Source organism: Mercenaria mercenaria, chromosome 18 (assembly GCF_021730395.1).
Source record: "Mercenaria mercenaria strain notata chromosome 18, MADL_Memer_1, whole genome shotgun sequence".
NCBI lineage: Eukaryota > Metazoa > Mollusca > Bivalvia > Venerida > Veneridae > Mercenaria > Mercenaria mercenaria.
In genome coordinates, this window is record NC_069378.1 from 14617187 (window position 1) to 14722697 (window position 105511).

At 34.9% G+C, this 105511-nt stretch overlaps 3 protein-coding genes across 5 annotated transcripts; 2 read left to right on the forward strand and 1 right to left on the reverse strand.

Moving 5' to 3' along the window:
• The first annotated feature begins 368 nt into the window (after positions 1-368).
• LOC123538494 (chitin synthase chs-2-like) lies at positions 369-51054 on the forward strand. Of its 3 annotated transcripts, none has more exons than XM_045322647.2 (29): positions 369-459; positions 15393-15427; positions 17981-18249; positions 18459-18634; positions 19519-19687; positions 21549-21650; positions 21815-22008; positions 22348-22787; positions 23094-23202; positions 28912-29084; positions 31494-31569; positions 32162-32361; positions 33156-33229; positions 34187-34280; positions 34863-35016; positions 35719-35929; positions 36431-36631; positions 37231-37323; positions 37750-38054; positions 39875-40039; positions 40535-40664; positions 41028-41085; positions 41437-41606; positions 43964-44198; positions 44768-44951; positions 46400-46525; positions 46794-46894; positions 47557-47763; positions 49103-51054. In XM_045322647.2, exons 1-29 carry the CDS (start codon positions 457-459, stop codon positions 49347-49349), a joined length of 4701 nt encoding a protein of 1566 aa, XP_045178582.2. In that variant the 5' UTR covers positions 369-456; the 3' UTR covers positions 49350-51054. The 3 variants fall into 3 exon arrangements, with proteins under 3 accessions (XP_045178582.2, XP_045178581.2, XP_045178584.2); XM_045322646.2 differs by lacking the exon at positions 369-459 and adding an exon at positions 9550-9659; XM_045322649.2 differs by lacking the exon at positions 369-459 and adding an exon at positions 9550-9659 and having other exon boundaries at positions 18468-18634.
• Positions 51055-63966: 12912 nt separating this feature from the next.
• LOC123539027 (agrin-like) lies at positions 63967-71953 on the reverse strand. Its single transcript, XM_045323491.2, has 5 exons — positions 71835-71953; positions 70773-70911; positions 69422-69552; positions 66663-66801; positions 63967-64151 (listed from the first exon to the last, which is right to left on the reverse strand). The coding sequence occupies exons 1-5, from the start codon at positions 71860-71862 to the stop codon at positions 64061-64063; spliced, it is 528 nt and encodes a 175-aa protein (XP_045179426.2). The 5' UTR covers positions 71863-71953; the 3' UTR covers positions 63967-64060.
• Positions 71954-74175: 2222 nt separating this feature from the next.
• LOC123538332 (uncharacterized) lies at positions 74176-89222 on the forward strand. The gene is made up of 3 exons (XM_045322352.2): positions 74176-74620; positions 81811-82011; positions 84601-89222. The coding sequence occupies exons 1-3, from the start codon at positions 74206-74208 to the stop codon at positions 85215-85217; spliced, it is 1233 nt and encodes a 410-aa protein (XP_045178287.2). The 5' UTR covers positions 74176-74205; the 3' UTR covers positions 85218-89222.
• The last annotated feature ends 16289 nt before the right edge of the window (positions 89223-105511 follow it).

A 105511-nucleotide genomic window follows, 5' to 3' on the forward strand; every position in this document is an offset into this window, starting at 1 on the left:
CTATGTGCCATCTCTTCACTCTAACAATAATTTATAAAAACTTTGTTAGTTTCAATTTTTTATCAAGACCAGTTCGTCCTGGTTTATTATTAGATCAACGCATTTGCTGAGGTATGTCCGTTCACGTTGATTTACTACTTTAGGAACATAGTCTACAATCTACGAACCCCTTGAAAACTGTGTCAAACATATATATTGAATAGTACTTGATTTATCACTATCATGCTCTGTTCTTTCAGTTTACATTGATCATCGGTCATTATGTCAATACTCTGGTTGATACTCAAGATTACTACATGCGTTTTATCTTATATTTGGTGCATTTTTTTCATGTACTTATGCAGATAGCTTGTAATGATTTTATTTGCACATTTTGTCACATAAAACCCCCCACACGCTTTTATTGAAACATGTTATCATTTTGAAACAGTTTGGAATGGATCCGGACAGTACGAAATGGTAAGAAGGATTTTTAAATTTGTTAGTCAAATGTAGTTGTGTCTATTTTCGGTTAAAGGCAATGTCTGCAGAAAAAGAAAACTTAATGCAAGAAAGAGTGAATTTCATATATTTAATTAAATCAATTACATTAAAACGTTTTGTGTAATTTCCACGTACAACATAACTGCAGTAAACACAGAATGGTTTAATTGTCTTAAATTGGTTTTGTGTGTGAATGGATTATCAACATAATAACAATAATATGTGAGTTAAAAAGCAAAATTTAGATTTATGAATTTCTACACCAATCGCGCGCCCGTCGTCAGAAAATGGTGCTATTTAGGTTATTTTAGTTTAGGTAAGACCGTCGCCTAGATATTGCATCGAACTTTTCCATACAATAATCATTCGGAATACAAACCTTCAAAAAAATACGAATGGAGCTACAAAGTATCAAGTAACTGGAGCAATTTGATTTTTTTCGTGACTTGGATCAGCCGTTTTACTGTTTTAATATACGAGTTGTTAGCTAACATATAGAAGAGACTTTTTAAGAAACGGTAGATCAAAAAAACAAATTTTTGATTAGGCCACACGTCACTTTCCACCTATTAGATTTTATCATAGGTTTTTGCGATCTGTCAAACTCATTATCTTTTATCTGTCCTTTCTTCAAAAGCACAGTTTTTTTGTAAGTATCTTGGTACGATATTGTTGTGAATAACATTACAATAAATATCATATTTAGCGCTAATAGTTACCAAAATCGACCGCGCTCACGTGTAGGCAGTTACGCTATATGAAAGATACGTCAAATTGTAGCAAAGTTCAATTCATCTGTGGACAAATATGATATAAAACAAAAGATAAACGGAAAAAAACGTGGAACAATACATATAAAAGCCGGAGACCAGTATCCGAAAGTCATCCAGCAACGCAAAAGAGCCCTGATACCAGAACTTGACAAGGCAAAAGAAGCAAATAAACACACTTTGTTAAGCTATAATAAAGCTGTTCATAGACGGCAAGCACTTTATCCCTGATGCAAGTTCTCAATAGGATGTTGTTGAGAAGCAGTTAAATTTCTGCTATGGAACATACAAGGGTTAAGCAGTAAACTAGATGACACAATAAGTACGATATCTTAGTAATCACAGAAGCCTGGAACTCTAAACTTACAAATATACATATTGAAGGACATTGCTCATTTTCTTGTCCAAGACATAAAACGAACCGAAAGGTTAAGCGATTTCGCGGTGGTGTTATAATATACAGTAACTATAAAAAGGAGTATTTCAATAAAATAGAGCTAGTTAGTTTAAATCAAAATGTCATCGTTTGGTTTAGATTATTGAATTATTTTTGTACATGTTATATTCAACCAGAAGACTCTTCTGTATATAAGAATACATCTTCTTCGTTATATGAATATGACTTTTTTGAACAATCAAACAGGGATATCATAAAATATAGCTAGTATAGTGATATATATTTGACAGGTGACATGAATTCAAGGACAGCCGAGCGGTCGGATTACATTGAAAATATAAATCTCGACCGCTATGTTGATCTACCCATTGATGATGAATATATGCTTGATCTCCCACCACGTGTATCAAATGATAAAATTGTGATTTTTTATTGAAATAGGCTATTGTCACTTTGCAAAGAAAATAATATTCTTATTACAAATGGCCACTTAGAAAACGGTAAATACACCTAGAAATAGACATGCTGCTAGCGTAGTGGATTATCTGAACACAAGTTACTGGAATTTCCCGTGCATTTCGAACATAACGGACTTTTCAGATCATTGTCCTATTGAATTTTCTTTAAATTGTGAAAGCATGATATTTAACGAAACAGATATATTAACATATGACAAGATTATATGGAATTGTATTAACCAAGATTACCTTGATAATATTCTGTATGAAAATAGACAGGTTTTGACAGTTTATCTCAGGGGTTGGGAAACAATATTATTGATATAGATACGTATGTAAATTCTTTTTCAAGGACTGTCTATGATATCTCATTTAGAGTAAATGGTAAATGTATAAAAAAAAGGCTCAAGAATATCTAAAGTAAAAGAAGTCTCTTTGGTTTGATGAAAAATATAAAAGTGCCAAATCAGATAAACGAATCTTCCATTCTTACCCTAAGGACGAAAATCGAGCACAATCATTGACAAGTAGAAGTATCTACGCTTCTGTTAAAAGTGCGACGCAAATTCAATTTTAAAGAAAAGTTAAAGCTAAATGATTTAAGTAAGATGAACCCTAAACAATTCTGGAAATATATAAATAAGTTCAGTAATAATGGCCGCTTTGGTACGCTTATTATATAAGCTTACATGATTCCGCGGAGAATGTTAAAAAAAAATTCAAATTCGTCCCAGTGTGAGTTTACAATTGATGATGACACATTTCGCAACGGACCAATAGTTATAGATGAGTTACAGTTTACAGTTGAAGAAATCACCAACACAATAGGTTTCATCAAAAGAAGCAAGAGTAGTGATTTTTGTAATAATGTGACTGATTTTTTCATAGACACAAATCAGTTTATCTTACCATATCTTGTTATTGTTTTTAATAAAATAATTGATACAGGCATTTATCCCAAATAATGGTGCGAAGAAGTAATTGTTTTAATACACAAGAAGTGGAATTTTGAAAATCCGTCTAATTATCGTGGAATAACACTTGTAAATGTAATGGGTAAAATATTTTCACTTGCCCTTAGAAATAGATTGAATAAGTGGTGTGAATCAAAACATATTTTTAATGATTTACTGTGTGGTTTAAGGGACAATCATAGTACAGAAGATTGCATATTTTTGAATGTGGCATGAGCTGTAAACTGATTAATATGCTTTATAAGTTTATTTATGCAAATGTAAAATTGTGTGTTAAGTTATCTACAAATATAAATATGTCAGATTTTTTTGACGTTACACTCGGTTTAAAACCACTAGGGAAACCACTCTCCCCTTTGCTCTTTGTTCTGTTTGCAAATGACATAAATAAAAATATTCACTTAAACAATTTATGTGAGTTCGATCTTGATCAGCTTTCTATGTATCCGTTGCTGTTTGCTGAAGATGTAGTGTTGTTTACGACCAGTCCAGAAAGCTTACAAGCACAACTTGATAATACATATATATATATGACAGAGCCAAAATTTACAATATTCCCATTTTATAAAATGAAAACTAACAGTTTATCAGCTAGATTAACAAAAGAAAAATACTTTATTGACTGTTTTAAACCGAAATTAAACATGCGGAACATTTCACATGATACGGATTGATAAATAACATTATAACGTCATTAACTCCCCTGTTTGACGTCGAAATTACGTCCCTTGTTTCCTTGACGTCAACGTCATTTCTATTGAATTAATTCCCTTTCTCTTATTGTTATATATTTAGACACACTGATGAGCCATTCACGGCGAAACTAGTTTGTGACTTTTATATTAAAATTTAAGAAAAACTAAGCGAGCGTGTAAAGTCATTTTATAATTTTACGATATATATATATATATATATATATATATATATATATATATATATATATATGTATATATATATATATATCGTTGCGCTTGCCCTCAAATAAATGACTGGTGTCGCTGGCAAGGCTACTCGCAGTCCAAGCTTAAGTCTGGATTTAGAGTCGCAACATGAAAAAACTAAGATGGGCACATGGGTTCGAATAGGACACCTTTAAGATTTCTAAATGTATAAGCTGACAAATTCAACCAGTTCCTATATTAATTATCTTTTGTATGGTTATATTTCAATGATACAATTATGCATGGATCTTAAAGAAAAATAAGTTTTGACCGGATTCGGTCAAGCACCAGACTGGGTTACTCTGACCAGATTGGGTAAAAATCACTATCTTCTATAAATTGAAGTAAAATAAATGTCAGGATATGCAAAAACCGAACTCCCGTAAGTAATAAGAATACCTAAAGAAAAATTTGAGTTCGTTTTACAACCATACAAGAACTTGCCAAAATTAGGGTCAAGTCTAGCCTACTGCACCGGGTCTATAGGGTCTCTATAAAATACTGTTTAATAAACATTAAATCTGGGTTAGTGACCAGAACAAATACACTAAATAGGTAGAATAATCAAAAATGGGTAAGCACCTCCAAGTGGGAGTTCATTTTCAGAGGCAACTGCCCGGTACAGTGACAGGAACACGACTGACAACTAGCTGTCAAAAAAATGTAAACAATGATCCGCGGTATAGCGTTTGCCGCACGTGAATGCCAATATGACGTCACTTCCGGATAAACAAATGAGCTGAGGAATCGCGCGTATATCTGGGAGCTTGATTTCTACGATAAATATGCTAAGTGGAATGGTAACATTGATTGAAATGAATAAAGTACAATCCATACTTACTAACAAAACCAACAACAGGTTGACAGCGAGAAATAAGCGAAACAATAGCGATATAACTGGAGTCAATCTGGGTCGCCAGACGCACATAGAAAGTATAGTAAGAAAGCGTCTCAAAACTGTCAGTTAAATGTCAAGCTCGGTAGGCTGTTCATAGCAATATGTACTCGATAAAATGGGACTTAAAGGTAAATGTTATTATAAACAGACTAAAATTTGAGAAAAGGCTTTGAAAGGTACATTAATGGAGAAAAACTAGATCTTGTAGACCAATTTTGCTATTTAGGTGTTAATTTCACATACACAGATAATATGGTAATATAAAAAATACCGCAAGAACATTATCTGACCAAGCACTAAAAGCTTATAATTGTCTGATTTCAATATTTAGTCGGGTAAGCTTAGATGCATGCTACTATCCAGACCATGCCTAAGCTAGAATATTTAGAAAATTTAAATCGACTTTCTGCTAGGAAAATTATCTAGATATAGTATCTAATAATGCATTAAGAAAACAGCTAGAAATAAAATTTGGTAGATTTTCTGGAACTATAAGAGGAGCACGTATTTGTAAAGTTTGTACATGTAATACTATTGAATCTGAATACCATTTTCTTTTGTGCTGTCCATTATACTTGTCGGAAAGACTCAAGTATTTAAGAAATACTGCATGGCCGAATATTCATATGTTTATTTCTTTTATGTCATCTAGGAAAAAGAAAAACATATTAAATGTAGCGAAAGATGTAAACGAAGCTTTCAAACTGCGAAAGGAAACACTTGCCGGGTTAACTGCTTCTTAGTTAAGAAAATATCTATTTTAAATTAAGTTGCTCAAGGTGCTAGATCTACAAGTATGTATCTGTTGAAATTTCTTGTATTATGCTATGTCTTTGCACTATTTGTCTTGTTTATGTTAATGGCCAAAGGCAAATAACTTGCCGATTTGCTTAATAAAAAAACTAAACTAAAAAATGAAACAACTAGCGACCACATTAATGTAGTCCCGACAGGTAAAATATTTAACAAAAGTATCTACAATGTATTAAGCAACTGGGTTCCCAATTCCCGCCGGGCAATTCTTCACCTGTGTAATTGGCGAGTACGTTTTGCACCTGACTGAATGCATAATGGTGATGATACATATTGATATATATATACATATATGTATGCTCATAACAAATACAGTTATATTGACAGTTAAAATAACTTTTCTCTTCACCTGACTGAAATTCAGTAAGTCAAAGAACATTCCATTAACCTTAAGCCTGCTAGCGGCAAGTGATTCTGCCTTTGCGACCAGTGCAGACCAAGATCAGCTTGCAAGTCCGTGCAGGCTGACCATGGTCTTCACCGTCCGCTATTCAGTCATTAAATTTTACGTAAACACTCCTTCCAATAATAAATGGTATTGCCCAAACTAAATGATAGAACAGGCCATTTTAGAAATTTAGCAGATAAGAGTTGATAGACCACTTTCAAGCTGCACCTTGAGCGGTCTCTTAATACAATGTCGACTGTACAAAAATCGATCTTAAGGCGTTTGCTGATGGGTAAAGAAAAACTTAGGTCGAAATAACTCTATAACGTTATTCCTTTTTTGAAACAGCTGAAGATTTGTTTTATTTCTCATCAGAAATTTAAATTTTGGCACCAGTTTAACGACTCCTCGACTTGTATGAGTTGTTCTGTCTGCGGTGTGCCGACAACGAGCGTTCTATTTAGTTTCATACTGTTGACTTCTGCATTTGTCATGATGTCCAATATCTAGTTCAAACCATTATTAACTCTTAATTTGACAGAGTAGCACAGAACGGCAAGAATGGCCTTTTCGAAAGTCGTGATTCATCCGGCTTCAACGTACACGTATATGACTAATTATGGCATTTAATTATATTTTAGCCCAATATTTAGTGTCCATACACAGAATTTGAACTCGAGCCGATTCTAGGCACGTAAAGTTGTTGTTTGAACCTGGATGGGACAGCCTTAGTGATTCGTTGAGCCGACTGGTATAGTTGCATTTCAATGGCTAAAACTTTACAGCAGTTAAAACTTAAGTATTTTACTACGATGGCTGCTGTACACTGTTCAAAGAAAATAAGATGAATAAGTATTTCACAACAAATTTACAGCGAATTGATATTAAGCAGGAGCCAATATTTGAACCTGCATGAACCAAACTGGAGCCAATATTCGAACCTGCATGGACCAAACAGGAGCCAATGTTCGAACCTGCATGGACCAAGCAGAAGCCAATATTCGAACCTGAATGGACCAAACAGGAGCCAATATTCGAACCTGCATGAACCAAGCAGAAGCCAATATTCGAATTTACATCTACATACATTTGCCTGTTTCTTTTCTTATTTAAAAAGCAATATATGTCCCAAGGAGTTTGCTGTGATAGCTCTCTTCCGCCATACAAGCTTCATATAAATACCGTTACTTTTTTTTCAAAACGCATCGCAGTGTCATTTTGTGGTGCAAAACTTTAAGCATTTTTGTTTCTCACTGCAATCAGAGTCATGGTATTATTTTCAAACACATCAGTGTGTTCAAACACTAAAATGACTACTTGGTCATGCTGTCACTGTTTCCAGATTTTGCGGACAGACGGACGCGTACGGGTATACGGACGAGAGCTAGCGTTTAGTCTCGAAGATTTAAATGAATCAGTTAGGCTAAGTCTTCGCTTGCTATCCTTTTTAAATCGCCAAAGACTATATCATGATTTAGTACGCTGAAAAAAAAAAATGCCGTTTTATTTCTGAAAAGTATTGTGTTTAGGCACAGTTATTCTAGCGCCAATATAATAGGCAATAATAAGGTACGCAAGACACAGCCTTGAAAACTTGAATCAAATTTATTATCAAAGCTCAGAAAACTATCAACATTATAAATAATCGAGGGAGATTAGATAAAGAGAAGCAGCCTGTAAGTTGGCTGATTCCTGTCATTTCGTTCGGGCGTGTTGGTGCTCATTAATCGCGCCAGAACGAAGGGCGCCAACAGGCCATAACGACAAATAAGCGAGTCGGTACCCCAAATGCCGTTCGCTGTGTTTATTCTTTATGAATGCTTGAGTCTGTTTGTTACTTCTATGTTATAACTATCTTTGCAATCGTTTATGTTTACATGTACTCAGCCGCTAAACACGTGTGCATTTACAAGACTCATATAAATGGAAAAATGTCGTGACAAAAAGTGATCTGTTCAGTTTTATATTTTTTACATATTCATTCATATTATATGATATCTGGTTCAAATATTGATATCAAGCAAGGTAATTATAAGGATCTTACATGCCTACTTTTGTAAGACATTTCTTTTCAAACTATTCGGGCAGCATTAAATTAGACACCGAACAATCGTGAGTAGTATTTATTTGCGTTGGCGACAGGGTTTACTTGGTAAACACGTTTTATAACGGGGGCCATGTTTGATCATTTTTTCGTGCATATCTTCAACATCTACAAAGTTAAAATATGTTAAGTTATACATCACGCATAACCTTTATGTGAAATACGCAAAGAAAATACGTCACAATGGGTACGTATAGCTAAGTTAATAAATTGATCTACTACCGGGATTTTTTGTCTTGCCGCGCTAGGTAGACAATGTTGTTTGATTTTTCTTTGTTTCCTGCAAGACCATGAATCCAAGACTAGTTCTAAGCACGCCAGGTTATCATAGGAACCTGACCGCATGAAATGGTGACACAATACGGAATTATTTGTACGGAAATGAATCTGTCCTACATTGTTTACATCTTTTCCCAACAAATATATAAGCATTAGGAAAGTAAGTTCAGATTACTTTTACATGTTTGATTCTTTCAAAACTTTGCACGAAATTTGGCATACATTGAGGGAATTCTACAGAACTGGAAACTAGGCAAAATAGAATAGAGATTCAACAATAGAATATTTTGTTTACAAACCAATTAAAAAAGATAAGACCTATATTGTATTGATAACAGAAGAGACCTAGGTTTTTGAAGACATGTACATAGTACATTATTACATAATAATCAATTTATTATTACACAGATTGGGGTCAGTTTGCGTGTCTGTGGTGAACTTATAAAACTACTAAAGTTGCTTGATATATGTTTGCCACCGCTGGACGTGCTGTTTATTTGCGCTTTACCTTTTATTGTGGTAAACTTTATGCATTCGTCTGTTTGAAGAACTCATAAAGCATTTAAAGTATTTGTTTTGTGTTATTTGTAGACATTTATGTTTTAAAGAAATTGAAATATTGCTATTTATGAGTCGATTTAAGTGCAGTCAAGTAAAGATATATACAACAATCCCACATCGGGTCTTTAAAGAATTATTATGATTTTTTTTTCGGAAAACTTGTAGCTGACTTAATCATGACAAGATAGTCTGTGCACGTGAAACATGTGAACCTTTTTAATCTATTTTATGTCGCAAACTTCCATGTATAAAACAGTAAATATATTGAACATGTTTGTAAATTTGATATAAATTTCATTTGACAGTTGAAAAAATAAACAATTGACGAGCTTTATCCTTCTTCTACAGTAGAAATATTGCATTGTTTGACATATAAGTGTTCAATAAGCAACATTTAAACGCCAGAATCGATTGCAATGTTGAGATAAAGGCTCTTATCTTTGTTGATAATAATCTTTTTATTTGTTCTTCCGTGTAAGGTATTAGTAATGATCAAACGTAATGTCACATCAACGCAAAATGTCTCACGCGGACTGACGTTTCTATAAGAAAAAAAGGGATTTTATCTGAGGACGACTTTAAAGATAAAAATGGTAAGATTAAAACACAAATCATCTTTCTTAATAAATCTTTGAAAGTAGAAATTACCGTTATGTTATAGTTTATTTACAATTATAATGTGCAGCTACCATGCATGTACAGTTTCTGTATATATAACTACAATATAAGGGTATCGTCTGTTAAAAACTACAATTTAATGGTTATTTACGTCTTTTACTAAAATATGGGTATTTTCCTTCTAAAGCTACATTCTAGCATAAAACTGCTGTTCTTGTCACTTTTCGGGGGTGTTTTAACAGGAGAGAAAACGTGTGCTAACAGAGAGATTCTCGCGCTTACGTGCTGTTATAACACTTTTTTATATATGCGAGTTCCGTGCCAAAGCGTAAACGTAATACTGCCCCAAAACGGATAATTCAAATGGAAATGACGTCAACGTGAATAAAAAACAAGTTAGATATTCCCGCGCACTTAAGGATGTACGAGCGTTTTTTTTCAGGATATCCGCCATTTTGAAAAATGATTCTCCGAATAGTGCTTTCTAACAAAAGTTTTGCCAAAAATTAATGATAGATAATTAAAATATGGCTAATAATGTACCATTTAAGCAAATAGATTCTACATTTTTCGAAAAAAAGAAATTCACCCTTATTTTGGCTGAAATTTGCCTAAAATTGACGTAAGATTTACAATGGGGTAGGATTAGGTAATGTCAAATATCTATCAAAGTAGATTAGGTTTGGTTTTGAAATTTTCCTGACTGATACATATAATGATGAGCTATAATTGAAATAAAAGTTTACAAGATAGCACATTATATTATCTAGAAAAAATATATTAAAACAGAAAGAACAAAAAATATCAAAATTCACCAATTTTTAACAGTTTTTTCTTAATAAATCTCTTAGATGCACGGTGACCCCAACTTTTTTTATTTCCATTTTGAAGCATTTTTGTGGGTCATTAAAGCTGCAAAATATTTTGAAAATCTTAACGTCAGAATTTTTTTTGTAGATCTAAATACGTTTTTTCCATTGACAATAAAGTGGGTGGGGTAATTATGTCAATATGTGAAAATGAAAGAGAATTGTTGGTGATATTTATGCTTATATAATACTGGCATCACCTTGTATTCATATTAACCTGTAACACCCGAAATCCCTATAACATTAAGTGAGATATTATATGTTTTATAAAATACCACCATTTTTCTAATTTTACAAAATTTCAGAAATGCTTAAGCAGTGGGTGAAGAAAATGCCCTATAAAATTAAAACGAGTTCGATGACCTATGTTTTTTCTTCTCTTGTTTGTCTTGGAAACAAATGTTCTTCAAGCTCACAGAGTATGAAAAAAAATTTACGTTAGAAAAAATTCGCTCCTACATCCTTAATGGAAATATAATGACGTTGAGGAAGAATGTATTCATTTATTTGTTGTTGTTTTTTTTTCCGCGTTTTATGCTAGAATAGCGTTAGCGCATGTTCATTTCGTGTTATAACATCTTCAGAATCCCTCGGGATACGTTGCGACGAAACACATGACAATGAAACGGCTCATAAAACGTGGCCAGTAAATGCGGAGCCGTAAGAGTATATATTCCTTCAAAATTCGCCATCATAAAAGAACCATTGTTTTTAATTACGTAGAAAGAAACATAAAAAAACGAAAGAAAGAAGAACAGCAACAAAAAAGTAACAGTTAAACTACTACTAGGCGTAATTGGACCATTTGATTTTCTTTTCTCTTTTCATCTCACACCAAGAAAAGAGCAATCTTGCATCCACTATTATTGTGCGCCCCTTTGTTGCAAAATAACTATTTTATTATGGTGTTAATGTGTCTATGTGCTTCTTGGCAAGACTTTGTTTAACTTTTCGTAGCTTTATATTTCTTAATTGAAATGATAAGTTGCGGGAATAACCGCTTCCTAGATGACGAATCATAAACGTGCCCTTGACGATATGTTAGATCCTTTTCTGCATATTACGACATTATACTTTGTCTGAATTATTCTGTGGACTTTGCGTTCGATTTACTATTTTAACTTTAATTGAAATGTTATTTTTATTTGGACACCGCGAAGTTTAAATTAGGTATGGCGATAACAAGGTTTGATAAGGTACGTTTCAATGAAACAGATTGCAAACAAACCTCGTACTCAAACTTATAATATAGACTTTGACAAAAATACAAAAAAAAATCAGATATTAATATTTTTTTTTTAAATCTTATTGACTACATTACTTGAATAAACGGTTAGGACAACACGATAGTTTTTCAATAATCTGAATATTTGAAAGACAATAACATCTATTAGAAGATTCTTTTGAAGTTAAGGATGCAACCAAACAAAATAAGACTCGGTTTGACTGAGTCTGTTAATGTTTGTTTGTTTGTTTGTTTTGGGTTTAACGCCGTTTTTCAACAGTATTTCAGTCATGTAACGGCGGGCAGTTAACCTAACCAGTGTTCATGGATTCTGTACGAGTACAAACCTGTTCTCCGCAAGTACATGCCAACTTCCCCACATGAACCAAAGGCGGAGGACTAATGATATCAGACACAATGTCGTTTATCAAATAGTCCCGGTGAACATACGCCCCGCCCGAGGATCGAACTCGCGACCCCGAGATCCGTAGACCAACGCTCTTACCTATTGAGCTAAGCGGGCGGGCTTGTCTGTTAATGAGAGGTAGTGGAAAGTAAAACACCCTAACGCCCCTAGCATCAGCTTAAGCGGAATTCAGCATTGAATCAAAATTCCAATCTTATATTCATATGTCAAATTTCAATAACTTGTTATTCAAAACTTCAAAACGCTTGACATTTTTGTGCAAACGTCTTTTGATAACATACTGTAGAAGCATACATTTACGCATTCTACATTAGACAATTCACCCTAGTTTATAAACGCTATATGGTTCACTGTGGTGATATATGACGGAATTTGTCAAGGGTTAATTACGGAATCCTGTCGGGGCCATTTATAATGTCGCCGTCGCGTTTGCGGGGTCGGCACACGACAACGCGAAGTGACATAGCGACATTACGAAGTGACACCCGACAATCGCAAACGACGGCGACAATCCCAAACGACAATGTCGCGGTATCCACTTTGAAATGTCGCCTTTCAAAAGCACGATATATCGCGATGTCACTTCGCGTTGTCGAGCGTCGTTTCGCATTGTCGCTATGTCACTTCGTATTGTCGCGATGTCACTTCGCGTTGTCGTGTGTCGACCCTGCAAACGCGACGGCGACATTTTCAAACGACATGCGATAATCACAAACGACGCTCGACAACGCGAAGTGACATTTTCCAGATGTCGTATCGTATGTCGCGTGTCGCGGGTTTGGGTGAGGGTCGACGCGCGACAATTCCAAACGATACACGACACGCGAAGTGACACTCGACAATACGAAGCGACATTTTCATAATGTCGTATCGCATGTCGCCCGTCTACCGGTGAAAGGGTAAGATAAAAAGCTGTATTTCCTTACTTTTCCGTACGGAAAATGTCCGTGTTTTTCATTAACTTCAAAAAATTGTAGAATGTTCCAAACACAAGATAATAACTTTTATAAATTAAATTCAAACATTATCTAAACGGATATGTAACTTGTATAAATTTACCGCCGACGGTTTCGTCGGAGGACCGTCTCAAAATGTATCAGTTTCGTGAAAATATGCATACTTCTTCATATATTAAATAGAGGGGTGGTCCTTGTCTGAGGAGACATATCTTCATAATCTGATATCCGATTTTAATAAATGGTACTTTGTTGCAAAGGGCAAGCCAGTACCAAAAGAAAAGAGGCCACGTCAGGTTCGAACCCGGTCGGCTAGGGGTCAAGGCCATAGGTCAAATTCCGGTAATATTCTCAAAATATGAACTTGTCAGAGCAGTCAAGACGGTCCTGAAAATCCAAGCACTACCTTCACTGAGTCCAATGACACCATTGGAACAATTCTCACGGCTCCCCGGGTCGGGTCAGCTTAGTCTTGGCCAGCACCTTACCGTATATAACAAGTTTAATCATTTTCTGATACCTGTCCAGAGCTCTGATGGCCTCATATGGACTTGTAAGCAGCTTAAATGTAAAGCCAAGTCATCTACGAACATATTCATATATATATGGTATAGGTAGGTACCTGGGATGCAGAGACTCGAACAAGGGTCAAAATCTAACATAGTGTCATTATCAACTGAAATTCAGTATAAATTACAATAATAATAATTAATTAAAAGTAGGACAGGTATCAGACAATGATCAAACTTTTGTTATATGTGGTAGGGTGCTGGCCAAGACTAAGCTGACTCGACCCGGGGAGCCATGAAAATTGCTCCAATGGTGTCATTGGACTCAGTGGAGGTAGTGCTTGGGTTTTCAGGACCGTCTTGACTGCTCTGACAAGTTCATATTTTGAGAATATTACCGGATTTTGACCATGACCCCTAGCCGACCGGGTTCGAACCTGACGTGGCCTCTTTTCTCTAGGTACTTGCTTGCCCTTTGCAACAAGGTATCATTTATTAAAATCGGACATCAGGTTATGAAGATATGGCTCCTCAGACAAGGACCACCTCTCTTTTTAATATATGAAGAAGTATGCATATTTTCACGAAAAATGATACATTTTGAGACGGTCCTCCGACGAAACCGTCGGGGTAAAATTATACAAGTTATATATCCGTTTAGACAATGTTTGAATTTAATTTATAAAAGTTATTTCATTAAAATATCTTGTGTTTGGAACATTCTACAATTATTTGAAGTTAATGAAAACATGGACATTTTACGTACGGAATAGTACGGAAATACAGCTTTTTATTTTACCCTTTCACCGGTAGACGGGCGACATGCGATACGACATTATGAAAATATCGCTTCGTATTGTCGAGTGTCACTTCGCGTGTCGTGTATCCTTTGGAACTGTCGCGCGTCGACCCTCACCCAAACCCGCGACACGCGACATACGATACGACATTTGGAAAATGTCACTTCGCGTTGTCGAGCGTCGTTTGTGATTATCGCATGTCGTTTGAAAATGTCGCCGTCGCGTTTGCAGGGTCGACACACGACAACGCGAAGTGACATCGCGACAATACGAAGTGACATAGCGACAATGCGATACGACGCTCGACAACGCGAAGTGACATCGCGATATATCGTGCTTTTGAAAGGCGACATTTCAAAGTGGATACCGCGACATTGTCGTTTGGGATTGTCGCCGTCGTTTGCGATTGTCGGGTGTCACTTCGTAATGTCGCTATGTCACTTCGCGTTGTCGTGTGTCGACCCCGCAAACGCGACGGCGACATTATAAATGGCCCCAACAGGATTCCGTAGTTAATCGTGTTTTTCTTTTTTTTTTTTGTACCACATATCTTTTATCCGTCTTTATATTTAAGAAATAATAGGTTCCCAAACGTGGTTTATTGTGGAATAGCCCGTGTTTTGAGTTCTTATGTGTAAGAATATATCAGAAAGGCTCCTTCAGTATATTTTTTTCTTCGCAATAAAATACTAAATTATAAATGACAAATACATGCGAAAACTTGATATCTAAAAGAAAAGACTGACTAATCATACTAGATCAGATATGGATGACTGACTGAATGCCTTGTAAGAGTGTCATGCAAACAAAACGGCTGTTATTAAAAGTATAAGCTTTTTTTCAAAATTAATGATAGTCTCTTTATTAGGTGTGATATAGTTGACACTATGAAAGCTCTAAGTGTTACGTTGTTTATTTACAGACAGAAGCAAAGCGGAATGAAGAATCCGAAGAATGGTAAATGTATATTTTTGTAGATATATTTTCCAGTATAATGTGTGGCTAAGATAACGTTACATTGTAAAAAAAATAGTGTGTAGTTCGTTTTTATTTTCGTTTTTTTTTTTTACTTTTATAATTAAACAATTTCAGATTATTCCATTATTTTTATTTGATTGTTCTGTTTTCTTCCAGTTAATGTTATATATCTCCCATCTTTCTCTTTATTACCAGTTTGCCTATGCATGTAGTCTTACACGATTGATGCTAAAACATTTATATTGTTCACCATTTGTGAAAACAGACTCCGCAAGAAATCACCAGGGTCGACAAAATGACCTTATGCATACCTTTGGTCATAAGTAAAAGTGCATTATATCTAAAGTTGTGGCAAGTGTTCTTCCGTTTACAGTATGATAGATTTATATTGTTCACCATTTGTGAAAACAGACTCCGCAAGAAATCACCAGGGTCGACAAAATGACCTTATGCATACCTTTGGTCATAAGTAGTTGTGCATTATATCTAAAGTTGTGGCAAGTGTTCTTCCGTTTACAGTATGATAGATTTATATTGTTCACTGTTTGTGAAAACAGACTCCGCAAGAAATCACCAGGGTTGACAAAGTGACCTTATGCATACATTTGGTCATAACTAGTTGTGCATTGTATCTAAAATTGGGGCAAGTGTTCTTCATTTACAGTATGATAAATACGTGTCGCCATTGACTATTGATAATCTCAATGTATTAAGTCAAAATGACTTACTTTGTAAAACATTTATTTTATGCGCTAACTGATGAAATACTGTGTTTTATCAGCGAGATATAATCTATATTACTCACTACATACCACTCACTGTGAATGCCGATCTACTTGTACATTGTGTATAAATTTAAAATTATTTGCTTAAAACAGAAAGAAAATTGCAGTCGCACTTTGTTCTTTATAGTATATTTCTTGATTTATTATTTTTCTGTTTCAAATTTATTCATAAAACAGCATAGTTATTAACAAAGTCAAGAATATAACATCAAATGATGTTTACAATATAACATACAATGTGTACGATTAGTAATATAGAGGACGGTTATATGCTTCAAACAAAATGGTAAACATTACATATTACATTACATGTTTCTTTGGCAATAGTATTCTAATGCATTCAGAAATTTATTAAGAAATAGCAATTTATAAGTTTTATTTCTTGACAAATATTTAAACACAGTTCATATATCAGTGTGTAATAGTTCGATCATAGACTGTGTAAAATATTAATATCCTGTTATTCTTTAAAACCAATTTTGTAACCAATTACTATGTTTTTCAAATTCAAGTTATTTTACTTAATGAGAATTTCATAACGCTATGCAGCAAAAATTAAAATAAAATGGAACTTTATGTCGTCTTTCTAACGTAACAACACGTCTGACGTCATGTCCGTTTACTGTTTCCCGCGCTGAGTTTAAAAGTTATTGCATAATGCATATTTCAACGTAATTAAGCATATATATATATATGTTTGTTTATCGTGAATACGCGCTCATGAAAATATTTAAAGTTTTTTTCACTTTTCAGTAAGATATATTCCATATTCACTCAAAACAAACAAATATCCTCTATGTCATGCATTCTCGCTATACCACTAATAATTATGTCACTAGATATATACTTGTTACGTTGCTCTTCTTATGAGGTATACAAAAATTGTTCCCAAAATCTGTACTTGTAGATACAATTTATATTGACTAAAGAGCAAAAGCACAGTCGCGTTTTGAAAGCTAACAGTTACTTAGTATGTGTCTAGAATATTTCCAAAACCACTTTTTCTATTTCATTACGTGCAACAGGTGGTGAGACATGGCCACTTAATATTCTAGGTGTCCTGTTTTTGTTTGTGGGTATTTTTGTCTTTTTTTTTTTTTTTTTGCTTTTTTTTTCACAAACAAATGCGTTGCTTTCCAAATTTCAATTCCAAAGGGTATATCAGTAGCTAAAAAGTTCTTTTGACATGTTGTCTTTAAAGAAAAAAAGAAAAGAAAAAGAAAAACATTGGTTTTCTTTTATAAAAAAAGACCGTCGGCCTTCAAGTGGAATTATATACAACCGATTTTAACGTGTTAATAAGTCTTCACATAAGAAAGATATTGTCATTTATCAATTTCGAGACAAAAAAAGGTTACTATGCTTGCACATTCAGCCTATTCATCAAATCTAGCCTTGTGTCACATTTTTATCATTTCACACACTGATATACATCTAGGAAAGCCCAGGGTTTAGTTTTTTCACTGCCTTTATGGTGAACGTCTAAAAGAATTATCGAACGTGTTTAAAATCATAGATATAGCTTCTATAGTTGTGTATACTATATAAAGGAGAATACTTTGAAGTCAGGATGAAAGTTGTTGTAAACAGTTCCTTCGATGGAAAGTTGTAACGGGAGATATATTAGTTTTTGAACATCCTCGTATAACTCAAATTCATATCACTGAAAAGCTGTAAAAATATCAATGTCATTTCACGTTAACGTCAGCTAAAAGGTTATAACACTATCTGTCATCTCTTCATTTAGGCCGGCAGCATTTTCTGCAAGATGGGACAGATTTGAGGAAGTGTCCGAAGAGAGAATATTGTCCGAAGACCATGTATTCTGGGATAAAGCTTACTGGGTGACCAAAGTCATTTTTTCTGGACTGCTCTTCGTGCTTGTACTTTGCTCAGCTGTAGTTTCCAAAGGCGTTTTACTTGTACTGACATGGAACATATTTACGCCTGCTGAAGTTAACGCAACGCGATCTGGACTAAAGACGCTAGATGGCCATTTTCACTACAACATTACGGGTAATTTATTACTATTAATAAGAAACCTCATTTGAAAGAATTCACTTGATTTTTAACCAAAAAGTCACCGATAAATTAAATCATCTTTTTAAAACAAACTGACGGAGGACTGAAATTACATACATGTTATACCATTCTGTTCTCAAATCATACATATTCTAAGTAAATTGTACACTGTGTGCGGTATAAACACTCTTTGGTTATTAAAGTTTCAACAGGAAACCGTAACATTACGCTTGATGACGGAGATACAGTAACAGATATCAATTTCATTTGGGCTTTATTTCTGATGGTTGTTGCACCGAATATCTTCACAATTATTTTCTACACCTGGAGGTTAATATTCAGGAAAACAGGAAAACTAAAATGGTTTCCACTCTCAGTGGTGAGTATAAATCAGTTTGAAAACGTGATTTAAGAATAAAAATTTCAACCCATTATTTACTGTGTGCTGGCAAAATTATTCGTCTTTGCTAAGACTCTTTCAGACATAACATTCAATAATCTTAAATTCTTTCATTGAAACCAACAATTAATATTAATATATTGAAAAGTTCAAGTTGTTCGGGATTAATATCCTACTCGAACTGCATTAATCGAAAATTGTACTTCACAGTTACAACTATTAAATTTTAAACTGATATTGGGACTAAGCAATTATATGATTGTTGACGGAGCTAGAGCCACTGTTATTTAAGCTAATCGTAAAATTTGTTTAATTTGTTTATTCTTACGGGTTTACGCCATTTCAAATTGTTATTAATTTATATAGTGGGTTTTGGGGAGCTGTGTTTAGACTATACCCTAGAACTGATTTGTTTTCACTTATTTCACATGAGTTACAGACGAAAATTTTTCGAAAGGAGTGGCAGTTTATTTTGTTACTTTATTTTTTTATTTTTTTTTTTAGTGGGGGGGGGGGGGGGGGGGGGGGGGGGGGGGGGGGGAGAGAGAGGGCTTCATGTGGCACCGGCACAATAATTACAGGTCATATGAGAACTTTCCAGTTTTGATGGTTGAGGAAGACCCCAGGTGCCCGTCCGTGCATTATTTCATCACGGGGGCACCTGGGTAGAAGCACCGACTTTCCGTAAGACGTCATGATGCATTCCTCACAATGATGAATTCAACGTCCCACATCGATGTGCGGAAAGTGATTTGAAGTCAGCGACCTGAAACACTCGGCCACGGAGGACCCCTCTACTTTATACGTCAGTACAATAAAACAATGGAAACTCAGTTTGCTTCAGTATGTTTCTATAATTGTAGGCTCTGATATCTGCAACGCTTCACTCGATTGGGCTCAGTTTCTTTGCATTTTACCTACTTCCATCGATGGATCCCATATCTGGTCTTTGGTACTCTTCTAGTATAACATTAGTTCCTTCAGTCGTACAACTTGCTTTCACAGGAAAGGCAATAGCTCTAAGACACAATGGTAAGTTTAAAGTTCACTTGAACCTAGATGCACATACAATCATATTGTAAACTTGTATGTTCATTGATTAGATGCATTATTTTAGTGTCGTCAAGATAAACCATATGGATATACGTTAGTACCCAATGAGTTTGCCAACTATTTCTATATTGAATCGAATCTATCATTAATTGTCCTTAAATTTGTCACTGTAAATTTACCAAAGAAACATGTTAAAAATAGATAATACAACAAAACGAACAATGGGTATCGATTTATAATATGTCTTTTTGTCTGCACAACAAAGACTTTTCGTTAATCCTATCACGTCATATCGACTATAGATTACGTGGTTGGTATTTACATATGGCTTATCTAGTGTTCACTTAGATATTACATTACAATGACAATTGTACCCATTGTTTTGAAAGCTGCGTAAGGAAAGTATAGGACATATACAACCAAATTAAAAACTTATATGGTGATTGATTAAATGCGTTGCTATACTGTCGCCAAGATAAACCATGTGCTTATTCGTTTGTACCCATGGAGCTTGTTAACTATTTCTATTTTGCATCGAATCTGTTATTAATTTTGTTTTATTTGTCACCATTGAAACATGTTAACAAAATCAATAATTAAAAAAAAGTAAATAAAACATAAAAAACAAAAAAAAAAAAAAAAAAAAAAAAATAATAATGAAACACACACACACAAATTATTCTAGGCCAGCCATATATTTTTGAACTATGAGCATCACAAACAAAAAATCCACTATTTTGGCTATTTCAAGGGCCATAACTCTGTAATAAGCGCAAAGGTTCTCAACAAGAATGCCAAGTGTGAAAGGTCACATCATGATAAAGCCTCAAGCAAGGTTTCTTGAATTTAAATTAAATACTTTTTGAGCTAAGCACATAATTAGGTGAAAATGTGCATTTTTTACTATTTCAGGGGCCATAACTTTCAAAATAGGGGTGGAGCCGGCCCAAAAATAAGAGGTGTGCAAGTTTATATCATGATAAAGATTTATGCAAGTTTTCAACCGTTTATATTCAATACCTTTTGAGCTAGGTACATCAAAAGGTGAAAATGTGCATTTTTGACTATTTTAGGGCCCATAACTCTGAAAATAGGGGGCGAGCCAGACAAAAAAAAAAAAAAAAAAAAATAGGAGGTGCACAAGTTTATATCATGATAAAGACTCATACAAGTTTCCATGAATCTATATCAAACACAAGGTAAAAATGTGCATTTTTGGCTATTGCAGGGGCCATAACTCTAAAACTAGGGGGTATAGCCAGACGAAATATAGGAGGTGCGCAAGTTCATATCATGATAAAGACTCATGCAAGGTTTCATCAATTTATATCAAATATTTTTTTAGCTAGGTGCGTCACAAACTTCGGACGGACGGACGGCCAAGACCAAAGCTATATGCCCCCACCACTCATGTGGGGGAGGGGGGGGGGGGGGGCACATAAAAAAAACGAAACACGAGTATCGATTTATAATATGTCATTTGTCTGCATAACAAAGAGTGCTATTTTATTCCTATCAAATTATCTCGACAATGGATTACGTTGTTGTTAGTTGAAAGTTCTCTTAGGTTGGATAGTGATATTGTATGCTCCTGATTTGATATAGTTATATGAACTGGAACTCCTCACTTGCCTTCATAGATTAACAAATACATAGATATTTGACGAGTGAGTTGTCTACTGATAAGTTTACATTTGTATAGCTGCTAAACTGCTGTAACAACGTTTAGCCCTGTTTGTGTGTAATGCGATATGTATTCATAGTTAACAGGTTACGTGCTGTTTTTTATTTGGAAGCGTTAGGCCCTAGACGACTTTGTTCTTTCATTGATCTGTTTCAGACACCAATAAAATTGAAGATAGTTATGAGGATATTAGCAGTGAAACTCAAGTTTTACCCGAAAACGACAATTCCAACGGCACAGCCACACCCAGAAGGACGGGTGAGTTATTAGTACAATGGTAGTAACACGTACTGGATACTTAATAGTATAAATGTGGCTAATACTAACCCCTTTCTCTATGATCGTACATGTAATTACCAAAATATTATTTACTATGTTGTGTTGAATATCTGTTAACATTTCAAAATGCAAGTTGGTTTTAGGTATTTCATTCAAGACAGCATGGCCTTTGCTAGCAAGCATTCTGGCTTGTGTGTTCAGTGCAACTTCACTGTGTTTATGGGGCGTGTATGTAGCATCTGCGTCACAACCGGCGGTATCAGCGGGGCGAGCAATGTTGTTCATATTGTCACCAATACTTGTGTCTTTTGGTTGGTGGGAAATCTTTGTACCTAGTGTAAGTATTAATAACTGTTTAATTTGTTTCATTGTCTACTTCTATTTATAAATGTCCTGCTAATGTTTTGATTGATTGTGTCAGTGGTACCAAGTAAGTAAACATTGTACCTGATATAAAAGCGTTATTTGATCCTCTGTCTCCTTATTTTTATCATTAACTTCACAAAACTGCACAGATTTTCAGTATTGTTCTCGCTGTCAAAACATCTTAAAATTATAAGCATACGCTTATTTCATGTAAAATTAAAGTCAAATCACATCTCATTATTAAGGCAAAATGGCGGACAAATGAAACACTGAAAAATGTTGATGCATTTTTCATTATATATATAAACAGCAGAAGACGTTAGTTGTCGATAAGGACGGGATCAAAGTGAAAAATGAATCTTCAGAGAATGGAGAAAACGAAAACAACAATACACCGAAAGAAAGTGAGGGCAATCTTAAATCGAATGACCAAAAGAAGTATGGCAATACGTTTTGGAGCCGCATATATGATTTGAAATATCAAACATATAAAGGAAGATTCAAAATTTATACAATTGTTAACGTATGGAAAGTAATTTTAACTTTCGTTTTGGTGATAGTAATATATAGTTTGTCATGCAATGACTCTTCAAACTGTATTGACGCACTATTTGGAAAACGTCAGCAACCCGCGAAGCAAGGCTCTGATTTCTTTGGTAGCACATTTCTGCTAAATGGGGGTATGTGTCAATTTGCGACGCCATTTATCGTTGCCGTTATTGGTATTTCGACAAGTTTCTTTTGTCATAGGTATGTATTATAAGTTTGTACAAAACTGTTTCATTGAAAACCGATTGAACTATACATTTGATATAGATTAATTTGAAATATTCAAAGAATTTAATACTGATATTTTTATTTATCATTTACGTTCACGAACTAATTACATTAACTTTTGTCAATCTGCGCATGTGACTAACCTTGGGATATATTCCATCCCATCACTTAACTTTGCATTAAGAGCATACTGGAGAAACCTGGCTTAAATTATATATACTTCCGTGTTTTTTACTTGTATTAAAATGTAGGACCTTATAAAGACTTTCATTTTCACAGGTTAAGCGTGGCTGCTATAAAGATTGTTGCTCAAATTCAAGGCTTTTCTTTCCCGGTATGTTTGGCAACACCAGTAACATTTGGAGTGGTTGTGATCCTATCAACACAGGTACGACATGCATGTAACATTGTGCAGTATATACCGAGATAAGGCACACTAGTCTTACTTTTTCTACAAAAACGAAAAGAAAACGGAAAGTATTAAATAAATGAATTGACAACTAAGCTTTAAATACAATTTATTGTAGTTCATGTAAATTTACTTTAAAAAGAACAAAATGATTATTAAAGAAAGCTGACATTTTATACGTTACAATCTGCACACACAGATTTTGATATCAGAGAATGATAATTAAATATTGAATAAAAATCTAGATCTAATATCCCCCCAAACCCGGTAAACAACTCCCAGTTAAATCTGCTTATCAGTGATTATTTAAGGCCTACGTTATTTCGAAATTATGAATTAGGTGGGTGGGGTACATGATATTATTTCTGAGGAATTTCGATGTTATTGTAAAACAAATGTTATTCCAATGTGACAATACATTAAAACCATGCAGTGCTGAACTCTTACTTTAATTAAAAGACTAAAGTGGGAAAAGTTATCAGTATGTTCGGGTCACAATTTTCGGGGTAAGTATTTAAGGTCATCAAGCATAATTGCGAAAAAGTATAACGTACATAGTAAAGTGAACTATCCGTGTATAGGAGAGATCGTGTTTGTATACAAATTCTATTTTTAGAACTGATAAGACAGTGATCGGGTGGGCAGAAGCCGACCGTCCATGTTTTTTGTAAACAGTGATGTTTTTCTAACGGTCTAAACTTTCTTAAAACACAAATTACATAAATAATTTTTTGATCAATGGAAAGGTTATAAAACAAGCAGTTTATTGATTACTTTTAATTGTTATTTCGAAATAAAATGGATTAATTATGAACGCTTAACTTACACTGTTTTTCTAAAAGTTGTGAAAATCACTACGCCGCTTTTAAAATAATATGTCATTTAAAACGGTTATTCATTGAAAAAAGATATTTGGATACAAAAATATGAAGATTGTTAGTATTTCAAATCTTTTTGAATTTTGAAAATCCATAAATGAGCAAAAAAGTTATTAAAAATTAAAAATTCTGATTCAATACGCAAACGGTGTTAAAATCATTTGTTTTGCCAACCACCAGATAAACAGATGTTAACGCGTGACGTCACGGCGATCTCTCCTATATGAGCTGAAAGCTATTTTTCTATTTTCATTTATTACTTTCCTAAAAAACACATTACAATTAACCAGGTGTCGGTAAACGTTGTCATTTTTGTGCACATGCCTTTACACATTAAAGAAGTCCGAACTATGGGTATGGTGTGTGAGAAGGGCCTGAGCGCTTACGTAGTGCGTATTTACAGGGAGTGTACTGCTCAGATTAATATATATATATGACTTTATCGTAAGTACAAAAAGTGCACCAAAAATAGAAGTATTAATTTTGTAATAATATTATTTATTTACAAGCGTAGCCTCTGACAATGGACCTCCATGGCCGAGTGGTTAAGGTCGCTAACTTCAAATCACTTGCCCCTCATCAATATGGGTTCGAGTCTCACTCGGGGCGTTGAATTCTTCATGTGAGGAAGCCATCTAGCTGGCTTACGGAAGGTTGGTGGTTCTACCCAGGTGCCTGCTCGTGATGAAATGATACACGGAGGGGCACATGGGGTCTTCCTCCACCATCAAAGCTGGAAAGTCGCCATATGACCTATAATTGTGTCGGTTAGACATTAAACCCAACAAATATATATATATATATATATATATATATATATATATATATATATATATAATATTTATTTATGTTCTAGTAACCTTTGACACTGATTTCAAGGACAAGCCGGATTTGTGGCACATACATGTCTGTTGTTGGAGTGGAAAAAGATCCAAATTTTAAACTAAAAGTATATTGCATAACTTCTTCTTTATTTCTGTGCATACAGTTCGGTTGCTTAAACTTTAGAATATCAGAAAATTACTGGAAATAAAACATATCTTTGAAAAAGTCCCGATCTTTCATCATTTGTTTGGTTGGCGTATGTTTACAAATTTAATGTTAGTAGGCCGTCATGTCCCAACAAGCTGTGTAAAGTGATAATTTTGATGACACATTGGTTTTATTTTGTAATTGTGAGTGATCGTTACGTGATCAGAAAAAACGGACAGTGGGATGTTATAAAAACGTGATGCTTTATTTAGATTAGAAAGTGAATCGCACTATTCAATAATTCTAATAATTCTAAGTTAAAATACTCCTTTTACTTCGTTCACTGAAGAAAACATGGCGGACATTTTTTGTAAAAAGTCGGTACACATGTGATTTGTGTAACGCTTAGCTCATTTACACTGACATATCCTTGATCGATGAATATATATATTGTATAGATATAAGAAACTTACGGTACCAAATACTTACCTCGAAGATTCCTATGCATTTTCCTCTAGTGCACTGTTGGGACATTCTTTTGAGTGTCATTGATACTTTATAATTTACTCGGAGATACATTTTTTTTTATTATTATTAGTTTCTCTTTGACCCCCGTGCATTTCTCACGTTGTTATGACAATCTCAGTCTTGCATAGGAATTTTACATTGTCAAAATAGCATAGGCCTTATCAGTAGCAAGCCCCACGTGGTTCTGGGACAATCTGTGTATGAAAAGAATTGGAACCACTGCCTATCTCTTGCATGATCGTAAGAGGCGACTAATAGGGTCTTAACACTTGGTTTTGCAGTAACTCTGTGATTCCAGCAGGTATGCAAATTTTGATTCCATACCTCATGTTTTACTTCGATGTAAATGAGATGTGGAACCAAAATTTGTAGTCCTGTTTGGCGCCATATAACCTATACTGTGTTGTTGCGCCGTAAACCCCAAATAAACAAATAAACAATTAACAGTAGCAAATTGGAGGACATTTAGCACAACAGGGAAATCCTGAAGATGTGAGCAGGGGAGTTGAAAGTAATTTACTGTACCTGAGCCGTACAATAAAGTAGTAATCTGTATCAATCCGTAGCAATCTTTATGGCTCAGGTACGGAGCGATACGGATTACTACGTTTCTATCCGTAGCTAGACGTAGCTATCCGCGCCGTATGTGTGACTGGGGTATAAGAGAATGTTAAATATTAATAATAGTAATAATGATAATAATAATAATAATAATTATCATAATTATCATTATTATTATTAGATGATAATAATAAAAATGATAGTTTTAATAATAAAAATAATAATAATGATAAATCGAAGGTATAGTAAAGTCTGAAAAATTTCTTTGTACTGACAAACAATATCTGGTAATATGATAATAATAAAACACGTCGTACGTGAGAAAGTGAGCCTACCATTATATACAATACAAAACGAATGAGAAAATGATTAGATTTTATAAGTGCAATCACCATTTTAATAGATAACGTTGACAGGTTAAAATCAAATTATTATATTTCGTCTTCAAGGAGGAAAACTCTATGTTTCTATCTTATCTATAGCTAATAAAATAAACACTTAGATGTGTCAATGTTACATTTTCAGATAGAACATGAAAAATGAACTTCTTATTTGTCTAGAAACATGATGATATTTGTATTATATTCCTAAAGAAATTTTCTATTGAATAACGAATATTATTCCTTTAATAAAGAAGTGCAAAATAGATATAGTTTTAAAGCTATCACATATTTATTAAACACGTTTGATAATGAAATACAATGTTTCCTCTTCTAGTATATTGATACAGTTATAAGGTAAACTGACTTTCCAGTGAACAGTAACCCTTGTTTATTGTAATCATACTGTGAAAGTCATTAGCCTCCAACTGTGCTAATGAAGACAGAAATCCCTTGGCCAACCCCTTAAGAAATGTTAGATAGGATGAAGTTTTAGAAATCTTCAAAAATTGTATTACATTCATTTGATTGTAGAATTTATATATATACATCTGGTAAAAAGTTAAGCACCCCTAAATTTGTTACAGTGGTTTCAGTGTCAAATTTTCTCATGAAAACTTTGATACTAAAATCACTGCAAAAATGGTAAACTATGCAACATCAACACTGTGGCTAACTTCAAAAGGCAATAACTGACCAAAACTACAGTCTTTAATACCAAAAATTTTAAGTATTCAAGACGTATCGTTTCCTCCTAAAACAGACGTCGATTTAAGTATGGAGCTGCAAATGACATTAGTCCATTGTTTGTTACAGTTTCTTGGTAAAAATGTCAAATGAGGTGTCTATATCAAGTTTGTACCTTACTTGTTCAAAACCGGGTGAACCCGCCACGTGCACGGATGACTGCATCGACCCTACGTCTCATCCCTCAGGTCTGATGCGGAATTTGATGAATGGCCAGCTGTCGCCACTTGCGATGCAAAGCTGCTTCCAGTTCGTCAATATTCTGTGCAGGAGGGTCAATTTTCTGTATCCTACGCCCAAGAATATCCCAGATATGCTCCAGCGGATTCAAATCCGGGCTCCTAGCTGGCCAAGGCAAAGTCTCAATTGCATTAAGTTCGAGATAGGCCGTCACTGCCCTTGAACGGTGGGGTCTAGCGTTGTCATCCATGTACACAGGCCTAGTGGCAAGTGGATGGTTCTCAAAACTACCGGCTCAATGCCGTCTTCAATGTAACGTTCACCTGTCAATCTGTCCTGTATGGTCACCAAGTCCATCTTGTCATCATGCGATACGCATCCCCAAATCATTACAGAACCTATGCTGTAAGGAACCGTTGGCTTGATGTTTCCTGGTATGTAAGCCGTGTTTTCGTGCTACCAGACTCTCATTCGGCCATCTGTAACATGCAGCAAATACCTCCTTTCATCCGACCAGTGTATTCCCCGTCAGGTCCTCAAATTCCAGCTTCGTCTCGCCAAACACCATCGCAAACGCGTTCTTTGATGCTCATCTGTTAGCAGCGGACGCTTTATCACTCTTTGGGAGGTTAGTCCCGCCGCCCTTAGGCGAATGCAAAGCGTTTTTAAAGACAGGCGTCGATAAGGTAGCCATTGAGGCTTAAGACGTGTACTCGTAGAAAAGGTTTGTCATCTCACTAGCTCGATCCTCTCGTTACGACGTTACACGAGGTCTCCCTGACCTTAGCAGATCCTTGACATCATTCGTCTGACGATACTTCCTTATCAACCTGCTGACTACAGTGTAGCCTCGTTGACGCCCTAATGCTTTGAAAGACATTCCCGTCGAATGCATCCCGACAATTTGCCATATTTCCGCTTCCGATAGTCGTCTTCTGGCCATATTTACGTTACTATGTCTGAACTATGCGAAATAGCAAGGAAATATGCATTTCATATACGCGAATATGTTGCATAAGAATACTGCTTTTTGCGAAAAGCACGGGGTGCAGGATATTATCGCCTATATCTACGTGTACAATTATTGCCACTGTGTGTCAAAGCTTTTGTTCTATTTACGAAATATTATACGTGCCAACTAAAAAAATAAAATTTCAGACGCGTTGGTTTCTAGTGTACAATGGACCAAAATATTAGGGGGTGCTTAACTTTTTTCCAGGTGTATATATAAAAAATTCTCGCATATTAGAAACGTTTTATCATAAAGACGTATGCGGAAAATAAAGCCTGAAGAACTAGTAAATTATTTTTACGTTACCTGATTTAGAATTTCTATCGTACTTTTTTATTTTGTGGAAATATAAATGTCAGATACTTATATATATAAAAGTGATATCCAGTATACACACTCATAGAATGTTTAACCAAGTATGTTTTTCTAGTTACACAATGCGGACCACATATGCAAGATTCCATTTCCGTGGTTGAAAGATGGAGATACATTTTCAAACATTACATATATGATACTGGCTTCAGTAACAGGATACCTGTCTCTTCTGTTTCTAACAGCTCATATATGGACAAACAGGACAGAAAGGATGAGCAAAGAAAACATGTATGTACTGCTGGAATTATTTGTTGATAGCTTATTGATACGTAGTCTTAATTAGTTTTAATATATATAGCAATACAAACAAAGGTTAATGCAAAGTTTTGTAAATTAAAGGGAATTCCTACAGACTTTTATGCGCAGCCGACACTATCTATGGAAATTGATTAAAGTGACGTCAACATTTGTTAAAACATGTTGCAGACAATCTTGAAAATGAGGAATATTTAATAAAATAGCATTTTTCAACAAGTTTTGTCAGTAATCAAATGTTGTTACTGGTTTATGTTGTATTGACATGTATCATGTAGGTGTAGGTGGGCCGGTGGTCTAGTGGTAACACGTTTGACTGTCAATCCAGAGGTCCGGGTTTCAAATCCCGGTCCAGGCACTGAAAATTTCTGAGATGCTCTTGAGTTTCTCCAACCTAACTTAGAGGTCTGTACTGGTTCTTCCCAGGAAAGACGGCTTCGCGTGTATCTGTGCTATACACCGAGCACGTTACAGAATCAGACTGTCTATTCGCAAAGAGCTAGGCTAAGTTAGCTTTATCTCACTCTGTCCCTCAGGTCAGATCGCTCTGTGTTGGTACTAGTAGAATATGAATTTCGCGCCCTGGTTGGCTGCGTTTGCTATATTTTAAGCGCCTTTGAACGTGTTTATCATGAAAAGGGCGCTATAAAAAGCTGGTATAATAATAATAATAATAATAATAATAATCATGCCTGCCATATATCGTGCAATTTGCCATTTGTGCCTGTGTTTTGACAGTGCATTTTAGTACAAAGACAGTATTGTTCATATAATGTTAGACAATTAATTTGTATTGATAAGACGATATCTCCTTTCAAATCAATTAGTATTCAATTATAGAAAGGATTAAGAATTTTTTAAATATATTTTAAATATTTTTTAACTGGTAGCAGATATAATCAATTTGGGCAGGTTCGCGCCATTTTTCGTTCGAACAGGTGTTGTATTCATGCGGTCTAAACATACAATTTAGTCAATGACCCATTCATTTTTTGCCATTTTTATGTTCACAATACAATTATCTATACACAAGGGAAACAAGAAAAAAATCTATGAAACATTTTTTTTTTCAAAAATGAGAAAAATAGTCCTTACTATGAGTAATTTTCATAGAAAAAAAGTTAAAAAAGTGAATATGAAAAAAAGATTATCAAACGAGTATATTATAATAAAATCTGTAAAAAGAATAAACCTTATTGTGCTGTCTTGATGCATATTTTGTTGGTATTTATAAAAAAAAGCAGAAAATTATGAAAATGTTGAAAAATCGCTAGCAGTTTCAGCAACAGTGGGTGTATTTAAAACAATTTTTCACAAAAACAAGCCTGGTGACCCATTGTTTTTATTTATTCACTGTTTCAAGGACAAATTTTCCTATCATATATGTGAATATGAATAAAAAAATCTATGAAAGGAAAAAAACTGTAGGAATTCTCTTTAAATTAAACGCTTATCGAATTTTGATTACAAGAAAGATTAAACATTTGAAAGCATTGTAATTTTTCTAAAAACGTACACGTAATGCACATATTTTAAGATTTAAAGAGACAAGTTGTCACATTTATATCCCTAGATCAGTACCTGATTTTTTGCAATTTATGTGTTAAAGCTCATTCAGTAGAGTGATATACGATTTATGTTTTATATTATCCATGCAGATGAATTAATAAACTGGTATTTGACGTGCAGAAAAAATATATCGCTTGTGTTTACATAACACATCACACTTTCATTACGCAAGCATAATAAATATATTAAAGTAACTGTTGTGATAAAAATATATTATGATCAGCTTATTTACGAGCACTTCAAATTCACCCACGTATTTTGTATCGACAGATTTATATTCTTTCAAATACGTTGTTTAATGTTACAGTGTAACTTAAACTAATACGCCCGACTCTTGTGAAAGAACCTTCTCCGATTGCTCACCTTAAATCTTACCGCCCCCCCCCCCCCCCCCCCCCCAATTAGTATCTATTTTTGCTCATATATACAATGTACATTTACCATTACTGCATGATGACAGCTCATTTTTTTTTTGTACACAGTTGGCGGCAGTGTTTGTAAATAAAGATTAGTATCTAATTTACTAAAATATCACAATGTTCAAGCTTCGCAGGCTTATGCCAGATGTAAAGTGTAAGGTAGCTTTATTTCATGATAAACTTATCCTCGGTTGTTACCTGGTTTAGGCGTTTTGCTGACAGCAGGTCGTAATATTATTATTAGGGAAAGTCGCATCGTCGCTGGAAATCGTGATCATTTCCAGTAAATTTAACACTAATTCACATCAGTGATCACAGAGGTCTGAATGCACACTTCACGCATGCTCACGTTTTTGTTCGTTCATACTGTTTAAGCTTATAGAATTATTTTCAGGATGTTTTACAAGCCTTTATACTGTGGAACATTCTTTGACCATTCATTAATTCTGAACAGATGCAAGGATGGCATTGTAAGTGAAATATTTTACCGTTAATAACGTGTATATAGTAAAACGGTAAAAAATGCACTATTCTTAAATTTAATACTGAGCCGCACCATGAGAAAACTAACATAGTGCATTTGCGACCAGCATGGATCCAGAACAGCCTGCGCATCCGCGCAGTCTGGTCAGGATCAATGCTGTTAGCTAACAGTTTCTCTAATTGCAATAGGCTTTTAAAGCGAACAGCATGGATCCTGACCAGACTGCGCGGATGCGCAGGCTGGTCTGGATCCATGCTGGTCGCAAATGCACTATGTTTGTTTTCCCATGGCGCGGCTCAATTTATCTTTTCTCCATCTTATATCTGACGTTACATTTAATTCAAGTAGGAAGTGATTTATACTGGACATATCGAAAACACATTCTTTGTCATTAAAACGAATTTATTTATAAAATCTGTAGAAATATATTCTGAAAGCATAGATTGCAACCAAACGAAATAACAGCACACTCAATTTGATCCATGTTGTTCATGAGAGGTAATGAAGTTAGCAACTACCCTCACGCTTCCTAGCGGGGGTTGAGCATAACCTACATATCAAATACTTTTATACCAAAGAAAACAGGGTGGCCAGTGACTACATCAAAACAGACAGCAGGGGATCTTACAGAACGGAGTGCAGATACGAATTCACCAATGGGTCCAGAAGCCAAAGGAACGGATAAAAGTAGTGATACCATTCCACTCTTATACTTGTGTGCTACTATGTGGCATGAAACTGAAACTGAGATGACACAGTTGTTAAAGTCTCTGTTCAGGTCAGATATATTTTCATTTAAATATATACTTATTTCATGCTGTAAACTTATACATTGGCTATTTTTGAGTATGTCGTGTCATTACTATTAATTAGGTATATCATGCTGTAAGCTTATACACGGGCTATCTTGAGTATGTCGTGTTAGGTTTGCCGTACTGTAAAATCTATACACGGGCTGTTTTGAGTATGTCGTGTCACTAGCATGAATTAGGTATAGGCTCTTATATCGCTATGTCAATATACCGATATTGGGGTAATGCTCTGTTGAATATCCGTGTGCTGAGCGAGGTAACAGTCCAAAAAAAAAAACATAAATGTATTCATAACAGTAACGTTTTTGTTTTCAAAAGCGCTTTTCCCCTTCGCATACTTATATCAGATTTACTTTCATAATTGAACGAGTATTCCAAAGTACTTCATAACCACCGGTTAATCGATTTAGATATTCGATATTCCGTTCCGAAGAATTTAAATATATCAGAATAAAACCTGTTCGGATATGAATTTCGTGAGTAGTAGTCACGTTTCCGTGTTGGATGAATTATAATTACTTTAATATCTTTATTATTGTGAATATTGTATAAATAGGTACATTAAGAACTTCGTTTTCGTACAATTTTATCAATGTTTAAAAGCAGAGTTCTTAAAGTCCTTGGGTATACGTGGATATAAAGTCTATATACCAGAGGACATTAATGAAATACAAGTAGCATGTTTTCCTGTATAGAGATGTGTCAACTAATTGCTAACTACAGATATTAAATTCATATTGTTTATTTTTTTTTGGCACAGAATGGACATTGATCAATGTGCACGAAGTATTTATGCGGAAGGGATTCATCACCGTGACTACTACAATTTTGAAAGTTTGTATTTTATCCAAACATCTTTCTGTGTTAATATTATATATTTTTATCTGGCTAGGATGAAATATATCTATTTTTTTTTGTAACGTGAAATAAGATTTAAAAATTCGATCGTGATATGAGACTTAATTGCTTCTGGATACTTTACTGGATAATATACCACGATCACTATTGAAAAAATCCAGCAGTCTTATTGATATGTCTACGCAGTTTTGCAAATGTCATTAAAAGCAATAAATGCACACTGCAACCTGCAGACCTGAGTGTTCGCAAACAAAACTGTTTAGGTAGCCTCGTAGAGTCAGTTATATCACAACTGGGGTCTATCATATGACAGTGTCTAGAGCAAAAACTTACCTTAATTTATAGATCTGTTTAGTAGTCTATGGGTATATCTGTAAACTCCACCTTTTGACATTCTGTTGCTAGGCTTTTCATAAACTCCAAAATCACGGACAATATACAACTTGTTTAACTAAAGGCTAATTTGCCATTGTTATCTATGCAATAGATCAAGCAGTGGAAATTTTGTTTATTTTTAACTTTTACCGTAAGAGATATTTTTCTCCGAATTTTAAGCACTGCGTTAACGCACCGCTCGAAAAGTGCATCTAGGCATTTTAGGTTATGTTTAGTTAAAATGATTTTGAATTTTAAAAAGGAGATCAATATAAAGGTTCTATATTCAAATTTATTTCTCGTATTCTCTGTCACAACAGTAAACTATAAAGCACAAGTCGAAGTTCATCTGCTTGTCATGTGAATTTTCCTAAAATCGAGTTCACCGACAATACACACCTTGAGTAGTGTGACGAGTTTAACTACACGTTGTGAGTTAATGTCATTTTCCACTGCAGATTGCAAGATTGCTATGCCCAGTGCTTCAAGGAAGCCTACTCTTACCTGTTAGTTTAATTTATCTGAAAACCTGATGTATTTTATTATTTCATTTTACAGCTCACATTTTCTTTGATGACGCATTCGAGGAAGGGAGTAATATTGCTAATCAATATGTGGAAACGTTTATAAGAGTAATGGCCCAAACTGCAAGGTAAATTTATATGCACTTGAATGTTTGTCTTTATATCTAGCCAGTTCTAGATTATTTTTTATACAGTTATTGACTTATGTTGAGGTCAGTATGTGTTTTTACGGACCTGAACAAATGAAATTGACCGAGGACGCAGTAATTATTATATCTCTAATGCCTTCACCTGACTGGCCCATATTTCATACATATAAGAAAAAGTGACATCACAGGAGTCATTATCACTTTCGCGGGTCAATATCGCTTTTTGCGGACCTGCGCCTGCACACCTTCCGACCAATCAAATGAGCGCATTTGAGAAGGGAATATAATATTGCCAAATATTGATAAAGTTTTACTTTAGCTGTAAATACGTGCCTTGCTTACTCCTTTAAAAATTGTAGTTTATATTATACCTTGTAACTGTACAACAATATTTTCAAAACGCAGTTACTATCTAATTTTACGTTATTCGTATTATATCATTTATCGAGAAACTATTAACAAAAGATATAGATTGACCTCGGTGAACACAGGCCTAGCCTATCACAATAACTTATTTCTCATATTTGGAAATAGTCTATACTTCATTACATCATGATTTAGTTCTACGTATCCGAAGCATATTCCCCTGCGATCCCCTCGAAGGAGAATAACACCTTACGGAGGGCGGCTTACATGGTTCTTGCCTGGAGGAAATAAACTTGTAGCTCATTTGAAAGATAAATTCAAAATAAGAAGAAAGAAACGATGGAGCCAGGTATGTATCGTACATTTATATTGTCTGGGTATATTTTTCAGTTTTACGCTATACGTTGTGAATTAACTCTGTTTTACACTCTAATGATTACTTGTCAGCACAGCATTCAAACTGAGTCTGCTATGTTTTTTCTTTGTTACGTCTTATGCTTCCGTAGAATTTTAACAGGGTTCAGGTTAAGGCTGATGATCATTCTGCCACTCTGTTCCTTTATTTGTTTGCTTTGTCCTGGTGTACTTGTCTTATGTTGTATATTTGCGCATACAGTCAAACCTGTGTTAAAGAATAACTCTGAACAAAGACCACATTGTTCCAAAGATCACATGTTTCTTGTTTTCCAGTTTAACATTTAGAGTGTATTTTATTCTGTGAATAAAGACCACCTCCAAATAAAGACCACATTTTGGTTCTTCCAAGGATTGTCTTTATAGACAAGTTTGACTTGACTGTATTTTAAAAAGTCAGTCACCGAAGTTTTTGTTTAAAATGTCTGCATACTTGGAACGTGGGCTTTCCTATTTCGTTTTTTTTTTGTTTCTGTTCATAAAGGGTTATAAAATGTACAACACCCTCTTACTCATTTTAAGATCGGTTTTAGTGGAATTAAGTCATACAGTCACATCAGATAGACACAATGATCCAAACGCAATTCTTACTTTCGTTACAAATTCAATTTCCATACATTTTATAATTTTATTTTAGGTGATGTACATGTACTACTTTTTATCACACAAGCTTGACGTAGAAGAGACAGATTTTGACAAACAGAAGGAGAGAGCTAAGAACATTTTTATTCTAGCTTTAGATGGTGATGTAGACTTTAGGCCATCAGCCGTGAAGCTGCTTGTTGATAAGATGAAGCGAAATGATCAGATCGGAGCTGCTTGTGGTAGAATACATCCTATAGGAGATGGTACAATCTTACTTTAGATATTTCTAAATGACGTGCATAAAACCAATTTTCCATCATGGTTTACACCATACATCTGTTGTTGACAAGGCGCTTACGGTTACACATGTACATTTTATAACTGAATATCCATATTGTTAGTGAAATATTAGATATTTTTCCAAGTGAGTTTATTCAAAACTGATAAATCGAAGAGTATAAAGCAGTTTAATGATACCTACTTAACGTTCCTTTCGAATGAGAAGTCCATTATGTGTATTTGCCATTGTAGATTTTGTGTAAATCATTATAATGCTACTTTCATACTGAGTAATGTTTTGATATGTTACTTCCTAATACTAACACTGCCACAAATGTCTTTGACGTATTAGTCTTGTTGAATAGACTGTATGTTTGGGTCAAAGTAACTGTTGTGAAATGATAAAAAGCTGATGATATATATGGCTGATTAACAATATAGTAAGCATCAGTGTTCTAATAAGGTTATGCGTTATAACAATACAGGTCCAATGGTTTGGTACCAGAAGTTTGAGTACGCTGTTAGTCACTGGCTGGTGAAGGCAACAGAACACATTACTGGTTGCGTGCTGTGCAGTCCAGGCTGCTTCAGTCTGTTTCGAGGTTCAGCTCTAATGGACTGTAATGTTATGAGACGGTACACTACTCTACCTACACAAGCACGGCATCATATACAGTATGATCAAGGTACTAGTAACCTCGACTTCGCTATTTTGTTTAAGGATTCAACCTTGTAGGCATTCAATAAATTGGTCAGAGTTACAAGTAATTTTGAATACACTGAATTTGAAAAACTTTACCAAATGACCAGTGAAAGCATTTTAGTAAAACCATTGTACCGCAAAATGATGTTCTCTCTAGCTTGATTGGAGTCTGATTATAAATGATCATAAAAGTTACTTATACAATAACGTGGCAATTGAATAATTGATTAAAATGACAGGGAACAAGCAAATTAATCTGTTGTTATATGAAGGCTAAACTGATGACTTATCTTGTCTATTTTTTCCTTGAGATTTAAACATCATGCAGATCTTTTATAGAATTATTGAAATGCCTAAGTGGCAAAAAACCTTAAGTTCCTGTGTTTTAAATATCAGCATCTTTCGAAATTATATCAAGACTCCTAACATATGTAATCAAGTGTTTGGGTTACCGCTGGCGTTTTATAGTATGTTTCTGAAAATACATTACATTTTCAATTAATTCGTTCATGTCTATTTTGACTTGATGAAACAAGGATAAATTATTTGATGGCCTTTCTTCTTGTCTTTCATGCCGTTTAGGTGAAGATAGATGGTTGTGTACATTGTTACTGAAACAAGGCTATAAAGTTGATTACTGTGCCGCGTCCGATGCTTACACATTTGCACCAGAAGGTAGACAACTTTAAATTGCTGTGATTTTGAAATACATTGTTTTTGAAAAGAAAACATTTTTGCCGCTGTGGTTCGGGTTCGATTCCCGACGTGGTCATCTTTTTGTCTTGATTTGGCATTTTTAAACTCATATTCTGATGTTTATAATACGACCAAACTCGAATTTGAAAGAAAGATCATTTTTAGCCAAATCTGGAGGCCAGTGTCTTTAAGAACCGCTTAAAGCAGTGTGTTACCAAATTTCAAATTAATTGCATTGTGTTAATTTCTTAGATTGATTAGCAGGTTTTTATTTATAACAATTTATCGAAGAAATATACAAACGATATATTTCAGTTACAAAAACATAAATGGAAACGTCATTTATTTTTAGTTGCATAATGTTATTCTATTCTCAGTTTATATTTTGTATCATTACTGCTTTAGGTTTCAAAGAATTTTACAATCAGAGACGCCGCTGGACACCATCGACCATGGCAAATATTTTGGATCTCCTATCTGACTGGAAAGTGATAACAGACCGCAACGATAACGTGTCCATGCCATACATTGCTCTGCAGATGTCCTGGTTTATTTCGTCTGTTATAACACCCGGTGTCTTACTGTTGATGATTGTCGGGGCCACAAACCTTGCCTACCCAGAACTGTCTCTTCATGCAGCATTGTTGATTAACCTAGCACCGGTTGTTCTGTTTGTGATTATTTGCTTCTGTGCAAAGACAGAATATCAGGTAAATTTTGACAAGTACTGAGCTCTCTAACAAATATAATTATAATAATAATTTTCTCATGACATGCTTTGCAGTAAAACATTTATGCGTACAGCAAACGTTCAGTTAAAAAAGTCAAGCTGCTACATGCTTTGTTATTCATTTCAAGAAACAATACTAACTGTTAGTGACCCACTGGGTCAAGCTTATGCTTAATTTTTAGATTTACATTTATTCTCCGTGAAAACGAAACACTGCGGCTACAAACTTCGTTACTGCAAGTTTGATTGACATTCAAGTAGCTGTTACAAAAACGTTTGGTGTAACACCTAACAAAACAACAAACTTTGTTTTCGTTTTATTTGAATACACTACAGGTAATGTTTATGTTGGATGTCTGTCCTTGTTTTTCGTTGCATCCGTCATATTATTCTTTTCATTTATCATACATTCCTTGTACCGGTATTACACACATAAAGAGGAATGACATGTTTACCGTTTTGTAACTTTTAAAATACGTTATTGGTCTAATGCAATGAACGTTTGATTCACTTGATTATTCGTTTGCCTAAGTTTATAATGCGTATAATTATAAAGGAGGAGACATACTTGAATTCAAGACAGGTTTTAAAATCTCTAATGTTTGTCATTTCTTCATACATTTTTAATGCTCAAGCTACGGAATTTGTCATCCAATTGACAATATATCAATATACGCGGGCTGTTTAAAATTAACGTAGACTTTGTCTATAGCTTTTATACTTTAAAGCAAAACAGGAAACACGCCATCATGATTCGAAGTCTTTCTACTAAATCCATTACAAATATGATGTTATTATGATCGTATAGTCGGGAGTTACGCCTCCTCGAAAACTGTTACTTAAACGAACCGGCGTACATTGATGATATTTCAACGACGTTAATGACATTAAGTTTGCATTAATATATACATTTGTGGATTTCTTATATTACTTTTGATAAACAATACCCAAGTCATAATAAGACGTTTGGTTTACTGAAAACAGCATGAACAACAATACCAGGCATCTCAGACAGGGTGTGCAACATGAGTAGTTGAACTTTACCTAAGGCGTCTTAGATTGACGTGAATGTCGAAACACGGATTTTCCCCTCCACCTTCGGTGTCTTTAAGTTATTCTTGACCATTTATGAATCGTTTGTACCACTTGAAGATCACGGCACAGATGACCGAACATTTCTGCAATGTCTGCTTCATTATTCTATCAATTTCGGTTGGTGTTTGTCGACATTTCAACATAATTTAACAAACCTCGGCGTAAATGTGCGAGTCGGTGACGACGTTATATGCGTTATAAACACAGCTAAAATGTTACAAAAATGTATGACCAAGTTACACAATAATTGCGAATTGCAGTCATATACTTCAGATTGCACTCCTCACAATTGGCGGCTTTTGACAGAAAAAGGGTACGTTATTTTTGAACAGCCCTCGTACAACGTAGTATCTAAACATGAAAACAGTGTGTGATATGCTGAAATAATTATTTATAGAACAACAGAAGTTGTTTGTTATTCAAATTGTCAGTGCTACATTATAATTTACATGCAACCATGTTCCTATTTCCATTTCGATTTTCGTAGGCGACCTCGTGACCGAGTGGTTAAGGTATCACCTGGGGACTTCCTACTCCTTCAAAACTAGAAAGTCGCCGTATGATCTATAACTGTGATATTAACCCCAACAAAAACAAAACAAAAAGGTTTTCGGAAGATCTTTGCTCTGTTTGCTACTCTATGATAATTATTTAACAATATCTATGACATATACTATATATCAACAAAGCTTATTTCCATTTCAGCTAAATCTAGCGGCTGCCCTTTCCATAGTGTACTCACTTGTGATGATGATAGTCCTCGTTGGTTTAATACGAGAGTCTGTTGAAGATGGCTTTTGTTCAGTTATTACACTGTTCCTATTGTTTGTGTCTGGTGTATTTGTGACTGCTGGATTGACACACCCAAAGGTTTGACATTTTTCATCAGGTGCTTTTGTTTTTCTTTGTACATTTCTATCACATGGATTGACAATAAAGTTCTTACAACTTCAGTTTACTATTCTGCATAATAGAGCAATAAAAAGATCGTGACAACTCCCATCGGGATTAGAACCTGCACCCTCTCGTGAAGTCGACTGGCACTCTATTTCTACACATTTGTATCTCTACTGATAAGCAACGTTAATGATTAAAAAAAAGACTGACTCTAATAAAAAAAAAAAACTACCACATTATCAGTCAACCATTATTTTCAGCCTAGAATGAAAGGAAGTGTTTTTGCTTCCTATTCACGACAAAAAGAACAAATACTGGTTGTTTATAATCAAATGTTTTGGAGAAAAACACTTCACTTTTTTCCAAATTTGCCCTGTTTAAAACATACTGAGCAAAAATAAACTTAGATAAATTTTGCAATATTGCAAAATTACAAAATTGTAAATTGAACGTTAAACAAATTTTCAGGAGATCGGTTGTCTAATTCATGGATTCTTGTTCTTTATCGCAATACCTTCCATGTCGATGCTTCTGATGATTTATTCTATTACCAACCTAAACAATGTCTCCTGGGGAACGAGGGAAGCCCCAAAACCAGGTATGAAAAATAGCATGAACATTCATTTAAGATTATATAACAGTATGATGAATGTTATGCATTTACAAATGTATTATTATTAAATATGTAGTTCAAAGTTCGACTTACACTTATTTGGAACATAATCAGAAGAGGTTCTTGTTGATCTGCTAAGTCAGCTATTAAAATTGTTTTACTTTAAATTTTGATCGAATGTCTCGTTTAAGAAGAAAGTCTCTCAGATCATGTATTAAACAATGTTAAAGACAAATAGAAATAAATAAACTTAACATTGTGGACTTGTTTTATGCTAAGTACCACATAAAGTAAGTCATAAATGTTCAATTCAATAAACGATGAATTGTAAACTTTCTCTTCATCTAGGAACCAGCAATGCAAAAAACAGTAACAAGAATGTTGTACAGAGTTTCTTGGATAAATTGTAAATATAGAATATTTATGCAAATTCCAAAATCTATACATGTATTCACATAATTGCATATTCATATCAAACTGTATCCGTATGAAATCATGCAAGTAAACCTTGGTACATGTTCTACTTCTATTTTTTGAAGACATTTATTTTCACACTAGAATATTTAATATGAACTAATTGCTCGAGGAAACACACATAATCTATGATGAGGTTATGAATTAGGTTGATGTTGAAACTTCCGCAAAATTTCCTGTTCCGTTTTTGTTAAAAATTTTCATCATATCCTGGCTTGATTAAACATCAACGCTAATTCTGCTGTAAATTGTATTTCATAATAATCAATTTATACAAATTAAGCTGCGGTTGTTGCCAAGCTACTTCGGCTTACAGACAGGACGAAGTCAATAATAAATTGGAAGAGGTCATGTCCAAATTTAATGAAATGGAATCTGGTCGGCAGCAGACAGATGGCACTCAGCCAGCACAAAGCAAGGAAGAAAAGGAAGAAAGTTCTGATCGGGATGCAGGTTTGTAAACAGTAATTATAGTAGAATCTCTGGAAGTAAATACTAACAGGGTCACACTACACAATGCAGACACCTAAGTTAAACTATAAAACAGATTGAATGCATTAATCACTCATCAACGAGATGCATTTTATTTATACGTAGACGATACAAAATTAAGAAAGTATTCGATTAAAATGCAGAGTTGGTAAGTGAGTAACATGACTAAAAACAAGACAACATATATAACATATAAAACAGCAAGTTATCTTTGTGTAATTAAACGCAGTTGGGATATGACAGCTCAAACTAGTTTGATGAGACAGCGTTCAAATTTGATAAAGTGATTCCTTGGTAAGGTCAGCTCAAATATAAATATTGAAATGTCCGAATGTGTAAATAAATAGCATCGTACTAAAGTACCACTATCCCAAAATACTCAATAACTTGTCAGAATCGAAGTCAGGGCGCTAAGATAATAACTTTTTTCGCAGTGAGATTAGGCAAGTATGTTGCAAGACAAATGTCCACTTCCTCCGTCCTTTATGTGTAGGGTTTAGTTGAAAATTTCATTGCACCATCAAACAGAAAAACGTATTTGATAATATGTAGTGTAGCCAGTCAAACATGTCCTGTCCTTACGGTTTTTAGCTCACCTGAGCCAAAGGCTCATGGTGAGCTTTTGTGACCGCTCAATGTCCGTCGTCAGTCGTGCGTCCGCCAACAATTTCTAAAAAAAAAACTTTTAGAATGATCCTTGGGTGGCCCCCTTTCAAAATTGTTCAAGGAGTTAAATTCCATGCAGAACACTGGTTGCCATAGCAACCGAAACGAAAAACTTTACAAATCTTTTTGTCCAAAACTGCAAGGCGTAGAGCCTTGATATTTGGCATGTAATATCATCTAATGGTTCTCTATGAAGATTGTTGAAATTGCTCCCAGGGGGTTACAAGTTTTACATAGACTTATATAGGAAACAACTTTAAAAATCTTATTGTCTAAAACCACAAGACCTAGGCCTTTGGTATTTGGTATGTAGCATTGCCTTGTGGTCCTCTATCAAAATTATTCAAATTAGTACGCTGGTGTGAAAAGAGGCCCAGCCCCCGGGTGTCTCAAGGTTTACATAGACATATAGGAAAAACACATTTAAAAGTTTTCTTGCCTTAAACTGTAAGGCATAGGCTTTTGATATTTGGTGTGTTGCATTGCCTTGTGGTCCTCTACCAAAATTGTTCAAATTATGCTCCCTGGAGTGAAAAGAGGCCCTGCCCTGTGTGTCCCAAATTTAACATAGACTTCTATAGGGAGAAAAAAATCTGCTTGTCTGACAGTTCAAGGCCGAGGCCTTTGATATTTGATATATAGCAATGCCTAGTGGATTTCTAATAAGATTGTTCAAATTATGCCTTGGGGGTCACTTGTTATATGAGTTATATAGGAATAAATACTTCAAAAATCATCAGATCATATTTCCTAGACTGTTTTATTATAATTACCTGACTTCCACAAGCGTTTAGGGGTCACTTGACCTACTGACCTACTTTCTTGTTTTTTAAGATACAGCTTGAAATTTGGATGACATGTATAGTTTCAGTGACCATGAATGTGACCCACTGACCTACTTTCTAATATTTCAGCATCAGTGTGCCATTTTAAACGTTAAATATACTACTCAGGTGAGCGATTCAGGATCACCATGACCCTCTTGTCTATAATATCCACCTTTTAATTTTGAAGAGTGTTACAAATTGTTGATTAAAATGAACGTTTACATTGTTTACATAAACACATCTCCAAAGTGTTCTGGCTGTACAATACCAAGTCAAAGAAAGTTTTAAGGTGTGAACTATATTTCTTTTATCATACGACGACGTACGGTAAATTGTAGCAAAAACCTTCCACAGTTTAAGAAAGCGGAAACTTTGGTAACTACTTTTTGTATTATATAGCTTTCAATTATTAAATTAATCTAATTTCCTTTATGCTCCTGTAAAAAGAACACATTGTCGTATATAATTTCCATATTATGTTGCTCTCGGGACATCTCCGTCTAGGAAGGTGTAGTTGACAATGCCAAAGGTGAAATGGGCTCGTATCATATAAATTTAGTTTCTGAATTGCTATTTATCTGACTATTCATTTCTTTAAATGGATGATAGTATTTCACTATTTTCAAATATTCAGGTAATCCACTTTAAAATTAATTTGCAATGAAGGAAAGACATAAAGCCGTTAATACATTGATTAGCTCTGCAAAACATGTTCAATGCATATCTGTTCATACAGTCCTCCAAACTGTGATTCCGTTTGTCAATGGTTGTTATTAAAATACAGATGAAAAGAAACGAATGGAATTTTTTAAAACATTTTTCCAGAACCGACCCCTCTTCCAAAGAAAGACAAGTATTCAAAATTCTTAAATTTCAACTACGAAACGTCAACGAAGCTAAAATATCTGAGAATAGAGGAAGAGCTATTTTGGAAATGGTTGATAAAGACTTATCTCTCTCCTGGTGGAAAGTCAGGTGACGGCCGCCAAACCGAAGAAGAGAAAATGAAAGAGAAACTGAAAGAAGAAAATATGATTAAGCAGGAACTGAAAGAATTAAGGTAAATTATATGAAATCTTTAACTGAGATTGATTTTGACGTTATTTTCTATTCTTTATAAGGGACTTGGTTGATTTAATACATATATCATAAAACGTCGAGAAAGTATTTTTCAACTAGGCATTTAGAAGAATTAGTGTTAATAGTTCTCAAAATTCTGAATAAAAGAATCGAGAAAAACGAAATGAGAAGCAATTCGTCCTGCAGTTCTAGCGCTTAAACATAATGTATTAATAACTTCAATATAAACGCTATAATTATATGTGCTGATATTAAATTAATGGAAAATCAAGCTACTCATAACTGTTTAAATAAAATATTCTATATAATATTCTATATAAAGCAGAAAGTAGAATTAAATATGTTTTTTGCTATGAAAATATTCGCTGTTTAATTCCCAGAATAAACACATTGAATTTGTAATTACAACATCATCAGTATAGTCTTTCCTAAAAACAAGAATATTTGTATGTTTTTTAATTATCTAATATGAACACAGTTTAATGATAGATTATTATATCTGAGAGGCCAAAACATTAAGTGCATTTACATCAGTGATTTATTTTTCAGAAACAAAGCGAGTGTGGCTTATCTGCTGATAAACGCACTTTTTATCACAATAATATTTTTTCTTCAACAATCAAATTTGGATACAAATGGGGATTTGTCAGTGAAAATTGAATGTGGCGGTGGAGATTTTCTTGAAGTAGAGCCAATAAGCATGGCATTTACCGTTGTATTTGGACTCCTGCTGGTAAAATGTTTTAAACTATATCATACAATACACATGTATATAAAAACGATATAATTATCATCCGCATTTAAGGATACGATAAATGCATTTAAGGTAGTTCTGCACGTTTGGATTGAAATATTTTTTACAATTTGATTAAACTCTGATTTTTCAAAACTTCAGAATATACCTAGAAAATTCAGCAAATAAAAAGATAGGGACGTATGTTTGATTTTTTTGCTAGACTGATTTGAAAAATTTGGCCCTCATGCAATATTTTATAATGGGAGTCTACGGGAAAATCATAACTTTCATAACATTTTCGCGAATAGAATTTTTTCTACAATGTAGATTTTGATTAAACTTCTCACAGTTGTAAATAAACACATCACCTATAATTTGATGAAATAAAATGTATTGGTCCGTGTGCTTATGTTTTTAGATATTTGACCATGTTTAAAGTAAACCGGATATTTCACACTAATTTTAAGACATTATTTTGTATTGTTTAACGTGTCACATGTTTTAATATCATATTTTGACTTTAGAAATATAGCAACAGTGCCATTGTAATAAATTTACTCACAGGTTTCTATTTATTCATAAAATGTTTTTCATTTCCGTACGCCGAATCCAGGCTTTATTCTACGTTTACCGGATAAATGACGTTACGCCATCACTTCCGGTTTATCAAACGTGCAGAACTACCAAATTACATTCAGTTCAATTAGCTTTCGTAGTCATGTCATTTTTTGACTTAATAATCAGGATACATCAAAATACGTTTGAAAGTGTATGTTCTTCAATTGTAGGTTATGGCTATTCAATGATATTTTCGAATTACAGGTGAATTGTTAACAAGTTATCTTAACTATATACCATTTAACTAAGAAGTGCTCAGGCCCCAATTTCACGAAAAAAGTTATTATTGTCTAATGTTGACTTTTTTTCTAAAACAATGTATTTATAGCTAAATTGTATATGGTTAGTATTATTTGTCTACAGTACTTATTTCAGTATATTTTTTCTATTTAAGTACGATATAACGAATTTAAGTATTTGCTTAAGTATATTTCTTATTTCTGTACTTCGTTTCCTGTAAAATTCAGAATTGTTGTGTTTTGGTCTATGAAATAGTCATATACAGTTCTGATATAGATGAAAAAGTCAACATTGAAGACGCATAACAAGCTATGATATAACATACTTAGCTAAGCAATTACTCAAGTTTTTTCGTGAAATTGGGGCCAGACTTTTATTTTAATTACTTACGGAAATAGGAAAGTAAAAAGTGCTTTAAATTTACATTTTGTGTATTGAATGTGTAGAGATATTTCGTCAAAATCGATTTTGATCATTGTTTTAAAATTCTTGCGTGGCATTGTAATGGTGACACGGCTATGTTGTTTCCACCCGGATCAGTAAATTGTAATATATATGATTGAATACTTTCGTTTTTATATATTCAGGTGATTCAGTTTCTGTGCATGATTGTCCATAGACTTAAAACGTTTTTGCAAATCAATTCAATTACCCGGATCAAACAAGACTTTGACGTCGACCAACTTTTCATGGATGTGGTCAATGAAATACTTGTAAGTTAAAGACTGAAAAAATATGGTACACATTATTTAGAGATGTGAGGTTTTAAAGTGAATCTCATATATATGTTTTTGCAGATAACTTGTGTTTATTGGCATAATAATGATGTTTTGTAGAACACTGAAGTAAAAATTCTAATTTCAAATATTTGTCTAAGGGCACATATTACGTTCTTTCGATTTTTCTCTTCATTTATTGTTATTTATTTAAACATTTAGTAACCTAACCTTTAGGATGGTTTCTCGATGTTTTATTCCATAGGAAAAGAAGCGTGAAGAAGCAGCGAAAGAACCAGAAACACTAAAAGAACCGGAAGCAAAGGGAAAACAAAGACTTAAACAATTTATTAGAAATAATGTTATGTAAGAATATTGTCTTGCTTAATTTTCTTGCTTAACGTCAGAAAGCGCCTAGAAATGCTACAGTATGTACAGGGTTGTATTATGGTTTTCTTAAAAGATTCCTGTCCTTATCAAGGTGTTCTTGTAAAATGTTTGTTTGTTTTGGGTTTAACGCATTTTTTCAACAGTATTTTAGTCATGTATTGGCGGGCAGTTAACCTAACCAGTGTTCCTGGATTTTCGACAAGTGCAAACCTGTTCTCCGCAAGTAACTGTCAACTTCCCCACATGAATTATCAGAGGTGGTGGACGAATGAAAAATGTGAAATATTTTCATGTTGTCATGTCCAACATGTTTTCTATGATATGTATTTATAAGTAAAATCAGTAACTTATTTAGTATCATCGCTCTTCCAACTTAAAATAACTGGCAATAATTATTGTCAAAAGAACTTGAAGATTAAGACCTCTGGGTTTCAAGGCATAAAATATATATTATACATTATTGATATCAGTCAGGCCCGATTTGTTTAAATGTAACATCTTTAACACTACTATTCTTAATCATTTGATTATAAATCAACCATAAATTTCTTTGATTATTTTGCAAATTGCATATAAGCTGCGTAAACGCATCGGAATGGCCATATTTCACACATTGTGTTTCCTTCACTCAATTACAGAAAGCAACTCCATGTTATAGATGAAGTGCTGCTTGACAAAAATAAAGAAGTTGATAAGGATGACATAGGTTCTTCTTCAGATGTAAAAACGTCACGTAGGTCACTTAACAAAGAAGAGAGAAAACCAACGGGAAGGTTTAAGACAGTGGCAGCAGCACTCGGCCGCATGAGTAGCTATAAGAAGCTGAAACTACACGATAATAATAGGTATTGTTGTAAGTAGTTAAGAAACAATGACAAATACCACAGAATGGTAACAAACGGCACAATATGTAAACAACGAAAATGGACATGTAAATGTATATTAAGAGCAAACCTAACAATCTATAATTATTCGCCTTTACTCAACGGTGATGTAGAAGGTAGAGCAGAGCAACACGGGAAAACAAGTTAAGGAACTCACAACAGAATAGAAGACGAATATCAAATCATTTCCGTTCAATCTGCTTTTTGAATAACATTAGAGGAAAGCGTAGCTTCCCAATGCTAATACAGTACACACCAAACATGCAATATGTCTCAAAATAGTCTGGTGTAGAATTATGTAAAATAGTTACTTTGGGTGTAGAATAATTTATATGAAGAAGTGATCTAGCTGGCTTACGGTGGTTCTAGAAAGATGCCCGCCCATGCCTGTGATTATGCCAAAAAAAAACAAAGAAAAATATCAAACAGGGAATGCCACGCACCAAAAACGTAGCCTCCTCAAAACGAAACCCCCAGCACGCAGACGCGTGCACCACACACACATACACACACACACACACCCAAAGCCAACACATAAGGACAAAACGAACAACACACACGCACACAAAGCCAACACATAAGACGAAACGAACAAACAAAGGAACACAGTGGGGCACCGCCTTGGAACGGTCAGTGGCAAAAACACCACTGGGGAGCTTAAACCGGTTTATGGTGCACCTAACCTCACTCTTACCCCCACCATGTTCCAAAGACATGGGACAGTGTAAATAAAAGTAATCCCCTCCAGGTGAATCTCTTACACACGTAATGGAAACAAAAAGGCATGGCATGTAAAACACAAAAATGCTCGTGTATAAATATATAAAAAACAAACCTTAAGAACCAAAAACGTATGTACTCAATGCCTTTTCAGAAGACAGAGCAACAAGAGAAACACCCTTAAGGGCCCGACGAAACAGGCCAGAAGACAAATATCAAAACAGTTCAGTCCTGGTAGGATTTAAAAACTGCTTATCATAGAGTCCTCCCCCTCTTCCGTCAGACGCAATCAAAGAGGGAAGCGTAGTGTCCAAATGTAAACGGGTTGAACACTAAACATGCGGTATGTCTCAAAACAGTTGGGTCGTAACCTCAGACAGGCACTTTGGGTCCACCACCAACGGTGAAAATTCGCCATATGATTTAAAATGTGCCCGTGTGCCTCAAAACCAAACAGAATCATTAGTAATAGAATAAGTTGAAGATAAAACTTACTCTTTTTGTACACAATTAATAAAGTGCTAGAAGTATGCATAAATATAATAATTTATGCGTAAATATCAATTACCCCTTACTTTAGTTTCAGGCAAATGTTCCAGACCCTTACACCATCAGCCCAAAACAGTGTTGTTGAGACTAGAGTAGAATCAATCAGACATAACGGCACACCTAATCTGAATGAGACAAATGACGATTTAGATACAGGTGAAGCAGCAACCAATCAGGATGACAAACCAGAACTGAGCGAAACACAAGACGACAAGAAAACTGACAGTACGTCTACAGTTTCAGAAGAGAAAAGGAAAGCACCGATAGATGCTTGGTAGGTGGTGAAAGACACCGGGTGTTCGAATGACACACATATACCGGAAGTGAATACATAAAACTGTTATCAATAATTCTTTTCGATAAAAGGTTTACCAGAGAATTATTTTGACTAAGCTAAAAATATTATTTCATACATAATGTAGATATGTTATGTTCTGCAAGTGAATCTAGCAACTCGAAAAATAATTTACTGACATCCAACATGAATTTTGGTAATTGATATTTACATTGACCTGGAATTGCCAATACGCGTGTCAACTGTTTCAGATTTGACCAAAGAAATAGTAATTAATAAGAAATGGAATCAGTAAGTGACATCTGATACAAATTACTCCTGATACGAAGTAACGCGGCGCATTTTAAATTAAACAGAAGATCGGCAAATAATAGAGGCCGGGTACAAATTTTAAACTAGCTATGATATACATAAGTATAGTGTTTCAATTGTCTAGTCGAACAATTTAAAGCTTAATGTACGCTGAAAATGATGCATAGTAAAACAAAAGACTTAAAGCAGGCCCTTAATGTTTCTAAAGAGTGGAAAGAAAATACCTAAAACATTGTTATTCTGTAAAACATAACAGATGCTGACTGCGTACGAAAGCTATTACATGTAAAAGTTAAAAATTGTCATACAATAAAGTCATTCTTAACTAAGGTCTAGTAACAAATTTGATTAGAGGCAAACTAGTTGTATTACGTATGCTTTGAAATAAAGAACACTTTTAAGTAACACATGTTTTTCTTTCTCACGAGATGACGGACAGTTGAAACAGGTTCTAATTTCTATATTTAAATTCTCACAGCCCCACAAAGATTATAGAATGGCAAATTACTAAATTAAATAATCAAATATTTTTCAGCAATAAGGTCAGTCTTAAAAATTCTATATGCTCGCCCTGACTCCTAGCCGCAGATTCTCTTTGTTTCAGTACTTTCCTTTCGATTTCTTTCTCAAACAGAATCAACCGCCTTTACAAAAGGTCACGTATTTACATGTTTTAACTTAATGACATGTTGTAGCTTTATACTTGAAAGCATATTCTGGTTCTACATCTTATTGAGGAAGACACTTTAGCCCTGTCAAAACTTTTCTGTTTATCCTACTACAAATACATTATGACAAAAACAAAAAGAACTTCTTTATTCTGTCATATCTTGGGAATTAAATTACATTATGCGAATTATTTGACCATATATCATGATATATCAATGAAAAGTCAGTATGTAACATATGATATATGTATCCTTTAAATGATAGATGCTCGTTTAATAAAATACTTATTTTATCTGATTATTTGTGACTTGTTAAAAATGAGTAGAGGTGGTACATGTAAAATGAATGTAATGATGCCTTTGTACAATCTGACTTTGTTGTTATAATATTATATGATAATTAGTAATAACATGTTTGTCTAAGTGTAAAAGAAATTTGACAGATGAAATTGTACAAAGATTCGCCTGTACAAGTTAGGGGCGTTACACTTTATTGAAACATGCAGTTAAAAGTGGATGTTTTCATTCCAAAACCTCAGCATAATGGTTATCTTTCTAATTAATCTATTCAAATATATCAAACATTATAAACTTTTATATATTATGTATATGATATGATGTCTTATATTTAAATTAATTGTTTTATTGTTAATAGCACTACTATTTCTACAGCAATGAACGAAACATAATAAACTTTTTTTTTGTGTTTTGCGTGGTTGTCTTTTCTTTGCTATATATCCTAGTATATATAACAATAATCGATAGAAACTTCATCCTTCGAAAAAGGAACCAAATCGTCTTAAGTTATATTTATACTTATTTCAAATATAAACTCTTTAAGTTGACTGATTAAATAATTTCCCTACCAAATTGGGGGTTACTTTACGGTACCCTCAGGGCTGAATTTTTTCTTCGAACAGTTTTACCACTGTTTGATTAACTACTCCATTTGGAGCTGGAACACAGTATTTGCAAAGCCAATCATTAACCCAACATTTCAAGCAACAGGACCGGTTTATGCTAATTGTACCACATTGTTTAAAAAATGTAGCTTCTCCTACAAATATCATAAATAGATTCAAATACGCATAAATGAAAGCGTACGAGAAAATGAACATGTGTGATGTTTGCTCAAAATAACATTCAAAGGGAAGGTAATACGCTGATATATTCTAAGCAAGCTTACTTGATTAAAGCACTTCTACATGCGCTCGTTTTATTTGTTTAGCAATCTAATATCATTAAGTTTTTGTTCTGTAAACAACGTATTCAGTCCTTGGGATAGATATGGAATATTACTGTGAAATCATTAATATTCGTGGGGGACTAATTTTCGTGGATTTCGTGGTTGAGTCAATCCACGAAATTTAATCCCAACGAACAAGTGAAAATCCCTTTCATTTTATGTTCAGAAGTAGAAATCCACGAATTCATGTCCCCACGAAATTGCCGTTTTGACCAAAACCACGAAAATTTATGCCCACGAAATTAAATGATTTTACAGTATACGAGTATTTCATTTTTCGATTGGTTCGTGAATGCCTACCGATAATTCGGGGTATAATATTAAATATATTTGAATCGATCTGACACGACCCGTTTTCAAACTAAGGTTTTAATAAACATTTGGAACTCAACAGTAACGACCCGTTTGCAAACTAAGGTTTTAATAAACATTTGGAACTCAACAGTAAGTCAGTAATGAAATTTCTGAAAGACGTAATGTTTACTGTATTTGATGCATTTATTAACACGTAGAATTTGAATTTTCCTAGGCATATATTATATTTACAAAATGAATTTCGAATAATGGGTCTGATTTTATAGATTCAAGGACATTCTTGATATCATTTAATATATGTTCGTCTCCCTAAACTACTCCCTAATCCTCTTACCTAAATACTTTAAACTGGCTCAAATGCGGAACTTTGTATCTACTTAATACGAATTTTTATATCTGCTAAACGCGTAACTTTATATCTATTGAAACAGAACTTTGTATCTGTTCAACGCGAAACTTTGTATCTCAACATGCTCAACACGAAACTTTGTATCTGAATGCAAAACTTTATATTTGCTCAACGCGACACATTGTATCTGCTCAACGTGAAACTTTCCATCTGCTTAAAGCGAAACTTTATGTCTGCTCAACGCGACACATTGTATCTGCTTAACGCGAAACTTTGAATCTGCTTAAAATGAAACTTTGTGTCTGCTTAACGCGAAACTGTGCATTTGCTGAATATACATATGAATAATCAAACCAAGACGTGCTGTCTGTTGCTTTTTTAGGCAATTTTTTCAACCATTTTACAAGGCTGTGTGTATAAAGTCTTACCTTTAGTTTTTACAAATGAAGCTTTATTTCCATACCGTTTTGTCAAGCAGTATCCTACCAAAGAGTCAAGAGGGGGTACCTCTAACAGTTTTTCAGATTCACTGTCAATAGGAAAAAGGTTTACATTTTCCTCTGAGAAAGCAGATAGAAAGTTTGGCTCTTTATGACTGAAACTATTCTGCAACACTTCAATCTGGGAACTGTCTAAAACAAGGCCGTCCTTTTTAATATCCTTTTTTTTTACAAGGGCATCGTCACCAAACATGTCCACAAGACATTTCTTTTGAGCTTCAGGTAAATTACTTTCCCTTTGTGAGAGAGTGTCAATTTCATTTTCTATGTCAGACATATTTTCCGTGTCTTTTGGTGAAATTGTCCACATGCAAAAAAATGAGACACGATCCTCACTTTCACCGTCCCATATTACTGGATTCGTGCGTCTTTGTGACAACCCAGTCCTTGAAACACCCGACTTGTTTGTCAAATCTTCTGAGACATTCTCTCGAGTTTGTTCCCGATAAGAATTTTGTTCTAACATTTTTTGCATCATTTCTTCTAGAGTTGAAAAGCTTTGTTCAATTCGGAGTACCTAGAATGTTTCTTTTCCTTTTTCTTCTTTTTAAGAGTCGAAGTCGGTACTTTTTTACCATTTTCTGCACTTTCACAATATGGCGACCGCGGGGACGCGTTTGTCACATCCGAAGTCATGGAAGTATCGGATAAAATTTCTCCATCTTCCGTCGATTTGTTCGACGCCATAACTAAAAATCAAAGCACTGAGAGTACTGATGGGTCGGGGCAATTCAGCTGTATTTATAACATAGCAGAATAATCTCCAGGGTTCATACAGAAATTTGTGAACTGAATTCAAGGACTTTCCAAAGACAAATTGGCATTTTCAAGGACCTGTACCACGCTCTAATTTTTTAGACTGTTACAGGTTTTCTTTGATGTTGTTACTTTGACACACTTTATACATATTTAAACCATCTCAGTTTGAAACGGCACTTGCCATTTAGAAATTAATTGTCAATAAATCACAACAGGAATCAGTAAATTTACTTTTCTACCATTCGATCGACATTTCAATTTATTTTCAAGATACACCTCGTTTTCAAGCACTTTCCAAGGCCTGTGCGAACCCTAAGATTTACGCCAGAAATCGGTTTATGTCTGGTATTTCCAAGATTCATGCACGCACTGTAGAAAAATTAAACCAGTTTATAAATAGATTACACACAAACGAACACAAATTCAACATTATTGTATGAATCCTGTTACAAATAATGACTTTAACATATCTGTCTTTAGTAAATAGTATCAGTTTGGATTGTCAATTCAAAGAATTTTTGTATATTAAAGGTTACACTCGCATATTTAATTTAAACAAATTTGCGATATGTGTACCTACACTGATTTGGGAAAACCCGGCCCCAGATTAAGACTATTCACTTGCAGTGAACATTATGAAGGCTAACAAGAGCTGTCACTGGAGACAGCGCCCCCGACTATGTCGATGCAGGATAGAGAAACTGGACACATCTGAGGAAACTGGAGCTGTCACTGGAGTGTTTAATGACTCCAATGGTAGATGAAGATATTGCACAATAGCTTGAATCTGTGTCAAAAATATTAAGTATTAAATATTAAGAGAGGTAAAGATAAAGTGTAAGCTTCCAAAATTTATATGTGAAAATAAAATATGTATCAGAAACCATTTGATGCTGAATATCATACTTGATTCTGCCTTTGCAATCTGTGTAGATCACAATCAGGCTGCACAACTGTGCAGCCTGATCATAATCAGTATGTACATCTAAACAGTTTGATCATGATCTGTACTGTTTGCCATTCAGTTGGTATCTTTTTGTTAGCATCTATTTTTACAATTAATGGTAGTATTTCCAGATTCAAAAATGGAAATATTAATTATTTAAAGAGCAGGGTAAGGGTAAACAGGACAACAATGTGGAATATGACCATAGTGGAAGCGTGCATCTAACTCCCCTAACATGTTACAGCAGCATAAATAGTAAATTTCAAAGGGTTCATGCAAATATTTCCCCCAGTATTCAACTTCATCAACTTCCCAAAAACATTTCAGAGTTCAAAAACTTGAATTCAATCACTCTTTTCCTGTAATGCCAGTATTATATTTCATGCAACAGCAGCAATATAAATCACCAGAGTGCATGCTTTTGAATACTTTTCATTTGCACCCAAACAAATTCGTTCTCATACGAAAAATATGAAAATTTAACTAGTAATAATTTTGTTTCCTTTTTTATTTATTTTCTTTTTTCTCGGATTCCTTTGATAACAGCTAAACATTTCAGATTCAGAGATGTTAACTGATCACATGTTTGACTTCGTGGCAGTGTAATAGGTCACAACCAGTTAAATAGTTTTCCTTATATATTCTATATAAAACTGACATTTTTAAAGAGCTACCAAACATATATAGCTAGACCCATTTCAGAGAACAAATCCTTACCTTATTTTAAAGAGTTATGATAAAACTGATATAAAATGAAGAGAAAAGTAGGGGTCATGTATCGTCTAAGTGAGATTTCTCTAGTCACATTTGCTTACTGTAAATTGACATCAAAATCACACTGCTGTGACCTGGAAGTACTACTCATACTACAACTGAGATTCACTTCATCAAATACAACCTGCTCTCCCTTTTTCCTACCAAAATATCACAAATACATCTACAATGAAATTTAAACTTAAACTAGCTTTAATTTATACCTCTGTTGCCATGCCAAGTGAAAGATTAATGTTCAAATACCTGGCAGCTATTACGCGATAGACTAGATGGCTCCCACGCTGGTTCCTTCAGTTAAGTTAGGCCAAATAAAGCCAATGGATAAAAATGATAATACATTCAAGTATTAAAGATTTGATGTCGATATTGTTTAAAATATATATGAGAATTGGTCAAATTGAATTGTTTCTATAGTGAAAGAAAGTAGATTTTTTTTGTTGTTTCAATAAGAAACGCTAACATGTACCGTAAATAATGCTTGGCAGAGCATTTCGTTTTCCTTTATATTATTTAACTTGTTTAAAAATTGAGTATGAAAAGACACTTATGTACTATCCTTTATAATATCCTTAATCAAAGTGCTGTTACGGATCTCTCGTGCAATCATACGAAAATAGAAAGTGTTAGACCAACTTTGCTATATAAATAAGCACTTCTGTGAAGAAAACAAAGAACCTGCTTGTAAATGAAATTCATCTTTTAAAAGATTTTTGCCAAACATGCGACAGCGCCGCACTGCAAACTATGCCCGGTAGTATGACAATACAATTTTATCTTGGCCAATAAAAACAAACAAAATGCTGTTAAATGCAGTTATTTTACATAGTACATTAAATTCATACATGTAGTACATTTTTTCGTATTTAAAAAATAACGTTTATGGAAATCCTTGTTTAGCTGGATGGCTTCCTCACATAAAGAAATGAACACCCCGAGTGAGGCTCAAACCCACAATGATGAGGAGCAAGTGATTTGAAGTCAGCGACCTTAACCACTCGGCCATGGAGGCCCCAGTGTCCGTTTGTTATTACCAGATCCCTTACTTGCATATAACATGGGTGGTAAACCCGCAATCTAATTCCCACTGGGAATACGCTAAAAAGGGTTGCGCGACTTCCGGTGCTCTTGTTGCGCATCAATATATACAAAATCGAGGTAGGTGGGTTTTTGTTTTTGTAAATAATGACACATTCATGAGTGTTTACGTAAAAAAGCAAAATGCTATTCGACACAAAAATGAATAAATATCATATGTGTGAAATACCAACTTATTAATTTAAGAATCAGCTCTGTTATCACGAAAACTCTGCTGGCTCGAACTGTCAAAAAAGCATGGAATCATGAAAAATGCAAATTTTCTAACTCTTGTGCCTTCTTTCTGGAAATGTGACGCTTCTAATGATCAAACACGTGTAAAACAGTCATGAATATTACATACACTTGAATGAAATGTTGCTTTTGAGGGAAAGATTGCCACAAAATAATCGGGAACGGGGTTGCGCCCCAGGAATGGAGTTGCGCGTATATATTGTATACATTATGATGTATACGAGCAACTCCATTACCGGTGCGCAACCCCATTCCCGATGATTTTTTGATTAGAAGCAAATAATTTTGATATTCGTTACTTTATAACAGTTGAGTTATCATGAAAAGCATCAGATATTCTCAGATTAGGCATATGAGGTCAGAAACTTCATTTTTGTTAATATCATACTTTATTCACGCTTCGTGCCGCCTGAGTTTTTGTGATAATAGAGCCGAATCATAAATTACAAACCAAATATTTTACACATATGAAGTATTATCATATTTGTGTCGGATAGCATTTTGCTTTTTTCGAGAAAATTTATTCTTGTCTCATACAAGGCAAAATTATAACTTCACATGCCTCAATTTCTTCTCTTTTTTTACGCGCAACCCATTTAAAGCGTATTTCCAGCGGGAATTGGATTGCGCGTTTACCACCCGTGTACTATAATAAAACTAATTTACAAGTAAGTTTAGATGCTGGCTGCACATAAATTCTATTTTCATAAGATGAAAAAACAAAGTACTTGGTTGATTTAAACATATTTTGCAAACTAAATACGTGGTCTGCAGTATAAAAATAAATTATACATGATATATGGACACATACAACCACCACTTTATTAGTCAGTTTTTATAACAGATGAGTTTATCATCATGAAACGGTCTCAGAAAATAATGTGCAGCCTAGACCGGGACTCGAACCTTCGGCTTACCATTCCTACGCTCTTCCAATTGAGCTACAATGGCCGACCAGTATGAAAACCGCTACACACCTTTCCACTTATTGCAAGAAAACTGGCTCTCTTTGCTTATGTCTGACGCAGACTATTAACCGAATTAAGATGAACACCCCAGTCAAACTGCTTTGTTCCGCATGGGCTTCAAGGGTGAACGCCTCAGTAGAACATCCAAATTTAACAGTTTCAGGAAAAGTTGTGCAGCCTAGACCCGAACCTCGGACTTACGCTCTACCAACTGAGTTACTTAGGACACCCGATAATAGAACTTATACATATGTGAAAGAATGACAAATTGATTGTTCGTTTGACCATAAAATGTAGTGATAAAGATTTATAGGGTGTTAAATTAATATTCTAGCTTTTGACACAAAACACATGTGCAAAACTGTTTTCTGCTACATATATTTGATTAATTTTAAATTAATATGACTTGTTAATCTACAAGAAAAAGGAAGATTTCCAGTCTGTGCACTTTCCTGTCTTAAAACTCTTTAAGATGTACATGCAACAAAATAAACTAGGTTTAAAAAATGAAATCGAGCATTCGAATCTGCAATTATAAGTTATGGATTCAGGTGTAATCAAGTCAAGACAAGTAATGCTGAACGGCGAACGTTATACTTTACGAACCTTTTCTACTATAACTTTCGGTTTATCTCCACGGTTAGGTAATCCACATTCAGAGTTTCAGCTCATATACCGAATGCTCATTTATATCATTTGAGCGAAATTTCACCCCTCGGATACGGTTTCTGTCAAGTTTTTATTTGGAATAGTTTCTCAGAAGTAATCGTGTTTGTTGTGTGTATCAACTTAATCGGTATACATGACATATATCGATGACACCACTGGCGACTGCATTCTAAAAATAGCCGTTAATATAAATATAGCCGTAAATAGTCCTGATGATATTCATGTGCTTTGTTATAGCTGCACTAATTTTTGTTATATGCCGTTTTGCACTAAAAAAGTGTAGTGGTTTTCATTTACCGTCTATTATTCCATTGAGTTGGAGCAAAGCTCCGACCCAATTACAATGTAACACTTCCAGTAGAAAGTAACAAACTAATAAATACAATCTTGAAACACTACGTATCAAAATTTCAAATATAAAGTCTAAAACTAGCGAAGATGCGAACACTTTCGCAAGATAAGAGAAACTGAATATTAAACATGTGTTATAACAGGAAGTGACCTTGAGAGGTCAAAAGTTCCCTGTAAACATGAAGTCATTGGGCCAACGACGAAAAACCGTCAAAGGATAATCGTTGTTGGGCCACTGTTGGCCCAACAATGATTAATAAGTATTGTAAATACAGCTGTTGGGCTAACGTTGAACCAACTTTAAATTTCAGTCACAGATATCTCTGCATTGGCCCGATATTGATTTTCAGGGAAAGACTTATACAGAGAAAACATCGTTGGTCCAACGTTGGGCCAACGTTGGTCCATTAGAAGTAATAATATAATAATTGTATATTTTACAGGTCACTGTTTTATCACAAGCCCCCACAGGTATACACAGGTTGTGTAGCTGTAACATGCAATATTTAATTAATTATTAAACACTTTTCTGCACCAATTCGTAATCAGTTAAATTTGGGCTAATTAAACTAAAAACTTATCTGCAGCCGTAATGATATTTTGAACTATTTCAAATCTACTACCTTGAAAAAATTGTGAAAAAAAGTATTGAAAGAACCCTTACTAACTCTATAACAAATATCTAATTTTATACAATCATAAAATGTTTACAATAAATCTGTTGAATATTCCAGAACATGAACTCTCGTTAACCCGAGTTATGTAAGAAATCTCAGAAAATGTGGTTAATTTTACTCTCTAGGCCAGATTTCTAGCTTTATAGACATGTGAAGTAAAGGAAACTATTATACATGTGATAGGTCTAGATTTATCAAAAACCCGGTCTTCCAGCTACAAACTGTAAGTAGAAGTGTTTTTTAAAATAATTTTTGTTAAAGTTATGGAAACTTATACAGAATTTCTTTTTACGTCCTGTATACATGTTATATCCTTATGACTTGAACATATGTTAAATACTAATATCTAAAGCTGGCGGATGGCACTTGTGTTGAGTATTAAATTCTGTAAATAAAATAACTCATTTTCTTGTTAATTCTAACATATTTGTCTCGGTTAAATGCAGACAAAAATTAATTTCATACATTAGTTATTGTTATCAATTTGACGTAGATGGTTTAATCAACATTATGATTTTTGTTTTTTACAGGGTGCTGTTCAAAGGAGTAATAATGGAGTGCCTAGCACTGTGGTGCACAGGAAAAAATAAAAATATAAAAAGCTGCAACTTCAGTGAGAAAAGAAAACAAACAAACAGAACTTGGATATATAATGAGTTAATATACAGACAGTAATTCACTTTAGTAGGATTTAATTAGTGACTGAAATAAGAAAAATATTTAGATTTATAAAAGACTGGAATCAATATTTTACATGTTGTAGTGATGAAATATTCTGTTACATTTCTTCAGGAAAATTGCAAACAAACTTTAAATAAATGTTAGATTTCTTTTTGTTAAATGTTAACAAAGTCACAACTATTTGAAAATAAAACATCTTTTAAACAATGCTAGTTTTAGTCTTTTTTCAATTTCGTAATCGTTGGGATAGCGTTGGCATCCATCTTTGGCCAACAAAGGAACAGAGTTGGCCCAACGTTGGACGAACCGTGATAGACGAAAAAATGCTGTTGGCCCAATGGAGGACCAACGATGAGTGTAGGATATCAGTTGTTGGCCCAATGTAGGGCCAACGATGAGTGTAGGATATCAGTTGTTGGCCCAATGGAGGGCCAACGATGAGTGTAGGATTCCAGTCGTTGGGCCAACGGTGTACCAACCGTTGGGCCAACGATGTACCAACCGTTGGGCCAACGTTGCGCCAATTAGCAAAATGGCGTTGGGCCAACGTCGGAAATCTTCGTTGGGCCAACGAAGAGTCTGCCGTTGGCCCAACGTTGGGCCAACGCATGTCTGCTATCTGGGTTTATCTTCCGGATAAAGGGAGAGAAATCCATACTGTAATGTCAGGTAAGTTTTTTATTTATCAAAATGTATATCGTATTCTAGTTTTAATCTACAAAATGTAGAGAAGAGTATTTGATTTCCAAGATTAAAAAGCTGGAGGAAAATTTCTCTGAATCTAATAATGAAGATTTACTTAATAATATTTCAAAAGCAGAATTAGAGAATATCAGGCATGAGAAAATGAGAGGACGTTTCATTCGATCAAGACCTAATTTGATTGACAACGAAGAAAAGCTGTCAAGTTTTATTTGTAGTTTAGAAAGTCTAACTATGTAAACAAAACAATTCCTTTTATAGAAAATGAAAAACGGATTTACGGTGTACTCACAGCAAAACATTTTAAAATAAACCGAAGTGTTTACAGTAAATTATATACCAAGGGAGACACACCCACTGGTATATGTATTAATTGAAGCTTTTTTAGAAAATGCCAATATTCCGAAGCTACTCGTAGTTTGCAAAGTTCTTTGTTTGTTCAATTTAAATGCTATTTGACACCTTGCTAGTTCTGTTGTTTTCGGAGAACAAATTTGTTCTCTGTAAAACGGTCTGCCACATAAAAGGTAAAATAAAATGTCAAATGTGTTTATACGATACCTATAAAGTAATAGAGAAAACATTCTGTTATAACATATTTATATAAAATGTAGGGTAAGCTAGGTAGATGTTTTACGGAAAGTTTGAAACACACCTGTTCAGACCGGTATAAGTTACTTGCATATAAACACGTTATCAGTCTTTTTTGCAGTTTCTTGAAACTGTTGCTACTTCCATAAGACAGTTTGATAATAAGCAGCGTCACGGCTTTTCAGCGACCAAATCGAAAACATGAACATAGGATTTAGTATTTCGTTGAAAGGACAACAAACATTTTAGTTTCCTATGAATTGTTTATATTAGGCGAAACTAGTCTATTTAGGAATAATTCACTTTATCATACCTTCATGTTAAATAAAGCGAAAACTTACCATTAGTCATAAATTTGGCATTATTGGGTCAATGACGAACTAAAATTTTGCTGGACTTCATTCTTTTACTTTTTCCAGAACGACGCCATTTTCTTTTTGAAAATGAGTACTGAAGAAATGAAATTATTAACGAATGTTAATCAGGTATGTAAGACCGTCACGTACATATATGTATTTGCAATCATCACATTTTTAACGGAATTGGAAGTTGACTCATTCATAGCATTTGTATAGGATTTCAGTTTTTGCACTTAAAATCAAGGAATATTGCATCTGGAAAGAAGTGTTACTGACTTCAAATCGTCGAGGACACAATTACCTACTTTTTGGATCAAACGGCAGTCATATTTTATATAAGTAGCACGTATTATTTATGGGAGCCTACGGAGGCATGGTGTACCCAAAGGAGCAGTTTTATGCCCTTATTTGTTTTTGCTATGGTGCTTACCATATGTTATATAATTAATCAAGTTTCTTCCATCAGACGACATTTTACCTGGTGAAGATGTCACGACCCGGAAGTACTCTACCCGAGGTTGACTGTATTTTACTCGCCTGGATGTGATTTTCCCAGCGCATCTTTTGTCCCATGGTTGTGCCTTAACTGCAAATACGCTGATTTTTGTAGTCAATTGAGACAGCTCAGGGATACAAACAATTACCAACATGGGGAGCCAAAAAGGAGTCAACGTTTTCCCGGTTTAACGGTACTTTATTTTAAGATATGTTCTAAGTGCTACTTTAAGTCTGAAGTAAAAGGAAACACCTGTGAAAACGTCACATAGAAATGAAATGTAATTTACAGGATTGTACATCTTCTAGATAACAGATACTGAGCTCAGATTTTTTTCTTCTAATAAGATTTTTTTTCTTCTTCATTCATTGTAAATAACCATTTTCTGTAAATAAACTTGTAAATATTGTAATGAGTGTTAAGTTGCTCCGATAGTTGCTATCCCCGGTTTGTCCATCCTGTCACATTGTCACTGAGGAAGAAGCACTTACATGATTTATGCCTAAAGTGTGATAATTGTTTTATAAAGATACTCAATTTTTTAACTTTATACATAAATAAGATTGATACAGAAAAAAAATGTTTGCAATGTGTTTTTTATTAAGGTTACGAAGAAGGCACTGAGGAACAAAAATCAAACATTGCCAAATCAAAGAAAGAAAGATTTGTTTGACATGAAAATTGAACAGCATGTAAAACATAAATATTACTTTATGAAACAAGTGTCAGTATACTGATATAAACATCGACTTACAGAAAAGGACTGCCTATAGGGGCCCCACTTCCGGACAGTCAAACGCCTTTAAAAACTCACCATTTTCAAAGAACTGTTACACATGTTCGTTTTGATGCATTTGCAATAGTGTGCGAGTGGTGAAATTTCACATAACAAGGTGGAACGCGGTTTTCAGCAATTGTTTACCTTTATTTCTTTACAAATGGCATTCATTTTCAAAGGGAAACAACTTTTTCTCGACGATTACTTAAAATAATCGGAAAAAGTTGTCTCCCTTTGAAAATGAATGCCATTTGTACCTAAAGTATTCCAAAAAAGTTGTCGCCCTTTGAAAATGAATACCATTTGTAAAGAAATAAAGATAAACAATTATTGAAAACTGTGTTCCACCTTGTTATGCGAACTTTCATGACTCGCACGCCATTGCAAATGCATCAAAACGAAAATGTGTAACTATTCTTTAAAAATGGTGAGTTTTTAAAGGCGTTTAACTGTCCGGAAGTGGAGCCCCTTTAGGCAGTCCTTTTCCGGAATTCAATGTTTTTATCAGTATACTGACACTAGTTTCTTAAAGTAATATACATGTTTTATATTCTGTTCAATTTTCATGTCAAACAACTCTTTCTTTCTATGATTTGGTGTTGTTTGAGTTTTGTTTCTCAAGGCCTGATTCTCATCCTTAATCTATGTCAACGTCACTACATTTCTAAAGATATTATCTTTAAAGAAATGAAGATACATGATATTAAAATGTTCTACACTAATTCTAAATAATATCAGTCTTTAATGTACGAATTCTTTTGATAATGGGTAGATACTAGATGTTGTTTATACCAAATGGCAAATTATTACTTTAGTTAGATTAAATTGTTACTTAAAGTCTTCTAACGAGTAACTGTCCAACATATTTAGCTTCTTACCATATTGCAAGAACAACCAGCATATACACGCTGGGGACAGCCAAAGAGGGTCCACCAATGGGTTAATATTTAGATCGTATCTTTAAAGCAGCTGGCTCAATGTCTTTTCACACAGGTTTCACGGTATATCTAATGCAGAGTGTGGAAAGAGTCGTTACGGTTGGAATTAAAAAATTAACAAAATAATTGATAAAAAGTTCAGAACTACTTGGTATTGAAATTAAAATGAACGAAGTTGAAAACCCATAAAAGTGATGTTATAGGTAGTGGCTTTATTTCAAAAGAATTAACTGATAAAATACTAACTGGTAAACTAAATACAGAATATTGCAAAATTAATTCTTTTCTATTTTCTACCAACAGCTATGCCAGTACAAAACTCAATGGGTTGTGAGGTCAAAGATTTATCGTCACAATATACCTTTAATAATCTGCACCTGAAATTCAAACAATATCCATACATTTCACTTATTATTTCATATATAAATATTGAAAACTTGATTGGTCCAGTAAAAAAGTGAAATTAAATATTTGATAAATCGGGTCTGGGTTTTGAGTGCTTATAAATGTCGTTATTGTTGTTAATATTATCAGGATCCATGCTGTGCGCTAACGGTCTCTCTAATAGCAATAAGCGTTGAAAGTGGAGAGTATGGATCCTGACCAGACTGTGCGGATGCGCAGGCTGGTCTGGATCCGTGCTAGTCGCAAAGCCACTATGTTGGTTTTCTCGTGGCACAGCTCAATAAGCTATTTCGCCATTCTTCGTTTTATTGCTTACGTTAAAGCAACATTTACGTCCGAAAATCTGCATACGGAAATACAATGGGACAATGTCGTAAGCCGCTCCTGAAAGTGTTTTAAATGAAGCTAAGAAGACCAACCAGAAACAATGAACATCAAACATCAAAAAAATTTGCTATTGCTTTAGTTTTTCTGTTAGGTTATATTTTAACTGTCTGGGTAAAATCTATATAAAATGTCCTATGACCCGAATTTTATTTATGCAATCTTAGTTTCAGAAATCATTTTTGTTCGAGACGTAGAAAAAATCACTGTGTTATAAAAGATAAAAAGAAGATATTACGTGTTCAGCATTTTACAGTGATACATCGTCTTTCGTTTAAAAGGAAATTTCTAAATAAAGCGGCTTTGGGCATATTTAGCATACAAATAAAAAAATTACCACTGCTTTAAAGAATACTAACTCATACCGATGTACGAACCTTTACTTAAAAATTAGCACCTCAAAGAGCGACGTTTTACTGAAATTCAAAGCTTGAAATTAATGAACGCTGTCATTGTTCCATGAAAAGAAAAAAAAAACATAGTAACCAAACAAACAACCAAATTCACTCCCTAGTTTATTCTTTCAATTGATAATAAAATGTCTTTAAAATCGTAACTGAATATCCACGATTTGAATGTGAAGAAGAACATATAATATACAGACGATAACTCTAAAGAAAACGAATGAATTGAACAAAACAAGTTGAGTTAATGTCTTACTTAGTTTATTAGCTCGACTATTCGAAGAATAAGTAGAGCTATCCTACTCACCACGGCGTCGGCGTCGGCGTCACACTTTGGTTAAGTTTTTCGTACCAGTCCACATTTTGACAAAGTCTTTTGAGATAAAGCTTTGAAACTTTCAACACTTGTTTACCATCATCATGGCCAGTTATAGGCAAGAGCACATAACTCCATCAAGGATTTTGGCTGAATTATGGCCCCTTTTGACTTAGAAATCATGGTTAAGTTTTTCGTACCAGTTCATATTTTGACAAAGTCTTTTAAGATAAAGCTTTGAAACTTTCAACACTTGTTTACCATCACCATGGCCAGTTATAGGCAAGAGTACATAACTCCATCAGGGATTTTGGCTGAATTATGGCCCCTTTCGACTTAGAAATCTTGGTTAAGTTTTTCGTACCAGTTCATATTTAGACAAAGTCTTTTGAGATAAAGCTTTGAAACTTTCAACACTTGTTTACCATCACCATGTCCAGTTATAGGCAAGAGCATATAACTCCATCAAGGATTTCGGCTGAATTATGGCCCTTTTTGACTTAGAAATCTGGGTTAATATTTCGTACCAGTTCATATTTTGACAAAGTCTTTTGAGATAAAGCTTTGAAAATTCCAACACCTGTTTACATGACCATATCCAGTTATAGGCAAGAGTACATAACTCCATCATGGATTTTGGCTGAATTATGGCCCTTTTTTACTTAGAAATCTTGGTTAAGTTTTCCGTACCAGTTCATATTTTTTTTTGTAAAGTGTTTGACATATGGCTTTGAAACTTTTATCACTTGTTTAGTATAATAATCTCTATCTGTGGGAAAGAGTGCATAACTCTGTGATCTATTTTGGCTGAATTATGGCCCTTTTTGGACTTTGAAATTGGTACTGTTTTCATACAAGTCCACGTTTTGTCAAAACTATTTGACATATGGCTTTTAAACTTTGAACACTTGTTTATCATTACGATTTCCATCTGTAGGCAAGAGTACATAACTATTTTGACTGAATTATGGCCCTTTTTGGACTTTGAAATTGGTTCATACATTGCCAATTAGTGCAAGACTTATCGAAATCAAAGAAATACAGGAACATTGTTTGTCTAATCTCTTTATTTCTTTTGTCTGAATATCTGTGGAAATATTTTGACCCCATTCTTCAATCAATTCTTCGAATAGTCGAGCGCGCTGTCATCAGACAGCTCTTGTACTAATTTGTCTTAGCTCGATTGTGATGAAAGCTTCAAGCTTATTGAAACCACTCTTGAGTCCGCTTCCTAGAAAAGCCAGTACTGGTATCATATGGGAAGTCATGGTCGTGGCCCTAGTTGGGCTCGAACCCACGACCCCTGGATTGAGCGGCCGACACTGTATCCACTAGACCACCGCTCCCCTAATGTCTTTTTTCTATGATGTGAATCTTACTTGTTCAGGTATATTTGTTTGTCAGATCCGCAGATAGGTGCCAGGTCCGTGCCACAAACAATGTCGTTCTTGTTACCACAGAAAGCGTCATGGATTGGATCCGTAGTTGGTGGAAGGGTGGTACCAGTAACAACAGGACCTATATTAGGTAAAAAACGTGCTTGTGTGATAAGCAAACTTTTTCATTACTCCAACAAGTATCATTATGCTTAGGTCTTATTGTGCGGTGTTTGTAGCCATAATTCAGCGGTAGAGCGGGTTTGAACTATAATAACAGACAGTGTACTGGTGCAGTTATGATGTGTGGTTCAAACTACGACTGGATCTACTAGTTCCTAATATTAAGTAGATTGCAAACTCCGAGAGTAACCAGTAAAGTAAATTTTTTACTAGGTTTAATTAGATATTTTTTTAAAAAAAAAAAATACATCACGGCTTTGAACAGACTAGTTTCAAAATCTAAAAAAAAAATCAAAAAAAGAAAATGAGGTCTAAAATATTTTTTGTTTCCGGTTTCCCGACCTTTCCTAAATTTTTTACCAAACCCTAAATATTTAAATGGAGACTTTTTTCAATTTTTTAACAAAATGTTTCAAACGCTTTTAACATGGTCAGTGATTACTGATGCTACAAAGACATAACTCCTTATTTGTATTTTGACACAAAACTAATTTCCGAAAAGACCGGCCCACTTCATAAACTAGAAATGTGTCACAGACACAGATGCCTCCGCAACATGATAAAGGCCACAGTCATGGTACTGCTCACAAACAAAAAGAAGGAGCCTTGGCCAAGGGAGGTTGATCTTTAAAAAAATGTCCACACAAAAATCCTTACCGGGTGAGATAGATCTTAAAATGGATGTAACATGCATGTTGCACTGCAGAAGAGTGGACTTGACTTTTCCCTACGACCAGATATAAAAAGGCTACAATATAAGCTATTTATAGTAACTACAAAGGGGAGTTATTCTAATCTAGGGACCTGGTTCTTGCGCATGACATTCTTTCTCATCATAGTGTACAATTGAGCCAACTTACATCAAAATCCCTCCATGCATGAAGAAGAAATGCTCAGGAAAAAGTCATTCTTGTATATGAACATTCGCCTCTTAAGTCTGACATTGACCTTAGACCTAGGGACCTGGTTGATGCGCATGACACAATATCTATCCACGCTTATTATTTCTGTCAAATTATTTTGAAATCGAACCATGCATGTCAAAGTTATGGACCGGCAACGAAGACAGCGTCATCAGCATGTAGTGACAATTGGCTCAACCAAGGACTGTGACCTTGACCTTAGACCTAGGGACCTGGCTTTGCGCATGACACATTGTCTATCCATGTTCTTTATTTGTGTGAAAAAAAAATTAAATCGGAAGATGCATGTCAAAGTTATGGCCCGGACACGAACATCACCCTTTCCCAAACACAAACACACACACGCATACACGCACAAACAAAAAAATAAACAATCGAACACGGACAGTGGTAACACTAAATGTTCCCCCATTTTATTGGGTTTTGCCAGATCGGATGAAAAATACTTCCTACTTACACGAATATGTTTGAGCATGTTACCGGAAACAAAACAATAGACAAATTCTGTTAGGCCTTACAATACTAACTGTGTATAAAAGAAGTCATAATTGAGCCGCATCATGAGAAGACCAACATATTGCGTTTGCGATCAGCACGGATCCATATACCAGCCTGCGCATCCGCGCGGATGCTGGTTTGGATCCATGCTGATCGCAAAGCCACTATTTTGATTTTCTCATGGTGCGGCTCATTTACTTAAATGATATAACATGTAATAAAATTCTGCATCTAAAATATGAAAATCAAACAATACAGATTTCATTGGAAATATAAAGCGTAATATTACTTCCAAGGAAAAGATGCGTCGCATAATTTGGTCCTTTGAACCTGGTACGTTAACAGACCAGATTGTATTTTCATAAAGAGGTAACCTAATTTCGCCTTACACATTTATACCTAAATTTCTACCCCTGTGACTGTCTCTCTGTTCTGGGGGCTTTGCCCGCATTGTCTCTCTAGTTGGACCACGCTGTGTTTGTATGTTTTTCACCTTGTACAAAATGTTCATCTCCAACACAAAGACGTTACGAAAAATGAACATGTTTTATCACAATGACCAGCTCTCTTTCTATATGACAATTGTCATATTCAGTTCCGTAACGTTTAAGAAGCGTGAGGTTGTGTTGCGATTTTTTTAAGTTGTCGCAAATGCACTATGCTGGTTTTCTCATGGCACGGCTCATATGTATGTATTTAGCATTTGTAAGCAAATCGAATACTGATTAAATTATTCTGGTTTACTTAACAAATAATCTAGGCATTCGAGTGGTTTATTGTCTTATTTACCACGGTTCAGAGTTCAGATGCATGCGTAGGAATTGAAGCACGAGGGCGTTAGCCCGAGTGGTTAAGTACTGAAGTATCTGAACGATGAACCGTGGTAAATTAGACGATAAATCACAAAAAGGCCAAGATTGTTTTCATTCTGACATGCTCATTGATATGTTTTAATAAATATTATGCCGGACTTTATTTACGCGAGGAGTAATGTATCAGACATCATGTGGCAATTTGACGTCATAATTGACGTCATAATGCTCTCGCGCGTCAACCGTTGTTTATCGCAGAATATACAGAGCTTGATTTCCTTCTGTCTTTGTTTAACAGCAAATCAAACCGAGTTATGTTAGAATTTATGTTTGACAATGAAGTTACCATCAGTTGCTGCAGAGGAAGCAGAGGAAGCCGATACAGGCGACAATATTGAGGCAAGAGGAGCAGAACAGGGCCCCTGAAACGCTACTCTTATCGTTTTATCTCTACATCTCGCCTGCCCGTAGTAACAGCTGTAACGATAAAAATATTTATACCTTCTGGATTCATTGCTTGTATCCTATTCTGTAGAGACATATAATCAAAATTAGAAGTATACTTCGTCGTCTATAGATAGGCGCCTTTCAATGGAAAATATGGTTATTATAATAGTAGTTTGATCTGGGATGCAGTATTCGGTTTGAGTGGGTTTTGCCAGATCGGATCTCACGAGGCGCGCAAGCGCCGAGTGTGATCCGACCTTACAAAATCCACGAGAGTCGAATACAAAGTCCCAGATCTAGCTACTGTTATAATGACCCTTTTATTATATACCTTTACCATTTTGATTCTTGTTTTGTTCTTGAACGAAATCTTCAATGTTTATCGATATTAAATGGAACATAGTGAAGTGTTTATGTGCGCTGTTTATAGAAATTGTCAGGTCATGCATATTTATGAAAATAGTCCGGCAGCATACAATACGGAAGGTACAAACGGAATTTTAAAGGTACAATACGGAATTTTTGTCTGTCTGTTCATATTTAATTGTGAAATGCAAGCCGGATGTTTACAGAATTTATATAGGTATATAATAAATGAGATTATTGTTTGTAGTTTTTGATATTGAACGGACTATAGTTCACCAATAAAGTTTGCTTAAAGAAATAAATATTTTTGATGTTATGTATTAAAATAATTCTATGTCATAAAGTTTTGTTGTTGTTGTTTTTTTGTTTTTGTTTTTTTTTTTTTTTTGCAAAGTCTACTGGCTGTTTCGTGTACAGTGAGATCGTTCAGGCCATTCAGACTTCATATAAATTTCTATATGTTACCAAAATTAAACTTATTTTGATCGAAAACATTTATTTTGTCTGTGTCAACTTACTTTTGAAAATGATATCAATGGCATCTTTTAATGGCTCGAGAAGTAAAACAAAACATCAACCTTTACCCTGCTAATTTTCTAAAACGGACTGGTCCATCCTTCAGTTTGGACAATACCATTTATTATCATTAAAATTTCAGGTCATTAATGTGCAGGATGATCTTGGTCTGCACTGATCGCAAAGGCAGAACCATTTGCTACCAGCAGGCTAAAGGTAAATGGCTCGAGAAGTAAAACAGAAATATTTTTATATCATTGATGAAAACAATGTATGAAGATCGACGTCCCCAGTGCAATTCTTTTTAAAAAGGTTTTTTAGTAAAATTATGCATGTGCTAAAAAAAGCCAAGAGAAAAAAAAATTTACAAATTATTGTATGTTTGTCCGTTTGTTCCACACACAGTTTCGTCTTTCTCTCCCTTAATATATGTCACCTTGCAATCCAGTGCCATCAGCTCATTACACAGTTGAGTGGGGTCGGTAATTGCTCCAACGATGCATATCCCTGTTAATTATAATGAGTGCAAATAAGATGCATAATAACATCATTATATAACAATTAAATACTGAGCTTCGCCAGTTGATCGGTATCATATTTTAGCAGTATAACGATTATCTTATTTTTATTACTTTCACGCTTACGTAGAGAAACAATATTTATTTCCTTGTGGGCATTTGCCAGGGTCAGCCTTTGTCATTGACATTTTTATAAACCTGTGTGAATATTTTTTATTTTCAGATTTAGTACCGACCAGACATCAGGGGAAGTAATTAAATGTTAATTAATTATACACTTTAATTTTTCTTTGTGGGACCTTTATTTTAAGGAAGCTTGTTATACTTTTGATACTTCTGAAGGTCCATTGTATACATAACAGATTTTACTTTTTATGTTTTATGTGCTAGTTTTTCGATAAGATATTAATACTATCGTGCTAAAAGCCAAAAGTTCTGTTCAATTCTGTTAGACGATTCAAGTGAAGACGTTATAGTTGAAGATTGTCTATACAGTTTATTTGACATTCTGACGGACAGTTGTATACAAAATTGTAATAACGAAGATGTATCATACCGGAGTTGACACGTGACGGAGCGGGACTAAGCTGAAGTAGTCTGCGGCATGTAGCATTGATTTTCCGTGTTACTAGTACGGATCAGTTTAGAACAGATATCAGGAGCATTGATTATATTAAAAGAATGTCATATATTATGGAAACAAAGTTGGAAAAAACTGTGTTATCATATGTATCAAACCACTAGACGATCTAGACATATTTCTAATTGCAATGAATGGTTCAACTAATCCAGTAAAGATAGAAATGAACTAAATGATCAGGTTGTGTTTTACAAACATATTTTTGAGATAAAATAACACCCATGGCTAAACTAATATCTAAATCGTTGTCAAATTTATATAATTATACCCACCAACTGTAAATAATATCAATTTAATCATTTTTATGCGAATCCAACTTCTTCTGCTTTAAAACTGTTGTATTTCAATTGTAAACCTCTTTATCTAATCTTTGTTCCAATTTTCAGCCGAGCGACGGCACGCTGTTGTTGATAAAGATACACATTAAGAATCGTATGTTAAAGATCAGTACTGACGCCACACCATTTAATATCCTTTAATAGGTTGAGATTTCAATACAGGTATGTAAAAAAAGTATTCGGTGCAAATATTTACAAATATATGCATATAGTGATTGGTATGTTTAAGGGCGTGTCAGTTCAAGTGAAATTCAGTGAGTTTGATACATACTCCACCATCACATCGTTGTGAAATTGTGTGACATAGAATCATTAAATGGGTTCCATGCTCTCGCAAAAAATCAAGAATAAATATTACAGCACTGAGTCCAGGTACATTGCGTCATTTAATGGCCACCAAATGGCTATTAGAGAATGATGAAAAGTTAATATATATATAGATTATAGACGGTCATTTTGTAGCATGTAACACAACTACAAAAAAAATAGGAAGGGCCTCCGTGGATGAGTGGTTAAAGTCGATGACTTCAAATCACTTGCCCCTCAAAGATATGGGTTGGAGCCTCAATCGGGGCGTTGAATTCTTCATGTGAGGAAGCTATCCAGCTGAATTACGGAAGGTCGATGGTTCTACCCAGGTGCGCGCTCGTGATAAAATGAAGCATGGAGGGGCACCTTGGGTCTTCCTCTACCATCAAAGCTAGAAAGTAGCCATATCACCGTCAACAATTTCTAAAAAAAAATCTTCTTCTTGAAAACCACTGGGCAGAATTAAACAAAACTTCAAAGGAATCATCCTTGGGTGGTCTTCTTTCAAAATTGTTCAAAGAATTGAATTCCATGCAAAACTCTGGTTGCCATGGCAACAGAAATGAAAAACTTTAAAAATCTTCTTGTCCAAAACCACAGGGCCTAGGGCTTTGATATCCGGTGTGTAGCATCATCTAGTGGTCCTCTACCAAAATTGTTTAAAATTATCCCCTAGGGTAAAATATGGCCCCGCCCTGGGGCCACAGGGTTTATATAGACTTATATAGGGAAAACTTTGAAAATCTTCTTGTACAAAACCATATGGCCTAGGGCTTTGATATTTGGTACGTAGCATCATCTAGTGGTCCTTTACCAAGATTGTTCAAATTATCCCCCTAGGGTCAAATATGGCCCCGCCCCGGGGTCCTAAGTTTTACAAAGACTTATATAGGAAAACACTTAAACCTTTGATATTTGGTTTGTAACATTGTCTTACGGTCCTCAATCAAAATTGTTCAAATTGTACCCCTTGGGTGAAAAGAGGCCCTGCCCTGGGAGTCCCAAGTCTTATACAGACTTATATAGGGAAAAGCTTTAAAATATTCTTGTCTGAAACCATATGACCTAGGCTTTTGATATTTAGTATGATGCATTGTCTAGTAGTCCTCTACAAAATTGTTTAATTTATGTCCCTGGGGTTAAAAGAGGCCCCGCCCTGGGGTCACTTAGTTATTATGTGAGTTATATAGGAAAATACATAAAAAATCATCTGATCCTATTTCCAAGACTGTTTAATTATAATTACCTTATGACCCCAAGTAATATGATGTCACTTGACTGTGACTTTGACCTACTGACCTACTTTCTTGTTTTTTAAGATACAGCTTTGAAATTTTGATGACATACACAGTTTTGCACACAAATCGTAAAACTTAATTTCATTGTCCATGAATGTGACCTACTAACTTAATATTAATATTTTATCATCAGTTTGACATTTGAAACATGTAGCTCATATTACCCAGGTGAGCGATCCAGGGTCATCATGACCCTCTTGTATAATTAATGTTCTCTTATCCAGGTATCACAATGAATAAAATTCACTAGTGTTGTCACCACTGAGCTATACACTTACTGAAAGAACTATAAAAACACAATTTAGTATTTCAACAAGTTACACATTATTTATGCTGTCTTCACTTACATGTGTATTCATTACATACGGACTTTCCCTCTCTAAGCAGTTCATGAGATGGAGAAAATATAGAACATATAGAGTGATTGTTCATTTTTCAAAGACATCAAGTTCTGAATGGTTTCCTGATCTAGGTTGCTCCTGCTGTCAGCCTGTATCTTCCTCAGTATGCTGAAGGACACCTCTGGATCAGCACTGCTGTGGGGTAGTGACAAGAGAAGTAAAGCCATCTTACTCAGTTCATGAAATCTCCCCTTTCCAGTGTGTAGCTTATGATGCCTATGGAAAAATCAATAGCAGTATCTGACCTACTGCAATTACGGTACGGGTACGGTACGGGATTGGGAACAACCAGAGAAAATGGCGGAAAACGGTGATCAACCGAAAATTAAAAAACAAAAAACTGAAGAAATGAGGTTACATCCTGTTTTCCTATCATTCTTAGATAGAGAAGAGAAAAAGGATTTGGATATGGGGTTGGTCGCTCTGGATATGGGATTGTCGGACATGATTTTAGGCGTTTTACATGTAGACGCCTGCAATTCTCTCGATCAAGTGAACTTCAAAGATTCAACTATATATATTAAAACATCTGCACACGATCTGAAGCCAGACATGAAAGGTAAACCTAAAGGTGGTGTTATTGGAGATGTTTTCCTTGATGGTCTGGATGTGCTGAAAAAGTATTTGAATATGGATCATCCGCAAGTTCCACAAGATAAATCGCAGCAGGAAGCGTTACTAAAGCTTTTGATATTCCTGACTTCTAAAGAAGGTAATTTGGGTGGGTCCAATTCTCGATATTGACATTATAGGATAAATCCCGTTTTCGGTATTAGCCACCAATAAATGCCCGTTCCCTAGTCCAAATAATTGTACTCAAATATTCAATGCCGAGGTCATAGAATAGTATTTCAATTGTGTGAAAGTAAGAACTTTCCTAATTTAAATCCTTATCTTCTGGCAAAAATAATTGCTAATATTGTACACGGTCTTTATATCAGTTAATCTCGCCAGCCTCCTGACACTATTTACGGAAATACCGGAAAATGGGATTGATCAGGACTATAATGTCGATATGGTCAATATTTTTGCATGGGGGTGCAGAGTTTCCAAGGGTGACCAGGCCAGTTTAGGTCAGTTGTAGCCCAGCTTCATGTGCGAAAAAAGTTCTTTGTTATTATAGAGACTACAATGCCCTCCACGCATAAACCACAATCATACCAATGAAAACGATGCAGAAAGTTTTTACATAACCCACATACCATTCAAAACAGTGCGGAAAGTTTTTATTCTAGGATAGAGTGCCCTCTTTTTGCGGTGCTAACAACTGGAACATAAATAATGTATCAGTAAAGTCTTACATTCAATTTATTTTCTGTATCTAAACTTCAGTCCACCTATCTGCCATAACTTTCAAAACACTTTTACAGTCTACAGAATGTATCTCAACATGTTTTCCACTTATAATAATATAAATACTGTTAAATTTCTACCTCAGTCATGTATAGCTGTGTGCATATATCGATCGGTTTATTTTTAAACCTCACTCACTTGATTTGTATGTGAAACTATTAATCATGAAGTTTAAATCAGGTTGATTTCCACCATAGTTTTTATCCTAGGGAGTGGCTGGGGGTCCAGCAACCTGACCTCTAATCCTAGAGTCTGGTAATCAATATACATGTACTGACTGACTTCCTAGTGTATAAGGTGATTGCTGGTAAAAGTTATGATCAGTTGTCACAAAATTGCTGTGATAACTTTTTTTGTAAATGTTTTCTTTATGATTAAATTATTAATCTCACTAGTATAGTCGGGTTTGAGGCATAATTGAATGGAAGTGGCCAGAGGTTCAGTAACAGGACCTCTAGACCCAGAGTCTAGAGGTCTGGTAATCAGTATAATTATTATGATTAGTTGTCATAAAGTTGCTGTTATTTCGTTCTTTGGTAAATCTTTTATAGTTTTTATCAGCTCTCACTCAGGTTCGGGGCATATCTGCTGAATATGAAATTTTAACAACAATTGCTGGTAGTCAGCCATTATTTATTTACTCAAGCAGTAAAACATATTCAACAATTCATGAGCACAATTCATATATCTCAAATACTAAAAAAAATATTTTAAAAGTTTATTATTTTAATGCATCAGTCCCGAGGAAAACAAAAATTTGACAAAAGCTTATGATAACGGCATACATATTGCTATTTTAATTTATTATTTATCAAATTTGCGATCACACTTTTCCCCTGAACTATATTAAATACTTCTGTTTCCTGTCACTTACAATGTACATGTATTTTAAACGATGAAAAAAATATGAGAGCAAACTTTTGAAGTCATGATCTCCCATTTTTAAAGATAAAATATAGTATCCTCTTTGTAAATACCATTCACAGTAGACTCCAGGTTTTGAGATCCAGTTACTAGATCCCTAGTGGCTAGCGTCCTACAACTGGACACTTTTGTAATATTTTTCATGATAACTTGGGAAATAGATAAAAATAATGGTTGAAATGTCACGTGAACAAAGCTAGTTTTTCCTCTCAGCTAAAGAGCTAATTTGTTTACTTCTAAAATTAGATAAAGTACTTTTTCAGGGCTCAAATGAAGGGCCACCGAATCACGTTTTTTAAGGTCTAACAGTACCATGTTTCCGGACCATATGGATAGCAAGTTGTCACTTACTTATTTTCAGTTTACGTTCAATATGGACTTAAACTTTATTTTCAACAAAGGGAAAGTAGTTGTACAGTGTCTGAGTCATAAAATTGTATGAATTACCTACCTTGAATTGATGATTTGATAGTATATCTCCTGACTGAATCTTATAACATTTCACTTTTCAAAGTGGATATTTTGATATAAAAATGTGTTTTAGGCTGTATGATATTCAAGCACTAAATTATCAAAAGTTGTATTTCCCCGATTTAAGTGTTTACTAAACGTCTCATCTGCTTACCTCATATTTGCATCCATGGGGCCTTTAGATTTAATGGCAGAAATACTGCGCATGCGCATCATGTCACTTCCAACTTCCCCTGACATGTAAACATGCTTTATGGGTGCAGACAAAATGAAATGTAGCATTTATTGTAAAATACCTTTAGAAATTTAACCATTCTAACTTCCCTGTATTGTTGAAAATCAAGCATCCATTTGATAAAAAAACAGATGAGCAAGGTTAAAGTCTGAAATAAAGCATTTATGGGGCTGTCCGGTTTGGTGGTCGTCCGGATTTGATGGTCGCCAGTAGCCACTGCCTTTTGATTTGATGCTTAGAATTTTGACCACTGGAATGTAAAAACTGTCTGGCTAAGGCTGGCATCTGTCCAAAATTACACTAAAGGTATGTTTATTATGGAAAAATGATTTTCCGGGAGATATTTAAGTTTTCCGTACGTCTGGGAAATAGGGTCTGAATCCGGGAAACTCCCGGACTATCCGGGAAACTTGACATGTATGCCTTTATCCTAACTGAATGGCGAACAGTGTAGATCTGCAGACTGCACTGGATTTAAAAAAAACATGGCTACCAGAGGTAGGCCTAATTTTCAGGGGTATGGTTTTATATTGTAAAATCATTTAATTTGGTAGGCCTAATTTTCAGGTATGGTTGTATACTGTAAAATCATTTAATTTTGTGGGTGCCCGCCTGCCTAGCTCAGTAAGTAAGGGCGTTTGTCTACAGATGTTGGGGTCGCGAGTTTGATCCTTTGGTGGGGCGTATGTTCTCTGTGACTATTTGATAAACAACATTGTGTCTGATATCATTAGTCCTTCACCTCTGATTCATGTGGGGAAGTTGGCAGCTACTTGCGGAGAACAAGTTTGTACTGGTACAGAATCCAGGAACACTGGCTAGGTTAACTGCCCACCGTTACATGACTGAAATACTGTTGAAAAACAGCGTTAAACCCAAAACAAAGTTATAAATAACATAATTTACTGGGCATTGAATTTCATGGTTTTAGTCAAAATGGCAGTTTCATGGGGATATGAATTTGTGGAATTCATCTTTTTAGCATAAAATGAATACTATTAGGAATTTTATTTGTTCATTGGGATTAAATTTCATGGATTGACTCAACCACAAATCCACGAAAATAAGTCTCCCACGAATATGAATGATTTCACAGTATATAGAAAACTTTGAGTCTTATTCTCTGAATCTACAGGCCAGTTTTCCCAGTTCTTTGGCAAAGAAATATTTCATGTACCTGTTTGAGCTGTGAAACGCCAGTGAGTGACATAGGATTGATACTCTTGTTGATACTATTAATTGTTCATGGTACAGTGCTTTATGATATATATTCAAGGTCAAAAGTCGGATGATCGACTAAATTTCAGGGGCTCTCTGATTATGTTAATGGAAAAGTTAAAAAATCTTCACAGACTTATATAATTTTATTGTAAAAAACCTTGAATGTTGAATTCGTGATCAGTACACATTAATTAGTTAAATCTTTAACGTGTTGTTGGAAGATTTACGCAATTTTACTGTGAAATCATTTGTAGCTCACCTGTCACATAGTGACAAGGTGAGCTTTTGTGATCACGCAGCGTCTGTCGTCCGTCGTCCGTCCGTCCGTAAACTTTTGCTTGTGACCACTCTAGAGGTCACATTTTTCGTAGGATCTTTATGAAAGTTGGTCAGAATGTTCATCTTGATGATATCTAGGTCAAGTTCGAAACTGGGTCACGTGCCGTCAAAAACTAGGTCAGTAGGTCTAAAAATAGAAAAACCTTGTGACCTCTCTAGAGGCCATAAATTTCAAAAGATCTTCATGAAAATTGGTCAGAATGTTCACCTTGATGATATCTAGGTCAAGTTCGAAACTGGGTCACGTGCCCGCAAAAACTAGGTCAGTAGGTCTAAAAATAGAAAAACCTTGTGACCTCTCTAGAGGCCATATTTTTCATGAGATCTTCATGAGTATTGGTCAGAATGTTCACCTTGATGATATCAAGGTCAAGTTCAAAAATGGGTCACGTGGGGTTGAAAATTAGGTCAGTAGATCTAAAAATAGAAAAACCTTGTGACCTCTCTAGAGGCCATATTTTACATGAGATCTTCATGAATATTGGTCAGAATGTTCACCTTGATGATATCTAGGTCAAGTTCGAAACTGGGTCATGTGGGGTCAAAAACTAGGTCATTAGGTCTAAAAATAGAAAAACCTTGTGACCTCTCTAGAGGCCGTATTTCTCAATGGATCTTCATGAAAATTGGTCAGAATGTTCACCTTGATGATATCTAGGTCAAATTTGAAACTGGGTCACGTGCGGTCAAAAACTAGGTCAGTAGGTCTAAAAATAGAAAAACTTTGTGACCTCTCTAGAGGCCATATTTTTCAATGGATCTTCATGAAAATTGGTCAGAATGTTCACCTTGATGATATCTAGGTCAAGTTCGAAACTTGGTCATGTGGGGTCAAAAACTAGGTCATTAGGTCTAAAAATAGAAAAACCTTATGACCTCTCTAGAGGCCATATTTCTCAATGGATCTTCATGAAAATTGGTCAGAATGTTCACCTTGATGATATCTAGGTCAAGTTCGAAACTGGGTCACGTGCGGTCAAAAACTAGGTCAGTAGGTCTAAAAATAGAAAAACCTTGTGACCTCTCTAGAGGCCATATTTTTCAATGGATCTTCATGAAAATTGGTCAGAATTTTACCTTGATGATATCTAGGTCAGGTTCGAAACTGGGTCACGTGGGGTTAAAAACTAGGTCAGTAGATCTAAAAATAGAAAAACTTTGTGACCTCTCTAGAGGCCATATTTTTCATGAGATCTTCATGAATATTGGCCAGAATGTTCACCTTGATGATATCTAGGTCAAGTTCGAAACTGGGTCACGGGGGATCAAAAATAGGCCAGTAGGTCTGAAAATAGAAAAACCTTGTGACCTCTCTAGAGGCCATATTTCTCAATGGATCTTCGTGAAAATGGGTTAGAATGTTCAGCTTGATGATATCTAGGTCAGGTTTGTAACTGGGTCATGTGCGGTCAAAAACTAGGTCAGTAGGTCGAAAAATAGAAAAACCTTGTGACCTCTCTGGAGGCCATATTTTTCAAGAGATCTTCATGAAAATTGGTGAGAATGTTCACCTTGATGATATCTAGGTCAAGTTTAAAGTGGGTCACGTGCCTTCAAAAAAAATTGGTCATTAGGTCAAATAATAGAAAAACCTTGTGACCTCTCTAGAGGCCATATTTTTCAATGGATCTTCATGAAAATTGGTCAGAATTTTTTATCTTGATAATATCTGGGTCACATGTGCTCAAAAACTAGGTCACTATGTCAAATAATAGAAATAACGACGTCATACTCAGTTCAACACTGGGTCATGTGGGGATAGGTGAGCGATTCAGGACCATCATGGTCCTCTTGTTATTAAAGTAGGACGAATTTTTCGCATATTTCGCGTTAGGACCAAAGCGCGAATTGAAAACAGCGCTATTATTATTTTTAACTTTATTTTTAGCTCACCTGTCACATAGTGACAAGGTGAGCTTTTGTGATCGCACGGCGTCCGTCGTCCGTGCGTCAGTCCGTGCGTGCGTGTGTGCGTAAACTTTTACTTGTGACCACTCTAGAGGTCACATTTTTCATGGGATCTTTATGAAAGTTGGTCAGAATGTTCACCTTGACGATATCTAGGTCAAGTTCGAAACTGGGTTACGTGCGATCAAAAACTAGGTCAGTAGGTCTAAAAATAGAAAAACCTTGTGACCTCTCTAGAGGCCATATTTTTTAAAGGATCTTCATGAAAATTGGTGAGAATGTTCACCTTGATGATATCTAAGTCAAGTTCGAAACTGGGTCAATTGCGGTCAAAAACTAGGTCAGTAGGTCAAATAATAGAAAATCCTTGTGACATCTCTAGAGGTCATATTTTTATGGGATCTGCATGAAAATTGGTCAGAATGTTCATCTTGATGATATCTAGGTCAAGTTCAAAACTGGGTCACGTCCGGTCCAAAACTAGGTCAGTAGGTCAGATAATAGAAAAACCTTGTGACCTCTCTAGAGGTCATATTTTTCATGGGATCTGCCTGAAAATTGGTCAGAATGTTCATCTTGATAATATCTAGGTCAGATTTGAAACTGGGTCACATGCTTGTCAAAAACTATGTCAGTAGGTCAAATAATAGAAAAACCTTTTGACCACTCTAGAGGCCATATTTTTCATGGGATCTGTATGAAAGTTGGCCTGAATATTCATCTTGATGATATCTAGGTCAAATTTGAAACCGGGTCAACTGCGGTTAAAAACTAGGTCACCAGGTCTAAACATAGAAAAACCTTTTGACCTCTCTAGAGGTCATATTTTTTAATGGATCTTCTTGAAAATTGGTGAGAATTTTCACCTTGATGATATCTAGGTCGAATTCGAAACTAGGTCACGTGCGGTCAAAAACTAGTTCAGTAGGTCTAAAAATAGAAAAACCTTGTGACCTCTCTGGAGGCCATATTTTTCATGAGATCTTCATGAAAATTAGTGAGAATGTCCATCTTGATGATATCTAGGTCAAGTACAAAACTGGGTCACATGCCTTTAAAAACTAGGTCATTATGTAAAATAATAGCAAAACCTTGTGACCTCTCTAGAGGCCATATTTTTCAATGGATCTTCATAAAAATTGGTCAGAATTTTTAGGTCAAGTTCAGAACTAGGTCACATAAGCTCAAAACTAGGTCACTATGTCAAATAATAGAAAAAACGACGTCACACTCAGTTGTGGGGACAGGTGAGCGATTCAGGACCATCATGGTCCTCTTGTTCATTTCTAAAATTATAGAAAATGCGTGAATTAAAGCCTGTGCGAAACAGTCTTTTTTTACATTTGCATGAAATTTAATGCCAGCGAATTTAAATGATTTCACAGTATTTCTTGTATACAGATGTGGTGCTCTTATATTTTATGTTCTGTGTTTGATTCTGATATTTGCAGATCATAAAATTCTGTATGAAGAAAAGGATGGTGAAGCAAATTGGGACGTTATCCTTGCACAACATCTTTTATCGAAGCTGGCAGTTAAAAGTACCTATACTATTACTGAATACCGTAGAATGACAATTCAAGACGGAGAGCCAATGTGTGAATGTAATGCAAAGGATAAACTTGTTGGTGAAAAAGGAGACACTAGCTTTGGTACGTAGCATCATTTGAGGCATGTAGCCAGCTTTAATCTCAGTTAGATGGAAGAAAATGTATTGCCACGATGGTGTATTTAGGCTAAAGTATTAGCTAACTAACAAGTTTGTTCAAAGCAGGTCCATTGAGTCAGCTATGTCTAATGAATCCTATCCCAGGAAGCAGTGTTTTAGGGTCAGTATTATGTGTTCATCGCAGGGAGCAGTGATTTAAGGGTCCCTGTTTTACGAAAAGTTGTTGAGAACTAAAAATGTGATGTGTTTCTACTATATTTAAGCCATACTGTTTATAACACAAGACAATGAGCTTTGTGTTTTTTCAGGAGTGTAACCTATTTTTGACAAATGCTTAATGCTGTTTCAATTCTGACACATTTTTTTCTGCTAGTTTATTTTTAGCTCGACTAAATGAAGTATAAGGAGAGCTATCCTACTTGACCCGGCGTCGGCTTCTTTCCGCATCCCCACCATCAGGGCTCCGGAAATTTTGATAACTCACTCGGTCCGAAACGAAAATCCTGACATTGGCGCTACCCCACCCACTGCATTCCCAATATTACATATTTTGTAAAACGTGATAGAGTAAAGAAATAAGCATGTCATGCGTTAAAACTGAGTTACCGGTCACCGCGTGTTTCCATACAATGAAGACAGTTATTCAGTGTTATGTGTGATCGTTACTTTGTTTAAATTTCGATGTTTTTCCGAGAAAATACTCTGTAAGGATAAAATTACCGAAGCATTGACACCGTGTGCGTAACTAGTCTAAAAGCCAACGCACGTGACCGGTACCATATACACGGCAGATACTTTGTGATGTTTCCTCATTCTTTGACGGAATTCTATAAAATACAATGCGTCAAAGTGAATTACACGACACATATTCTCTGCTAAACAGTCTCAGTATTTTAAGAATACTCTGCCATGGACGGAATGTGTACGTTATATGAACGCTGAGATCGAATTTCCCGCATGTATAGTACCAAAAGGTCGCGCGTGTTGGCCACGGATGTTTCATTTCACTTATGTTGTACTTCAGTAAGCAACTGCATTTCATAAAGTTATATGTTCTCTTCTGATGTAAACAAAAATTCATTTTGAAACGTTTTTTAAAAGACCGATTTGATAAACAGCGCCACTCCGGTTTTCTTTATCATTCGTGTTTGCCAGTCCATTTTTTTTTCCTTTTTCTTTTTTGCACAGTCAGGTTGCAAAGACGATTTTCTGCACTTGTTTCAACTGGAGCCCCAACAAATGAATTTTGTAATTTTTTCAAATCAAGTTATTATAAAAAATATTTTGATCGGTTTTCTGTGTGATGTCTCATTAAATCAAAGACCTATAATGTACAATTAAAGCTCTTTGATTAAATGCAGTGACCATTTGTTTTTTACCGTGATCAAACATAGCCTTTTGAAATAAACCATCCATCGGATTCTAAATAAAAGAAGTGGATCCCTGTCGAAATGATTTGGATCCAGTCAGACATATTTGGAAACCAGTCAAAAATGTTTAATACATTGCAGTCGGCTGTCTGCAAACATTAAAGGATGTGCCGCGTGAGCACTGATTGCGTCACGTGCTAATTACGGACCGATTATCAAAGTGACAATCAGACCGTTTGACACGTTTATTGATTATCTGAGGGTGCGACCAATAATTTCCTGCTTGGCAGTAGATGGTGTATTGAGATATCAGACCGAAATTTATACTTTTCTCCATTTTTACGGGACCGATTTTTTTCGTTTTTTCACTTCATGAATCGGTCTGAAAAGTCAAAAATCGGTCCCAAACCGGCAAAATTCCGAAGCCCTGCCCACCATGGTTCTGACATGCATTTTGGTCAAATTATGTCCCCTTTTGAAAAGAAAACTTCTGGTTAAAATTTCCAGGCAAGTTACTATCTCCAAAAAGAATGCAGATACATGATTGAAAGTCTATAGATATTTTAACATTTAGGGTAATATTTTCCTGCTTCCGCGGCAATAATTTGATTAGTCGAGCATTGGCTGTCTTACGGACAGCTGTTGTTTAATTTACAGATGATGAAATATCATAGAAGAGCAATATTTAAGTGATATGACATTGTGCGGCTGTAAAATGCTATTATTTCTGGTCCTTTGGGATCATGGAGTTCATTCAAATGAATTTTCTTTGCTAATAGAGTTCTTCTTAAGCTAATTATAAATGGATGTCACAGAGGGGTCTTTTCATTACATCTCGTGAATTGAACAGACCCAGTCAAACAATGCCTGCTATAACTTTGCTTTCTTCTTGCCCCATGTGGTTCTGGGACGATCTTTGTATGAAAAGAATTGGAACCACTGCCTTACTCTTGCATGGTCGTAAGAGGCGACTTATAGCGTCTGAACACTTGGTTTTGCATTAACTCTCTGATTCCAGGAGGTACGCAAATTTTCATTCCATGTTTGTATTCCGATGTAAATGAGATATGGAACCAAAATTTGTAGTCCTGGTTGGCGCCATATAACCTGTACTATGTTGGTGCACTGTAAAACCCAAATAAATAAATAAATAAATTGTTGTGTTCTGTGCTTTCAAAGGATCTTGTTTTTGTTTTCTTCAGGATGTCTGAAAGGATGGCATGGAGAAGCTGACATTATGATGGAAGATGTTGCAGTCACTCTATTTCAAGAAAATCCTGAAAATGAATCTGAATCAGCTTCTTGTATTGAAATGGAAGTGTCTGAAAACTTTTGTAGGAGAGACATTTGCCATGTTATTTCTGAGACAATTGTGTTTTCTTTTCTGCAACGGAAAGTGAAAAATGGAAAGTTGAAAAATTCTTTAATACCTGTAATAGGATTTGGTGCTAAAAGTTTCTTAATTTGTTTCTATGACTCAGAAAATGATGTTCTTCTACAATCTAGACCTGTGGAAATTTTTGATGGAAATGCACTCCATACCAGAGCTGTTTTGTTTCTTTGGCTGACGCTAAATTATGAATACTTCTGTTCCGGAATCTCTCAAGAAATGAAAGCCTGTAAAGCTGACTTCATCAAAGGGCTTGGTGACAATGCAAAAATGTACTTTGAGGATGTGGCTAGACCTTTGCATCAACCAGATACTTCTGATTCAGACAAAGATCTGTTTCCTTGGTCATCTGAACCAAGGCCTTCTGAGTTCAGGCACACTCCAAGTCTAAGATACCTAGATTTGCGTCAAAATCCCTGGCAAAATTAAATCAGATGTCTTCCTTTCAGTCTGCAGCTAAATGGGATATAGAATCTTACTATTTTATGTCCAATGTGTGGACCATTTCTTGTTCTGTGTGCTGACTACATTTTATCCGGTGTACAAAGTATTGCTGGATTTCATTTACTCTTGATGATAGGAAGACTTTGTCTCAAACCTAGTTACGAACATCGTTGCAGTTTTCCTTATTAAAGAATGATACTGCATAGTTTCAGGCCTTTGAACCTTCACATGAATACAGTTTTATGCCTGTCCATTTTTATGCCCATGAAGGGAGGCATATTAGTTTTCAACTGTCCGTCCATTAGTTTGTTAGTTCGTTCGTTCATCACAATGTTAACTTTTTGCATGAAGGCACTTTACTCGCGAACCACTGCATCCAGGACCTTCAAACTTCACATACTGATAGTACTTATTGAGTACAGGACTCCTACTGACCTTTGGGTTACCAGGTCAAAGGTCAAGGTCACAGGGACCAATGTTAACTTTTTGCATGAAGGCACTTGACAGGCACTTCAAACTTCACATGCTGATAGTACTTATTGAGTACACGACCCCTACTGACTTTGGGGTCAAAGGTCAAGGTCACAGGGGCCAATGTTAACTTTTTGCATGAAGGCACTTTACTTGCGAACCACTGCACCCAGGACCTTCAAACTTCACATGCTAATAGTACTTATTGAGTACACAACCCCTATTGACTTTGGGGTCACCAGGTCAAAAGTCAAGGTCACCAGGTCAAAGGTCAACGCTTTGGGGGCATTTGTCACCATTAGTGACAGCTTTTGGTTTCTTAACTGATACTAAAAGTCTTACAAAGAGAAGTGAAGCATATTGTCATGTTTGTAGACTGATTGGCCTCTTCAATTTTTCCTTGCCAAGGGTCACTAGACCTTATCTGTAGATTAAGGGTCAGAAGGTAAAGGTCAAGGGTCATAATCAACCTTGTGGCTGAAATCAATTTCTGATCAATGTTGGAAAGTTCTTGAATTTACAGCTGTCGAACTTTTTGGGATGACTGTCTATTAATATTATCAGAAGATAACTTTTGTTGATTTGATGTTAGTCCATCAGAGATGGCCACAGTAACTTTTACAGTGAAAACGAGCTATGTGATCATTAACAGGAAAATGATTCTAAAGGCCAACTGGCCTTCAAACTTTGTTAGTGTAGATTGTTTACGGTCAGTACATGTCCTATATTTCTTTTACTGTTAGTGTCATCAGGTCAGAAGTCAAGGGTACTGTTCAACAGTTCTCTGTCTGTAATTTGAGACTGCATAAGCATAACAATGTAAATAAAAGTATGTATTGCGGTCAATTTTTGACCTAACATTTTGGGTCTTAAGGTCAAAGGCCAAAGTTAATGCAACCTTGCGACCGAAAATTACATATAGGCCATTGTTTGGGCATATGTGTTTTAGTCATGCTTTTGAATTTGAAATTACAGATAGGACTAGACCGCGTTTATGTTGAAAAGTTTATAGCTTGACTGTATGAAGTATATGGAGAGCTATTCTACTCGCCCTGGCTTTGGTGTCTATGTTCATGTCCACAGCTTGATTAAAGTTTCAATGCCCTTTCACTTCACTTCTGTTAGTATTCCCCCAAATACAAAGTATATAGGGGCTATATTTGAGTCACACATGTTTGTCTTCTGGTCTGTCCATCCATATTTGTTTCTGTGCAGTGTCTTCTTATCTGCTTTGAAGATTTTCAAAGTAAATTAAATAAGTCATTAATCTGTTATCTTACCAATGTGATATATACAGAGCGTAAAATGCAGGTCACTTAGTCTAAAGTTAAGGTCACACTTTGAGGTCAAAGATCAATGAGTTTCACTGTGCCTGTACCATATCTTATGAACTGAAGGTTATCTGTTAACTAGCATCAAATACTTACCTCATCAAGATGCACAATACAGCTCACTAAATTCAAGGTCAAAGGAAACAGAGGTAAAAGGTCAAATAACTTAACTTCGTATCTGCTGTATATCTTCTTTGTGACTTAAAAGATTTTCATTAAAGTAGCTTCAAATGTGTACCTCATCAAGACACATGCAGAGGATATAGCCTATACATTAAGTTCAAGGTCAAAAGCTGAAATTTGTGTCCTTCCCATTATCTCTTACCCTCTGGCTGGATTTGTATAATTTAAAAACTAGCATCAATTTTTAGGTCCCTGAAGCCAACATGCAGAATGCAACCAATGGTACAATGCTTGAAAGATCTTCACAAAACTTGGTCTGTAACATCATTGTTATGTCCTTTCCCAAATTTGTTTTGATTGGGGCACTTCCTGGATTATTTGAATAGGGGCACTTACCTCCTAACAATAGAGCTACAAATAGAGAAACCTTTAAGCAATTTTTATGCCCCAAAAGGGAGGCATATTAGTTTTCAACTGTCCGCCCGTTCGTTAGTTCGTTCGCTCGTCACAACGTTAACTTTTTGCATGAAGGCACTTTTCTCGCTAACCACTGCACCCAGGACCATCAAACTTCACATGCTGATAGTACTTATTGATTACACGACCCCTATTGACTTTGGGGTCACCAGGTCAAAGGTCAAGGCGCTGCGGGGGCATTTGTCACCGTTAGTGACAGCTCTTGTTTCTCATGAACTGCTTGATGGATCTTTATCAAACTTGGTATGAAGCATCATTATTTGATCCTTACCCAGTTTCGCTCATTTAAGAGCTTAAAATAAAAAGCTTTTAAACAGCTTCTTGTCGCGAACAGTTTGTTGGATCTTCATCAAAATTGGTCTAAAGCATCATTATATGGTCCTCGCCCAAACTGCTCATGATGAGCTATTGAGAGCACCACGAGTCTGTTGTGTGTCTTCAACAATTTGACTGTTAACACTCTAGAGCTCACAATTTTAGCCCACTCTTAATGAAACTTGGTCAGAATATTATTCTAAATAAAATCTCTATGAGTTTGTTTCTGGGTCATCTGAGTTAAAATCTAGATCTCTAGGTCAATTAATAGGGAAACCTTGTAAAAACTTTAGGTCAGTTAATAGGGAAACCTTGTAAAAACTTTAGATGCCACATTTTCTACCTCATCTTTATGAAACTTTGTACGAATGTTTGTCTCTTTCAGATCTATGAGTTTCTGTTTTATCATCTTAAAACTTTATGAGAATGTTTGTCTCTATAAAATTTGGGTCACATTCATAACTTGGTTACTTGGGATCAAAAACTAGGTCACTAGGTCAAATCACAGAAAAAGCTTGTTAACACTAGATAGAGGCCACATTTTCTGTTTGATCTTCTTAAATCTTTGTCAGAATTGTTGTCTCTGTGAAATCCAGATTAATTTTAAAAGTTTGGTTACATGAGGTTAGAAACTAGGTCACCAAGTTAATGGAAAACTTCACTTCATCATTATAAATAAATGTTTGGCTTTGTAAAATCTAGGTCAAGTTCAGAACTTTGTTACCCAAGGTCTTTAACTAGGTCACTAGGTCAGATCATTGATAAACATTGGCCACACTTATTACTTGATCTTCCTAAAACTTCGTTAGAGTGTTTGTCTCTTTGAAATTTGAGTTGAGTTCAAAGCTGTGTTACCTGATGTTTTAAACTAGATCTCTAGGCCGAATCATAGAAAAAGCCTCGAACAGACAATATGCATGCCAAACACTTGCATCAAAAGACTAGTGTCAGAAAGTCGCCTCTCCTTAATTATATTGATTGACAGGTCAATATCAGTGAGTTCTTTCATTGCATACATATTGTATACAAAATGACCTTTGTGAGACATAAATAGTTGCTAAAGTAAAATAAAGTATGTAATTAAACATGTCTACCACTATCACAGACTTTTTAAGAGTAGAAGGAGGAAAAATATTTCGTTTAATTCTATTCCTAATGATTTATGTGCTAAATAGATTTGTGTACTATTATTGCTAGCATGTTGTGTACAAACATACTTTGTAAGAAATAAAGTAGTTGTAATTGTTGAATAAAATTTATACTTAAAACACAATTACTGTTCGAATTTCATGGATGTGCAAGCTGATCTTGGTCTGTATTTGTCACAAAGGCATAATTACTTGCCACCAGCAGGCTAAAGTTTAAAGACTGGTGGATCTTCAAAGAACTTGGTTTGTAGTGTCATTATGTATCTCTCAATTCAGTACAAATGAGGGCCCAAAGACCGTTTTGGGTCCACTAGAGCTAAAAAAGAAATACATTTAACAAGTTGTTCTCATGAATGGTGTAATGGAACCTCGTGAAACTTGTTTGTAGCATTCTTAATGAAGTTCTCTGTTAAAGTTCTTTAAATGAGGGCACTTGGGCCCCGTTAGTGGATCACCTAAGCTAATGATAAGGTTATTTATAGTTAGATGACTGCTTCCTTTGAACTGCTTTGCTGATCTCATTAATCGTGGTTTTTGACACTCTTTTTAAGGTCCTCTCTTAAATGTGTCCAAATGGAGGCAGTTGACCACTTTTACGTTTTTAGCTCGCATGCACTTTGTTCAGTGTGAGTTATTAGTAAAGCTGGATGGTCCATCGTCCTGCGGCAACTCTTTGACATAAACTGAAACTACTGGTTACATTTCCACCAAACGTGGTGAGTAGCATCCTGGCATGGACCTCTATTACAGTTGTTCAAATGGTTCACCTTTGCTCCTCTAAGGAGCTGCCAGAGCTAAAAATAGAGAAACCTTTAAGTGACTTCTTAACATAAACAACTTGATGGATATTCATCAAACTTTGTCTGTAGCGTCAGTAAAAGGTCCTCTCCCAATTTTGTTCATATTTATACGGATAGAGGCACATGGTTTCTTTTAGGGACCACTAGTCTAAGAGCTGAAAATAGAAATACCTTTACATGACTGTTTCTCATGAACTCATTGATGGGTCTTCATTTTACTTGATGTGCATCATCATCATAAGGTGTCCTCCTACTTTGTCCAATAGATACCATTTTTAAATGACTTTTTCTATGATGGATCTTCATCAAACTTAGTTTCAAGCATCACTGTAAGGTCCTCTTCCATTTAGTAGTACTTCGTTGTGCCCATTAAGGGGCCGCCAGAGTTGAAAATGGAAAAAAAATGTTTTAAGTGACATCTTCCCATGAAACACTGACTGAATCTACTTTAAACTTTGTGGCGTCATTTAAGGGTCCTCTCCCAAACGTGTTCAACTTTGAGCTCTTGGCTAATTTTAGGGGTAAGGAGAACTAAAAATAGAAAAAAAAAACATCTGGACCACTTAATGGTTTTTGATTAAATTTGGTCAGTACCATTACTGTAAAGTTCTCAGATTTATATAAATACTTCTGCTTGGCCCTATTTAATGGACACCAGAGCTAAGAATGAAGGAACATGGTCCCTTTTAGGGCCTGCTAGAGATTAAAATAGAAATTCATCGAAATGACTGTTTCTTATTAACTGATTGATGGATCGTCGTGAAACTTGGTGTACAGCATCATCATAACGTGTCCTGCCTTTTCGTCCAATAAAAACTTTTAAATGACTTCTTCTCATGATGGATCTTCATCAAATTGTGATTGTATCATCACTGTAAGGTTCTCTTCAAAATTGTTTTAAGCGTTTCTTCGTTTGGCCCTTTTACAGAAGAATCCTTTAAATAATTTCTATTTTAATGACCTTAAAATGTTCTCCAAGCTTTGTCAGAAGCAAGGTCCGATGGTCAAGGTCCTATTCAGGTGATCGCCTTAGGCCCATTTGCGTCTCTTGTTAATTGAAAGCACAGATGTTGCAATGCATGATTTAGTGTGTCATACATGTATTCAAGGTCAAATAGTAATGGTCATATAAACGACTTGGGGCCACTTTCACCCACATGTTCCATTTTCTGTTTGTCATATCTTAGGCATGGTTTGAAGGACTCCAATAATGCATTGTAGAAATGTTGACTACTGTAGGGAAATGTGGCCCTGAAAGTTCAGTTAGCTTGTTGAAGAAGGCAAAATTTCACGGCCTTTTATACTTGTATATATGCACATATTACATAGTGTTTTTATTCGCTTGTCTGAACTTTGGTTTGGGTGACCTATTAGTATAGGTGGATAGTCCGTCTTTGTACTAAAACGGCTTGTGTACCAGTTCATCAAGCCAACAGAAATGTAAATTAGAGTGAGGCATTGAGTCGTACTGAGAATTGCCTCTACCGTATCGTCCCGCGGATGAACGCTGAAGATAAATACATATAGAACAGGTCAAATGCTGGTCAGGTGTTAATTTCATCACAACATAAATCCAGACTTATTTCAAATGTATCACGATTGTACAAATCCTGAGTTGGTGTTAAATTCTTATATGGACAAGAATGATACATGTAAACTGTGCACGCCTGAATACCAGCTCCGCAGAATAGATCACAGGGATTTGAATTAAGCATTTGACTGGTAACGAATCAATGTTTTGAACAGAAACAAACGCAATCAAACAATACCACAGGGCATATAATGATATAAATGATATTACATGCAACTGAAATACCACATCTATACTTCAAAGTATACATTAAACACATAGAAATATTTGAAAATATATCGATGTGATTTATTTAAAGCTAACTGGGTAAATTACCCATCAATCAGTCGTATTTAAAAAGGAGTTCTGAAGCGCAGTTGATTTGCGATATACTTATTGTGTCTGAATGTTTGTGATATAATCCCAAATGCCTCATTCACTTGTTTTTAGTTTAGTTTGTACCCGCACCAAAACATAAGGCGAATTTCCAGCTTTAAGTGGTTGCGAAAAAGCAAAAACATTTCAGACACGAGCGTGCATTATGAGTGGAAACAATGATTTCCCGCATGCCAGCATTTTTGTTATTTAGGTGTATGAAAGCATTCAAGGGCCTTAAACATAACCATACCATTCATTAATACAAGTACATTTATTTATTTATTTTGTTGGGTTTAACGTCGCACCGACACAATTTTAGGTCATATGGCGACTTTCCAGCTTTAATGGTGGAGGAAGACCCCAGGTGCCCCTCCGTGCACTATTTCATCACGAGCGGGCACCTGGGTAGAACCACCGAGCTTCCGTAAGCCAGCTGGATGGCTTCCTCACGTGAAGAATTCTAATACAAGTACAAGTACATACATCAACATTGTGTATTTTCTTCATGCTCATGATAAAATTTACAATACCTTTTAAAACAATATGGTAACTAATGAATGATTCAGTAATATTCGCTATAATCGCTTGCAACATTCGATTGCAATATGCACAGTACAATGAATAAATATACCACCACATTTCCATTCACAGTGATTTGCACAAATTACTCGTTGCAGTTCAAGTATAAGATCATGCTTTGAATAATCTACTTCCGGTTAAACATAATGATCGTGTCGTCCTTAGAGACAGAGAAGTGCTTTCAAATGCAAATGATTTTCTAACTGAAAACCATATGAGCCGCGCCGTGTGAAAACCAACATAGTGCGTTTGCGACCAGCATGGATCCAGGATACGCAGTCTGGTCAGGATCCATGCTGTTCGCTAATGGTTTCTCTAATTGCAATAGGCTTTGAAAGCGAACAGCATGGATCCTGATCAGACTGCCCGGATACGCAGGCTGGTCTTGATCCATGCTGGTCGCAAACGCACTATGTTTGTTTTCTCATGGTGCGGCTCATATGTTGTTTACATTCTTTAACATGCATCACAAATAAAGTGAAACTCCACAGTACCCTCATATACGTTCTGCATATGAATCATTTCTAACGTTTACACTGAGAGTATAAATTTGTAGATTTTGTTTCTTTAACTTGAAGAACTATTTCATACAACGGTCTGTTTGTGGATGTATTAATCTTTTTTAGTTATTTGTTATTCATCAACACGCGATAAACGGCTATAATATCGTAAGAAAGACATTTAAATAAGTTTTACAGCCAAATGTAATACGTATACAAACTCTCACAAAAGCTACAACTTTCTTACATTAATTATATTATAACTGATAGCGGAAATTATTTAGCTGCTTAATGTGAAATGCCTCCAGATCAAGGTCATGTTTTTTAACAATATGCGAAAACGATAAAACTATGTTATTTGAAAAGACATTTTAACGTTTCATAGAAATACAGCTGAAGTATATTTGACATCAAATTTCAATAGCGTTATTTTTTGTTAGTTTTTTTTTTTTTATTCTGAGCTACAAGTGTGCTATCGTAGGAATACAGTGGCATGCATAAAATTCGAGGCGTTCAGCTTTAATATGTTTTGTCATTCAGGGGAAGTTTATAAGAGCAACATCCAGCTGAGCTGAAACAGGCTTTGAAGAAAACAATACAAATTGATTCTGATGTAATGTAATAAAACACTTATTGACCGGCAATTCTTCCAGTAAGGTGTAAATTATATTAGACGTACTTTTATAGCTACTCAAATCGAAAGATTATTATTATACTAGAAATATGGTAATTCTTTTTGTAACATTTCCAATACATAGTGTAGGGCATTCTTGCAGTTTTACTTGTTATTGGTGCAGAACATGAATCACATGACAGTAAATATTGAACGACACATACAGTACAAATATTTGCATACGTCTTTTTACATACATTGTTGATTTATTCATGCCCATTACCTATGTCGAATATAGCATTGTTTATCTTCGTTCGTTTAGGTAATGATATTTGATTACAATTTTTAAATAACAAAACACCTTATACCAATTTGTTAATGCACATGTATGTTATTTGCAATCTAATACTGTGTTCAGACTACGTTTTTAATCCTACATTAACTTGGGTTTATTTTTTAAACTCGTTTGCGTCCACACTATATGTGGTGTAAAACGTGAATTTTGTAAAGGTCAAATGGTTTCTGTAATGTAGCATTAAAACTACCTCAGGAGGTGGTTTTAATACTACATTAAAAAGTAATGCTACATTATTTTACAAATGTGAACGCAAATATGGGTTATAACTGGTTTGACAATCCCAAATCCACAGATCTTACTTTTTGGAGGAAGAATACCATGTGTTTCTCTTTTGTATCAAACAATTGATGCTGTGGCTGGCAAAAGTAATTGGACTGTTGTTGAAACAAAAACATTAAATTGCCATATGGAGTCATGCTGACGCTCAAAATGGACAATAGATGGAATGAACAGAAATTCTTAGATGAGCACAGAAGTTTCAATATTGATGACCCCTTCTTGTTTCTGTTAGCCTCAATTCTTTGTAACCTTTTTTGCTTATTGCAAGATATTTATTAACTTCCAACATTGCATGTATATATTTAAACCACATTTCTTTGCCTAGTGTGGATGCAAACTAGATTATATTTTGATGGGTTTTGAATGTCAAATACCAATTATAGCCAATTAGTGCCTAATAAAAATAAAACCGTTCTGCTAGTGTGAACACGGTATTAGAGCGATTATTTCGTGTATGGAAATAGAAAAGAGTTTAACACCAACCCAGTTCATTTTTCCACGAAAGCTAGATTATGTTGTGGTAAATGTAAATTGAGATTGACAGTTTCACGCAACTCAACCCATTTCGTCAAGATTTGTTGTGCGGTCGTTAATTTACTGTCTAGAACAGGCAGTTTTACTATATCAAAATTTTCGTTCCTTCCAATCGATTTTGATTATTTTTCTTTGTAAAGCTAAAGGCTTCATAAACAAAAAATAATGATTAGTTTTCATACGTTCCATATGAATAAAGATAAAACATTTTACTATATTATCTAATAATATAAAACATCCGTTGGCGACTCCGTGTCCAGTAGATGTAAATTGCATAGAATTTGAATTAACAACGAATATATTTTCATCTGTATTGTTGTCTTTATCATCTGCAATATACTACTTGTATTTTTCTTTCACAATACGAAGGATGATTCGGCGTTCCCTAACACGCTCCCCGGGCGCAAGTATTTCTGATTTTCTCTCATATTGTAACAGTCTTCTCCTGTAATTATAAGAGAATGATATTCAAATATATCTTACTTGCTTGATCAAAGATCAATTCATTTACATTTCAATCCGAGGGTCTGGTATGCAAACTTATCGTGTCGCTGTGACGACAAACCAACCAAAACAAACATCAGCAAAACGGTCATGCTTTAAAAGTGATATACAAAATGTAACTATTATTAAGCTTCTTCGTGGTACTATATTCAGATTTATTTTTAATGTGTAGATATGACAAAGTGACGCAGACTCAGATATTGAAAAGTCGCCAAAGTATAACAAATAGCATTGCCAACCACTATTTTGTCTTGCTTTTGTTGGGTTTAACGTCGCACTGACACGATTATAGGTCATATGGCGAGTTTCAAGCTTTGATAGTGGAGGAAGACCCCTCCTGCCTCTCTGTGCATTATTTCAACGCCCCTAGATAGACGCTAACCCACATCGGTGAGGGGCAAGAGATTCGAAGTCAGCGGCCACTGAGGCCCCCATTTTGCAACAGTCCCTTATTTGTGCTATATTGTGAAACCCTTGTTTATTCAAAAGCAATAACGAAAGTGTAACCACACGATAAAATCTCGCATACACGCCGTCTCAATTACGACTACTATATACAACTCATTATGCCATTTCATATTATCAAATTTCTAAGCACGTTTGAATGTGCACTTGATAAAAAACAAGGTACGAACATGGAATCATGGAATTAACTGCCCTTTCCATTTTAAGTTTTGTTAATCATTTCCATTAGACTACATACTGTGTTAAAAATGCAGTGTCACAACTAGACATGCAGAAAAAACAGGGTCCCACTGGAGAGTTTAAACTAGTCTATTGGCGCCACAACTCACAATTAAAGTTTTATTTGTACATTAAATCAAATAGAATAAGAAGTTTTCATGACATTTTATGACAAAAATATTTCCAATGTCGACGGTTCTTGAGTCAATAGATTTTGGCAATGCTTTCGCTAAGCGTCGGATTTGGTAATATTATCCTTGTAATTGATGATAGGTTTTTATCAAATTCAATATTTTGGAATGTTCCCGAGTAATAAGGCTATACATATTGTAGGACATTATTAAACCTATTCACTAGGGGACAGATACCTGGTTAGGATCGATAAATAGCATGAACAATTCAAGTGTCTTGGAATTTCTTTGCCAAAATATTGAACTGCAACAAGCATCTTCTATGAATCCGACACAAAAGGAGGATATCGAATAGAAGCACTCTTTTTTTATCTAGTTAAAATTATTGAGTGTAAGACACGTGTAGAGGCATTCTTCCAAAAATATGTGGTGGCAAAATCAATTTCAAAATAAATTTAGGTTGATATTTTAGGTGAAGTTAAAGTTCAATTCCTTTATTTTTATCCATTCACACTAGGGAATATCGTGATACCAACGTACATACGCAATATAGCCAAGATTTTCCAGGTCGAGAAAGGGGCAAAAGGCAAAACTTAAAAAAAAGCAAAGCAGAGATATGAAACATGCACATCGCATACCGAATCATCTAAGTGAACAAGTGTGCGATTTATTGTCCATTACCACTACTGCTGGCTTAGAAATTAGCTTTCAAACAAAAACTTAACCAAAAATGTCCAAGTCGAACATAGGGTATAAGTTAGTGAAAAGAAGGTACGGAACTTAAACATTCTGAGTGAACAATGTGTGAAGTTTCAGTCTGTTGCCACTAGTAATTGCTCAGATTCAAGCTAACGTACAAAAACCAGAAATTGCTTAGGGCCATAACTTTGTAAAATACGGAAAACAGTGTCATGGACTTGTGAGGTGTTAGTTATAGCATCACTATCAATAAATGTGTGCAGTTTTTATTAATTTCCACGAGTGTGTACTAAGATATAAGCTTGCATTAAAAAAGTAATCAGGCATTGTTCAATCAAAAAAGGGGCATATCTTAAAAATAGAAATTACAGTTATGGAACTCGTATATTGCATTTAAAACGAAACGGAACATTTCCGCGGAAGCCAACGCCGATGCCGACGAATTACTCTTCCTATTTTTCTGAAATGTCGAGCTGAAATTTACACACATTTCACTAAATGTTACGCTTTCTTTTTTTTTTCTTGTTACCTGTAACTTGCAATAAATACACCACCGTTTTCGGATTCTTGTAGCCAACGCTTGCCGTAAATACTTTATAAAGCATAAAGAGTTCCTCCTAAAATATTATTATCTGTCATTTTCTTAAAGCAGTAAACTTTTACTTTCACTTTGGTAGATATCCGTAATTGTAAACGTTAATAAAAATGTATTTAAACCTCTTTCTCAGATAATACAGGATCATAAAATTTTTCCGTCTTTCTAAACTCTTCATATGTCAAAATACAGAAAGAAAATCTAATATTGGTACAATATGTTTCCTCCAAGAAGTTGTCAATAATTCAAACCTGTTACTTGATGTTTTTCCTCGTTGGAACAACATGTCACACAAAAGATATCACTGTGGTACATTTGTAAGAATGTAGCAAGTCAATACAAATAAACTTCTGTAATTGGAGTCAGTTTTAACTTGACGAATATAACAGACCTTTTGGGGAAGACCTCGAAATTTTATAACCATAACATTAAATGATTTCACAATAGACTAAGACTGTTTAACAGTGAGGAATAAATGAATAAATGAAAATGTGAGCGAACAAGAACTGTCTAAAATTATCTTTCATAAATAAAGGAATCGAGTGTATTGATTTACCTAGTATTTTGAGAGACCAATCTGTAGTTAACTCTATTCCTAAATATTTCAAGAATTCAGAAACACCTATTATCTATTACAAATGTAATAAACCAGTCAGAAACGTTATATTTAATTACAATCAAACTGTCTCGGATTTAGATATAGAACTTACTATTCCAGACAGTTGTAACTGTAAAGAATCTAAATGCTGTTACCAACCAGCTGGCCATGTCATAACGGGTAATTTTAAGATTTTTAATGATAAAAGAATCAGTGTTTTTTTTTCCAAAGGTCCACAATATAGAATTCCCTCGTCCATTAACTTTGAAAAATGTCGCCCTGAAATAACTCAGTCTATTGATGACTATATTAAAAACTGGTGTCGGAAGGAAAATGCAGATCAGAACGTTCTCACTGAATGGAAAAAGAATATATTTAAAATCATTAAAACTCGAGTTAAATTTTATGAATCAAATGCTTCCTTATTACCTCCTAAACCCAAGTTTTCCCTTCGAAGTTTAAAGAAAGCTTTATCGAAGGTACATACGAATTTTGTTTTCACTCCTGCAGACAAAGCTTTTAATATTATTATTATTATTATTATATGACGCATTTACTACACAGAAGTATTACAAAACGAACTGAAACATACAAAAACTTACCAGTTATCACATCTAGATAAGGAAACTATTGCAAAAAGTCATGCAAATGATTGTATTAATGTCGCACTTGACGACCGACAGTCAAATGAAGCTCCCTACTCTTCATTGGATCCCTAAACTTCACAAAACTCCATATAAAGCTCTATTCATTGCAAATTCAACCTTATGCACTACAAAAAACATTTCTGTATTTTTAACTTCTTGTCTTACTGCAATTAAAGACCACGTACAGAAGTATTGCTCCAAGGTTTATAAGAACTCGGGTGTTAATCTGTTTTGGTCCATCAAGAACTCTGGAGATGTTATCAAAAAGCTAAAAAAACAACAAAAACAGACACTTATTTGCAAGAGAATTATCTGGCTTGTAATGAAACTAGAGCATTCTTTTCTAACAGTGCATTTAAGAAGTACAACCTATGAAGTTGTGATCAGGTTTGTGAAGCTCTAAAGTTTCTACTAGATAATATATTTCTCAAATTTGGCAATAAAACTTACAGGCAAGTAATTGGTATCCCGATGGGAACCAACTTCGCCCTCCTCATTGCTAATTTATTCTTATACTGTTATGAACGAGATTCCATGCTTAGTTTATCTACTGAGACACAATTTGAAATTATTGAAGCTTTTAATGAAACCTCAAGGTATATTGATGATATTTTATATATGGACAACCAATATTTTTCAGAAATGGTGAAATATATTTACCCTAAAGAGTTACAGCTTAACAAGGCTAATACTTCAGATTTAGAAGCGTCATTTCTGGATTTAAATTTAACAATTGTGAATAATAATGCAGAAACGAAAATATATGATAAAAGGGACGATTTTAATTTTGAAATTGTGAACTTTCCCCATCTTGATGGAGATGTCCTTCTAGCAACATCATACGGTGTCTATATTTCACAGCTTATTCGTTTTGCAAGAGCTTGCTGAAAGATAGATGATTTTGATGACAGAAATCTTCATATCACGAAGATATTGTTACAACAGTGTTACCGTTATCATAAGCTACGGAAAGCTTTTAGTAAATTTTACTACAGATCGTCGGAACTGTTAGAAAAATACAATACGCCCCTTAAAACACTTTTGAAACTTGGACTTACACACCCGGAATACTATAGAGATGTAGTTTATAAAATTTGGAAAATTAAACATACCCCTTATTTTAATCAAATATTTGTAAAATTGGTTAAAAAGTTTATCAAAAGAGGATACGATGCGAAAATCGTGAAACACAGTGCATGTTTAGTGATTGACCCCTCTACAGTTAATTGCTACGCTTTCCTATTTGATGGTGCGATGACTAATAAAGTGTAAGACTCCATGATGCTTTTCTCCTAAATCCTACATACAATGGACGGAGGGAGTTGATTTTTGTCTTGCAGTTTTCTTAGTCGTGCCCTGAAAAGTTAGGCTCTTGTTGCTCTGATTCAGACAATTTGTTGAGTACATTGGTGTAAATATACCTTAAATTTACCTTAATTTTATGTTTTGCTTTATTTATCTGTTTGCACTAATGTTAGAGCCTTTCTCAGCGGGGATTTTATTTACATTGTGTTGTTTAACTTGTTGAAAATAGGGTAAGTGCGAGGTTGGCATGCCCTAAACGTGTTTAAACCCCCAGATTCCTTTATATAGTTACTGACCGTTCCAAGGCGGTGCTCCCGTTTTCAACTGGTTGTTTTGTCTGTCTTGTATTGTCTGTTGCGTATGTTTTCTTATTTGTTGTAAGCGTTTCTCCTCCGCCTCACTCCCCTTATTGCCCTTTCCTTTCCCTTGGATTTACGTTACTTTTTGAACCCCCTCCCCCTTAACTTTTAGTAAGTCTTTGTTTCGGCAGCCGAATCCTAAGAAGTTACTTGATTGTTTTTTTCCTACTTGTGTGGGTGCGTCGGTATGCTTGTGAGTCTATAACAGTTACGGTGCCCTACTGTTTTCTTATGTGTTGCTTGTTCTTCAGTTGATCGTAGTTGTATGTTTATTTTTGGTACATGAGTGTCTGTGCTATTGTGGTTTACGTTGTAGTGCGACTGTTTCTAAAGAACACGGCATTCCATTGTATATTCGTCCTTGTTCAACTTTCTCCTTCGGGTTCCTCCCCACCCCGACCCCATTTCGCCCTTTACTATTTCCTTCCCCTCCATCAATATTTAGCATGAATTATGAATTAATATGTACTTGTTGGATGTTTGAAGCAACCCGTCTGAAATATTTTTCCATTACAGCTTCTTTTTGTTGTTGGCATATGCGTGGCTCTGGGGCTGTGTTTTTGGTGTTCTGTGCTTCCGAGAAATCTACCCTTACCTATTATCTTTTCAAACTTAAATCGTATATTAATTAAGGCAAATCACATGAATTTCCACGAAAACTCAAACGGCTGTTTGCTGTTTACAAAATCAGATATTTCTACTGGTATACTTAACTGCTCTGCCATGATACTAAACGTAAAATTTTCAAAGAGACTGAATTACCTTAGACAAAGTTGATAAAATATATGTAAAGGCACAAGCTGATACTGATATTGAGATTTCTTGTTTACAAGTCTTGATAGCCTTATCATCACACAAATAGTTTTTTGAACAACAGTATTATAATTCTTAACGGACAATTGATTATTATTAGACCTTGTTTAATAAATCGATGAATCAGATTGTAAGCAAAAGATACATGTGGTTATATCAGTTAGTATTTGAATTGTGATTTCACGAAAACATAATAACATTCATTCAGATTTAGTTAAGTTTACAGTTAAATATGCGAATAGAGTTATAGCATCACTCATGTATAAACTTGTTTTTTTTTTTTTTACAAACTATCGATAATAAATTATTCAAATATGTAAGATTAAGTTTATGCTGATTTATTTAAGCTCGATTGTGATGAAAGCTTCAAGCTTATTTGAACATCCCCCGCCCCCGAGTACACCTCCTGGAAAAACAAGCACTGGTGTCATATGAGAAGGCGTGGTCGAGACCCCAGTGGGGCTCGAACCACGACCCCCGGGTTGAGTGGCCGGCACTTTAACCACTAGACCACCGCTCCTGTAAATCAGTACAAGCTTAAACAAGTACGAACTTCTGTTTTCACCTTTTTTTGAAATTTATACGGAGCATATGACGGCAACGAAAATTCTGGAGAGTGAAGTCTGTTAAATGATTGATTTAAAAAAAAACAAAACAAAAAAAATCTGTCATAGGTTAATGCGGTTTTTGAGACGTGTTTGATGTAAAGGAATGAAATATACTAATATAATAGCTGAAAATGCTGCGCATCATAGGAATAACAATGTGCAGTAAGACAAATAATAATTAAGGCACCGTAAAGAGGAGGCGTCATTTTTGAACTTTATGAAAGAATAATTTATGATAAGGATGAAAACACTGAACAGTTTGAAATATGATACATGTAAGTCATAACACAACCGCGAGTTACTGCACATTTACAAATATTTGTATCTTAATAATACTGAATAATATTTAGCCATATTGTACGAAATATTTACTTATACAATATAGTGTTTTTGTACATGGCTTTTACATACTCTTATTCTCATTGTTCGAGTCGATACATGTGCTCAGTATTCGGAGTTTCTTTATTTAATTTAGCTGTGTAACCAAATATCTTCTTATCATAAATAATGAAAGGTAGTTGTTTCTGACCGAAAAACTTCATTATGCTTTTTGTCCCAACATATAATCAATAGGATTTTGTTTTCAAGCCAGGTATACCTATCATATAAAGTATTTAAAATCTCATTTGTATATTAAAGTAAGACCTATAAGTTAGCTGGGAATGTGGACCTCTTCGTTACATCACTACAAACATCACTAAATAAAGTGGAGATAATCATCCTCTTTCTTTCAATTGTGGTTCGCGGTAGGAAGGTGATTTAAATTGTATTTTACTTGTTTTATTACAAAATGTTTGCGAATGTTTATATCTATAGGAAAAACAATGTTGTGATACAAATACGTCATTCATTATGAGGTAGAAGTTCGAGTATTTTTACATGCACAAAATACGTTGTATTGAAATCTATAGCTGTTTTCATATACCCGTTTGATTTTTACCGAGATAAACATGATTTTAGGATTTTCGAAGTTATTATACTTAGAAGGAACAAAATTGTATATGTTAGCAAAAATACTTCATGTTGTTCTGATGTAACAAGTTATTGCGACGATCGTTTAAAGGTCCAATACTAAGGAAAGTGAACATTTTAATTTCTTTTAAAAAGCACAGAAACTATTTCATTTTATTGGAAAATGAAAGTTGGTATGTAGGAACTCTAAATAAATCGCAGTATATGTACAATTATTTTTCTATGAAGTATGAAGAAAGTTAAAAAGACCTGGGGGTCATTCTGTCGATTCATTGAAATTTCAACATAATACACATACATTTCTTTGAGTTCCAAAGACCTTCTGTAAATTTTGACATGCCAATCTTCATTATTTAGTGTCTTGCAGAAGTCTATGCACTGGCTATGAAAAAAATTGCCAACTCACTTTCCCTTAGTAATGGACCTTTAAGTTGAATCGGAAATTCGAGACATTCGACTAATTTACAAACGCTGTAAACAACTATAATTGTTTCCATAATAGCAATGCCTCGGCATTATATTAAAACCATTATGCATTTAATGTCTGCATTATAATGGTAAGTTATGATTATCCAATAACCTTACATTTAGCAATAAATATATAAACATTTTTCGGTCTCAGCTGAGTTTGAGCTTGAAATTTTCATATTGATTTTACAAAAACTTCAAGACTTAATTCCAACTGAACTTTACCATTAATACTGAATAGTCATCTGAAAATAGTTATTAACTTAAAATTTAGTTTTAAACATGCTAATTAGATATAAATGACAAATAAAGTTTCATTATCAAACTCAGCTGAGACTGAAAATGTTTTGTGAACACGGGCCTGTCAGTCAGTATTAATGCTTAATAAGGGTTCATCCGACCATAACAGCCACAATATAACATTACGCTATGTAAGGGTACTGACCCATGGCATGTCACAAGACATGCCGTTAAAGAGAACTTTTGAAGACAATTTATCTCTACGTAATTTCTGTTGAGTATAAGCCGAAAAATCCAAATAGTTTTGAAGCCAAAAGTGAGTTACTGTCACGGCCAATGAGACTTAAACAACAGGGACCCGATAGACGTGGTGCCGAAAATAGAGAAGGTGAAAATGTGGCAAGGTCGCCCTTACAAGGGCAGTTTGCCGCCGCATGGTGCAGGCTGGTGCTTCGTCGCTGGTGATGATGAACCTCCCCTCTCGCACCCCACGTTGAGCGTAGGGATTGAAAATTTCGGGACTTCTGCACATGCCCTCTGATTAAGTGCCGGTGTACTGGTAGATCTTCTATCTGGTCAACACATCTGTGCCACTCAGAAGTGTCCCGCGAAGGTGTTTACCGCAGCGTTCATCGTTGTCTGTGCCGTCTACCGCCACACGGGAATCCCGAAAATACCACACGGGTTGCTGGAATCTGAAGGCTGGAGCCTTTTTTGTTACAGTTAATTGATTTCCCCGTGCAGAGTCATCGAGAGTCTGTATGGCCCATCCTTGTCGTCCTAAGGCCTTTGTAGAGCCACGCGGGACGCCGACAGCTGCACCCCAATATAATTATAATCCGATGCCCTGTGCCTTCTCCGCGACGTGCACGCTCCAGGGAAGGAGAAGATAGAAACGTGGCTGTTTTGTGATAACTTTTATATCAATCTGGCGTCACGCTGAAAATATTTTACTTGTTTAATGAGTTAAGGTTGAAAAATACCTCACTTCAACTTTAACACAATTTCAGAAAATATTTTAGAAAAACTTAATATTTTTTTAATAAACTACTTATTACCACACCTTTAAACAATTAACTTGTGTTTAAAATGCCCTTGGCCAGTTGGTTCGTATTTTGCCTCCATCACCATTGTGCTTGCAGAAGTGCATGTAAAATGAAGCACAAAAGTGATTTATGTAAATTACGCTACTGTATCAGGGTATGAATTTTAGTAAATTATTCATCATTGCTATACTACATTGTACTGGAGTCAAAATCGAAATATATCAAATTTCATGATGAATTAGGCATATCAGATTACATTGCTTCATTCAAATTGATAATCTGTGTGGTTCTATTCAAAATACACACTCCTTTATGAAATATGAATAATTTCTGACTGTGATCAAAGTCTCAAAAAGATTATTTTATTTATTTAAATTGTTATATAAGGTTAGACAGTACAACCTGTCAAGTTGATGTATGGTTGATGCATTTATGTAATTGTTTATTATATCAAACCCACACGTTTTTATACGTCAAATTGTCAGACAGTGCATAACTATGTTAGAGAATTGCTATATATTAATGTTTTAGATATCTGGGGCAGAAAGGGTCTAGGGCAGTCCGGTTGTGGGCCGGTTGTCAAAACAGAGGCCTAGCTAGGAAATGGGACTCGTAGATATTAAGGTTAAGTTAGGTTTTAGATATGACGCTTGTTAAGATCAGACTTAAGAAGTTACAAAATGAATTATGAAAGTTATGTACGAAATATTCCACTGTGTAAATAAATATCAAAAACGTTCAGACGCGTGTTGTGTTACGTTACAAGTGTTCGACACAGAATGTGTCTATAAATGATTTAGATGAGAAAATTTAAAAGATTTCTAAAGTACAATCCATGCAAATGAGGAGATTAATATAAACATCATGCTTTTACATTTTAAACGAAATGTCACGTAAATCCAATGAAATAGTAATATTAAATAGTATTTGAGCTAGCCATCTTACTAAATAATTTCATTTGTACACAATCCTTTTAAAATCTGCAAGTTTTCAAGACTATATGTACAGTATTATAGATCAGGATGTATATATAATTCAGCTAGTGGTATAGCTTTGTGTATTTATAATTTAAATTTCAGCAAATGTATAATATAACTAGCTCGTCTTCCTTTTACCAACTTCAGAGTAATCTTC

Excerpts from the sequence above, each read along its gene's own strand:
- LOC123538494 (XM_045322647.2), top strand. Across the intron at positions 29,085-31,493 it reads AGGATGAGCAAAGAAAACAT|GATGTTTTACAAGCCTTTAT; the intron begins GTATGTACTGCT and ends AATTATTTTCAG. Across the intron at positions 40,665-41,027 it reads GAGGGAAGCCCCAAAACCAG|GAACCAGCAATGCAAAAAAC; the intron begins GTATGAAAAATA and ends CTCTTCATCTAG.
- LOC123539027 (XM_045323491.2), bottom strand. The coding sequence starts at position 71,862 with ATGATTAAATTGATATTATTTACAGTTG. Across the intron at positions 69,553-70,772 it reads GGACAAACATACAATAATTT|CTGTTACTACGGGCAGGCGA; the intron begins GTAAATTTTTTT and ends TTATCGTTACAG. Across the intron at positions 66,802-69,421 it reads TTCCTCTGCAGCAACTGATG|GTCCTGTTGTTACTGGTACC; the intron begins GTAACTTCATTG and ends TACCTAATATAG.
- LOC123538332 (XM_045322352.2), top strand. The coding sequence starts at position 74,206 with ATGGCGGAAAACGGTGATCAACCGAAAATTAAAAAACAAAAAACTGAA. Across the intron at positions 74,621-81,810 it reads ATTCCTGACTTCTAAAGAAG|ATCATAAAATTCTGTATGAA; the intron begins GTAATTTGGGTG and ends TGATATTTGCAG. Across the intron at positions 82,012-84,600 it reads AAAAGGAGACACTAGCTTTG|GATGTCTGAAAGGATGGCAT; the intron begins GTACGTAGCATC and ends TGTTTTCTTCAG.